The 129,703-nt window shown below is 40.7% G+C and overlaps 1 protein-coding gene across 4 annotated transcripts; it reads left to right on the forward strand.

The window, feature by feature from the left end:
• Positions 1-43,903: 43,903 nt before the first annotated feature.
• On the forward strand, positions 43,904-112,981 carry GPRIN3 (GPRIN family member 3). Of its 4 annotated transcripts, XM_034671507.1 has the most exons (4): positions 43,904-44,345; positions 53,409-53,551; positions 55,043-55,094; positions 101,797-112,981. In XM_034671507.1, exon 4 carries the CDS (start codon positions 101,911-101,913, stop codon positions 104,245-104,247), a length of 2,337 nt encoding a protein of 778 aa, XP_034527398.1. In that variant the 5' UTR covers positions 43,904-44,345; positions 53,409-53,551; positions 55,043-55,094; positions 101,797-101,910; the 3' UTR covers positions 104,248-112,981. The 4 variants fall into 4 exon arrangements, with proteins under 4 accessions (XP_034527398.1, XP_034527399.1, XP_034527397.1 ...); XM_034671508.1 differs by lacking the exon at positions 55,043-55,094; XM_034671506.1 differs by lacking the exons at positions 53,409-53,551; positions 55,043-55,094.
• The last annotated feature ends 16,722 nt before the right edge of the window (positions 112,982-129,703 follow it).

Raw genomic sequence — 129,703 nt, forward strand, 5'->3', positions numbered from 1 at the left:
CATTTATTTTTTGTTTCTATGAGTTCGACTTCTTCAGAGATCTCACATGAATGGAATCATGCTGTATTTGTCTTTCCGTGACCGATTTCATTTAGCGTAATGTCCTCAAGATTCATCCACGTTGTCACATCTGACTGGATTTCCTTCTTTTTAAGAACAAGTAATATTCCCCTATGTGTATATACCGCATTTTCTTTATCCATTCATCTATTGATGGACTCTTCAGTTGCTTCCACTGATGGACTCTTGGGTTGCTTCCACATCTCAGCTACTTTGTATAGTGTGCGATAAACATGGCAGTGCAATAAGCATTGGATAAATACCCAGAAGTGGGATTTCTGGATCATATGGATGGCAGTTCGATTTCTTAATTTTTTGAGGAAACTTCCTACTGTTTCTCAGAGTGGCCATTTTCCATTCTCAACAGCAACACACAAGAGTTTTCATTTCTCTGCATCTTTGCCAACAGTAACCATTTTGTGTTCGTTTGTTTTTAATGATGGTCATCCTAACGAGCGTGAGGTGATAGCTCCTTGGGGTTCCGATTTGCGTTTCCTCATGATTAGTGATACTGAGCACTTTTTCATATACCCGCTATCCATTTGTAAATCTCTATGGAAAAACGTCTATGTGGGTCCTTTGTTCACTTTTTAATTGGGTTATTTGTGTTTTGTTATTAAATTGCAGAATTTCCTTGTATATTGTGGGTATTAACCCCTTATCATCAGATAGGTAGCAGGCAACTATTTTCTCTCATTCTGTATGTCACCTTTTCATTTCATTGATTGTTTCTTTTGCTGTGCAGAAGTTTTTAGTTCATTTTATTTTGTTGCTTGTGCTTTTGGACTCATATCCAGGAAATCATTGCCAACACCAATTTCATGAAACTTTTCACCTATGTTTTCTTCTGGTAAGTTCACAATTTCTTACATTTATAGTTCTTAATTTAAGTCTTTAATTCATTTTGAGTTGATTTTTTTTAAAGATTTTATTTAGTTATTCGACAGAGATAGAGACAGCCAGCGAGAGAGGGAGCACAAGCAGGGGGAGAGGGAGAGGAAGAAGCAGGCTCATAGCAGAGGAGCCTGACATGGGGCTCGATTCCACAACACCGGGATCATGCCCTGAGCCGAAGGCAGACGCTTAACCATTGTGCCACCCAGGCGCCTCCATTTTGAGTTGATTTTTGTCCGTGGTATAAGGGAGGTCCAACCTCATTCTTTTCCATGTGGACATCCAGTTTTCCAAGCACCATTTGTTGGGAGACTGTCCTTTACCCCGCTGTATTCTTCATTCTACTATTGATGGACATTTGGCTCATTTCTAGTTGTTGTTTCTGTTTTTATTTTGTTGTTACTGGTGGTGGTGGTGGTGGTTATAAAGAGTATTAATATTAACATTCTTGTACAAGTCTTTTGGTAAACTTCTATCAATTTCTCTTGTCTAGAAGTAGAATTCCAGGGTCTTTGGGCATTGTATGACCAACTTTAGTAACTGAGAGTTTTCTGAACCATATCTTCACTGACACTTGGTATTTTCAGGTTTTTATTTCAGTTTTCTTGTATAGGTGGTATCTCACTGTTATTTTAATTTGCATTTCCAAGGTGACTAATAATGCTGATTACCTTTGCAAATGTGTATGGGTCATTTGGATATCTTTTTTTGTGAAGGGCCTATTCAATCAAGCATTTTGCCCATTTATAAATATGTTTTCTGGAGTATTTTTCTTATTGATGTATAAGTCCTCTGAATATAATTCTTTGCCAGATATAAGTGTTACAAATATTTTCTCCTACTCTGTGGCTTGCCCCCTTACTGGTATCTTTTAGTGAACAAAAGTTCTTAATTTTACTGAAGTCCAATTTATCAATCTTCTCCTTTTTGGCTAATGCTTTTGATGTCTGGTTTATAAAATCTTTTTCTATCCAAATGTAATGAAGATTTTTTCCTATGTTATTTTCTAGAAGTTATTGCTTTAATTTTCACATTCAAATCTACCATCCACCTGGAATTGATTTTTTTAATATGTTGTGAGATGGTCAATTAGATAGCCACTAACCCAGCACCACTTTTTAAAAAAATCCTTCTCCCCATTATGCTTCTATCACTCTCATATCATAGTCACTATCATTAGCATTATCTCATCATTACCATTTGTTTATAAACCTGTCCTCCTCACTAAACTCTGAGCGTCTTTGAACAGATTGGTTTTTTTCATCGTTTTTCCTCTATACCGAACACAGCTGCCAGTTAAGAGTTTATGTTCAATAAATGTTTATTTAATAATTATGTCATGCCAGTCTATAACGTGGGTAGAGATACCGTGAGAAAGCACATGATTATTTTCAGAGTTCAGGCATTCTGTCTTAGAATATTACATGGAAAGGTATTAACTGAATATGGAGGACAGTGAATCCGTATCGCAGATCTACAGAGACCTGCTGAAATACTGGCAGTAGGTGAATGTTCTTTTGATTTTTCTCTACATTCTGTTGAGTTCGACTGGATTCTCAGAAATATCAGCAAATGGATTTTAAGAACATTTTTTAAAAATAGGATAAAGAATGCTGAGAGCCAGGATCGGTTAATGGAGAACAAGTCATGACAGACTAAACTCACTTGTTTTTGTAGCATATTTAGCTTTAGCAGATTAGGAAAATGTAGTTTATATATTTTAGAAATGCACTTGGTAAGCCCTGTCCTGAGACCCCAGTGAGCAAGAGCTGTGGCTTCTAGACAATAAGTTTCTTCGTGTGATTTTTTGACTCTGTACTATGATGCTTGGCACCTGATACACCATAATAAATCACTGTTAATGAATGACTTATAATAGAGTTAGGAGGCTTCTTCTACAGTGGAGTGTCCCTGCTGAGCCTGAACTTGTGCTTAGACTCTGGCTGTTTGATGACCTGATAGTCTAGTCTATTCATACAATTCGATGATACATAGGACTCTTATTGGGGGCTGAACTAGAATAGAGAAGTTTGAAACCCTGAGAAGAAAGATCAGAACAGGGCTGGTTATGACAGACAATGGCTTAGATCTACCTCTTTTTGGATTGAGGTCAGGATTTGAGTCCCGATGATGGGAGGGATTGAGGACAGAAAGTTTAGAGATGTGTTTATAAAGGCCACTTGAAGTCATGGGCACAAACATTACTGCTCTCGGTCCAGGTGAACATTTCTCCCCAGCTTTGCATGGACCACTGAGGGGCAGGTAGCCCGTGGGCTCAGAGGAACAACTTGGGACATTCTCACAGAGAACACAGACAGCAGAGGTTGTTTTGATGTGACTCATGAAGAACATGAGCCACTTGGTCCTGGATACAAGTGACACACCCTGACAACCCAGAAATAAACACGGATGACTTTGACAGGGAACTGAAAAAGTCCTTCAGGATCAAAGATAGAGCCTGCGTCTGTGTAATTGGGAAGTTAAGACTTCATTTTAACACACTGGTGAGACCTGTGGGAATTCTAGAACACATAAGCATTCATGCCCATGTATAAAACTGCAATTCATTGAAATTCGAATCAATTCCAAACTCTTTGTATATAATATTTTATTTAAACTTTTTAATAACCCAATGAAGCTTCATTAGCAATAAATGTAGTTCTTTTTGTCTATTTTTCCAGAAAAACCTTGAAAATATATGTGTCAACTCCAATCAAAACAAAATAAAACAAAAACCTTGGAAACATTTGAAAAGTTGTTGATTTTTCAATCTCGTTTGAATTTTCATTAGGATTACTTTTGCAAATGTATTTGAAAGACAATATCATCATGATACTCAGTTCCCTCATAATTAGAGCAAGGAACGTGTCTCCAAATATTCCAAAGGCATATTGTCTATCTGTTTATTAAAAAAAAATAGTTTACTTCACATAATCCCTGCAGTTCTTGATAAAGTTGTTTCTAACTTATTTTGTGTATTTTGCTAATACCATAAGTGAGCTCTTCTTTCATTATATTTTCAAAATGAGAACTGCTGGAACAATGCACAGTTATTGTTAAATGTTTTTCATATATGCCATTTTACTGAACTTTTAAAACTTACGATGTTTTTTTTAGTTTAGTCACGTACATTTTCTAGGTATATCTTCACATATGCAGATAATAGTGTTGCCTGCACTTTTCCAAAATGTATGTCCAATTTATTTCTAGTTCAATCTTATTACATTAACCAGAACTTACAGAACATCGTTACATGATAATGTGATTGTGGGCAGAATTGTCTATTTTTAAACCCTTCCATGTGGCAAAATGGAAGTAATTTAAACAGTTCCTAACTCACTTATAAATTGAATTGAAAACCAGAAGAGAAATAACCCTAAGGGAAGAATGGAAGGTGGGAAGGAAACAAGCATATTCATGAATATACATATGGGAAACTGAGAAGGAAGGTACAGGGGAAAGACTGTGGTCTGGTAGTGTTCACATGAAATGAGTATACCAGACCCTTCCCTGAACTCAGATCTTGACAGAGGGAAGTAAAGAAGGAACGAAAACGTTAGATACAGTGTTGTAAATGGGATATGAAGGCAAGGCAGCAGGTGCCAAGAAAGGAGACAGTGGATTACATAAAACAAATTTTGTCTTCTTCATGATTTCACTTGGGATCAAGCTTGAAAACACATATGGCATATTGTATGGTGCTAATTTTAAATGTTATCCAGAGTAATAGATTCACATATTTGATCCCTCGATTCCTATTTTGAAGTAAGAGCAAAATTTTATTTTCACAATCTTAGACATGGTTCTGTATAATTCATTCTGGGAATGGGATGGACAGTTTTTCTGAGGAATCTGTCATAAGAATAAAGATGATGTTTAGAGTCAAAGTGACAAATAATTGAGAGAGATGGAATAAGGGTTTCCCACAAGGACAGCTTGAATTTTTTAAATAGAATCAATGTATTGGCAGAATTTACGGGAAGAAGCGAGTTAATTAGAATTGAGTGCGGGATCACACTAAGATATACTTTCATAATAGATGTCAAGCTTGCAGATAGAATCTGTACCCTAGGTTTCTCAAAGATGCTCCCCACAATTGACAAGCCTCTGACTGAGGATGGAAACCTCTTCTTTACATAAAGATGTTCTTTTCTAGTCAGATGTTTTCCTTTCAGAGAATTAAATTTTAGGAAACAGGGCATGGGGTGTCAAAAACAATGAGTGGAAGAGTATGTCTTTTGGAAGCAAAATGTCAGCTTGAATCATGGCCTACCCCTTATTGTACTTAAGAAGTCGGGCAAGTAACTTGAAATTCTGCAAACCTCAGAAATAAAACTTTCCATGTAATAGAACAGTGTAAAGATGAAGCAATATATATAAATTTCATGACCTGATACCTGGCACCCTTAAAGGAAATCAAAAGTGTTGGTTCTCTTTTATTGTTATTTATATAGCATTTTGAAATATGCTATTACTTTATTTTTTTTTAATAATTAATTTTATTTTATTATATTATGTTAATCACCATACAGTACATCCCCTGATTCTGATGGTAAAGTTTGATGCTTCATTAGTTGCGTATAACACCCAGTGCACCATGCAATACGTGCCCTCCTTACTACCCATCACCAGTCTATCCCATTCCCCCACCCCCTCCCCTCTGAAGTCTTCAGTTTGTTTCTCATAGTCCATAGTCTCTCATGTTTCATTCCCCCTTCTGATTACCCCCCTTTTCTTTATCCCTTTCTTCCCCTACCGATCATCCTAGTTCTTATGTTCCATAGATGAGAGAAATCATATGATAATTGTCTTTCTCTGCTTGACTTATTTCACTTAGCATTATCTCCTCCAGTGCCGTCCATGTTGCAGCAAATGTTGAGAATTCGTTCTTTCTGATAGCTGAGTAATATTCCATTGTATATATGGACCACAGCTTCTTAATCCAGTCATCTGTTGAAGGGCATCTCGGCTCCTTCCATGATTTGGCTATTGTGGACAATGCAGCTATGAACATTGGGGTGCATATGGCCCTTCTCTTTACTACGTCTGTATCTTTGGGGTAAACACCCAGTAGTGCAATGGCTGGGTCATAGGGTAGTTCAATTTTTAACTTTTTAAGGGACCTCCACACTGTTTTCCAGAGTGGCTGTACCAACTTGCATTCCCACCAACAATGTAGGAGGGATCCCCTTTCTCCACATCCTCTCCAACAATTGTTGTTTCTTGCCTTGTCTATCTTTGCCATTCTAACTGGCGTAAGGTGGTATCTCAGTGTGGTTTTGATTTGAATTTCCCTGATGGCTAATGATTTTGAACATTTTTTCATGTGTCTGTTAGCCATTTGTATGTCTTCATTGGAAAAGTGTCTGTTCATATCTTCTGCCCATTTTATGATTTGTTTATTTGTTTCTCGTGTATTGAGTTTGAGAAGTTCTTTGTAGATCTTGGATACCAGTCCTTTATCTGTGGTGTCCTTTGCAAATATATTCTCCCATTCCGTGGGCTGTCTCTTAGTTTTTTTGACTGTTTCCTTGGCTGTGCAGAAGCTCTTTATCCTGATAAAGTCCCATAAGTTCATTTTATCTTTTATTTCTCTTGCCTTTGGCGATGTGTCGTGAAAAAGGTTGCTCTGGCCGATGTCATAGAAGTTGTTGCCTATGTTCTCCTCTAGAATTTTGATGGATTCCTGTCTCACATTGAGGTCTTTCATCCATTTGGAGTTTATTTTTGTGTATGGTGTGAGAGAGTGGTCAAGTTTCATTCTTTTGCATGTAGCTGTCCAATTTTCCCAGCACCATTTATTGAAGAGACTGTCTTTTTTCCACCGGATGTTTTTTCCTGCTTTATCAAAGATTAGTTGCCCAAAGAGCCGAGGGTCCATTTCTGGGTTCTCTATTCTGTTCCATTGGTCGATGTGTCTGTTTTTGTGCCAGTACCATGCTGTCTTTGTGATCACAGCTTTGTAGTACAGCTCGAAATCCGGCATTGTGATGCCCCCAGCTTTGTTTTTCCTTTTCAACAGTTCCTTGGAGATTCGGGGCCTTTTCTGGTTCCATACAAATTTAAGGACTATTTGTTCCAGTTCTTTGAAAAATGTCCTCGGTATTTTGATCGGGATAGCATTGAAAGTGTAGATTGCTCTGGGTAGTATGGACATTTTAACTATGTTAATTCTTCCAATCCATGAGCATGGAATATTTTTCCATCTTTTTATGTCTTCCTCAATATCTTTCAAAAGTGATCTATAGTTTCTAGGATATAGGTCCTTTACGTCTCTGGTTAAGTTAATTCCAAGGTAACGTATGGTTTTTGGTGTTATTGTAAATGGGATGGATTCCCTAATTTCTCTTTCTTCAGTCTCGTTATTCGTGTATAGAAATGCAACTGATTTCTGGGCATTGATTTTGTATCCTGCCACCTTACTGAATTGTTCTATAACTTCTAATAGTTTGGGAGTGGATTCCTTTGGGTTTTCCATATAGAGTATCATGTCATCTGCAAAGAGAGACAGTTTGACTTCTTCTTTGCCGATTTGGATACCTTTGATCCCTTTTTGTCTTCTGATTGCTGTTGCAAGGACTTCTAGTACTATGTTGAATAATAGTGGCGAGAGTGGGCATCCTTGTCGTGTTCCTGATCTTAAGGGAAAGGCTTCCAGCTTTTCCCCATTGAGAATAATGCTTGCAGTAGGCTTTTCATAGATGGCTTTTATGAGATTGAGAAATGTACCCTCTATTCCTACACTCTGAAGGGTTTTAATCAGGAAAGGATGCTGTATTTTGTCAAATGCTTTTTCTGCATCAATTGAGAGGATCATATGGTTCTTGAGTCTTTTCTTGTTGATATGATGTATCACATTGATTGATTTGCGAGTGTTGAACCATGCTTGCATCCCAGGTATGAATCCCACTTGGTCATGATGGATAATCCTTTTAATGTACTGTTGGATTCTATTAGCAAGGATCTTGTTGAGGATTTTGGCATCCATATTCATTAGAGAAATCGGTCTGTAATTCTCCTTTTTGAGGGGGTCTTTGCCTGGTTTGGGGATCAAGGTAATATTAGCCTCATAGAATGAGTTTGGTAGCTTTCCTTCTGTTTCTATTTTTTGAAATAGCTTTAGGAGAATAGGTATTATTTCTTCTTTGAATGTTTGGTAGAATTCCCCAGGAAAACCGTCTGGGCCTGGAGTTTTATTATTTGGAAGGTTGTTTATCACTGACTCAATTTCTTCATAGTTAATTGGCCTATTTAAGAAATCTATTTCTTCCTGTTTCAGTCTTGGTAGTTTATAGGTTTCCAGGAAGGCCTCCATCTCTTCCAGATTGTTTAGTTTTTTGGCATATAGCTGTTGATAAAAGTTTCTAATAATCCTTGCAATTTCAATGGTGCTGGTCGTGACCTCTCCCTTTTCAGTCATAATTTTAATAATCTCAGTCCTTTCTCTTTGTTTTTGGACAAGTTTTGCCAGTGGTCTGTCAATTTTATGGATTCTCTCAAAGAACCAGCTTCTAGTCCTGTTGATCTGCTGTACTGTGCTCCTGGTTTCTAATTCATTGATTTCTGCTCTAATCTTGGTCAACTCCTTCCTTGTCAGTGGGTTAGGCCTGTCCCTCTGTTGCTGTTCCAGTTTCTTGAGGTGAGAATATAGAAACTGCATTTTAGATTTTTCTATTCTTTTGAGTGAGGCTTGGATGGCTATGTATTTCCCCCTTAGGACTGCCTTTGCAGTATCCCATAGGTTTTGGACCGTTGTGTATTCATTCTCGTTGGTCTCCATAAATTGTTTAATTTGTTTTTTGATTTCCTGGTTTATCGAGTCATTCTTGAGCAGGATGGTTCTTAGCCTCCAAGTGTTTGAGTTTCTTCCAGGTTTTTCCTTGTGGTTGAGTTCCAATTTCAGAGCGTTGTGGTCTGAGAATATGCAGGGGATAATTTCAATCTTTTGGTATTGGCTGAGACCTGTTTTGTGTCCCAGAGCATGATCTATTCTTGAGAATGTTCCATGGGCATTTGAATAGAATGAGTATTCTTTGGTTCTGGGGTGTAGTGTTCTATATATATCTATGAGGTCCAACTCGTCGAGTATGGCATTCAAAGCCTTTGATTCTTTGCTTAGTTTTTGCCAGGGTGTTCTGTCTATTTCTGATAGTGGGGTGTTGAGGTCCCCTACTATTACTGTGTTCTTATCTATATGTCTCTTTATTTTGGTTAAGAGTTGGCTTGTGTATCTTGCTGCTCCCCTGTTGGGGGCATATATATTAATAATTGTCATATCCACTTGTTGAATACTTCCTTTAAGAATAATATAGTGCCCTTCTGTATCTCTCTCTATGGCCTCTAGTTTAAAATCCAGTCTATCTGATATGAGAATTGCTACTCCAGCTTTCTTTTGAGGTCCATTTGCGTGGAAGATGGTACTCCATCCCCTTACTCTAAGTCTGAATGCATCTTTGGGTTCAAAATGAGTCTCTTGTAGACAGCAAATGGATGGGTCATGTCTTTTTATCCAATCTGCAACCCTGTGGCGTTTTATGGGAGAGTTTAAGCCATTTAGATTGATAGAGATTATTGACAGATATGATTTTAATGATGCCATTTCTCTTTAAAGTCTTTGTATCGGTTGTGACTTGCTGCTCTGTATCACTCTTGGGGCCTTTTTACCTTTATAGAGCCCCCCTTAATATCTCCTGTAGGGCTGGTTTCGTGGTTACGAAATTGGTTAATGATTGGCGATTTTGGAACGTCTTTATTTCTCCATCAATTCTGAATGACAGCTTTGCTGGATAAAGGATCCTTGGCTGCATGTTTTTCTCTGAAAGAGCTTTAAAAATGCCCCCCCAAGCCTTTCTCTCATTCCAGGTCTCTGTAGACAGGTCTGACGTAATCCTGATACCTTTGCCTTGGTACGTGAGAAATTTCTTTGCCCTGGCCGCTTTCAATACTGTATCCTTGGATCTAATATTTGCGAATTGCACTATGACATGCCGTGGCGTAGGTTTGTCCTGGTTGAGCTTGGATGGGGTCCTCTCTGCCTCTTGGACACGAATGCTTGTTTCCCTTGCTAGATTAGGGAAGTTTTCAGCTACAATTTGTTCAAATATCTCTTCTAGACCTCTGTTTTTCTCCACCCCTTCAGGGATGCCGATGATTCTGACATTGGATCGTTTCATAGAGTCAGTAATCTCCCGTAATCTACATTCGTGGGCGTGGATTTTTTTAAGACCAGCTTCTATTTTCGTTTTTTCTTCTACTAACCCATCCTCCAATTCGCTAACGCGTTCCTCTGCCTCGGTGACCCTGGCCGTCAGAGCCTCTAGTTTTGACTGCATTTGGCTCATAGAATTTTTAATTTCTGTCAGATTCGCTCTCATTTCTGCCCTTAGGGATTCTATATTCTCAGCAACGCTTTCTCTGATGCTTTTTTCAAGTTTACTCATCATCTTGACCATTGTTGCTCTGAATTCCATTTCTGATAATTGGGATACATCCATATGTATTAATTCTGTGGCCGAGGCCAATTCTGTGGCAGAGGCCACAGACTCATTATCTTTTCTTTGCTGGGGGGGACTTCTCCTTCTCGTCATTCTGATGAAGAGAGATTGCAGGGTTGTCCAGAGCCCAAGTGTTGACTGGGACCCAGGCCGTGCGCCCTTGTTTTATAGAGATCTTAGGGATGTGGGCTTCTTCCTTAAAGAGTTTATTTATTTATTTGAGAGAGAGAGAGACAGTCAGCAAGAAAGGGAACCCAAGCAGAGGAGTGGGAGAGGAAGAAGCAGGTTCCCGGTGGAGAAGCCCGATGAAGGACTCCTTACGGAGCGTTGTGATCACACCCTAATCCGAAGACAGGTGCTTGGTGACTGCGCCACTCAGGCGCTCCGGGTTGTGGGCTTCTTGATTTTTCAGCCTGCCTTCTGGGGGAGGGGCCTGCCTGCAGGTACTCAGAAAACCCTGTTTGGGTAGAGTCTCTGTGTCCCTTGCGAGGGGGGATGGGGATGGGCACCCTGTGAGCCGGTATTTCCGGGCTTTTGTTCTCTGGCGGCTTTCCCTGGCGGTTTGCTATGCCTCTTCTGAGAGAGCAGCAGCGGCTGAAATTCAGCCTCTGTCTCAGAACAGAGGGATCGCGGATCGTTCTCCACTGATGTTCTGGCCACTTTAACTCTGTTTCTGTTGGTGCTGCTCAACCCTGCAGCATCCCGGGCTGTGCGCCCCACACCCGGCGTCCCAGCCCTCACTTCCAGGGCCGGCACGTCTCTGTCCTTTGTGTTTCCAACCCCGCCCGCCGCCAGCCGCCCCGCGCGGGCTCCCGGAGCTCCCCGTCTCAGTCTGGTGTCTCACGGGTGCTGACCGCGAGTCCGCCTGCTCCCCCGTGCAGGTGGCCCTCCAGCCGCCAGCCGCCCCGCGGACGCTCCCGGAGCTCCCGGTCTCAGCCTCGATCCAGTGAGCACACCGGAGCTCCGGAGCTCCGTGAGATGCTTGGTGGTGCACGCTCCCGGCTCACGGACTCAGTCTGCCGTTTCCAGAGTGCGGGTCCGCGGTCCGCCCGCTCCCCGGTGCAGGTGGCCCGCCAGCCGCCCTGCGCGCGCGCTCCTGGAGCTCGCGTTCTAAGTCTGTTGTCTCGCGGGTGCCGTCCGCGAGTCCGCCTGCTCCCCCGTGCAGGTGGCCCGCCAACCGCCAGCCGTCCCGCGTGCGCTCCCGGAGCTCCCTTCTCAGCCTGCTGTCTCAAGTGTGCGGGTCCGCGGTCTGTCCGCTCCCCCTTGTAGGTGGCTACCGCTTCCCGGCGCCCTGACACGGCGGCTCCCTCCCCCTTCTGTTTAGCTTCCGATATCTGTGCGCGGTTTCACGGCTCCCCGCTTCGTACCTCGATACTCAGCGCTGGAGATGTTCATTTGTAGAGATCCAGATGTATCTTCCTGCGTCTCAGGCTGATTCCGTGGATATTCCTGCTGGTCTGGTACCTATCCAGCTCAACTCAGGGGACCGGCTGAAAAAGGGGTCCCCTACTCCTCCGCCATCTTAACCTCCATTCCTACTTTATTTTTTTTAAGATTTTATTTATTTATTTGACAGAGATAGAGACAGCCAGCGAGAGGGGGAACACAAGCAGGGGGAGTGGGAGAGAAAGAAGCAGGCTCATAGCAGAGGAGCCTGATGTGGGGCTCGATCCCACAACGCCAGGATCACGCCCTGAGCCGAAGGCAGACGCTTAACCGCTGTGCCACCCAGGCGCCCCAAAATATGCTATTACTTTAAAATTTGTACTTTTTAAAAAATCTTTGTTCGTTATCTTCTCCTTATTAGCCAGAAATGTCCATTGCCTCAGAGAAGTTAAATGTCTTTATAGCTGGGATACAAGCATAAACAAAAAGTTTATATCCATTTCTGGACTTGCAAATAGTCGCTGAAGTCGATCTCTGGACTTTTCATGGTAACATCTGAGCCTTTTTTTTTTTTTTTAGTGTAGGCTCCATGCCTAATGCTTGAATTCATGACCCTGAGATTAAGAGTCACATGCTCTACCCGCTGAGCCAGCCAAGCACCTCTGGGCCTTTTTTTTTGGGGGGGGGGGATGTTATAAATCCCAAAACATCTCTTTAAATACCAAGGAACAAAAGCTTGGAGACTAGAGCATAGTGTTTTTAATTTAAACCCCAGACCAGAAAAGATGCAGGATGCAGCACAAGTGTATACACTACAGTGAGGAGATTATAATAGCAGAGAAAGACAATTATCATATGATTTCACTCATTTATGGAACATAAGAAATAGGAAGATCAGTAGGAGAAGAAAGGGAAGAAGAAAGGAGGGGGTAAACAGAGGGGGAATGAACCATGAGAGACTATGGACTCTGGGAAAGGAACTGAGGGCTTCAGAGGGGAGGGGGTGGGGGAATGGGATAGGCTGGTGATGGGTAGTAAGGAGGGCACGTATTGCATGGTGCACTGGGTGTTATATGCAACTAATGAATCATGGAACATTGCATCAAAAACTAGGGATGTACTGTATGGTGACTAACATAATATAATAAAAAATATTATAAAAAAAGAAATGAAAAAAAGATTATAATAGCTGAAACATATGCATTTTGTTTTCCAAGTACTTTAGATATGTTAAGTCCCCTCACCCTCATAAAAATCTTTTGTCAGGATAATGAAACTGATGCTCAGAGAAGTTAAATAACTTATCCAAGTTTACAGAGCCTGTAACTGATGGCTCTGGTATTCGAGCCTACTTGGCTCCATCTTGTGTGCTCTTATCTATTGCCCGTGGTGCTATGCAAACTGATGCAGAAAACCACCACGTGATGTCCCCTGGAAGGGGGGGGGCGCTGTGGCTGGATCCCCTCTGCCTACACGCCCTTCCTGGGACCCCAGTCCTCACTGGCAGGGCTCAGTCCATGGCTGCCCTCCAAAAGCAGTGGCTTTCCGAAAGAAAAAGAAAAAGAAAGAAAGAAAGAAAGAAAGAAAGAAAGAAAGAAAGAAAGAAAGAAAGAAAGAAAGAAAGAAAGAAAGAAAGAAAAGAAAGAAAAGAAAGAAAAGAAAGAGGGAAAGGAGGTGGGAAGGGAAGAAAGAAAGAAAGAAAGAAAGAAAGAAAGAAAGAAAGAAAGAAAGAAAGAAAGAAAGAAAAAAGAGGGAGAGAGGGAGGGAAGGAAGGAAGGAAGGAAGGAAGGAAGGAAGGAAGGAAGGAAGGAAGGAAGGAAGGAAAGATTGCAGTAGCATACGGGGCACCTCTGCTTCTCACTCCTAAATACCCCTGCATGTCAGTGGGGCATCAGGTGCTCCTGGAATTCAGAAACAGAGGAGGTAAGCTGAAATGCACATGTTCAGGGAACACTGGTCTGGAGAGAGCTGGGGTCTGGGCAAGGAGAATGTGGAGTTGCTGTCCTGGGTCCCTATCAGGTTGGCATACTGCATACAGTGTTCACCACACAAGGGGCATAAGGACAGCCAGATAAGGTTTACAGGGAACCCTGAAGCTTGTAGAATTGGGGGGGGCCCTTGAGAGAAAACAATACGAGATGATAAATATAATTTTAAGAATGAAATTGAATATTTTTTAAAAATATTTGGGAAAAGAGAACAAGTGTATGAAAGCTAACAAATATGAGTACCATAAAATCTAGATAATAACAACATTATTTGTTAAAATAATGTTTTAAAATTATTTGTTAATATCTCAGTAAGACATTCCACATAAATTAGGTGGTACACATTCGTTGGTCACTTCTTTATATGATAATTGTTTTACAATATTTTTTATAGAGGGAATGAAAAGGTAGATAATTCAGGCTCTCATCAAGGATACTTGATTGACTTTTTAAAATTTTATTTGACAGAGAGAGAGCACAAGTAGGGGGAGCAGCAGGCAGAGGGAGAGGGAGAAGTAAGGCTCCCCACTGGGCAGGGAACCCAACTTGGAGTTCAATCCCAAGACCCCATGATCATGATCTGAGCCAAAGGCAGACACCCAACCAACTGAGCCACCCAGGTGCCCTGATTGACTTTTTTTTATAACTGATAGTTGGAAAGCATGAATCATGTGTCCACACACACAGTTGTACCTCCTTTTTGTGGCTGTACCTTACAAAAACAGGAATTCTGAGTTTTATTTTGCATGATTTCCATCATAAAACAATATTTATATGTTATAATTATCACTGTATATGCTGCGTTACTGAGTGTATTTCTGCCCTGGAAAATTTCTATGTTGCGTTGTCAATGAGAATTAAATCCTCTGCTTACAATTTTACCCCTCCGGTAACTGGAAGAATCTTCCATAGGCTTTTTCCCAAGTCTTTTTCTCCTCCACTCCCCATACACTTCTAGTGCCAGGCATTTGCAGGCACTGTCTCCTGATACCAGCCCAGCCCTGAGCGATTTTGACTTGGTGCAGCAGATGATAGGGATATTTCTAGAGGCCATTTCTACACAAGGTTGACCAGGATACAATTGAACTATTGTATATCACACTAAATACAAACCGAATGTATCCTTATCTCGATTTTCCCTTAGTCAGATCCACAAAATTCCTACAACCACCCCAAAGCCACTTATACGAGGGAAAGTTTGGTGGAGTGGAAATCAAGTGGCAAGCAACAGTGGTCTTACTTGCTATTAAAATATTTTACTTCTGCAAATGTTATGAAATCAGTGAGCATGGGAACCCCTCACTGTATCCCCCTCCAAGGGCTCAGAAGAAGCTGAATGAGAAGCCCCGAAGTTTAAGCTTCATGATCTGTATTGTAAGTTCAACACGTCAGGCGACACCAAGGGAGACAGGATGTCACAGCAGGAACCAGTGGCCTTCCCTGGAGTTCTACATCCCATCCTGTGGGCAGGGAAGGGAGCAGTAACACTGACTTACAGTGGAAAAGAGGAAAATTTGAACTGAGAGTGGCTAAGAAAACAAGAAAGGGCAACTTAAAGTCTGCCCAGTTCCCGACAAGATTGGGGAGCTCATGGGCAAGTTGAGTTCAGCCACAGAAAATAAAATTACATTTCTGTATTTCTAAGCGGTGACTTTAAATATAAACCCCAGGACATATGAGAAGAAAATGACTGAAACAGAGAAAAGCCAAAGAATTTACCCCTTTGTCCCAAAAGGATTGTGAATTAATATGAAATGCTAAAATAAGGAACAGATAACAGCTTGGATGGCTTTAAATAACCTTCTGTGGTAACCTCTAAATCCCCAAGGTTTTGAATGATTTTGACAAAGACATGGACCCAGAATGGGTTTATCTGGTCTTGCTTTGAATGTGACGTAACTGGTGACTGCTCCCGGTTGAGAACACCACCTGGTGACTGGCAAGGACCCTTACTTCTAAGTTTACCCTTCTCTCACCAGGAAGAGTGACAGACACAGCTGGAACAAATTACCCCACCAAAAAAATAATATAAAAGAATAAATTCAATCAGTCCCTGTTACGGGCTGTCTTGTGTTGCTCCAAAATTCATATGTTGAAGTCCTAACCACCGGTACCTCAGAAGGTCACTGTAGTTGGAGATCGGGCTTTTAAAGAGGTAATTAAGTTAAAATGAGGACGTAAGAGAGGGCCCTAATCCAATATGGCTGGTGTTCTTATAAAAAGAAGAGATTGATGAGAAAACATAGACAGAGGGAAGACCATGTGAGGACACAGTGAGAAGTCAGCTGTCTGTGAGCCAAGGAGCGAGGCCTCAGAAAAAAAACTAACCCTACCTACACCTTAATCTTAGACTTCTAGCCTCCAAAACTGTGAGAAAATAGATTTTTGTTGCTTAAGCCATCCCATCTGTAATCCTCTGTTATGGCAGTACCAGCAAATTTATACACTCCCCAACTGGAGTCTGGGTGGAATAGAAGGTGCCCTTTATGCTTATAGACGACCTTGATATGCAAGAGAGTTTTTATAATTTCACACCTATATCTACCCTCTCTGCCAAATTTTTCTCCCACATCTACCAATCCCTTCAGGGCACCGATAGGTCATTTTAAGGGGAAAAATGCCCTAAAAACTGCCATTACAATAGGACCTATCCCCCCACACCGTGGATCCCAGGGACTAAATTTCTACGTAGGAATTATCCTTTTTCTGTGATTTCTCTTGCATTCTCTGGCAATTTAATTTTTCTCTAAGAATTTAATATTTTTATCTTTGAAGTAAATTTCTGAGTCTATATTTGGGATGGGTTTTCTTCTGTTTGTTAAAAAAAAATGTGTGTTGTGTGTGAGTATATTTTATATAAAATATCAACACTTCGTTTTATAGCCAGAAAGAGCTGCTGGCATTTGAAGATGGGCACATATTTTAAATATCCTAAATCCTATATTTTGCAAGCTTTGGCATAACGTGAAGTCTCCTTATCTAGTAGTAGGGTTATAATTTAAGCACAGCTAGTAGGACCATGGTGCTACACGTGCCACGGCAACAATGAAGATTCTCACTGGAAGAAACCTACGAGGCCAGGCTGTCAGAGCCTGCTGTGTTTCCGCTGCATGAGCTTGCCCTGCTCCACAAAGCAGGGAAGAATGCCCTCCCAAAGGAGCCCACCCCCGGACCTGCTACTTAACATGGTAAAAGGGACTTTGCAGAGGTGATTAAGAATCTTGAGATGGGGAAATTACCCTGGATTATCAAGTGGTAGGATGCGATCACAAGTGAAAGAGGGAGGCAGGAGACTCAGAGATGTGACCAAGGAAACAGGTCAGAGAGAGAGAGGCAGAGAGACAGAGATTTGAAAATTTGTTAACTTTGAAGATGGAGGAAGGAGCCACAAGCCAAAGAACACAACTGGAAAGGGCAAAGAGGTGGATTTTCGTGAGGACCCTCCCAAAGGAACGCAGCCTTGCAGACTTATTTTAGACTTCTGACCTCCTGAACTGTAAAATAATAAATGTGTGCTGTTTTCAGCCATAAATTTGTGGCAATTTGTCACAGTAGTAATAGAAAACTAATATTCATGTACTACAAGACCCCCCTGCGAGCCCAACCCCTTACCTGGTCCTGAAAATGACATGGAAAGGCCAGGAAATGTGTGAAGACCCTCAGTTCCACTCTCTACTAGAACCTGAATTAAATTGTGCCCTCAGCGTGACTCATTAAAGGCTCACTGGAGAGAAACCCTATGATTTTATAGCCTTTGAATCCATAGCACTTCCTACCCACTCCTTCTTCCTCCCCCAATCCATGTGGACCTCCTGTAAACCCTGAGCTATCTTGACCCCCATTGGTCCAATCTTGCCCAGCCCCCAGCTTTCACAGCCATGACTGCCGTCAGTTGTGTAAATCCAGCCACAAAACACACTGAAAAAGAGGGCCCGGTACTGACAGAGAGCAGGGTCTGAACAAAGATGAACAGAGAAGCCAAACCATTTTAGGGAAGAATCAACATCACAGGCCACAAAGCTGAACTTCTTATGGTCTGGTCTAGTGGAAGGACAGAAATAATAGCTAACATTTCTTTGAGTGCTCAATTTATGCCAGGAATTTACCTGCATCATCTTATTTGATCTTCGTGGCAATGTCGATGAGGGGGTATTTTACTAGCCTCATTTTACCAATGAGGAAACGGAGGATTCAGGAACGTAATTACTTGGCCTAATGTTACACAGCTGGGACTTGAGCCCAGGCAATCTAACCCCGAACCTTTGCAAAGACTTCTGTCCAGCAGTGCAGTGAGGTCTTGGGTGGGTTTGTTTCAAGGCTACACAAGTGCTATTGTCAGCAGTTATCACTTCCTAGGGGAAGGAAGCTTTAAAAAGCTAAGTGAAGAGAAGGTGAGAGTGTTAGGGCCTCAGCTAATGGGGACGGAGTCCAGGACAGGGCTCCTGTCCAAGAGAAGCAAAGAACAAAGGTAGAAGAGGAAGCAGCAGAGACGCCATCTACAATAGGACCTGGAACAGAGCGAGGCTGCAGCCGCGTGCTCACCGGAGAACCCAGGTACACTAAGCTCTTCCAGCGGACCAAGGGGGAGGGGGAGCAGCAAACTTTTTAAGATTTCAAGTACAAGAGAGAAAGAAGTTCCTCTATATTTTCAGTGCTGTTTTCATTGACATGGGGCTCAAGAGGGGCTGAAGCTTTTGGTGTTTGCCCAGTTTTTGCTGTCCACAGGAAAGAGCTAGAATAGGACAAGGTGAATAAGAAGGTATATTGTGTAGTGATGATGAGGGTGGGCAATGGAGCCCGTCTGCCTGAGTTCAAACTCTGCACTAGTGCTTACTAGCTGTGAGACCTTGAGCAAGTCACTTAATCTCTCTGGCCTGTTTCCTGACTGCAAAATATAGGGGTATTACAGAACCTACCTGACAAAGCTTTGGAAGGATTACATGAGAAAATACATATAAAATGTTTACAACTGTGGACAACACATAATAAGCTTGCACTAAACGTTAACTGTTACTATTACCTGTCCCTTGGAATGTTTCTTCTTACCTACTCCACCCCTCCTTATTTACATGTGGAATATCCCGCACCAGCGAACTCCTCCTCCCAGGTGCAGCAGGTACGATCAGGTTAATTCTCTCATTCTCTACTCCCGTTGGGTTCTGGCTCAGCGAGCCTGGGCCGTTTCCATCTTTTCAACACCTGTGTTCACCAGTCGCCCACACATCAGTTTATTTAGGTAGCATGCTTCTCTGGGCTCCTCATTAACAAGGCTAGTCCCAGACAACAGAAGCAACATGAACTCTCAGATTTAGAATCTTGAGCTAAGTATTTGATAGGCAAAGTGCAAACTCTTGAGCACATTACACTTTTTGATTATATCATGGGCGAGGACATTCCAACAAGCCTTAGGGAACATCGGATTTATCTATCACTTTAGGAATCCTTTGGGGGGAGGAGGGTTGTTGATGTGCAGGAGAATTTCCTCTGTCCTTCAGCCTCTAAAGAAAATCTGAATAACAATATAAATCATCTGAAGGGCACTTGCCAAGATGATTTCATGACATAAGATCCTTGTACCCTGCCGTGTAACACCAGATTTAAAAACACCCCTCCTGGATAGCTTATATGTTTATGAAAATCCTCTGCCAGAAAACATACACAAACATATGCTTGAAATTTTGCAGAGAATGTCAGAAGGTTCATGACACCCCCTGAAACTGGCCATGGACCCCAAGTTGATTTCTAATTGTTTAAAATCATTTTCCTTTTTATTATCATTCTCTAATATTTCCTTCATTTTTCTCCCACCCCAGTTCACTTATACTTACCCCAACTTTGTAATCAAACCGCATACAAACACATACATGTATATTGCGCATTCTTACTTCTAAACAAGTATCCTAGAAATTCTTAGCAGCTAATTGTACGCTCAGCACAGGGCCCCTGGACAGATAAAACAGTGAATAAGAAACACTCCATGCCATTAAAAAACTTACCGACAATCCTATATATCAGTAGGAGATGTCCCTCTGTAAGGAAGAGGGATTGAGAAGGGAGTCATACAGGGTCAGGATCCTATCCATCCTGGCTAAGAAAATGATACTTGATTTAATGGAGAGCAGCAGTGAAAGAAATCTTAGAAGGGTGCAAATTTCATTTTGGCAACATCGCTAGTCTGACCTCACTTTGCCTTTGGTTTATGTTAAATTAAAATTAACTTCAGCCAGCATCCATACATTTAAAACTATTGGGGTTTTCCTCAGAGCTGAATCAATAAGAAGGTCTAATGGTTTCAGAACAAATTGATCAAAATTTCATTTAAAGTCTGACATTTAAAGTGGAGCATTACAAGTAACTTACTTGCCCTCAAGGAAGACTTAAATGTAGAAGGGCTGTAGCTTAAACTGTCCTTCTGACAGTGAGAAAGGATGAGATTTATGAAAATGATGGTGATGATACTGATATTTGCCATTCATTGACCATCAACGAGACGTCAGACACTGTGGTAGATTCTTCACGTGCCTTCTCTCTAGTCCTTGCAACAACTGTGAAAGGGAGGGGCTATTATTTTATTTTACCTATGAGAAAGGAGATGAAGTAATTTGCATAAAATCATACAGATAATATATGGAAGGGTACCCATAAATGTGCAATATTTACCTGAAAGTTAAGTCACTTTGATTTATTCACATGAATATTTTATAATGTGCATTGTATAAAGATCACCTACTTCTGTTTTTTCTTTCTCCTGCAACTTCTATTTTAATCTTTAGATTTTAAATCTTTATGTAGTAATTCCCCAACATTCTGAGAAAAAATGGTAGACATCTGTTGTTTTTCCTGCCCAGTATTCACACCCCCCTTTGAGCATTAGCACCTCCTTCCACTCTCTGTCCATGTGATTAAGGTGGGCCTGACTCCATGCTTAGCCAATCAAAGCACTGCATTATCCTGACTACAGCGTAACTGGTTCCAATCTTGGCTTGGTCATATGACCAAACAGAGTGAATGAAGATTATCCTCCCAACTTTTGTTGGAACCCTGAGGAAGAGAACTTTCCTTTCCACTATGGTGCTAGAATGACAGGACAAAAGCTTAGAGACAAAGAAACAACCTGCTTGAATTTGTAACTAGCAGAGGAATGGCATATCACGTGATAAAGAAAGACCAATTCCTGGATCCATCTGTATCTGAAGCCATTTGGATTTTTCCTTTTAATAACTTAACGAATATCCTTTTCCCCGTTATCGCTATCTCTTAATTCAATCAAAAGACTTCTAATGCAGAGTATAATCTGAGTCTATAACTTTCTATTAGATGCTAGTCAAGATTTTGGAAACACCAAGACAACAAGAATCACTGAGCAGGTCCTGTGGTAGGCAGAAAGATAAGCTCCCCCCAAAGAGGTGCACATTCTAATCCCTACAACATGAGAATATGTTATTTTACATGAAAGAAAGACCTTTGCAGATGTGCTTAAGGATAAAGACCTTTGGATTAGATGGCCCAATCTAATCACATAATCCCTTAAAAGCAGAAGAGGGAGGCAAAGAGGTCAAGAAATGGAATGGAAGAAAAATTGAGGAAAGATTCTAAGCATGAGAAGTCACCTCTGTTGTTAGCTTGGAAGATGGAGGAGAGAGGCTATGAGCCAAGGAATGTGGTGTCCTCTAGAAGCTAGAAATGATCCCCAGGAGACAGCAAGAAAAGGAGAAACTCAGTCCTATGACTACAAGGAACTGTGTTCTGCCAACAGTCTGAATAGCAAAGGTGTTCTCCCCTAGAGCCTCCAAAAAGAAACATAGCCTGCTGTCACCTTGATTCTTGTCTGGTAAGATCCATGCCAGACTCCTGACCTATGAGCTATGAGGTAATGAATTTGTGTTGTCTTTGTTACAGCAGCAATAGAAAACTAATACAGATTCTGATCACTCTATTTGCCTTGCAGAGTCTGGGGAATCAGACCGTACCACCGAAAACTCTATTAGCAGGATCTCCTGGGCCTTAGGGGAGGAAACTGTGGGCCTAATCTTCAGGCTAATTGCATTAGCACACCCACACAAAGAGGGAGGATGGGAGGAGAGAAATACAGCATAAGAGAAGGCAGAGATACTGGGCTGACAAAATATGTGCCTCATTTTGTGTCACTGAGGAATCACCGGCAAGGAGTACACCAGTTGTGCTACCATTGGGCTCTGGCAATCGTGTTCAAAATTCCTAATTTAGCATTAGTAAGGTTGAGCCTTGGAGACCTAGAAAGCACTCATCCATGATGGAGAAACCTCTCTCCATCATTGTTAGTACCAATGGCAGAGGTTCCGATGGCAAGGGAAAGTAGTGACCAGAAAGGAAAGCAATGAGAATGTTGAATGAGAACAACAGGAGGAGTAACACTGAGGGGCCTAGAATGATCCGGGCTTCTGTAGCAGCAAAGTTACAGCAGTCACTGGGGAAGAACATGAAGTCCCCAGAACACTTAAGTGAGGGTGGAAAGAAAGGAGAGAGTCGGTGTCCCACTGAGAATTCTGCAGAGGGGCAGAGAAATCAAGGAATAATAATTGGAATTAGTATACAGGTCCTCAGTGCCCTCCGTGACCCCAAGCCCAGCTGCATATGGGTTTTCACGCACACTAGTTCATATTTATGGAAACTCCTCAGAATATGCTAAATGAGCTCATGCATTTTTTTTTTCAATGATACCCTTGCCTTCGGGATGTTTTGGAGGCCCTCTCAAGGTCCACCACTCAAGGCTCTGTTAATAATGGTTTTATGCTGCAAGGGCGAGACAGGCATGTTTCTAGCTCACGACCCATTTGTGCTGATCTGACACAGTGAGAAGAAGGCCTCGCTTCTTTCTGGCAGGATGTTGGTCCACTCTCAGTTTACCTGGCGTCAGATGTCTTCTGAAGAGAATTCATCAGGGAGTGATTTAGTCATAAATCTCTGAAGAAAGTACTAGAGAAAAAGACACCAAGTTTATGAAGTGGAAATCTTCAGCAATATTTTGTTCATTCAAGGAAAATAGCTTTTGTCGCTAAAGCATCCAAGCCAGCTTTCTGTCTTAGGTAAATCATGATTTTATTTTCTCTCTTCTTTGTAGTGTGCTATGAGTATACTGTTAAAATGAAAGGTTATGTTACATGAAAATGTTATGTTAGATTTGAAAAATCCTAAGAATTTTGAATTATTCATTTAACTTTTAAAAAATATCGAGACCTTACTTAAAGACACTTCTAGCTATTTGGACTTTGATGTTAATGGGCCAAGAACAAAACAACAGAGAAATTAACAATAGTAATAGCAACAAGAATTCATTAGGCTAGTGCTTGCTATATGCTGCGGAATCATAGGAATTCATAATGAATAAATGCCATATTTTAAAAAGTCATAGCCTAGAGATTGTATCCATGTATTCTTTCGTTTATTTACTCACATACAGATACAATGTCTTTACCCACTAATGACTCAATTGAGCTGATCCCAGATAATCTACAAAATTGGAGCTAGTGACTTCTTGACACACAATTTGGAAGAAAGCATTTGAGTTTGTATTTCTTACAGTAGTCTGAGCTTGGGAAATTTTAAAGAAGATGACTGGAAAGTGTTTTTTTTTTTTCTATAAAGCTATATTTAGTTTTATTTGTTTATCTTCCTTGATGCTTAATTGAAATGTGAACATAAAATAATCTGATTTCTGGTTTACCAATCTCCAGCTACTAAACAGAAAACAATGGCATGTCCTTTCTAACCTGCAGGATTTTCTGAGTTGGGAAGGGCAGTTAATTGCATTCATACAAATTACCCCATGGTAAAGAGCAATGCACTGCATTTCTTTAATCATTAAGATGAATTTTCCCCTGTAATTCTCAGAAATAGCAATCTGTAAGGTTAATAATATACAGTACCACAATGTGGGTTTCTCTGCCCTTTGTTGTTCTTAACAAATAAGGGCAAGAATTTGGAGTAATGTTAAGTGTTGCTCAGTACACTCATGCACTCAATATAGTTGAGAAAGAAAATAATTTTGTGGCTAAATCCTGTTTTTCTATAAATCACTTTGATTCCTCGGCTTATAAGAAATCTATATTATCAGGACACTGGATTTTTAAAATACTTTTAGGAATTGTGTTCTTCTTACTAGTCAGTCTTTAAAAAAAACAAAAACCTAACAGAACAAAAAACAGGAATTTAGATTCCATAAAATCCTCTCACTTTAGCTTTGCTCGAGTAATGGTAGACAAAAATGTCTAAGATAACTCAGAGAATTTAAGAGGTGGAAAGAATCTTGACATCATCTGCTCTATGCTCTCTTCCTCATGCCCTTCAGCCCTGTTCTGTGGGCAAGAAAGATGACTGCTTTGCTTTCCACTGAACCCCATTTCAGAAAAGAAGGTTGAGGCCCAGAGAGTGGTGACCATTATCACCCCACTAGCCAGTAAGAGAGCAGGACTCCTAACTTCCTGTCCAGTTTTCATTTCCTGCACCCGGAGTCCCTGGAGGATGTGAAGGGTCAGAACAATAATTCAAATAACGATGTTGATATAACGGTAGGACTAGAAGGAATGCAGTCATCTAGTCCAACTCCCATATTTTCTAGATGAAAATTGTGAGACCCAGATAGACCTTGAGTTGTCTGAAGTCGTATGCGTTGTCAGAGAGAAAACAGAATCCAGTGGTGTTTCTCCCTCACCCCCACTGTCATCAGAAGTCAACAAGCTCTCTGTAGTAGGAGCTGGGAAAGTAAGGCCAACTACTGGGGACTCCATGGCTCTTTCACCTCCTTGTCTCTCAGACAAAGTCCTGTGTAAGTAACTTTCCCCACATGAAGGGAGTAAAACTATTTCAAAATGAAGATCCTCAAGACATTCCTAAATTCCTTGAGTAAATGATGGCCGTCTAATCAATTGGCCTTTCAAAGAAAACACACTAACCTCTTCTCACGTCTCCCTTCCTGTTGTACATGAAGGAAAAGAGCCATATTCTGCCTTTGGGGCAGATGTCATAAGTACACCCTAGTACTCCAACTGAAAAATAGAGGTTATCAGGTGCCTTTGGCGTAGCTCTACCATGTCACTCTTTAGCTAAAAAGGAAAACATGTCCTAGGGAAGGAGCAAGTAGTACTTAATGGACCAAGAGAAAGACACCGTTGCTTTTAGCTGTGCTTTTTACTTAACCTATCTGCAATGGACTGAATGTTTTTTTCCGCTAAAATTTGTACGCTGAAATCTTAATCCCCAATGTAATGGTATTAAGAGATGGTGACTTTGGAAGGCAACTGGGTCATAAAGGCACCTCACAAATGGGATTAATGCCCTTATACGAAGGACCCCACAGAGCCTTCTTGCGTTCTCCACCGTGGAAGGATACAGCAGGAAGATAGCTGTCTGGGAACCAGGAAACAGGCCCTCACCAGACGTTGAATCTGCCGGCACCTTGATCTTGGATTTCCCAGCCTTCAGAACTGTGAGAAACAAATGTTTATTGTTTAAATTATCTCATCTCTGCTATTTATTGTAGCAGCCCAAACTAAGACCCATGAGCCCTATGCTTTCAATAGAAAAAACCATGCGACCCATATTAGTAGATTCTCAGACGTGGCAGGGCATTTGGAGAGTCAGTGAGAAAAGCATCGAGTGGGTGTGATGCTGATGGCTTTCCAACTGTGTGCTGGAAAACACATCTTGTCACAGCCAAGCCCTTGAAAGTACTCTCACATTCACTTGCTACTCCAGGATAAGGATGTGTTTGCCAGTGTCTCTGAAAAGCTTAACTCTTTCTCAATTCATTGATAAGCAGGAATCTCTCCAAAGTAAAAACTAACAACACAAACTGACATTACGTGAGTTCCACTTACGTGTTAGGTACTGTGCCTTGTGCTTTAAATACATGACGCCCAGTCTCATGACAAACATACCAGATGGATCTCATGATGTTCCCTTTACAGATGGTGAATCTGAGAAGCCCAGAATTTGCCTAACAGGCCAGTGAACAGTTAAGTCAACAAAATGTGACTTAACAGGTAAGTTAAGGACCGAGATTGCTTTCACTCGCCTCTCCACAGAGCCAGGTGTTCTTTACACATTCCTCTCCTCAGATCCTACTCCACTTTACAGTCCCCATGCTCTCACTGTATGACATCTAAACTGGAGGTGTGGAAGTGGTGCCCAACCTCGGAGAGATGGCCCCTGCTCTGGCAGTTGGAGATCCTTTGCTCACCTCCTATTGTTAGGGCCCCCATAACAAAGAAGAATTGGAGAAGGCCAGAAGGAGACTTGTGTTGAGTCGTGCTTTTTACCTAACCCGTTGTCAACATTTTCAATAAGAAAAATATTGGAATCCACATTACTCGACTCTCAAACTCAGCAGGGCATTTGGGGACCCTGGTGAGATAAGCATTTGAGTGGGCTTAAGGAGATGTTTGAGCAAAGGAAAATTTGGAGATTGAATCTTGACACTTCTTAATCAGAATAATATTCAAATCCAAAAAGTGGAGCAAAAATAAGTACTAACTATGGGATAGAGTGGGAGAAGGAAACAATAAGATTAAAAAGGTTTTAGAAATACTAAGTAAGATAGAAGGAATGTAGGAGGTGATGAGGGTGATAGTGTGGTTGGCGGGGTGGAGTTTTGGCATAATTTTAAGTGTATACCTAATAAGATTTAAACATGAGCTGTCAGCGGAATAGTTTCTAGGTTAGAGCAAGGTATAGACAGAGACTCAAAAGATCACAGATTTGTTACGGTTTCTTAACTTTGTAAAATATTACGTAACTATGTTGACTCTTCCAGCAATAAAAACTGACCCTCTTCATATTAACATGGACTCTTAAATCTTGTCCAGGGTTGTTCAACAATCTTGTGACACTGAGATATTACCCAAAAGGAATTAGGCTTTATGTTTTGGGTGAGACTATTGATTGAGTTGGTGTATATATAAAATTTGTGTAAAAATAGTATTCTGAATCCAGTATCTTTTTCCTATGGTAGTGACGAATTAAACTCTCATCTTTACCCTAGTAGGAGTGGCACATATATTCTCAAAGACTATAATGGGCCATCATGGACAAAAAGGTGACGAGTATATATACATTGTAATCTGTAAGTAAAAAATGTATTGTTTTGACTTTCCAGGACTCAGTTATGAAGCAACATATAAAAGGAAATATTGTTACTATTCACCCTGTCCTTTACAGATGTCGTCACTATTGTAATTATATTTTTAAAACTATACATTTTTGGCAATAACTGTTCTGGCCATTTGCTATAGAGCAGTAACACAGGTAGACGATCAGTAGAGAGAGAGAGGTGGGGGCAAACATATGCACACGTCTGTAAGTATCTCTGTGTGATGCATGGGCACTCCATTTTTTCATCAAATTTTGGTTAACTGAAATATTTCTAGACTTCAGAATTTTTAAATACCCATTACCAGGTTCATCTACGACAATTTGTAATCTTGGGGAGGAGTGGTATTAAAATGTCTTATAAGTTACAAAATTAATCTGTGTTGCTACAAACAGAGAAGAAAATACCAAAAAAACCCCCCACAGAAACGATTACCTCTGCCCTGTGTCACCCCGACAGACCATTCTCACCCTGGGGTAACTTTTGTTGTCTTCTCACCTCTTTGTGTGGTGGTCAGCTCAGGTTTGGGGGGAGCTCATTTTTCTTGATGCCCTTGATAGTTGTTAATGTGATTTTGTAGCCACTGGCTACAATGTGTCCCACATGTCCCAAGGCTTGCAGGCGTGCATAAAGTTCTAAAGTTAAACATCAGAGAGGTGTCTTTCCACTTCAGGAAGCCCTGTGAAAGCTTAGATTTCTCTGTCATCAGGTCAGTAGAATATTAGGAAATATCCGAGTAGAATAGCATCGGTTTTATGTCTTCATCCAGAGACTGCATAGAGGATGAGGAGACCAACTCTTCTGGCCAGAATCTGGGGAGGCTTCAGAAAGAGAAACATTTTAAACCCTTTGATCTTGGGGCGCCTGGGTGGTTCAGTTGGTTAAGTGATTGCCTTCAGCTCAGGTCATGAACTCAGAGTCCTGAATCAAGCCCTGCATTGGACTCCTCTGTTCAGCCAGGAGCCTGCTTTACCCTCTCCATCTGCCCCTCCCCCTGCTCGTGCTCTCTCATGCTCACTGTCTGAAACAAATAAATAAAAGCTTCCAAAAAACAAAAACAAAAAACCTTTGATCTCATCCATCTTAACCTGTGTGGTCAGAAATGACCACAGTGAGTCCAGAATAAGAGAGGTCTTTCTTACCAAGCAAGGTTTTGCTGTACTCATTTTTATATTAGCTATATATTATTTTAGGTAAAAGATGAAACACAAGATACAACTCCATGCTCCATAGATTTTTCTTCTCTTATTATTGATTATTTTGTTGCTAGGCAATGCACTTTAAAATCACTAAAAGGACAATAGAAAATCAGTAAGTACTTTATTCTTACCCCTTTGCATAATTTTCTCTGTTTTCCACAATGCCATTTTTGGGGCTTTTTGCCCATTGGGCAGCCTCTCCTTTAATGAGCACGGAAAAGCTGCAGGAACCTGCAGGTAGGATCTGCTGAAGTTCTTGTCTCTACACGGAAAATCCACGTGAAAGCCTAGAGAAGATCACAAACAACAAGGTATTTGGTCAGATACTTGAAGAACACACATCACACAAGCAGCAGTTACTGAGTACTTCTGAGGAAGCAGGATAACTACGATTCCTGCCCTCCAGAGGTCATATCCATTGCTCTTGACTCAAGAAGGGTTCAACAACAGGTGGGGGTTGGTCTAAGTGGGGATTGAGGAGGAGATGGGGAAGAATCTGTGTGACAAGGCCATATTTAAGAAAGTAGTGTGGATAGACATCTTTCCCACCCCAGGAGATGACTTGTTGGGCATTATCAAGTAAGTCAACAGCTAGCAACCATGTTTTGTAAAGGGCAAACGAGTAAATACTTTAGGCTTTGTAGTCCATATAGTCTCTGTCACAATGTCACAACTACTCCATTCTTCAATGTTCCAATTACACCAGAAACAGGTGGCAGCTGGATTTGGCCCATGGGCCATAGTTTGTTGACCCCTGATATAAATAATCACAGTTTCAAACCTGGATGTGGTTTAGAGACTGATATAACTAATAGAGAAAGAAATAGAAAGAAATGTGGGTTTCATGAAAATAAAATGAGTTTGGCATCAATAAACATTTGATATAAAATGACAAATATTTCCTGAACACTTACTGTGTGATATTAGGCATAAGGGATGAGGAAATGGATAAAATATGAGCTCTGCTCTCAAGGAACTCGTGGTCTGTCATACAACGGATAAGATCATGACATGGAGTCATGGCTTTAGGGAAGTACTGTGTCCTGAAACAAGCAAGCCATGTGTGTGGGCTCAGTGACGTGCCTCATTCAAATCACATTAGTTCACAAAACACACTCATGGTTCAGTGAGCTGGGCTGAGAAGGATAAACTGAAAAAGTCGCAAGTGCACGTTGACAAAGGAAGTAAGTTCTTTGGTTTCAAATACTGGAAAAGTGTGGCAGGCTGACAAGTGTGCCCCCTCCCGAAGATGTCCACATCTTAATCCCTAGAATCTGTGAATATGTTACCTTGTGTGGCACAGGGACTTTCTGATGTGATTAAATTAATAAACTTGGGATGGCGAGATTATCCTGGGAGGCCCAATAAAATCACAAGGGTCCTTCTAAGAAGGATGTGGAGAAGCCATACAGAGGAGAGAGTACTGTGGTGATAGAAACAGAGTTTGGAGTGATTTGGCTGCCAGGAGAGGAATGCCAGGAACCTCCAGAAGCTGGAAGAGACAAGGACAAGATCTCCCCGAGGGACCCCAGAAGGAGCTGACCCTGCCAATACCTTGATTTTAGTCCCCTAAGTCTCATTTTAGACTTCTAATCCCCAGAACTGTAAGATTAAATTTGTGTGGTTTTAAGCTAAATTTGTGGTAATTTCTTAACATAGCGACTGTAGAAACTAATATAAGTAACACCAAGCTAAGTTATACTGTAATCAAATTTCATTCCTTCCCCAAGCTCCGTGAGAGCAGAACTTTTACTTTTTTTCAAGATTTTACTTATTTATTTGAGAGAGAGTGAGAGCATGAGCACAAGCAGAGTGGAGGGGCAGAGGGAGAAGAAGGAGAGAGAGAAGCAGACTCCCACTGAGCCAGGAGCCTGATGCAGGGCTCAATCCCAGGACCCTGAGATCGAGACCTGAGCCAAAGGCAGATGCTTCACTGACTGAGACACCCAGGCATCCCCAAGAGCAGGAGTTTTATATTGCTAGCACCTAGAATAGTGCCAGAAGCAGAGAACATGCTTAATTAAAAAGCAGTGAAATAATGTCTTAGAAGTACCGTGATATTTCAGAAGGATAGGAGAGTTAAAAAACTACAGGAATGTTCCTACAGGGAGAAAAAAAAGATATTTAAAATGCTGTTGGGAACTCTAAAAATAACTATGTCTTAGCCACATGTTTACATCTGAAAGATTCAGAAGAATTGTTATATAAATTTTAAGGTAAATTAATTATTGAGCCAATTCTCCAATACACAGTCCTTTTCTCATATACACTTTTGTTATTTATAAATGAGGTGGTCTAAACTTCAGTTCTGTTTAATAAATAACTAGGTTTTTCTTTTTCTACACTTCTGATCTCTCCTGCTATGCCTCTTGAAACTGGACAGGGAAAGAATTAGGGGATCATTTAGGGTTTGTTGTGGGAAGAAGGCTGAACCTGATGATTCCTACAAGCCTTGAAGTTCATGGCCACATCCCTCAACAGCGCTACGCAAAGAAGGGTAACTATCTCCCCTCTCTTAAAAACAAAAGCCTTTAGGGGCGCCTGGGTGGCTCAATCGGTTAAGGGTCTGCCTTCGGCTCAGGGAATGATCTCAGGGTCCTGGGATCGAGTCCAGCGTTGAGGGTCCCTGCTCAGCAGAGAGCCTGCTTCTCCTTCTCCCTCTGCCCCTCCCCCTGCTTGTGTGCTCTCTCTCTCTCTCATAAAGAGAAGAAATCTTAAAAAAACAAACAACAACGACAAAAGAACCATCAGACTGATCTTCTATGGCCACTTCGCTTCTTTAAAGTTTTCCTAATTTGAGGGGTGATGGATATAAGATAAAGAATGAAGAAAAGAAAATGGACTCAAATATCAAACTCAATAGATGCCTTTTTCTCAAATGCCACCAGCCAGCAAAGCTGTATTAGTGAGAGTCAATGACTGCTGTAACAAACTCCTAAATCTTGGTGGCTTAGCAGAGTTAACTGAAGTTTGTGCTTACAGAAAAAAAAAAAAAAAAATTCCAAAGTAAATGTTCCTAATCAGTGGTCAGTCTTCTGTGTGGTTAGTCAGAGGCCCAGGACTTCCCAGGGCCTTGTAGTCCCCCATGAGATCAATAGAAGAGAGAGAAGCGTGCAGAGCGTTTATGTGAGTAAGTCTGGAAGTGGTAGATAGCACTTCCACCATTCGCTGGGAGTCAGAACTCTTTCTTATGGCTGCATGCCTCTAACTGCAAGGAGTCCTGGGGACTACGGTAGAGCTACGGAACTGGGAGGTAGGAAAAACAGATTTGGTAAAGATAAAGGCTCTATGGAAGCGAGCCTCTGGCCACCCCCACCAACTTATTTCCTGTTGTTCTTTCCCTCATCTGGTGTATTCCAGCCGTTTTGGCCTTCTTGCCTATGTTTATACCCAGCCAAGGTCCTGCCTCAGAGCCCTTCTATCTGAAACGCTATCTAGCTATTCACTACATACGCACACAGCTTGCCCCCTAACTTCACTCTGCTCCAAACCACCTCGAGAGGATTTCCCTGACCACCTCCCCCCCTCTAAAATAGCACCCTGTCACTCAGTCTCTTACTCTGTTTCCCCCCTTATGACATTCATCACTATCTGCCATTATAATGGGTATTTGTTTATTCAATTTTTATCTGTTTCCCTACTAGAGTGTAAGCTCGTAAAGTCAGAGATTTTGTCTGTTTTGTTCATTGCTGTATTTGGAGTATCTAGAACATTGCCCGATGCATAATAAAACACTGAGTACGCATTTTATTGAATGAACTATGTTTCTTAATAAGGACCTGAAATAGGTAAACAATGCAGTGGCTTTACCTTCTGAGCACAGGCTCTATCTTTGAGCACCGGCCAGGATACCCTGTCTTTGAATTATCTCTCCTACATTCCACTTCTTCATCCCACTACCTCCTCTCCATCTTGAATTTAAGACTCATTTCACGGATCTTCTCTTTTCTCAAAACGCCAGCTGCCCCGTGTTCCATAGTCCCTCCCGCGTAGCTCATGCCTGTGTGGAAATCAACTGCTTCTGCGTCTGTCTCCCCCGTGGAACCATGAATCCCTCCTGGGCAGGGTGTATTATTCAACTGTGTGTCCTCATTGCTCAGTATAGTGTCTGGCATATGGTAGAATCTTAACAAATATCTGCTTGTCAGGACTGTTCGATGGTTTTGAAGACTTCCTGCTTCAGAAAAACTTACCAGGAGAAAAAGAAATATCCGCTCAAACTTCCCTAAGCAGTTTTATTAAGAATTTGGCAAAACATTATTCCTCCCAACTCCTTCTGAATTGTAAGAATGCAAATAAAATTATTCCTTGAATCATGTATAATTAGTGCAATGGCTATTAGAGCTGGATTATTCGTTTTAAATAAGTCATTATGATACAGTAATATAATAGAGTTGTAATATGCTGCTATATATTGTACCTAGCTGTATTTTGAGACCCCTTGAATAATTGATGTACACATCCATAGTTTTGCTATTGTTGATAACACTGCTATAAACAACAGGGTGTATGTACCCCATGTCCTATTTATGTCATTTTATAGAATTTAGAACATAATCTTAAGTGATTGTAGAGATTTTAGTATTCATTAGTTTTTAATTCTGAATCATTTTGTTGTTAAATTCATGATCAGAGAAATTAGGTCTAATGGTAGTTTTATTGCTATGTGGAAAAAAGATCCATTTCATACTAATATGCTTTTTTTTTTTTTTAAGATTTTACTTATTTATTTGACAGAGGGAGTGAGCACAAGGAGGCAGAGCAGCAGGCAGAGGGAGAGGGAGAAGCAGACTTCCCACTGAGCAGAGAGCCTGATGCAGGGCTCGATCCCAAAACCCTGAGGTCCTGACTTGAGCTGAAGGCAGATGCTTAACCTGACTGAGACACCCAGGCACCCCTCATACTAATATGCTTTCTGATATAACTTTTAGAACTGTCTTATATAGAAAGAAATGGAGAGATTCCTTCTAGTAAATGAATCATTAGGGAGATAAGTCATCCTGGAAATTACAAATAGAAACAACGAACCATTTGGTGATTAGGAAAATCAAATATTTTTCTTAACTAGAAAGGTTTTGGTAATACTTAGAAGAATGTAATCTTATCAGTGATACTTTCAATCTATAAAAAATAAAACATATTATCTATATATCTAGGCTTTATGGATCCCCTGTGTATATGCATATATTTTCTGTGACACATACACAAATATATTCATACATATATACACACATACATTGTATGCATAAGAATATATATATGTAATATATATATCACTATATATAGAAAATAATTCTGTGTATGTGTGTGTGTGTGTGTGTATAAAATTTCTTCATGTTTACCATGGTCAATAACCATGTCTCCCAGGAAAGGGAATCATGACTTTTAGAAGTTCTGTTCTACCATGTTATTTGCTCTTTATGGGCTAATTAGGTGTTTGGTCCTATCTTCCTCCATGCCAAAGGAGTGGGTTTAAGACATGGCAACCAAACTGGATGTGAATCCAGAAAATGGATTCTATTTAGATCCTCACCTAAAAATCAGTAACATGTAAGCTATCACATTATGGTGAATACCAGCCATAGAAAATTAAGTTAACTGGCTATTACAATGTTAACATAGCTATCAATGAATATGATTCCGTAAGAGCCAAAGATAGCCTAAATTTCTCTGGCATCTTGAATAGGTATCAACACAATTGACTTGCCAATAATGAGTACTGTAGGGACTTCAGGTTTCAGGAAGTGAAGGAAGATACATGCTACAATCCTACTACCTTTAGGTGAAGTAAGAGGAAAGATAGGATATAAGGACCCTTTTTCCTTTGAGGTTCCAGGTTCCGCTACCATTCTAGAAGAGCTGTTGGATAAATCAGATTTTCCATTCTGCATAAATCCAGGTGTCATTTGAATAGAAGTTATATTCCTTGAGTTGTGCAATTTTATAACTAGATCAATTTAACCAGTCTGGAAAAACTGAATACATTCATCAATCCACAATGCCATTATAACGTGAGTTTATTCATTCATTAATTCAGTCCTTATTAATGACTGATGTAATGGTGATGCTAACTACCAAGTCACTGTTTATTCTTACAAGGGCTTCATATCCATTACAGAAAACAAAATCAGAAACTATATCTTATTTTTAATTTATTTCTGTTTTATTTTTCTTTTGTGACACAATACTGCACATTTCCAACAGGAATCTTTATAGTTCTGCATTGAAAAATAATATTCCATGCAATATATTGTAGGTTAGAGCTGTCCAAAAGAAAGAGCAAGAGGCCAGCTGGCTGACCGGTTGGCTATTTTAGGCAGGGTCTCTTGGGGCTATAGTACCCGTATGAGGCTAACCCAGGCCAGGTGTTCAGCTTTGCAGTTCGCTAAAATCAATTCTATCTGTTCACCCCAAGTGACTGACTTCTTTCACTTCGCATTTTGTCAGAGTTTATCCACGCTGTAACCTATATCAGTACTTTTAAATTCCAAATAAAATTCTATTTTATGGATATATACAGTGGATGGGTATTTGGGTTGTTTCTATTTTTTAGCTGTTACGAATAATGCTTTTATGAACATTTGTGCACAAGTCTTTGTATGAACATATGTTTTAATTTCTCTTGGGTATATACCTAGGGTGTAATTGCAGGGTCGTATGGTAACCCCATGTTTAACCTTTTGGGGACATGACAAACCGCTTTCCGAAGGAGCCACACCATCTTTATTTCCCTTTGGCAACTATAAACATTCCAGTCTCTCCACATGCTTGCCAGGATTTTCTGTTGTGTAACAGTAGACATCCTACTGGGTATGAGCTAGTATCTCACTGTGGTTTTGATTTGCATTTCCATTAATTGTGGCTAATGATATTGAACGTCTTTTCATGTATTTGTTGACCATTTGTATTTCTTTGGAAAAATGTCTATTCAGATCCTTTGCCTGTTTTTTTTAAGTTGGAACGCATGTAAGTTTTTTATCGACAAGTAATATTACATTGTATAGATATACAACATTATACGTATCCATTCATCAGGTGATGAGTATTATGAAATAATTTTTGTGTTTTTGTGGAGAATGTTGGTGATCTCAGTAGATGGGGAAGGGGAAAAATTTGGGCTAGGGAAACTAACTTGATTTATTGGTCTGACTCAGAAAAAAAGTAATGGTGTTTGAAAGAATGGGCAAATTTAATTTCATAGAGCTAACATCATTAAGGTGGGAGGAGGGGAGAGCAGACTTAGAAGTGAATAAGGCAGGGCAGTCAGTCTCTAGATAGTGGTTATATTTGAAACCACATGCTAGTTGCTTTCTCTTCCTAGGAGGTCCATCCAATTTAGAGCTGGACTCCACCCAATTACCAGAAAAAGTTGTACATAAAAAAAGTTGCCACCTAGAGGGGCAGCCCACTGCTACTGGAGAAAAAGGGCTGGCAGGAGCTAAGAAGGGTCAGGGTCTCAGACAAGCATATAGGAGTAGCAGCAAACGAAGCTTTAGTGAGAAAGCAGAAGTAGGACCATATGAACCAAAGAGAACGTAATGAAGAACAGGGAGGAAGATTGATCATCACTGCAGATATGGTGGTTTGTGACCCACCTCAGTCATTCCATGTCAGACGTGGAAATTCAGGGAGGTTATTTCCATATGCCGTCAGCTGCAGGATGTGAGTCTGGCTTGGGGACTGGAAATCTTGAGGATATATAGGGGAAAACCTGAGGTAACACGGAGCAAGAGAAAGGCAAGGACATCCAAACCTCTTCAGTCAAAAGATATATGCAACACTAGCTTGTCTATCTATCATCTGGGTTTTGTTTTTTCTTTTTTCTTTCTTTCTTTCTTTCTTTCTTTCTTTCTTTCTTTCTTTCTTTCTTTCTTTCTTTCTTTCTTTCTTTCTTTCATTAGTAGAAAGTACTAACTCCTGGGGCACCTGGGTGGCACAGTGGTTAAGTGTCTGCCTTCAGCTCAGGGCGTGATCCTGGCGTTCTGGGATCGAGCCCCACATCAGGCTCCTCCGCTATGAGCCTGCTTCTTCCTCTCCCACTCCCCCTGCTTGTGTTCCCTCTCTCGCTGGCTGTCTCTATCTCTGTCGAATAAATTAATAAAATCTTTAAAAAAAAAAAAAAAAAAAGGAAGTACTAGCTCCTCCTTTGGACCCTTCCAGCATTAGAACAGATTTGTGAGCCTTTGATTTAATACCAAATGAAATGGTTAATTTGTGTTTAGGGGTCATATTGTATGAAAAAAAAAGTACCTTTAAATACCAGAATCACCCCCAGCCTGCTAAGAAGACCCCATTATGAGAGCCAGTCCTGAGGGAACAGCAGGGATTTGGCTCCCAGGTCAAATGTAGAATGGTGGAATGTCATGCCAAATGCATACTATACGCATTGTTATTTCTGTATTTTTCTCACTACCTCTTTGCAATACTGTGCATTTATATCGACGTAAGTTAAATGTGTGTATAAACTTTTGGCACTCTACTGCTATCTTGGCATTAGTTATACTCTAATTCCTTTCCCCGATGTTACACCCTAGATAAATTGAGAGAACCGACTCTGGAGTCCCATTGCTATTTTGGTCAATGAAATTTTTAATAGAGACTTAGGATAGACCATAATCTCACGGGCAAATATTTTATTCAGAACTTAGCCAATATTGTTTTTTTGTATCTACTGTGTGCTAGGAACTGTGCCAGGTGCTAAACATAAACCAAGAAAAAAATTCCTAGCCACAAAGAAATTACAGTCTAAGAGTCTAGTAAAGAGGCAGACAAATAAGCAATGAAATTCCCAGCGATGAACAGGTAGGTGCTTTATGAACACAAAGTGGAAGTACTTAACTCAATCCCAGGGACTGGAATAGCCTTTCCAGAGGAAATGGCTTTACCTGAGACTTGAAAGTTAAATAGGTTTAAGCCAAGTGAAGGGATGAAGGGGGTAGATATGGAGTGGTAAATCATGCCAAAATGAACAACTTGCAAGAAAGCACTCGATATCTTTAAGCACTCGATACATTTAAAACACACTTAAGGAACTGCATGAAGCACTCGATAGAATGCATCAAGCAGTCAATCAGATTCTCTTTCCTGGTACGTTTGAATGCAATGTGTGCAGAGAAAAAAGAAGGGTTCAGGTAATAGTGATGAAAGCAGAGAGGCAAAAAAAAAAAAGTATTTCAAAGATTGTTCAGAGGCTTCAGAAAGAGAAGCACCAGCAGATGGCTGCTTCTAAAGGGATAGTGTGACCAAGTCACCAGAGAATTTCTCACTGGACCCTAAGCGTCACTGTCGATCATAGGTCTGCAGCTGTATCCTGAACAATATATAAAGTTTTTCCATGCAGCTATTATAAGAGCCTATAGGAACTCTTCAGTTGTGGGAGACAAACACAATTTGAAAATGATTAACCAACGTAAAAGTCAATGGCTGAACTTGAATTCGAGGATGACTTAATGTAATGGTTTAAATTATATCACCAGAAAAAGAAGTGCTTCACTTTCTCTCCATCTCCCAGCTCTGCTTTCCTTTCCTTCGTCTTCGTGTCTCCCTCATACAATCTGTCTGAAAATGGTCCCAATTAACACCTCCACTTTTACACTTTACTAGCCAGGGGACCCCATCTTTCCCAAGAGGTCCAGCATTAGTTTGGGTCTGGCATCCATCCATGAACCAAATTGCGGCCAGGGACACGTGGTTTTCCTATCGCTCCACCCTAAGTCACATTATTTACCCCCGGGGTCAAGGTCAGCTCCATCTAATAACATGGACTGAGGTATGCGGCTCTTCAATGTAAAGTTGATAAGCAGTCATCAGCAAGGGGTGAAAGGACGCCAAGAGGACAGAAACCACAGGTGTCTTCCCTAGACAGTTCCCTGTGCACCCTTATTTCCCTTTAAACAAGTTTTCAGCAGCGAAGGTGAACTGAGCATGATTTCTGTTGCTTGTAGCCTAAAAATACCTAGCAGAAATAATCATTTGAAAAATGGTCCTGTATGAAATAGACTTTCACATGTATGTCATGCAGTTTTTAAGTAGAAGGAGAGGGTTATCTGCAAGCGTATATAACTAAAATGGCCAAAGGTAAAAACCGAAATGCTTCCACATTGCGTACACATGACAACAGTGTAAACACAATCCCGGTTTCCAGAGCCTAAAGCCCTTTAGACTCCTCCTTTGTCTTAGAGTTAGCTAGAATCTTTTGTTATGAAATGATTACTCTGTCTTCTCTCCCTTTAATTAGAGTAATTGATTTTAAAATGCCTAGCACAACAGCTGGAGCAGAGTCAGTTCTTTAAAAAAGTGTTTGCCTTAAATTCCACAAATGTTAACAATCAACAGGCAATGTGCTAAGTTTGATAATAGAAAATAGTATAATACAGGGGCGCCTGGCTGGCCCAGTCAGAGGAATGTGCCGCTCCTGATCTTGCAGTCGTGAGATCGAGCCCCACGTTGAGGGTAGAGATTACTAAAAAAATTAAATTAAAAACTTAAAAAAAAAAAAAAGAAAATAGTATAGTACAAAGGCTTGGTCCTCACAGAACTCTGAGTTTATTAAGGAGACAGACGGACAAAAACACAAATTATAGTACAGTGTTCTATTAACTACAACAAAGATTGATACTTGATACAGGCATATCACAAAGGAGGAAATAATTAAGTATGAGAATGGGTGGTTTTGGCAAGTGTTCCTGTAGGAGGTGAAAGCGAAACCGAATTTTGACAGATGAATAGGAATTTGATAAGTGGCTATAAGGAAAGGACGTTTCAGGGGGAGGGTGGGAGTAGGGCACAAATAAAAGTAAAGTCCTTGTGTTGTAGAACAGTATACTAGTGTGTTCTAGAAACTATTACAGGAATAGAAAATATGAGTTTAGGGAGCAGCAAGAGATAATGCCAGTAGGACAAGCAGTCATTTTAGTTTCTCTTATCCAATCAATTGAACAAGACTAGTTTAAGAATATTCGAGATGAAGACAATCTAAACATTTGGCAAGAGGATATTGATTAAATATACAAAGGAACACGAAGTATGCAAAAAATAACGCTGCAGAAGGCTATTTAGTATCAGAAGAGCCCGAACAGGAAGAGGTGGTTGAAGACGGAGGGAGGGTGGAAAGAAGGGAGGAAGAGGGGAAAGAAGGACGGGAGGGAGGAAGATAAGTAGGAACCTGACTTATATGCATGCCTTGCTGTGATCATTCGGAAATCCAAATGCAGTCAGGTAACATCAAAATGGACCTGAATGTGAATCTTCAGGGTTTCTATACTGATTCTCTGTGAAAGACACTGCTAAGTGATGATCCCAGAGCCGACCTTCCTTCTCTCTTACTGACAGAACCTCAGTTTTGATTGGAGCACCAGAATGTCTAGCCTTAAAAAAAAAAAAAAAAAAAAAATCAAGGCAAGCCCATTCCTCCTTCCTAGGTGCTCATTTTTAGACCCCCTGGATTATTTTGTGACTGAATTCTGGTCAAATACTAGGACAGTGGGTTCTGGAAAATTATTTTTCTTGCATGAAAAAAGTAGACATTCCCTTTTCCATAGGAATTGTTTTCTTCCTGTTGTAGAGGAGGAAAAAAATCTCTTCCCTCTACCCTCCTAGCTTCTCCAGCGGAGGCCCTACAAATGAGACAGACAAAGACAAATTAACAAGGGAAAAGGAAGCAGAGCTTTTTGCTTGTGCACCGTGCATCGATGCAATAGAAACTCAATGGCGCATAACCCAAACCAGGGGGCTTATCGTAACACAGAAGGATGAGTTTACAGAGAAGTGACAAGACAAACGGAAAGGCAGGTATAGGATTTTAGGGACATCAAACTGTGGGAAGGTGAGTATATGAGGGGAACCTCATGAAAGACCAGGGTTACTTTAGTAAGATTTGTTTGCAGACCCATCTTGGGGTGGGTTCTCCATCTTCTCCATGGCCATAAAACTTCCCCAGGAAAGGGGGTTTATGGCATTCCTCATTTCTCAGAAGTTTGCTTTTTGTCAGATAAGGAAAGCTCCAAGAAGCCTTTTTTTCTGCATCTGTTGACTCCCATTGGCCTCGAGCTCAAAATAATCCTTATTGCCAAAGAGGCGTATTCTGCAGTGGCATATTCGGATCCCCTACAGCGTTCTGAATGTAGTTTGTAATGCTAGCATTTGCGTAGCTTTGGCAGCCTTCTTGGAGCCATGCAGCAGTAAGCCTAGTTAGAGCCCAGTACTGGGCCGAATGCAGGGATATAAAAGGAATTGAAGTTATGGTACCTGGGACCAAAAAGTCTATAATCCAGGGTGTCAGGACATGTACATGAATTAACAGAGAACAATTAGAAAACAACTTACAGTGTTACTCAGTGCCAACTAATGCAGCACTTACAGATGGCAGCCCTCCAGAATCTACTGTCGGTAACTCTGTCTTTCCAATGCTTCTTGCCAATCCAGCTAAACTGACGAAGTTTTTAGGAAAGATGTGACATTTAGAAAAGATTCGAGTCTCAAATTCTCATCTTTTAAAAATATATTGCTGTCCCTGGTTAAACACTACTAATAGCTTTCACTCAGAAAGGAAATCTACTATCAGGTAAGCATTGGGCTAGACGTTGGGCTTCAGTCTTTGGAAAGGCACTTACTTTTAGCTGTGGTACATCATGAAGGTTATTTAAACACCTGATTTGTAAATTGGAGATAATGATCTATCCAACAAATATTTCCTGAGCACTTAATAAGTGTTGGAAACTATTTTAGGTGATAAGGATATAGAAGTAAACTAGAGACAAAGTCCCTGCCCTCATAGATAATAGATATCAATAAACAAATATAGACTCCAACAAGATGCAGTAGTAAGCCCAGTGGAAAAACCTAAAGGGGGGGGGGGCGGGTAAGAAGGATTAAAGAGCGGTGGGTAAGTGGGGAGGGGAGCTGCAATTTTACATAGAATGGTCAAGAACATCTCTTTGATAAGAGGCTTACATTTCCTTCCCTGTGGGTGTTTGTGCACATGCGTGTGTGGGGGAAGTGCGCTTGCGTGCTCATGCGCATGCGCAGGCCTGCTTTTCTGGGTGCTTAGGGGAGGAAGTCAAATGACTGAAAATATGTAAAAAGTGCTTGGTAAATTACTGGGCACTATGTGAGCATAAAATGTTATTATCATTGTTATATTGCAGGGGAAGTTTAAACTCCTTAGTTTAGCATTTAAGATCCTGAGTGACACAACCTTCCAACCTACCTTTTAGTTTTATATCCACTCTCCTGTATAAACCTAACTTCCAAATTTACCTAATTCATTTGGTAATTAATTGTGTACCATCTCCTGTTGCTTCTCCTTTATTTCTTCTGTTGAAATCCTTTATTATTCCACTTTTCATAAATTCTGTGTCCCAACAAAATAATAAACATTTCTATATCAGAGTGTTTTTATAAATGCCTTGAGTATAAAAAGGTGTTCAATAATTTTTATTGATCTTGTTTGACATACTGGTTTAAAGTATCTCATCACTTTGAAATCTCATACTCAATTTTGCATCAGTTTTGACTTGCTTTATTTATCCTGGAATGGTGTATTCTTTGAGAAGCAGACTTTTGAAAAATTCTCTATTGCTAAAGAGGGCTTTTAATGGTGGTTAGGACGTCCCCTAGGGATTACCTCTTTCAGACCAATAAGCATGCCCTAATCCTATATGTCCTTTTCATGACCATATTCTTATGGATCTTCATGGCCTTTTCATGTTCTTGGGGTGTTTCTTGCAACTACACATTTGTTATGGTCCCTTGAAGACTTTCAAGTGAATTTTTCCATTGAAAGAACATTCCAGCAGCCCGAGAAATCAAGCAGAAGAGAGGGATGAGTAAGGCATAGTAGAAACTATAGGATAACTACTAAGTGAGATTTTGGTAGGCATAATAATGATCCTCCAAAAATATCTACATCCTAATCCCTGGGACCTATGAATATTTCACCATACATGACAAAAGGGCCTTTGCAGATGTGATTAAGTTAAGGATCTTGCGATGGAGAGATTATTCTGAATAATCTGGGTTGACCGAAAGTAATCACAGTGGTCTTTATTTAAGGGGTGCAGGAGGATCAGAATAAAAGGGGGTAAGAATAGAAATCAGGATCTGAGTGATGTGGTCACAAGCCAAGGAATTCAGGCTGCTTCTAGAAGCTGGAAACCATAAGGAAGGAAAAGATTATCCCCTCAGTGCCTCCAGAAGGAATGCAGAGCCCTGCTGATCCTTTGATTTTAGCCCTCTAAAGGCCTGTTTTTCAGGCTTTAGACCTCCAGAACTGTAAGATAATACATTTGTGCTGTATTAAGCCACTAAATTTGTAGTAATTTGTTACAGCTGCAGTAGGAACCAAGGCAGTGGTTTAGTAGAAACTACTCCTGGACTCGAAACCAGTCATGGTCTAGCCCCTACCGCCTGCATGTTAATTGTTAATCTCAGGAAAAATCACTCTACCTCAGTTTTCTCTTCTGTAACATGAAATTATTCCTGCCTTACAGTGTTGTTACGAAGACAGATAAAATCGTTTATGTGAGCACTTGTAAAGTGTTTTGTCCTGCACAAATGTTAGGAGTAAAACTTTGACGAAGCGTTTCTTAGTGCAGGTGAGAACTAGAAGAAAGACATCTGTCCTTGGTGCACCAATATCTTAAATGAGAAAACATAAACCATAACCACCATGAAAACATAACCGCCCTTGTTGTTTCGGAAGGGGCCTACTGCAGGGATGGCCACTCTGCTCACTTGTCACAACCCTCTCTCCATCAACCAAATTGAACATGATGAACTGATTACTGCATTGTTTGACCAAGAGCCAAGACACAGCCCTAGAGATCTTCTTAATTCACCTTAAGAAAGTTGCTCTCAGGCACGAAATAATTTATTTCAAAACACTGGCCTAGTATTTTAGAAAGTTTGGTCCTTGGGCCAGCAGCTTGGACATCACTGTGAGCCTCTTAGAAATGCAGATCCGCAAGCCCACACAAGACCTGCTGAATCAGAATCCACGTTTCAACAAAATCCTTGGGTGAGTCCTGGGCACTGTTGAGAGGATATATTCTGGAGTGGTTTGAATCTCAGCCTGGCAGGTTACTACGGTGTGACCTCAAGCAAAGTGTCTGAATCATGGAAGCCTGTTTTCTTGCAGTGGAGAATAATAATCCCCTCACTGAGTTGTTGTGGGAATTAGGGAAGGCACATATAAGGCATTTTGCATAGTGCCTGCCAACAATATTCAGTTAATAATAGTGCTTTTCATTGTATCATTTACACCATCTACAGCTGTTAACCATACTACACATCCATTTCGAATTACTGAAGCCACTCAGCAGGGACAATTTTCAAAGCCATCCACGCCCATGGTTGGGGGCGGGGGAGTGCGGAAGGACAAGAAAACTCTCCGCAATGCCATCTCCAAATACGCAGGACACTGTACATTTTGCAACACATACAAACGTCGGGGGGTTCCTTGCTTTCAGATCTGCACTGCACGTGGCTTTATTAGAAACCGTCTGCTAGAGTCCAGACACAGCCATGGAGTCTGGTGACCTGTGGGAAGGAGCAAGGGCCAGATTTCCCGCTGAGTCGCTCTCGGTCCCAGTCCTCTACCTTAATCTCTTTCTTAACTTCCATCTGCCTCTGGTCACCTTGCAGCAGAACCGTAACCCTTCAGCCTGTACCCAGCTACGCCCCTGGCGCGCAGCAAGTCGCCGCCGCAAACCCTTCCCGGGGGACCTGGAAGGCTGCTGGGGTGCGGCGGGGGCGGAGCTCCGCGTCCTGCCGCCGCCGCCGCCTGCGAAGCTGCAGCCCCTTCCTCCGAGGCTCTGGCCGGGCGGCGCTGCCCTGCGTGGACAGGTGGGCGCCTGCCGGGCCTGACGGAGGAGCAGTCGGGCACGTGAATGCCCACCTCCAATTTGGCTCCGTGCCCGGCAGCGGCGGCGGCGGCGGCTGCAGCCCCGCGGTGGAGGCGGCCCCCGCGGTCTCCGCCCGGCTCCTGCGTACCGCCTCTGCTCTTTGCATAGTAATTTCAGTTCCTGCAAGCACCCAGCTCGCTCCCGGAACGGGTCTGAAAAGGACCGCGGCTCCAGAGCCCGCCGGAGACATCCGTGTGGCGCCGAGAGCCGCCGCTTGGGATATGCGACGGGAATTCCAGCCCCGCCACAGCGCAGGCAGTGACCCCGCCGCGCCGGGGAGAACCGGGCGAGAACAGGTAGGCGACCGGCGGCCGCGGGAGGAGACGCCCCCCCGCGCCACCTCTGCCCGGCGTCCAACCCGTGGGACCGGCGCTTTGCGGTGTGCTCCGTACTGACGGGGGGGTGGGTTCGGTCCCACATTTTGCCCGGTGATCGTTTGCCTGTTGCTCTTGTCCCCATCCCATCCTGCGCTCCAGGAGCGGCCGTCTTTCTCGCAGGTGATGAATTTCTCTGCAAGGTCATTGCTCCCTTAGGCTCTGGCTTTGAAGGTAAATGGGAGCAGATGCCTGCTGTTCTCGTTCTTGGGCGGGGGGGTTTATAATCAATGGGGTCTGCACACTGAATATCCAAATAGATGTGTGTGTGCGTGTGCGTGTGTCTGTCTGTGTGTGTTTGGTAATACTATGCTTGCATTTTTCTCATTTTCTCATGTATATTCTCTTTAGGGTCAAAACACTATAGTTGTGTGTGTGTGTGTGTGTGTGTGTGTGTGTGTGTGTGTTAATACACGCACACATTTACATATATAGTTTTTCTTGAAATAAGTGGTGAGAGAAGGAGGGCAGGCAGAGGTTGATAAAGGGAAATCATTGTAGGGACCTGTTCAGTATCTAGAGGTGAACTTTGGAACCACATTAAATCAGGGTAGAGACTAGAGGCTATAAATGGTTCTTTGGAGATGGATTTTAGAAAAGATCTGAACAGTGCCAGCCAATACACACAACAGATTTTCATCCTATCCAGGCAGATCTAAAAGATATACGCAAAATTTCAGACGCAACAATGGACAATGAAAGGGGGGGTGCAGGGGAAGAGGGGGTGCTTGGGCACTGGGAAGTGAATTTTGGGTGGTGGGAAGGCAGCAAATCACTGTTGCATTCTAAAGGGCCTCCTAAAGAAGCATTGGGAGAAATCGTGGCTTGAAGTGTAGACAGTTCAAGGTTAAGATGCGAATGTCCAGAAAGCAGCAGAGGCAGTGGGGAAGAGGCAAGCAAGGGTTTAGAGGAGGAGGAGAGAAAGAAGCTCAGAGTCACCAAGAAGCAGCTCCCCTTGGTTAAGGTATCTTCTTCCAGTTAAAGCAATACCTGGTTATGGCCCATCTGAATATTTTTCACAACCCATTTGTTAAAGAACCATTGGTCCATATTTTCATTTTATTTTTGCGAGGAATCTGGGTCATGATGGGACTGAAAGAAACTGAAGTGTTTACAACACCAGCAAGATTTGGAGAGAGAGTTGATTAAGGCTTAGCTTCATGAAATATTTACACATCTCTTGCGTGGGCTTTTGTTTGCTCTTGTTGGTGCCGCTGTATATTTTACTTTGATAATGCTTTGAGTGTACTTCTCTCGAATGTGCTTATTTTCCAGTTATAAACTATTCTTTCTTTTCCATTGTGTTCACCATTGGCCTGCCCTGAGTCTGGGAATAAAGACACATGAGTCACAGCATAGAGAAGAAAATCTGCTCTGTAGCTATCTGCGAATGACAGGAGTTTGTATTAGAGAATGTTCTTTAAATAGAATCACAAAGAGCACTTTTCAAGTTTGTATGTGTTGGCGGGGGAGGAAATGGGTTGTTGATTCATAAACAGAAAAAAAAAATAGTAATTGCCATTGCAAGTCTAGATGTTATATCCCTGGGATTTATTTTGGAAACAGAGCAGAGGAACTCATGGTGATCTGTGCAAAGTGTGTTGTGTTGTGGCGAGACTTCACCTGATCACTAACTAGACTTGGATGAGATGATGAGGAGAAAATCAAAAGTGCAGAGCTTCACATGGGAAGTGGAGGCCTGAAGCCTGGCTGGACTCCTATCTGTCTCAATGGGAGGTCGATTTGGAGTCCAACAAGCTGTTTTGAAATTTGGGTGTTTTTTCGTTGCCTCAATACACTTGCCTAAATTATTTGATCCTGCGACATTTTCTTGGTTGTGCCTCAAATATACTTGAAAGAATATATTAGACACAACTCTCCTTCACTGTATGAATTTCCAGTCAGAAAATCTACAACTGGGGGCACCTGGGTGGCATAGTGGTTAAGCGTCTGCCTTCGGCTCAGGGCGTGATCCTGGCGTTCTGGGATCGAGCCCCACATCAGGCTCCTCCGCTATGAGCCTGCTTCTTCCTCTCCCACTCCCCCTGCTTGTGTTCCCTCTCTCGCTGGCTGTCTCTATCAGTCGAATAAATAAATAAAATCTTTAAAAAAACAAAACAAAACAAAAGAAAATCTACAGCTGTTGGGGAAAGCTTAAAATATCAGTCATGGAATCTCACATCCTAAAAGATTGGCCTCCGAGATTCAGGACACAGCATTCCAGCCCCAGCTCACACTTGAGTTCCTTCAGTGGTAACGGTTTCTGCCCTCTGCGCACTCACTCACTCATTCATTGATTCATTCATGCATCCAACATTTGTTTATCCAGAACTCATCGTGGTCCTAGACTGTGGAATAGAAGAGTGCGCGAGACACAGCCTCTGCTGGTAAAACTTGGGAGACCGGGAGTACCAGCTAGTTACGTGCTCTGACAGGGCCTGCACAGGGTGCTGTGGAAGCCAGGTTGCAGAAGTAGAGAGGACAAGGACAGCGCCCAGAAACCTGAAGGACCAGAGGAACTAGTCTGGTGAAGAGGAAAGAGGAGAAGTCCTGGTACAGGGACCAACGGGTGAATAGGCCCAGGAAGAGCAAGTAGCTCTAGGTGGGTGAAAGACTGCGAGTAGACAAAGATGGAAGATGGGGCTGAAAGGAAGCTGTGCGACCCCCAGACTGAAGTCCAGCAGAGCCGCTGACTCGTCTGCCCAGTCAACCGTTTGGCCTGGCCAAGTTAGGTAGGCGCATTTATATGGAGGTGCTCCGTTGTTCACGTCACCCAACTTTATACCCTTCAAATATCTAGAAACCTCATTTATTAATTTGTAATAACCTGACTGAAAGAGAGACGTGCCCTTGAGAGAGTCGTAATTCTCTGAGCCTCCATTTCTTCATCCACGAAATGTCTACTACCTACTTTGTGTATTGTGAGAATAAAAGGGAATAAGAGACTGGAGATGGGAGTTTTATGGAAATGCAGAGAATCTTATTTTTATGATAACAGTGCTCAGGGGAAAAAGGTGGAAAATACGGTATATGCCAAGGATTTAATTGTCCCAGATGACTCCAAAAGGCACAAGCATGATGGTCTGAAAAACTGAATGGAAAAAAAAAAAAAAAGTAACTCAGAAACACGTGCTAAAGAGAGCCAAAAGGTCTCCTACAAGTTTCAAATTATATTTTAAGTGAGGGAAATATATACAGTGGTCCCATAGTAATCAGTAAGCGCCCTTCTAGAACTGGTCACAACCCATTGTGAAGTCAGTTTACTGGGTCTGTTGGCATTTTCATTTTCAAAAACATAAAATAGAGTAAAGCAGAATGGAAGGGTAAGTAAGTATAGTTCACGGAACTTTTTAATTAAATATATATTTATTTATAGGTGTATATACACATTGGACTATGATGTAGAATGTATATCTGATTACGCATCATGTTCCAAAAAGTCCAAAAGCTACTGCTTTAAGTGACAAGAGATGCTTCCAGTTTGTAAGACCCCAGGAGGCAACTGGGAGATCTGATACACAACAAGCATTTACACAATATTCTGAAGAGCCAAACTGCCTTGAGAAAGGCAAGACATGACGACGTACCAGTAATTCATGGCAGTAAAGTCAGGTGAGAAGGAGACCTTTCAGACTGCATGAATCTAGAAAGCCTTCAAGGAGGAGGTGGAATAGAGCTACTTTATGAAAAATGAATGGATCTGGGTGGGCCGTGAGGAAGGGGTGCTGTTCTAGAAGGAGGAGGTAAAAAATGAGGTGGGGTAATGTGAGCTTTATTTAAGAATCATTTAGAAAAGAAAAAAATACTATCGAGTTGGGGAGAGAATTGCAGCAGAATTTCTGTTTAGACTAAAATCTGACTCAAGAGTTGCTATTTATTTTATATCTAAGATTTCTTTTCCTAATACTACTGCTTTAAGAAAATCTAGACAGGGGGCGCCTGGGTGGCTCAGTCCTTAAGTGTGTGCCTTCAGCTCAGGTCATGATCCCAGCATTCTGGGATCGAGCCCCGCATTGGGCTCCCTGCTCAGCGAGAAGCCTGCTTCTCCCTCTCCCACTCCCCCTGCTTGTGTTCCCTCTCTCGCTGCCTCTCTCTCTGTCAAATAAATAAATAAAATCTTAAAAGAAAAAAAAAGAAAATCTAGACAGAATGGCCATCACGTCATACATCTGTCATTTCCTGCCTTTAAAAAAATCTCTTTTGCAATAATTTACTGGCTAGACCTTGTTTCAATTGAATTTAATAAACAATTGAAATCACGTGATACACCACATGGTAGCATGAGCATTTCATTTCTCAGAACACAAGTACCATCACTGGCACAGAGGGTCAAGGGTGATCAAGTGACTGTCACAAATCGGGCAAACCTTTCTATTGTGTTCTTTCTCTAAGTCTCCTTTCCCACGTTCCTCGTGGGTATAAAGCCCTGTGCTAGAAACCCACAGCTTCATGAAGATGAAACAGGCTGCTTGGTACTCACAACCCCAAAAGGAAGGGCAGAACCTGGCAGATTTTATTTTTCAGTTGCTCTATGACTGCTTCATCATTTTAGTTAAATATTTAAATATGATCGTATGCATTTTCAGAAGTTAACATAGTGTGTTTTGCTGCAACCTGATAGCTATTTCAAGGAGATAAAATCTGATGCGGAAGTGTTTTTTAAGATGTTTGGTGGGCTCCTTTCAGCTCGTGCTGTCTTTCCTGTGGACTCAAACAATGTTATGATATTGATACCCTTTTGAATAAGAGCTTTAACCAGAAGAAGAGCACCAGTTAAAATAGAGACTCAGGTGCCTAAATTAGTTGATTTGGAGTTGAGTCAAATGTGGAGATTCACTTTTTTATAAAGATGTCCTGGACTCATCTTCCTTCTCCACATCAGAATGTTTAGATCAGTGAAAATCTAAGTTTTTTGCATAAGAGTCAAGTCCAGAATAATAAAAACGTTTAGAGGCTTCATTTGAATTGAAAAGACATTTATTGAATTTCATGGGGGAAAATGTAAATGCGCGTACCATTTAGATTACTTACTGTCTTGAATGCCAGTGAGGAAAATTTTCACAGCTTTTTATCTGGGCTTATTGGAGTTGGCAACACAATAACAGCTTTCTAATTTTTCATGTCTGTAATTAGATTGTCGGCTTTATTTTAAAGCTAGCAGCGTAATTGGGGGGCTGAATTATTATTTCCAGGCAATGATAACTGACCCTTAGCTGGAAAGTTAAATGCTATGACCCATTGACTCTGAATCCAAATCTGGAGGTAGGGCTTAGAAATCTATATTTTATGCTGGTCCTAAAGTGATTCCAATACCCAGGCTTGAACACCCCTGTTTAGTCCTGCCTTTGCTTACAGGGAAATAAAAAGATAACCGGTGAGACCCAGATGAGGAAATAACTTGTCTTAATCATTGTTAGAGCTGGGGCTAAAATCTAGACCTCTTCTTTCTAATTCTCTACTGCTTTTCTGCTAAGGGCAGAAGGAACAGTGTCTGAGGGGAGGATTTGAATGGTTTCAGAGTGGTAGGGGGAAGAGAATCTTAATTATTCCTGCAGCCCTTCCTCCCAAATTGAGAGTCAATGCAATGAGCCTTTCTAAGTGACAGTGCAGTGATCTCTGTCCCAGGGGTCTGATGTGGCAGGAAAATTGTGGGCATCAGCTGTGTGATATGAGGCAAGGTGCTTTCTTGGCCTTACACACCAAATTCAATTTAAAAATGTTAATTCTTCGGCCTTAAACCCAGTGGATACTCAAGCCAGCCCTGGAAAGATTGCTTTAGTCAGTAGTCACAGCTGGTGACACTTGCAGACCCAAGCAAACCCTGAAAAAACTCAAGGCTAGAGAATGAAAATTCCCGAAGTCACAGGCACCTCCAGGGACCTCGGCGCTCTTGCTAATTCAGTAACAGCTGGACAAAGAGCTCCAGAGCTCCTTAAAAAATCACATTTGCATCTACTAATTTTCTGGGGAAAAGGAGTTGCAGAGGATCCTTTTTTAAGCCTGAATTGCAAATGGTCCAGCAAAGTGGGAGATCTGGTTTAGGGGGAATAATCAAGATGTTTTATGGGGATAGACTCTTGATTGTTTTTTCAGGATCTTGATTTCTAAATAACCTAAAATTAAAACAATCATATTAGGTCTATGGGAGACTCTCCTCTTTCTTTATAATGTACAAATTTGGGTAAATTAAATGCTTGAGGGAGTTAAGCATTTGTGTTCCCTGTATTTTCTCAGTAATCAGAGCATCTTTTTTGTTTCAATTCTGTTGACAGTTTGTCTAAAATGTAATAGTCTGTGACTATGCGTCTGCCTTAATAAGTACAATATGGCAGATATCATCAGGATTCAGAATTTTGCATCAGTTCCAGATTTTTATTCTGAATTATGACCATGTAGGACAGGGCTGCTGAATATAATACAGAATTATTTCATTGTTTCCCTTCTTTTTTCCTCTGATGTGAATTTCCTTTCTCCTGATACACTTTTTTAAAACTGCTGCTGTTCAAAAATGCAAGAGATACTTGACTCGTTGTGGATTCCACTTTGTTGGATTTTGGTCATTGCCTTTGCCATTACATCATTTTGGAATGCTCAGTCCTTCAACCTAAACCAGCTTCTCAAGCCCCTCAAAACATGGTTTAAAGATCAATTATTTCAGCAAACCCTCCGTGATTCTTATGCCCTGTCTCTAACGATTTTCTTATACATAGCATGAATTTTTAATTTATAGTTATATTGTTTCCTAAGCATGCCTTTCTTTGAATCCTTAAATTATTTCTCCTTGAAAAATGCAGATAAAAATGAAGTGACTAGAATTTTAAGGCTAATGAGAATTTTAATCAGCACTAAGGTTAATAAATGGGTGTACGTTTTCCCTTGCATCCTTGAATGAGTCAAAATTGCTTATGACAAATGGGTGTGGAGGTTTGGTCTTGTTTCCATGTTGAACATGTTCTGAAAGCAGTCAGAGAACAGAAATCTGTCAATGTCAGGGTCAGGGGCTGAGCTCTCATTAAGTGAGCGAAATTGCCTATGCAGTCTCCTTTCACATGGGGATGATTTCATGTCTATACATACAGACTCTCAGAGCAGAAGAATCCCTGGCTGCGAGCATCTGAGAGGCCTGATGCACTTCACTTAACCTGTCCAGTCCTCGGGTTTGAAGATGTATGTACCAGATCAGAAATTAAAAGCTAGCAGTTTGTGGGCCCAGCAGGAAGATCATGTTTTATTTGGCTTGCAGGTATTTCTTTTTAATTCAGCCAGTATTTAAAAATCAAGAGATAGGGGCGCCTGGGTGGCACAGCGGTTAAGCATCTGCCTTCGGCTCAGGGCGTGATCCCGGCGTTCTGGGATAGAGCCCCACGTCAGGCTCCTCCACTATGAGCCTGCTTCTTCCTCTCCCACTCCCCCTGCTTGTGTTCCCTCTCTCACTGACTGTCTCTATCTCTGTCAAATAAATAATAAAAAATAAAATCTTTAAAAAAAAATTCAAGAGATATATTGTACAAAATGAAACACTGATGCTTATTCTCTGGGTAGGAGCTAAATAAGTCTGTGCTATCTCTTTATTTCACATTAGTCCCCACCACTTCCTACTGTCTCTCTGACACTGAGGCTTCATATAAGTCACTTGTATTCAACAACTTCATTTAATAGGAATTGAGTTTGTGACGTCTGGACTAGATGTTTCCTAAGTATCATCGAGCCCTCCAGTGCCGCGACTGCACTCAGGAAACCGATGGGCCTCTACCAAGTAGAGAGATCCTTGCATGAATGTGGTTAACTCCATAAACTATAATGAGAGTCTAAAAAGTTTCCATCATCAAAATATGTAGATTCTGTGAAAGGTTAAGAGATACAAACTGAGTTGACCCCGTCTGTTAGTAAGAGAATAGGGAATTTTGTTTGTTTGCTTGTTTGTTTACCATCCCACATTTGGCAACAAGCAAACAAAAAGAACTGTCTAAACCACAATTTATTTATTCTTTAACTTAACCTTTAATTTAACCAACAACTACAGTTGTGCATCAGATTGCTTTATGTATTTTTGTTATTATTTTTTAAGATTTTTAAACAGATTTTATTTATTTATTTGACAGAGCATGCCAAGCACAGGCAGGGGGAGTGGCAGGCTCCCCGCTGAGCAGGGAGCCCAATGGGGCTTGATCCCAGGACCCTGGGATCATAATCTGAGCTGAAGGCAGACGCTTGACCTACTGAGCCACCCAGGTGCCCCTAAAGATTTTATTTAATTATTTGTCAGAGAGAGACAGGAGTGTGCACGACGAGAGCACAAGCAGGGCGAGCGGCGGCAGAGGGAGAAGCAGGCTCCATCCCAGGACCCTGGGATCATGACTTGAGCCCTTGAGCCAAAGGCAGAGGCTTAACCACTGAACCACCCGGGTGTCCCAGTGTATTTTGAAATGCACCATATCTTTATGTTATATACACCTCTTCCGGTGTATACCAAACTTGCATAGCCTCCTGGAAGGCCAAAGCATATCGCAATCTTTCAAGTACTGGTGCGTTCCATTCAGTCGGCTTGGCGGTTGAGAACAAACTGTGAGAAGTAGTACCAGCTCCTATCCCCACTTGTGGCGCCGTCTGTGCGGCTGAGCAATGCTCATCCAACGATGACAGTTGGCTGGGCTCTCAAGCCATCGCCCAGATCGCCGCACAGTCTGGCCCCAGGCTCGCGTGGAACTGCGCTGCCGACATGGCCCACCGCGAGCTGACTGTGGCGGAGTTGATCCATTCGTGTTGTAAATAAAGACAGATGCCCTTTTGAGACAACAAGATGAAAAACTCAGTCAGAGCTCTACCGTAGAGAAAGCTCCTAATTAATAGCTCTCTGCAATCTCAGTCTTTCTCAACCAGTGCTGCCACTTTCCCTCCTCGTGCACACTTCACTGCGTGCCACCCCCACATCGTGCCTCCCACCTCGCTTCTAAAAACGTCCTCACATCGAATTATTAATCCCAGAGTGCCGCCGCCTTGGCAGCTTCACTCCAAGAAGACGGTGCTGAGAATAGTAGCCGTGGAAGCCAACAGAGGACACAGCGCCACCTCGACCCCATGCTTGCTTTGGACAGGGTGCATTTCCCTGTAGGATGATGTCCATGTCTGTAAGTATTAGGCCTCCTATCACCTAAAATGTATTGGTAATATATAAAAGACCACGGGTGTTAAAATTCTTTAGGGGTAAAGTTCATTTTTCCTCAGTGATTTTAAATAACATAGATTTAGTGACACTGAAACTTTCATGCTTGTAGAAAGAACTCTTCTCCTATTCCCCTGGCGGTTATTTGGATGTTTAAAATTGTAATGATGAGTTTTTAAAGATCATCCCTCTGGGGTTTGTGGCTTTTGAGTAGTGAGTCTAACTCTCAGGGAAGGATGATAAAAGTTGATAATGTGAGCTTGATGGATTGGGGATGTATCAGTTACTTCTGCTTTGCAAATGAAATAAAAGCAGTCCTCAAACTGGAAATAGGAATTTACTTAAGAGATGAAGTATAGAATGTGAAAGGGGGCTGGCTGAAGCTCTGATTTAAGGAAGACAGATGCTTGGATCACTTAATAGATTTGTATTGAGTACTTGATATATATGTTGGGCCCTACGCTATGTGCTAGGGATTCAAAAATGAATAAAACATAGCCTGAACTCTGAAATGTCTCCCGGACTCCTGGCCTGCATACACATGTTAATAAATATGGCTCAGCAAAGTTGGAGTGGGCTCTCTTCCTGGGAATTCCCAATTCCCAAGGATTTGGGAATTCCCCCAGCAGCCTCACAAGCAGGCTTCTTTCTCTGTCCCAAACAGACACCTCTGAACCTCTCTCTTCCTTCCTCGAGGCCCTAGCAATTCACTTACTTTCCGTTCCTCTTCGCAGCTTCACCACCTGCTCATCACACCTGGTTCCCTCCTTCCCAGCCAGGCCAACTTGAAAACGAGAGGAAGCCTTTCCCACACTATACTTCCTTAATGTCAAAAATAAAAATGTAGACATATGTACTTTCAACTTCATTCTGCTAAAAACAACTAAGACACAGAGGGTCACAAATGGGACCAAGATGGGGCAGGTGTAAGATTAAGAAAACTTGTAAGTTTCTGCTGGCAGCTGGTTTATATGCTATAGGAAATTTCCTGCCCGTGAGTATACCAGAACCTCAATATAACTTCATTCCCTCCCTTTTTCTTCTATTCGAGAAAACATCTACAAATGCAAGTGAGATAAATGAGAGTAACATTTTTATAGAAATTACTTTATCATTGAGATTAGCGTAGCTGACATTAGAGAAAACTGCTCTAAATTATTCTTTAATAAATCACTTGCTGTCAGTGGTACTTTACTATTGCTCATAAATGGTTTGTGATAGGCTAGTGTATTTTAAGACAAAGGCCACTGTTTTGGGTTATTGCTGAGACCTTCGAGGATCACCTCCACCCTTGGAAAATGATCTTGAATCAGATCATTATTGGATAACGTGCCCATTTCAGGGTACTGAAAACACTTGGGTGTTTTCATAATTGCTCCATGAAATACCCCATGTCCTCATTCTATCCTTTTTTTCTAAAGTGGTACTTACCCTCTTCCCTGGTCTTTCTCTTCAGCGCATTAAGACCCTGGAAGTTCAAGCGGTAATTCATGTCTCTAGAATGCTTGGTGAGTGATTCCACCTTTGTGTATTCACCCCCCACTCTGAAGGGACCTTTCTTGAGGCAGAGGGGAAATAAGAGAAGAGGGTGGCACCTAGATTTTCGAACTAATGATGATAAGTGTAAAAGAACAAATAAACCAGCCAAACACATGGGGATAAGGAAGTAAAGTGGGGTAAAGGGGAGAGAAGGAGCCTAAGGGAACCACTCAGGGAACTTTTGCCATCTTGGTTCTAGGACATAAGAGAACCCTAGTACATTTCTCTTCATCCATCTACTTTCCACTGTAAGGACACAGGAGATGGAGAGACTACAGATCTGTATAGTTAATGAATTCCAACTCTTTCAAAACTGGATTCTTTAGGCTTTTCTGTTAGTGATATCCTGCTAAACCCATTTCTCATCGAGACCAATCTATAAGGTTTGTACTATTACTTCCCGCATTTTAGAGGTGAGGAAACAGATTAAAAACCTGCCCAAGGTCCCTCAGATAGTAACCAGCCGAGCTGTGTGAACATTCAGTTGTCCAACTTCAACGGTCACAAGCTTCACTACTAGGCCACACTGCAATGCATTAACATTATTAATTATTATCACCACTGGGTCAAAAGAAGCAGAAAAGGTTGGATTTTATAGACAGATTTCTTTTATCTCGGATTGCAAGTGCTGAAAAACCAAATTGAAAGCTTCTAAATCAGAGATAAGTCATTCTTTAAGTAAACAGAGTGAATTCAAGGACAAACATTTTAGGTTAAAACTTTACAAATCATTGTATAGGCAGTTAAGATGAAAAACAAAAATTTTTATCAAAATATCCAGGTGACACATATGTTCAGCAAACAACGTTTCTTTGTTTCTCGAGAGAAGAACCAGATACATATCAGATAGTCACGTGCACACACGTTCGCAGACACACAGAGAACAAGAACAACGAAGCATGTGCCTGTGTTTAGCCCTACCTATGGACTTTGGACTCAGACACTATTTATAGAACTAGTGTTTCCGTGATTGATGTTTTAATCATAGATACTCATTTACTTATGAAAGTTGAGCAATTCCTCATTATAGCTTACAGCTAAGTGTTCTACTTGCAAATTAAAGGCTGAAAAAAAGGCAGTCTATGTACGGAAGGCTCATTTGAGACAAGTTCCTTCTTAAAACTATATTTCTAATAATTAATGATATTTGACAGGAGGATGAATAGATCATCTCTGTCCATTTTGAAGATGAAAATCCACTAATTGTTTTTAAAGCCATGACTTCTGATTTAATTTATTTTTAGCTCCTTAATAAGCAATTGATTTTTTTTCTAGTTAAAAAAAATAGGCCAAAGTCACCTACGAGCATTGGTCTTATTACTGGACTCTTGTCATCAATCTGGAATGTCTTTACCACTTTGTGTGGTTGCAAAATCCGAATGCTTTGTTCTGGGAGATGGCATGGTAAAATGCACCAGTTTTCAAAATGTGGGAGTTTTTGATCAGTGCCCTGCAAGATGATCTTAGATAGTATATAGATTTACTTTTTATTTTGATAGTTATGAAATTGTTTTAATATAAATATATTAAGAATACATTTAAAAGTATATTTTTAAAATATGCTGTATTTTGAAAATATGCCATATACTAAGTATACTATATGCTTTATGAAAAATACATTACTAGCACATCAAACATGTGGTTTTACCATTTCTTAAGACCAGGCTAATATTTTCAACTAGTGCACCAGTTAAAGTCAATTGAATAAAGAAGGTTAGGTAAAAAATAGTGTCTGTAAATAAGAAGCACCATAAGGCAAAAATCATGAAAGTGGCACACAAATGTCGCAGTCTGGGAAAGAGGTACTTGAAGTCATGTCATTGCCCAAGGCACCTCTGGTTTTCTCTAGAAATGAATAGTGTGGTCCAAAAATTCCTAAGAACAATTCTAGTTTTAATGTCTGGGTTTTTAGGAACGGTCTTTCATTTTTTTTCTTCTATCTTGGGCCTGTTTTCAGCATTTGGGGCCTCTTCAGCCTTTTCTGATACTTGGAGATGCTTCTCTTATCCCCCTTCTCCATCACCACCGAGAATTTACGCATTCATTTCTTTACACATGTATTCATGGAACAAACAGCCTGTGGGGACTTTCTGTAGGAGGTGTTGTAGACGTGCAAGGAAGCTGACTTCTGTGTTTAATGGGTCTGGATGTCTGGGATTCCCATTGAAGTTAAAGTCGTTGGAGCCCTGAACTTCTGCCATAATCTTTTCTTTGTGCTTCCTAAACAACTAAGAGATCTTCATTGGAAAGTCCCTTCATTGATGAAACACATTGTCAAGGCTCATATTACAAATTTAAAACATGTGCGGTGCAGCTCCTGAATGGAATTATACGTGAGAATGGACAAAAGGGGTTCGTACGTTTCATTGATAGAGAGGTCTAATTCTTGGGCTCTTTTGAATACAAAGGGAAAAATTAGTACTGTCATGATTTTTGAGTACAGAATAATGCATCTTTGGCTAATTAGAAATTGTTACAAGTTTGAGTGAAATGAAAAAATTTTAGCATTTATCAGTTTTTTTAAAAAAATCAGTAACATTGAGGGAGGAAGGAGTTCCGTTTCAATGACGTTTGTTGTTTTTCTATATAATTTACCCCTAAACAAGTGGCTATGGTATAAGGATTGTTATGACTCCTTTTTCCTGGGAATTTGTCCTTGAGAAATGTTGTGGAAATGTTGTAAAGCACCTGGATGTGGTGAGTATAAATTGTCTCCACTATCTGTGTAAGTCAATAGAGGTGTTTTATGCTTGCCAGCAATTCATAAGATTTTTCTATACTGGTGAAAAGGATATAGCTGTGGTTTCCTGCCAAAGTTTCTATATAATAGTGAGAAAAGCATCAGAGGGTGCAGTCGGTTGTGGTTGTTTGCTCATGCACGGCTGCTCTTTTCTTTTTTGTAAAAAACAGGAAGCTGAATTTGCCCTTTACTTAGATCCCTCGATGTTTAATAAGGTCTTATCTATGTGATAATACGTAAGGATGTAAAGATGAGAAGATGCTTCTCTGCCTTTAAAGACCATAAAATCTTCCTATTAAGAAATATTAAAGTAAAAAAGTTGAAGCTCTCATGACCGTATTTATCTACTCTCAATGCACGTACATTGTGATGAAAATTGATTACTTGGAATTGTTTTTCAAATTTTTAATGTTCATGTTTTTTCGTGAGCAGGTATAACTTTCCAAATGTCACATTAAAATGTATTTTGAAGAAACAGCTCGTTAGCCAGGTGGCTTTTTAACTCTAGTAACTGCAACAAAGTTCAAATCAGTTTGTTAGTTTTTCTCTGTTCTCTGCTCATGGACCAGACTCCCAATTCCCCAGCTCCAGTAGTTTTGAGAGGAATTGAGCAGAGAGCATATTCCAAGTCTCTTTCTCAAAAACAAGGTAAGATCAAATGACATGCTTAGGCTGAATAAATCAGTACTATTTGCTTTTGATACTATTGTAATTTTTCTTAAAAAGAAAGCCATGCACAAAAAGAATATTTGTAACCAAGTACCTATTCTAAATAGGAACAATTTAATGGAAGCCATATCAGTTAGGAAAGCAGAACCACTACGGTGGATATGGAATAATGAATTTATTATAAGTTTTAGACCTTACACAATCCTGGGAACTTATAAAAAAGTCTGTGGGAAGCACCTGGTATTAGGCCTGAAGTCATCGTACGTTTGCGGAGCTGGCAGTGGTAAAGAAAAGCTGGATAGGAAGTGGAGCCCAGCAAGGACAAATTGGAACCTGCAAAACAAACTGGAACATGTAATACAAAACGGAATCCATGTTGGACTCCTCTATCTCCTCCAAACTCAGTGACCTGGGAGCACTGTAGAAGGAGCTGGCCCGCTTCGCTGCGGAGCTGTTTGGGGACCCCGGGGGCAGAGGCTGAGGGAGAGGACGTGGTGGGAGGGTAGGACCGGCGGCCTGGCTACTGCGTGCCAGCACCACGGCGAGCGGGCAGCACCACGGCGAGTGGGCAGATCCACGCGCAGCCGCTGTGGCACCACCCCGCCCTTCCAAGCCCGGTAACGCTGCTGCCCTGCTTCTGCCCCCAGGTCTCACGCCGTTTGCCCTTGTAGCCAACTAGATGGAAGGATTATTTAGGGAAGGGAATTCTGGGAATGGATTCCCATCTGAGCTAAGTGGACACTTAGTACAAAACCACTAGAAACTAGATAATAGAGAAATATTATCTAGAAACTAGATAATAGAGAAAAGTCTAATGTTAGAAAGTCCCTTGTTTTGGAGTTCTGCAAGAGTCTTTTCCGCTAAAGGATTCAGAGTCCGGTCTGCTTGTTGATGATATTTAAGACATTTTCTTCTGTAGACTTATATTAATTTTCTTCTACGTACAACTGTAAGTTGTTGGTTTACTTCCATTCAAAAACTAAAGTTTCAGAAAGAGTTATTTATTAAAAAAAAAAAGTTTCCAAGATTCATGTCATTTAAGCCACTGAGCTCATCTCCTCAAACTATATCTCATCTTGCAATGTAAAAGTTAGTGAAATTAACCCTGCTCATAGCTGGATGATGCAAGGACAAACATCTTTTCGGCCACAGTGGATTCCAAACTCCATTTTTAGATTTCCATAGGTGCTGCAGAAGGTTAATGTAATATAATGTCACAGAAAAACAGAAACTGCCTTCCCCGTGTTTCTTATTTAGTCATTCTGTTCTGGAACTCTTGGGTGTAAGGGTGTGTGCAGTGGTGCCATATGAAGTGGTGAGCTTCCCAGTGGTGGAGCTGTTCAACCAGATGCCATGGTCAGGATTCCCATAACGACTGAGAGGTTGGACTATGGCACTTACAAGACACATCCATTTTTGAGATTCTTTGAGTCTTTATCAGTGACTCTCAACCTCTTTTTTTTGCCACAACTCACTAGATAAATGTTTACAGACAGTTTCCCCCCTGTAATTCCAACTTTTTCTCTCTCATGTAAAAAGTACATTGAAGTGCAAGTAAGTGGGAAAAAACAAAGACAAAAAAAACAGTCAACCCAATTTTTTTAAAAATGGGCAGAGGATCTGAATAGACGTTTTTCCAAAGAAGACATACAGATGACCAACAGGTGCTCAGCATCACTAATCATCAGGGAAATACAAATTCAAAACCACAATGAGATCACCTCACACCTGTTAGAATGGCTATTATCACAAAGGAGAAGAAATAACAAACATTGGAGAGGATATAGAGAAAAGGACACCTTTGTGTGGAGTTGGTGGGACTGTAAATTGGTGCAGGCACTGTGGGAAACAGTATGGAGGTTCCTCAAAAAACTAAACTAAAAATAGAAGTACCATATGATCCAGCAGTTCTACTTCTGGGCATTTATCTGGAGGATATGAAAGCACTAACTTGAAAAGATATCTGCACTGCCGTGTTCACTATAGCATTATCTGCAGTAGTCAAGGTAAGCAACTTAAGTGTCATTGATGGATGAATGGATAAAGAAAATGTGATTAAACACACACACACACACACACACACACACACAGAGGAATATTATTCAGCCATTAAAAAGAAATCTTGTCATTTGCAAAAACATGGATGGACCTCGAGGGCATTATGTTAAGTGAAATAAGTCTGACAAAGACAAATATCATATGATCTCACTTATAAGTGGACTCTAATAAAATGAAAGAACAAAAACAACAAAAATGAGCTCAGAGATACAGAGAACAGACTGTGGTTGCCAGAGGTGGGGGTGGGAGTGAAATGGGTAAAGTGGGTCAAAAGGCACAAACTTCCAATTATGAATAAATTGGTCCTAGGGATATACTGTATAGCATGGTGACTAGAGTGAATAATACTGTGTTGCATGTTTGGAAGTTGCTAAGAGAGTAGACCTTAAAAGTTCTTATCACAAGAAAAAACATTATAGCAGTAGGGTGATGCATGTTACCTAGACACTGTTGTGATCATTCCACAACATATACAAATATCAAATCGTTATGTTGTATGCCTGAAACAACTGTAATGATAATATGTCAGTTATAGCTCATTTTTAAGAAAATGCAGGTAAGTGATCTGATTTGTAAAATAAATAGATTGTAATCTCTTACTTAAGAACTAGTAAGAAAAATCTTGTTTTTCATGTTGGCACAAATCTGTTACTCAAATATTTCACCGTCCTAACCATATTTTCTAATTTGCCCCTTGATAAAGCAAGAAAACAGACATCTGTAATTTAGACAAGTATCCACAAAAACAATTGAAAATGGAAATAGCCAATATCGGTGAAAAGGGAGGAAAGTGCATGGTTTTGTTAAAATTTCTGTGTCATCAGACAAGTAATAAACTCGGGCAAACGAGATTAGGTTTGGATACATGAGTCATGTCAGTATGTGTTGATCTAATCTGATCACATTGGAGCATTTATTTCAGTAGCACGTGTTATTTGCAAGTCCCTGTATTGTTGCAAGTCCCTGCACTTGGGGTGACAGGGCAGCACATCCTACATACAAAGACGGCAAAGACTTGTTCTTTACCCACAGAGAAATCCGTCATCTCGTGGGAAGGATAACACAAAGTCCAAGTGAAGAGGGAGGAGGAAGTATTGAGTGTGGCCTGAGGTGGAAGCAGAAATATTATGTTTCTAAAAAGATGAAGTCTTAAAATTCTATCTCACTATAGAATTAGAATGACAAAAACAAAAGACCAAAACAGCGAAAACAACAACAACAAAAGCCATGAGAATACCAAGCATTGGCAAGGATGTGAAGCAACTAGAACTCTCACTCATACGATGGAAAGTATTTTGGCAGTTGATTGTAAAATTAAACATTCACTTCCCATGTGACCTGGCAGCTTCACTCTTGTTTACCTAAGTGATGTGAAAACCGATGGTAACTCAAAAATCTGTCTGTAGTGGCTTTATTCATAGTCACCAAAAGCAGAAAATAACCCACATGTCCCTCAGTTAGGGAATGAATAAGCAAACAGTGGCAGATTCGTGGGATGGAATTCTACTAGGCAATAAAAAGGAACAAACTATGGATACACAGAACAACACGGATGAATTGCAAATATTATGCTAATGAAAGGAGCTAGACTGAAACAATGATGTACTTTATATTTACATGACGTTCTGGAAATGAGTGGAGGACACATGAGTGGTGAAGAGTGGAGGAGGAGGAATAGTCAAGGGGCGTTTCTCTAGCAGGAGATGGGACTGTTCTTATCTTGATCGTGGTGGTGGTCATACAACCATGCATTTGTAAAATTCCTAGAACTGTACACCAAAAGGAGTAAATATAGCTGTATGTGATTATTTTTAATTCTTACAAAACAAATTCGGCCTAGAATCGTGGTCCAGAGTTTAGCATCCTCCTGGTTCTGGAGTCGGAAAAACAGACCATATGGGGAAGATGCTAATCCTATTTCCTGCTTATTGACACAGAAAAATGTGCAGACTGAACAGATCTGTGCCCTGATGTCCAGAAATCTTGGGTTAGTTTTGGTCTCAAAACTCTCTTTAAATGAAGGAAGGCAAGTATCATGGGACCCTGGATATGGGCTGATGGATTCTGTTGCCTAAAATCATGTTATGTTAACCATCTGGTGGGGGTGTGCGAGAGGAGTGTGAGCTTGCTGTGTCCTCTGTTGACTGTGTGTGAACGCAGTGTGCTGCTCTCTCTCCACAATCTCGTATTCACAGACTCTGAGAGAAATTGTTAATTCCAGTATCATTTATTGAGGTCTTATTACATGCGGAGTCCTGTGCTACGTGCTACAAAGGCTAAATAACGAGCTACTTAGAGTCTCCATCAGAAATGGAGCTTACAACCTAGGGTGAGAGATAAGACTCAATAACTTCATTCAGTCAGATTATGATAAATCCTGCAATAGGTTTTCTCACTGTACTGTGGATGTTGGGAGGAGAAGCCATCACTTCCTGCTACAGGTATCAGGAAGGACTTTTTTTGCCAAGAGTGTGGACTTTGTCCTGAATTTTAAGAACCCGGTAGATTCGAAGGTCCCTGAGAAATGGATCCTTTCTGTCTTATTCACACAATCCCTGATACACTGTTCATACATCAATGTTTTGGAACTAATTAATGAAAGAAAGAAAAGACAGCATTTTCAAAGGCAGATAATCCATTCTAAGAGGCCATCGCCCAAGCAGAAGCATGCAGGCAAATGCTTCAAGCATGCTTGAGCCCCTGAGTATTTAGCTAGAGTATGGGGGGGGGGGGTTGGGGGAAGCAGGGTTCCAAAATTGTGTTGAAATCAGACTGGAGGGCGTCTACAGTGCCAGGTTAAGTAATTGGAACATTTTTCCGTAGAGGAAGGCACTGAAGGATTTTGAGCTGAGCATGAGGTGATCAGATCCGTGTTTTTCAGTGAGGTCGTTTGTCATTGATATGAGACAGTGATGGTTAGTGGTTGTATAAGCTGTGTTGGAGCCAAGGAGAGAGACCGTGCCTGAGGCAGCTGTACCAGCTCGAGCAGGACTTGGAGAGGCAGTCGTTGCAATATTCCACCTGGAACACAGGATTCAGAAGCCCTGGGATCAAGTCCCAACTCCGCTTCGAAGCTGTGGGACAAATCACACAAGTTTCTGCATATTTTTAAAAGCTATAAAATGTGAGAGGTGTGTTCCTTGAGTCCCTGTTATTGGAAAGAAAGTTGCAGATATTTCTAGCAGAGATGAGACAGGAATCGGAACTACATAAACATCAGGGTCCAGGCAGTCGGAGTTGTCAACACGGTTCCAGGATTCTAAGCCAGATCTGACTGGGCGAACATTGGTGCCATTAGCAGAAATAGAGATGTCAGGAGGAAAAGTTCGTTTTGGCGGAATGATTTCAAATCCTGGGTGGGACGCGGTTTAGGGTACTGGCATGACATGCATGTCAGATATTTGGCCTGCTGGTATTAAAATGGAGGAGAATGGGGTGGGGGGATGCCTGGGTGGCTCAGTCGGTTAGGCATCTGCCTTCAGCTCAGGTCACGATCCCAGGGTCCTGGGTTGGAGCCCCATGTTGGGCTCCCTGCTCAGCGGGGAGTTTGCTTCTCCCTCTCCCTCTGCCATTCCCCCTGCTTGTGCTCTCCCTCTCTCACTCTGTCAAATAAATAAATAAAATGGAGGAGGATGGGAACATGGGGGAGAGGGCGATGCCAGGAATTACAGCTATTAGATCAGCACCATTAGATAGCCCAAGTGTGAAAGAGATTTCCAAGGACAGGAAAGAGGAGGACAGAAGAGGAAAATTCCTAGTAACACCCAGATTTAGGGGTCAGAAAAGGAATAAGTTTGGTCTAAGGCTACAAAAGGACTGTCCAAAAGTGGGAAAGAAAGTCTCAAAGGACAGTTTCAGGGAGAGGGGATCAGTGGTGAAAACAGAGCCGGAATTCAAGGGGGATAAGGAAGAAAATTGAGTTTCCTTATTTTAAAATTAAGAAAATAATACTTTCCTTGCTAGTGTGTTGTGGAGAGTAAACAAGATATAGTACTTAGTCTAATATCTTATCAAGAGTAGGCTTAAAAATTGGAGCTATTATTTGTACTGTTATTGGAAATTAATTCTCATTTTCTGTATCCTTTAGGGATTCTTAAAAATGTAACCCAAACCTTGTGGGTTTTGTATGTGTGGGATGTTGCCTTCCTAAAAGATAAATCATAGGCTAAATTTGCTGCATAATAACGTCTCCTGGCCTTTAAAGGGTAAAATGTAGCTCATCCCAGTTTTAGAAGAGCTCCATACCGTTCTTACAAGAGCATATTGTTTCTCAGTAACTCTCATTAGGGTGCCCTGCATGGAAAAACAAAGTTCGCCTATCCAGGCCAATGTTGAAGGAGCGCAAGTTACACAGGGTAAGAAGAATTTGCTCATCCTTCTGTCCTAATGAAGAATGCATCATTTATATGGAATTTTTTTCAAAGATTTTATTTATTTATTTGACAGAGATAGAAATAGCCAGTGAGAGAGGGAATACAAGTAGGGGGAGTGGGAGAGGAAGAAGCAGGCTCCCAGCAGAGGAGCCTGATGTGGGGCTCGATCACAGAACGTTGGGATCACGCCCTGAGCCAAAGGCAGATGCTTAACGACTACGCCACCCAGGCACCCCCATTTGTATGGAATTAATGCTAAATTTAAAGTCCTGAAGGTGGCACTGAAAACCTAGCTGACCCAGAAAATCTTTAAGGAATGGGAAAAAGAGAATTGGTTTGATATACACACTTACACGTTACCTTACGAATAAGTGACCAAGACAGCCAAGAACCGTTATCAAATCTATTTGTGTTGTGTCGATTCTTTTTAAAATTTTTATCTAAGAGGCTGAGCATCTATGCTTTGATTCATATAAGAACCAGTTTGCTTTTTAAAGAGAAAAAAGAAACAACACAAAAAACCCTCCCTTCCAGAATCACACCTTGTGTCTCACCTCAAATCAGCAACCTTGAAAATGTATGTAGTTAGGGGCACACAGTGAGAAAGGAGAAAAGGCTCAGGGACCGCGGCAGTTATCCTGTGGAGACCTATCCAAGGCAAGAGGCAGGATTCTGTGACCTTTAAGGACCTTTATGGCTCTGAAATTCGATGGCACATCATTCCACGTGTTCAAATTATTAATCAAAATTGTGTGAACTCCCAAGGAAATTGATAAAACTCCCCCCTCATCAGTTCACATGTTTGCTTGTCCAACACTGAGACCAGAGCAAACTTTCTTCTATATTTGCAATAATTACTAAAAATCAAAGTTATCAGGAATTAGCCTATCAAATCTTTCTTAACTTCAGGTTTTATTATGATTTTCTTAATATTCAAAAACTCTTCTAAACACACACATTTATTTTTCCTCTTTCATTCCACATTCCACTTAATGGAATCATTCATTTTCCACGTATTTCAAGGTATAGAACTTTGAAATAATTCCTGAAATAAAATTCAATTCCTTAACCTGGCATTGAAGTCTATTCATCAAGGACTTGGGCCTAGAGCTATGTTTCCCAACGAGTATCTCAACCAGGACCCCATTTACCAGCTCTTCTCCTTCATATGCTCTTAAGCTCCAGGCACGATGGTCCATGATGGACCACAGTAAGTCTCTGAACCTTTTGCTTGGGCTCTCCCCCTCTGCCCCAAATGCTCAGTTTTTAAAACCTACCTCAAATCTTTACCCTGGGCTAGGAAACAGAGCACAGTCCAGATTGATCAGTTTCGATGTAGTAGCCACAGTAATGTAACTTCAAATGACATATAAACCCCAAATTTCAATGGCTTAGGGAAATAGAAGTATTATGTATTTCTCTTAAAGTCTTTGCTGACACCTCCAAAAATCCTTTTAAGTTCACCCTAGTGTTAATTGGACATTTGCTCTTCTGCATTCCCAAAGCCCTTTCCTCTCCATGTCTAGTACAAGTCATTTTTAGGGGGATATCGTCCCTGAAATGTTCAACTTTGAAGCACATCAGCCAGCTTTTATATATTTTTTTATATATTTGCGTAGTCCCCACAAAGCTTAGAGCAATGCCCAGTACATGGGAATCCTCCATAAATTTTATTGAATTCAGTTCAATTTTCCATTGGGTTCAGTATTGAATTCTTTAAGAATTTGAGGCTGGAGTAGGCAATTTAAAAAATAACTTGCTTTGTTAAGTATTTGTATGGTACCACCTTGCAAATCCTTGTAAAGTTAACTGTTGGATTTTTTTAAGTGTCTTTATTGCATCTGAGGTATTTATGATATGTAGTATTGTGAGAGAAAGCACATAGTTTTCCTGTCGGTACCTGCTGTGACTTTTCTTCTTTGAGATTTTTATTTTCAAATCATCCTGAAAGTTAAGAAGCTTCTGGAACCAATGACCAAAACTACAAGAAAGACAGGAAATTAATGTATAAGAAGAGATGTACATAGGAGATGGAAACAAATTGAAATTGGAGTCACATTCTAAAAACAAAAGACCTGTAGTATTTCTAAACTAAGCTTCTGAATATGAAGTGGATTTTCAGACGAAAACAAAGTATATCTGATGTGATAAAAACAGAATATAGGAAAACATCACTGAAAGGTAAATTTGGCTGAAACGGAAATATCAAAGCTGTTTTGAAGAAGCCCCAGACAGAGAATAAGAAATCAGAAAGTGGAGTGTATGGTTTGGTGGATGATTATTATATGGTGGCTATAACGAGCATCACCTGGGACACCAGGGCGGGTCAGTCAGTTGAGCGTTTGACTCTTGATTTCGGCTCAGGTACTGATCTCAGGGTCATGGGATTGATCCCCAGGTTGGGCTCCAGGCTCAGCAGGGGGTCTGCGTCAGAATTCTCTCCCTCCCTCTGCCCTTCCCTCCACTCGCGCTTGCTCTCACTCTTTCTCTCTCTAAAATAAATAAATAAATCTTTAAATAGTAATAATAATGAGCATCACCCACCTGGCACTATCATCTGTACAACTTTAACAGAAGATTAGCAAACACCATAGTTTCGTTGAAGGAATTTGGGCTTCTGAAGTGAGCATTTTTATGTTTTGCCAATTAGCGTTCCGCCTTTCTACTTCCTTCCACCGCTCTTGTTAACATATTCAGAGAATACGACAACTCCTCAAACATCGTGTTCTCTTGATTTTTATGTCTGTATGCATAAGGTAAACATATTCCTTCTATCTGAGAAAAAAATGAGTGTGGTTGAGCCACCTGTAGAAAATGGAAAATGTCTAAAAGTTAAGGAAAAAAAATAGGTTCTGCGAAAGTAAAAGGGAGCAAGGGAGACTATGAGCAACTGGTGAAGTCAACCTAGAAAATGATTAACTTAAGTGAAAAACTAGTGTCTTACTTCTTTTTCCAGTGAAGGGAAGTTAAGCAGCTGGGACAGCCGAGGTGAAGATGTAGGCGGGGTGGACCTTCTAGCAGGCGGCTTGTCTGTAGTGAGTCCCGCCCGGGCGCCCCGTCCTCCGTGGTTCTTCTTGGCTACATCGATGTGCTTCATCTGCGTCTTCCCATCAGTGTCAGTGTCACTCTGCGCACGGGAGAATCTTGAGTAGTTTGTTTTAGGAATATCTATGGAGAAAGGAGTTAGTGAGATCTGAGAAAAATAAAAAGAAGTGAATTGTATCAGAGAATTGAGAGTTTTGCAAATGTAGCCTGAGGTTTCCAACACATTTTTTTTCAAAATTAAAATTTCGAGTTACGGACCATGATCCTTGGGTTATGCCATTGCTATGGAGTGGGGAGGGTGGGGGGGGAATCAGTGGGTAGGTACAGTGGGGACAGGTGACGTGCAAGGTCGACCTGGTCGTAAGTTTGTATGAGTGAGAAAGCGCAAGTACTTCTCCTGCCCCTCTCAGCGGTACTGCTGTTGCCTGCTCGCTAACACTGAGCGCCAAGCTTTCTTGGGAGAGCTTACAGCAACCCTATGAAGTAGATGCTATTTTCGTCTCTGCGTTGCAGGTGCTACAAGCCTTAGGCACTGAGGAGTTAAGGCATTTCCCCAGGGCCACACAGCTGGTAAGTGGCAAGCTAGGTGTGAATCCAAGCCATCTGATCCTAGAGGCACACTCTTAACCACCATGTCAGTATAGCCTCTCACGCAGAGAAATGTTTCCAGAAGGTGAGGGACATAGGCATTCTGAACTGCCGATCATTCTCTAATGTGTTGTTTTCAGTCTCCTCCCTCTGCTCATGCTGCTTCCTTTGCCTTGGGCGGCCTCCTTTCATCAGCCCTCCCTTTTGCTTGGATTACTCTACATCCCTCCGATCTCAGCTCAGGGATCACTTTGCTCAGCAAAGCTTTCCATAACTCTCCTCAAGGTAGGCTGGGTCCCTTCCCTCGCAGACTTAGTGGGGTACTTTGTGAATACATCTATCGCAGCACTGACCATGGCATCCTGTTACCGTCCTGCCTCATCTTGAAGCCGTGGATGTTCCCTCTGTCTCCTCCTTCACATTCAATCAGAGTGCACAGGTGACTTGACCTCTTTGACATTTCTAGATCCGTCGCTTCCTCTCTATTCCTGAGATCACTGCCCTAGTTCTCACAGTTCCTCCTGCAGTAGCTTTCCCACAGGTCCCCCTTCTTCCGGTCCTTGCACACCTGCCCCATCAAGCCCTCAGTGACAGCCCGTGACCTGGGGTGAAGACATCCCCGCCCAGCGCAGTCTCCCTTGCCTGCTGCCCTTCACCCCATCTCTTGACAGATGGCTGCTTTAAACCACCAGCATTGCATTTGAAGCTCTAGCAATGCTCGCTTACTTATGGTTCCAACCCCAGCCCACCCACAGCCACTCCTCCAGCAGGCACTCTCTCACTTCTGCACACCTGCTTGCACGCTGTCGTTCATGTGCACCTGAAATGTCCAGTCCTTGCCACGGCGAACTCCTGCTGGACTCGCAAGGTGGCTTTGCTGTCGTTTACACTCCAGGGCCCTGGGTGGCTCCGTCAGAGGCACTAACAGTGTGATCTCAGAACACCCTGTATCTCCCTCTTTTAAGGGGCTCACTAGCTTGTTTCCGACCAATCCTTTCCGTGTCTGCCTCCCCCACTAGAGAGCTTCCTGAAGGGGAAGACTGGTATATTCACCATCATATCCTCAGTGCCTGGGACACAGCAACTACTCAATAAATGTTTGACGAGTGAGTTAATGAGTCAGTATACATGTTTAAGTGTCACATATATAAAATATACCTAAATAACCTTATTTCCACCTATCAGGCCTGATGTCTTACTATTTCTCCTTCCTCCTCACTCTTCAGTAAACTTGCAGCTGTTCCCAAAGCCTGTCTTTTGTGTCCCATGATCTGTGGGATTGTTTACACTGTTTCGGAAGCTTTTTCCTTCTCAGCATGGTAGCAGATCTCCCCAGGGTCCCCAGGAAGCCCTCCCTGACTGCACAAGATGGACGGAGTCATTCTCCTCCTCTGTTACTGTTGAAATCTCTGCCTCTGTCCCCAGCAGATGACAGCCCCTGAAGGGAGGGATTGAGTCTTGCTCATCTTTGTGGCTCTCTAGGACCTCCAGCACTTGTCTGTGTTCAACAAGTTGACAGAACCAGAATATGTAACCTATTTCATGGTCCTTCGGGCCTTTTGTTTACCTGCACAACAGTTGAGTGAATAAGGAAAAAGTAATTATTGTGAAGGCCCTGCTTTAATCTTATCTCATAGCCTTCAATTAAGCAAGATCTTCTACAATCAAATACTAAAGCCCTTGGCAACCTTTGTGCATTTTATCACAGGTGGTCTTCTGAGGCCAGTGATGTTCTCAGCACTTTTAGAAAAAGTTGTCCTGCCTTACTGTCTGAGGGAAATATAACTGTATGGATGGCAAATAAGTAGATTAATGAACTCTTAAAAGTAAATGAGTCCAGCTTTTCATATCTTTATTAGGCAAATTTCCACATATTTGTGAGGTCTTTCACATAAATGCTGAGACTGACTGATTTATAATTCCTGTAATTACAAAGTGGCAAGAGCCCACAAAGCCACTTCAGGCCAGGAAGAGGTCATTTTTAGTGAATAAAGTGCCGACACTTCTGACAAGTGAGTCTCAGGCTGACATCCTACACACTTTGGATGGATCCTTCCCTAACGAGCTCCTGTAAATCTGTGGGTTTACCCAATAAAGAATGCACACCCCTGAAGCAGATGAGATCAAAGCTGGCCAATGGTCAGGCATAATGTCAAGTTTCCTGACTTCCATTTATTTTATTGTTCATGAAAGGTAGTTCTGTTACTTAGATGTTCATGTGGTATTTATTCTTATTATAAACTGCCAGTCTAAACTTCTAGTAAAAAAATGCAAAGCAAATAATTCATAATTTGAGATAGCAAGAACACAATTCTCATTGGTACTAGTGAATAAAATTAACTTCAGTAATACAAACAGCTCTTCTTTCATGTTAAAGTAATTTCATTACCAGTGCATTGCACCTTGTTGACCTAATGTGAGATCTTATTTTTCCCATTTACTTATATTCTCTCTACTTGATGATTTGTAATATTCCATTTGAAGGAAATAAAATCACACTTCTTTTGAGGCATGTTCACATTCACTAAATGTTAACTGCACACCTTTTTTTCTTGGGGGTACCATGCAGGATCCTGGGGTTGCCAGGTAGTCAGCCTCTCAACTCTCTTGGAGCTTATCACCTAACAAAGAAAGCACAAAGAACAAATACCTAACAATGACAGCATAGCGATGGATTATAACAGAGATACACACAGATGCAATGGGAAAACAGAAGAAAGGCATCCAAGGCTTGAGTGTGAGAAGGCACAAGGAAGGCTTGCCAGAGAGATGCTAAGCCGAACAGAGGTTAGCAAAGGACAAAGAGTAGGGAGGGTGCATTAGTCTCCTAGAGCTGCCATAATCAAATACCACAAACTGTGTGGCTTCAAACAATAGGAATTGATTCTCTCCCTGGTCTGTAAGCTAGAAGTCTGAGATCAAGATGTCAGCAGGTTGGCTTTCTCCCGTGACTCTGAGGGAGAAACTCTTCCACGTCCCTCTCCTTGCTTCTGATGCTTTTCAGTGATCCTCAGTGTTCCTTGGTCTGTAGATGCACCTCTCCAGCCTCTGCTTGTGTCTTCATGGGACCTCCTCCCCGGCGTGTCTGTGTCTGTGTCCAAATTTCCTTCTTCTTAGGACACCAGTCACCCACCCTAACCCAGAATGACCTCCTCTTCACTAGCTTATATCTACAAAGACCCTGTTTATAGGTCAGGTCACATTCACAGGTTCCAGGTGGACCTAAATTTTAGGAGACAGTGTTCAACCCAGTATACAGGACATTCAAGAAACAGGAAGCAGTATGGATGAAGATGGAGAGACTTCGACATGTTTGGGCAACCATAGATCCTTCTTAATGGTTGGATTGAAACCCTCAGGATCCTACCAAGTTATGAATCCTCAGAGGTAACTGGAGTCTCATCACAAAGAACCTGTGTGCTAAGTGCAGGAATGTGAACTTCCTTGTGGAATGTGTGGGTGTCAGTGAAGGATTTTAATTCTGGAAGCTATATAATCATATTTGCATTTTAGAAAAATCTCTCTGGCAGCAGTATGGAAAACTGAAGGAGGTACAGATTGGAGGCAGAGATATTATATAGGAAGTCCTTAAAACAATTCTGGCAAGAAATGATAAGTGCCTGCATTATGCCAGCAGTAGGGAGACTAGAGAAGAGGTGGTAGATAGAGGAGATATTAAAAAAGAAGGATCTATAAGACTGGATGGTTAGTGAGATGTGAGACAGGAAGAGAGAGGCAATAATGGTCTTGAAGTTTCTGGCTCAAGTGAGAAGATGGAGGTAACATTGGCAGAGATAATTAAGAAGAAGGAATATGCTCAGGGGCGCCTGGGTGGCACAGCGGTTAAGCGTCTGCCTTAGGCTCAGGGTGTGATTCCAGCGTTACGGGATGGAGCCCCACATCAGGCTCTTCTGCTATGAGCCTGCTTCTTCCTCTCCCACTCCCCCTGCTTGTGTTCCCTCTCTCGCTGGCTGTCTCTATCTCTGTTGAATAAATAAATAAAATCTTTAAAAAAAAAAAGGAAGAAGAAGAAGAAGGAATATGCTTAGAGATAAGAGTGGATGAGTTTTGGGACATACCTAATTTGAGGTGTCAGTAACACTTCTAAGTGGAGAGCTGCTCTTTTGGAAATTTTGTGAGGTCTCCCGTTCTGGCTGGAGATGAATTTGAGATTGATGAATACATGAGTAATTGTGTCCTCCAGGTTGAATGTATGAAGTGAGAAGAGCAGAAGTTCTAGGAAATGCCAACATTTCGGAAATGAACTGAGGGAAAAAGAACCAAAGAATGACATTAAGAAGGACTTCTTAGAGAAAAGAGGAAAACCAAGTGAGCATATCACAGATAAGAGAGCTTCCGGAAGGACAGAGTTCTCAGAATGTCAAATGCTGTGTGCAGAGAAGTCAAGATAAGGAGAGAAGGTGTTTATTTGTTTTGGCAAAATCCAGTCTTTGGTGACTTTAGCAAGGGCTGTGTTGACAGAATGCAGGAATGACAAAGGAAGACTCAAGACGATAGTAGATTGGGGAGTAACTGTGCAGAAAAGGGGATAGAGGACTGTAGCCTATCTTTTCAAGAAGTTGGACTGTGAAGGAAGCAGAGCTATGTAAGAATTATATAGGAATCAGTAGCTGCATGGGGTTAGGGAAGAGTGTTTCATTCAGTGATGAAAGATATTCGACCATTCTGTGATCCAGCTCAAGGGGGAAAACTTGGGCTCTATAGAGTGGGCTTGGAGCAGGGGTAGTAGCAGGAAAGGAGTACAGATATCTCTTCCAAACAAGGTTGTCTACTGAGGACGTGTTCTTAGAGGAATTGAGGGATCTCTCACATAAATGCCACCATGAACTTTTTGTTAATATGAATAAAAATCTTCTTTCCTTCAAGATCCAAGTAACGGACATTTTTACTGCCTGCTTCTCCCAAATCCCCATGCTTTTATAACAACACTCCCATTTCCTCTTGGGGAATTGGTTTTTCCCCTTTTCATGCAGCCTTAGGAGAACTATCAGTTAAGGTGCCCTGCCCTGTCCTATTTAAGAAGTAATTGGGTCTCTCTCCCAGGACTGTGAGTCTGGAGCCTTTAACTGGTACAGATGTTTGGAGCGTAATTAGAGTTCATTTATCCCTGTTCAGGGGTAGTCCCTTGCTTCTACCATCTTCTGAATCTATCTTTGTAGCCTTCCCTTTAATTCTGTGACTTCTCCATAATCTTGGATAGGCCACACAGCTTGGATTTGGGTTTTCTAGGAATTAATGAGCCCAATGCTTAAAACAGTGGCTAATCAGAGTAAATGTGATAGGTGTGTGTTACTATTATTCCAACAAAGTTCTCTTCTCTGTAAGTTAGCCAGGATCATTTACTGCTATGTGCTACCAAGGAATCCTAATGGATACCTCCTTTATTCCAAATGAGTCACATTTTATTATACCAAACTTGAAAATGTAGATATAATGAATAATTCCATAGGGACTGGCCATTTACAGTGGTTTGAAGAAAGAAGGAAAACTGAATATATTATAGTTGTGGCAAATGGATGAAAGTTCTCATTTAAGAATTAAATAAAAAAGATTAACAAGAGACATTAAAGGCACTTGTGATTGCTTGAAAATGGCTGTTGATAGAAGTAAGGTGGCTATGATGGTTTCTTTCTTTCTAAGCTCTCTTAAGACAGTGGAAAATCAGTAATCAGGTTTAGAGGCTCATGTCACTTATGTCTCCTAGAATTTTTCTCATAGAGCCTCAGTTTTCTCACTCTGAAAATACTCACTGGTGTCTGACACTGCGTTTCAGGGTAGTTTGTTACATAGCAATATTGCAGCAATAGGTAACTGATAAGGTGGGTGATAAAGCTGTGGGATGACCTCATGCAAGGAGGGAAGAGGGTGGTGGAAAAGGCCAAGGAATAAATCTGCTGAACTCTGGCATTCAGAGTTGAGGACAAAAAGCTACCCAAGAAGAACAAGACAGAGAGAATAAAACCCAGTAGACTGCAGGTCATGGAGGCCATGAAAAGCAAGCATTTCAAAAAGAAAGAGGCATGTGTTGAATATGGCTAAGAAGCCAACTAAGATAAAAGCAGAGTCTTTTGGATCCATCCACCTCAAGGTTACCAGGGATCACAGTATGACACTGGGTGGAATCCAGTGGTGAAGGCTGGGTTTTATGAGTCAAACAATGGGCAACTGGTGACAAGGCAATACATCCTGGGGCCTCAGACACCCAAGGGCAGACAATGGAAAAAAGGCATTTGGAATGACTAAGATGTCCAAATCAGGTTGCCTGGGAGACGGTGGACAGGGCAGACATGACAATCTCCTGGAGATAAGTAATCTGAAAGTCAGTATTGTTGACTGACTCTACAAGGTTTCATGATAAAGGGGGCAAAGCTAAGCTGTAGATCTGATTAGGGGAGTGATGATAAGTAGGCAGCCACATGGAGTGACTTCTGGGTCAGCACAAGCAAAGCACAAGTGGTTCTGAAGCAGGAAAGAATTCAGGGGCACCTGGGTGGCACAGCGGTTAAGCGTCTGCCTTTGGCTCAGGGCGTGATCCCGGCGTTATGGGATCGAGCCCCACATCAGGCTCTTCCGCTATGAGCCTGCTTCTTCCTCTCCCACTCCCCCTGCTTGTGTTCTCTCTCTCTCTCACTGGCTGTCTCTATCTCTGTCGAATGAATAAATAAAAATAAAAAAAAAAAAAAAGAATTCAGTACTGCTTTCTCTGGGGGTCCTGGCCCCTCCCCTGGCCTATCCAGTTTGTAGACTGAAGACTGAACTGTGGTGATGGGTGTTCTGCTCTTGCAGGTCTCACCTGCCTTCCCCTAGGATCATCTTGCCCCTCACCCAGATACAGGGCCCACAAGGGAAGAAATCTGCCACTTCTCTCAGGGGTTTAGCTCACAAAGAAAGGGAACACTGGCCAAATGGTCACCATTTGGGCTGGGATCTAAAATTCCTTAACCATTCTGAGAACCCAGCTTTGGCCTCAAAAGCCACTGCGATGGAGAAGGAACTCTTGGGAGGCTACAATGCCTTCACTAAGTTTAATGGTTCTAGGAGAAGGGCGCCTGGGTGGCTTAGTCGGTTAAGCGGTTAAGCATCTGCACTCGGCTCAGGTCATGAACCCAGGGTCCTGAGATCAAGCCCCACATTGGGCTCCCTGCTCAGCAGGGAGCCTGCTTCTCCCTCTCCCTCTGCCCCTCCACCTGCTTGTGCTCTCTCTCTCTCTCAAGTAAATAAAATTTAAAAAAAAATGGTTCTAGGAGAAAAAAATTTCTTTGAGCTGAAGGCTCTTCCCAAGATACGTGAGAAGCTTATATATCAGAATGAATTGTTGGACAGAAAAAAAAAGGACATTAAAAATTGTTACAATGGAAAATTTTTATACTTAGGTCCATCTAAACAAGCATATTTGACACATATCCTTAAGAGCTATCATTTCATAAACATATTCTCCTTACCGCCCACCATGGGAATTTTTTATTTATTTATATCTTTTTTTGAGAGAGAGAGAGAAAGAGTGTGTGCATGTAGTCCGGGGGGGCTGGTGGTGGGCAGAGAGAGAGAGAGAGAATCTTCACCATGCTGAGTGTGGAGCCCAACAGGAGAGCTCAATCCATGACCCAGAGACCATGAACTGAGCCAAAGTCAAGAGTTGGACGCTTAACCAACTGAGTGATCCAGGTACCCCCACCAAGAGAATATTAATTATGGGTTCCATCTAGAGCTGCAGATGCCCATCTTCTGCTGGATTTTCAGCAGGCAGAGCTCTACCCAGCCAACATGCCCACTCCACAAATGAGAGTAAGAGAAATGAGACCGTCACCCTTGAACTCCCATCTTGGGAGTAATAGGGAAGAGGCTGGAAAACACTGCACTATGTCAATATGCCTGACAGTAATAATCTGTAACTTTTTTCCTCATTTCTTTACACTTTGCAGTGCACACACATTTTTTTTAATGCATTTATGTTTTTTTGCTTTAAAGGCTTTAGGGTGGGTGAAGGAAGGATATATTTCTCATGTGTAACAGATTACTGTGATTTCTGTAGAGGAAATAAGAGAGATGTCTAACTTTTTAAAAGAAATTAACTGCTTTTTACATTAGCACCCCAAATAAGTAAAATACTTAGGTATAAATCTAACAAAGTATGTTCGAGATCTATATATGGAAAACTAACAACTTGGTGAACAAAATCAAAGAACTAAATGAATGGAGAGATATTCCTATTCATGGATAGGAAGACTCAACATTGTCAAGATGTCATTTCTCAATTTGATCTATAGATTCAATGCAATCCCAATCAAAATTCCAGTAAGTTATTTTGTGTATATCGACAAACTGATTCTAAAGTTTATATGGGGGGCGCCTGGGTGGCACAGCAGTTAAGCGTCTGCCTTCGGCTCAGGGCGTGATCCCGGCGTTATGGGATCGAGCCCCACATCAGGCTCCTCCACTATGAGCCTGCTTCTTCCTCTCCCACTCCCCCTGCTTGTGTTCCCTCTCTCGCTGGCTGTCTCTATCTCTGTCAAATAAATACATAAAATTTTTTAAAAATAAAAATAAAAAAATAAATAAAGTTTATATGGAGAGGCAAAAGACCTAGAATCACCAATACAGTATTGAGGGACAACAAGTTGGAGGACTAACTCTACCCAAATTCAAGACTTACTATAAAGCTACAGTAATCTAGACAGTCTGATATTGGTGAAAGAATAGACAAATAGATCAATGAAAAATTGTTTTGTTGTCAGAAACTAGCAATAGGCCCACATAAATATAGTCAGCTGATCTTTGACGAAAGAACAAAGGCAATACAAAGGAGCAAAGACAGTCTTTTCAACAAATGGTGCTGGAACAACTGGACGTCCACATGCAAAAAAAAAAAAGTAGTAAAGAAAGGAAAATGAATGTATACACAGACCTTAGATCCTTCACAAAAATTAACTCAAAATAGGTCATAGACCTAAATGTTAAATGCAAAATTACAAAATCCCTAGAAGAAAACCTAGATGACCTTGGGTAAAACAATGACATCTTAGATACAACACAAAAGGCATCATCCATAAAAGAATTGATAAGCTGAACCTCATTAAAATTAAAAACTTCTGCTATCCAAAAGATAATGTCAAAGGAATTAGAAGACAAGACGCAGACTGATATTTGATTTAATAAGAGACATTATTGCAAATATTTGCAAAGACACATCTGATAAAATACTGTTATTCAAATTAGGCAAAGAACTCTTAAAATTCAACGATGAGAAAACAAACAATCAGAAAAATGGGTCAGAGGGCTTAACAGACACTTCATCAAAGAAGACATACGGACAGCAAACCAGCTTACAAGAAGACGCTTCTTCACATTATATGTCATCAAGAAAATGCAAATTTAAACAAAAATGAGATACCATCGTACACTAATTAGAATGGCTGAAATCCAAAATAATGGCAATACTAAATGCTGACAAGAATATGGAGCAATGGGAACTTATTCATTGCCGCTGGGAAGGCAAAATGGTACAGCTGCTTTGAAAGACAATTTGGCAGATCTTTACCATACAATCCAGCAGTTGCACTGTTTGGTATTTACCCAAAGGAGCTGAAAATTTATATGCCCACAAAAACCTCCACATGGATGTTTATAGAAGTTTTATTCATAATTACCAAAACTTGGAAGAAGTCAAGATGTCTTTCAGTAGATAAACAGATAAACTATGGTGCATCCAGACAATAGAGTATATTATTCGGCACTAAGAAGAAATTAAATCCCATGAAAAGTCAGAGGAATTTTAAATCCATATTACTAAGTGAAAGAAGCCAATTTGAAAAGGCTACATACTGTAGGATTCTGACTATCTGACATTTTGCAAAAAACAGAATAATGGAAGGCAGTAAAAAGATCAGTTGTTTTGCAAGAGTTGGTGGGGCAGGGGAGAGGTAAAGAAAGGGATGAACAGGTGCAGCACAGAAGGTTTCGAGGGCAGTGAAAGTACCCTGTATGATACCATGATGATGGATATATGTCATGAGACATTTGACCAAACCCATAGAATGTACAACATCAAGAATGAACCCTAATGTAAACTGTTGTCATTGGGTAATTATCATGTGTCAGTTTAGGTTCATCAGTTGTAACAAATGTACCAGCCTGGTGGGGAATGTTGATAGTGGAGGAGGCTGTGCGTGTGTGGGGCAGGGGTACATGGGAAATCTCTGTACCTTCTCCTCATATTGCTGATGGTTGAATTAATCATATTTCTCAATTCAGTTTATGAGCACTGTCCTATAAAGGACCCTCTTTGTTTAGTTAATAAATAATGATTAATTTATCCTTATCCTTCTACCTCACTTCTATCCCTCTGCTCATGGGCCCATCCTTCCGTTTTATAAATTCCTATAAAAAGGGTATCATATCAAATATATCGGTATCTATTTCTGTTGTAAAAATTTTTTTAAAAGAAACTAACTGCTGATGGCATCTTTTCATCTAGTCTCTTTGCATATATGAATAATAAGGGAAAGGAAAATTCAAATTCTAGATAATAATAGAAGTGGCTAGTGCAATGGTAATTAACGAAGGGGATCTATAATTAAGAAAGATTGCATTAAAATATGCATTAGGGTACTATTAGCAAAAGCTACGATAATTGAATTTAAATAAATATTCCAAAAGGGACCTAAAGGTCACGGTATAGACAATTCGCAGAATAAATAAGAGTAAAAGTTGTATAAAATGTAATTATACACGATCATACCTGGTGCATAATAGGTGACCAGTAAATATTTGTGAAAGAATGATTGGTGTGTTCAAAATTCATTATTTAGTATCAAAAAATACTCTATGTTATTTTCTAAGTGACCCGGGGACAAGATAGTTCTAGGCAGCAAGACAGGTCACACTGTTTACCCCTGTTGTACTAATTTAAGCAAGAATTTCCCGGAATTCAATTCTCCTGAGTCAGGTAAGGCTCACAGAACTTTCCCTTGAAATTGTCCGCCTGGCCTAGGTTAATTGTAGACATTATTCATTATGGAACTGAGAGCTCTACATAAAACTGGTCCACTGCTAAGATCAGTTAGACAGATTGGGGTTTTGTTTTTCCTGTTTCTTTGTGAAATGTATCTGCAAATATTAACCAGTCTGCTTAAGGTCCCAGATTGCATTACAGTGACGGTGTTACAGTTCGTCATTACTGGTGACGTGGACAAGGAGGCAAACAAAGGTCTATTTCATTAAGGAAGGTATAAATAACAACCAAGGAAGGGGTTGCACAATCATTTTTTCTGCAGTTCCTTGAGGAGCTGGTAGGAAGGGAGTAAGGAGGAAGGAGGGCTGCATTCCCCTCCTCCAAAAGTGGATGCAATTATTATCAGGTTGGCCGGGGCAGAAAACTGCCAGAGCAAATCTTATCCAACTGTCAAGGAATCTGTTCTGAGGAGGGAAGAGGAAAGTTATCCTTTAGCCTTTTATCTCTGTTTTGACTCCTTTTTTCTACTGATTCCAAGATACTCAAATACAACCAAAGGTCAAAGAATGTGCTAATTCCTTCTATCATTAAGTGGCTGCTGGCTCTAGGCAGGATGTTATTGTTTTGTTATTGATTATAATATCTTGAATAGTAAAATGTAGACATCATTGGTAAAAATTTAAAATTAGATATACAGCTTCTGTTCTATTACTCAAATCAGAGGGCCAACCCGATCTTGCATTCAAGCTCTCTTCTTAGACAAAGCACAGTTTTACTCTTAGATTAGTTGCCTTCCACTCCCACCCCTATAGCCCCATGTGTGGGTGCACACACCACACACGCACACATGCACACGCATGCACACAGTTTACCCAGTCTCTTACTGGGAAATGTAGAAGTCACCAGGACATGGTACTTGCCAAAGAGGCTACAGCTCCTATGGCCACAACTATAGCTCCCATCCAAGGTCCATGACCTTCTGGAGATGTAAATCCAATTTGTAGTGACTGTTGGACTAATGCTATAATTGGGATTATCCATTAACTTGAGTTTAAGACTTGGGAGCAAATTTACTAAATTTGCAGATGAAATAAACTGAGTAAAATTGCCATGTAATGGATTTACCAGATCTTTTTTAAATTAAGAAAAATAGGGGCACCTGGGTGGCTCATTCGGTTAAGCATCTGCCTTCGGCTCAGGTCATGATCCCAGGGTCCTGGAATTGAGCCCCACATCAGGCTCCCGGCTCAGTGGGGAGACTTCTTCTCTCTTTCCCTCTGCTGCCCCCACCTCCCCAGCTTGTGCTCTCTCTGTCTCTCAAATAAATAAATAAAATCTTTTTTAAAAAATTAAGAAAAATAAATGACCTACCAAAAAAATGTGATTCCCTCCCTCTTCCTTGTTTTCATCATTTCTAAAGGTCTATGTGTTAGATTCTGTGCTATGCCCCAGAGGCTCAAGCTAAACACATGGTTCCCTCTTATATGGAGCTCTGAGCTAATCTCCCTGTTTTTCTATCTGTGGTTCACTATGGATATCACTTTGGTACGTTTTAGTCAGCATTTTTAAATGGAATGGAATTAAATAGAAAATATCAGAAGATAAGTATGTTTTTAGTAACATTTTGTTTTAGTAGACTAAGCATTTGGATATGAATGCGTGTACTGGGTTGGGATATAATTTTTAATATATTTTATATAATTTTATATATTTATGTATTAATATATGTCTTATGTATTAATATATAACTGATATATTTACAGAAAAAATTGTGATATCCTAAATATTCCAATGAAGCAGAATTCCCATTAACCACAATTATTTTAAAATAATTAGAAACACTTCCTGAAGTCTTCTATTAGAAACAATTTTTACAGCCTTCCCACCAACATTCAGGCCCAGGCTCCAGGTCCTTGTTTTCTCCATCCTCCTCCCCAACCAGTAAGAGTCCAAGTCCTGGTAATTCTTTCTTCAGAAGATGTGCTGCAGCCATGTTTTTCTCTTTCCACTTCTGTTTTCACTGCTTGTCCAGACTATTATTTTAACCACTTGTCCATCGTTTTTACTCCTCTCCCCCTAATATATCCCATATTTCCCATGTACTGCCAACTGGTCTTTGTGCTGCCATTCCCATCGTATGAACTTCAATCCTGGTCCTAGCATTTCCATGAGCTGACAGAATTTGAACCCTGAAGTCAGTGATACCGTATAGTAGCTATTGACTTTGGGTAAGTTAATTGAATTTCCTGAGCTTCATCAACTACAAAATGTGAGTTAAATGAGTGCTACCTCATAAGATTATTGTGGGTTTTAAATGAAAGAATGCTCATGAAGCCTTTAGGACATAAGAAAACCTGGAGCACAGTTAAGTGCTTAATAAAATATGTTTCCACATCGATAACACATCGCTAACCTATACGATGGAGCATACACTCTTCAAGACAATATTTCAACATTCCTTAGGCTGACATATTGTATTCACAATATCAGTCAAATCCTCTTGATTCACAGCCTGACCAGTGTACCTATCCCGGAGCATTGCAGCCTCTGTCATTTTGCCTTCTCCCTCAGTTGCCACTTCTGCAATGCACACATCTTTCTTAGCTGCACCTAGTTCCATCTTCTGCACTGTACTTCATGTTTTGTTTCATTCACTTGGCCCTTAGCAATCTATGTGATTAGTTATTCTTTCTCCTGTGTGTATGATTACACATGAGATTTGTAGGATGGGTGCCATGGTAAGCAAACATCTAAAAATGCCAAATATGGTGAAATACATACAGGAAAAACAAAGTGTTTGCAAGAATAAGAATAGATAAACCATTTGTAGTCCTAAAGTCAGCGAGATACTACATTTGTCTGGCAATTTTGGTAAGTTACTTGGTTCTAGTTAACTGACCTTTGTTTCCTTAGTATAAAAGCAAATTACAGGGAGATTTATCTAGTCACCAGATTTTATATAAATCTCGGAAGTCATCAGTGTTAATCCACCTTCTTCATCCCCGGAATGCAAGCTGTACTATCACTGCCAGAGAAGGAGAAGCCCTTTTCTCCGTATTTCTCCCACTTCTGTGTCCTTTTTATGGTGAATAAATTTACCACCTCCCCTTCTTCACTTCCTTTAACTTTTTACTGTCGCTATCTGTTCTATTTTGGTAATTTTAAAATGACAATTAATCAACAAATCTTGTGAAATACTTGAAATAAAGATACTCAAGATGACTGATAGAATGAACAAATGCTCAAGATTTCCATGCTGTTGATTAAATTTATCTGACAGTTCTAAAACAATATTTTAAACAAAAGGGACATTTATTCCCATAGTTCCTCAAATATTTGTTTAAAGCTTCGTGCCGCGGAGCCCTACTGCTACAGAAAAATATTCCTTTCTTTCCAGAAACATTTTTGAGCACAATTATGTATCAAACCACATAGCAAGAGACTGGATTCTTTTGTAGCACCTAATAATTTCCTTGAGAATAAATGGGAATCCCTATTGCACAGTCTGTTGTTTTTTCCAATACTTGAGTAGGCTTGAAGAGCTGCATTTTGCCCTGGGTAGGAGAATATGGTTCTAAATAATGGGTATCTTACCTTAATCCAACCAAAATGTCATTCAGGCATAATCACCTTTTATATCCTTCCTGCTCTAATTAACAATTTCTGTAATAAATTTCACAGCTGAGGAATTAAGCATTAGAAATCATTCATTAAGGGGCACCTGGGTGGCGCAGCGGTTAAGCGTCTGCCTTAAGCTCAGGGCGTGATCCCGGCGTTGTGGGATCGAGCCCCACATCAGGCTCCTCCACTGGGAGCCTGCTTCTTCCTCTCCCACTCCCCCTGCTTGTGTTCACTCTCTCGCTGGCTGTCTCTACCTCTGCCGAATAAATAAATAAAATCTTTAAAAAAAAAAAATCATTCATTATAAGGAGTGCATACAAACTACAGTAGCCTTTTGGAGGAGGGAGAAGACCAAGAAGATGAGGTTGTATTGGGGTACGGTAGACATTTTAACACACACCTAGTTCCAAAAAGGCGCCCTGAAAAAGTTGAGTGGTGTACAGTGTTGAGGTGATTTGCTCTTTAATAACTGCTTCACACACTCAGCATGCTAGCCCACTGAAAAAAATTCATTATTACTCCGTTGAATTGTTAACCAGATTTGTAGAGGAAACCCAGTAGGACCTTTGCAACAGGGAACGTGAAAGCAGGAACCACCCACGGTGGTCATCTTTGAAAAACATAATTTGTGCCAGAGTATTAAATACTGTTTGAAAAATCAGGAGATTTTCCCTCTGGGAACCAGTGACTAACTTAGAAATGTTCAGAGATCCCTCTGGTGGGAGTAAATGCCTTGATAGCCATGTATAGCAAGCATACCTCAGATCATATGTGCTGCTCCTTCTTCTTCCAACTGATATTTTTTAATGTTGCCTTATAATCATTCAAGAGCTTTTATAAAATTTCACTTTTTAAAAAAATTTCATAGCTGATTACTCAAGAGAGGCATAAATATTCAACAACAGGCTCACTGGGAGAAAAACATCCAGATTTGCAGTTTGCCAATTTCTTTGGTGTAAATATTCCGTCCATGGTCCATTTCAGGCTGCCTATATGGTGCTCATGATCAGTAGGGAAGGGATGGGCACAACCAGTTGTGTGCGCAGCTCCAGGACACTGTGGCTGTAAGCCTACAACTTCCATCGTTCACTGCTCATGCACCCTTGTCATGGCTCCAGAATTTTTTTTTTAAGGTTTTGAGAAAGTCATTACTTTTTTCTTTTTTTAAGATTTTATTTATTTGAGAGAGAGAGAGCAGGAGCAGGGGTGGGGGTGGAGCATCAGGGAGAGGGAGAAGCAGACTCCCCACTGAACAGGGAGCCCCATGCGGGACTCTGTCCCAGGACCTTGAGGTCATGACCTGAGCCAAAGGCAGATGCCTAACCGTTGGAACCACTAGGCGCCCTGCAGAATTTTTATATGAAAGGGAATTGCAGGACCAATGAAGTTGGAAATGGAAGCTGCATATTAAGTGCACTCTTTTTATTGGATTATATGTGTATTGGGAGTGAGTTGGAGACAGAGAGAAAAACGGCAGGGTAAGAGTGGCTAACACGCCCCTTGCATGCCATTCACTGACCCTCCCCACAGCCATCTGTTAGGAATCTAGTCCAGCTTTGCTTCCTGTTTTGAGTCGTCTTGGTGGCCTCCCTGAACATTCTCCTAATCACTGATTTGAAATCTTGGAAACATCCTCTTCTTTTTTTCTCCTAGCCTGGCTTCCTGCATGCCACTCATCATTAGACATTCCAGCGCCACCTCAGCCATAGTTTTCCTACTCCTTTTTCTTTATATTTACGTGAACAACATCAATGGATTCCTCCTTTCCTCTTATGTAGCAATAGCTTCATAATTGATCTCCCTACCTGCGGACTCTTCCCTGCTGGTGGGTACAAATTAAAATCTGCTTCCGTTAGAAACTTCCTAATTGCTTCACTGGCCTGTTGGAAATCATGTAGTAACTTCCTACTGCCTACCCAAAAGCCCAAATCTGTTAACAATGCCATTAAGACTTTCCGGTCTCTGCCAATCTAACATCTCAGCTTTTAGTTCCCAGTAGCCGCTTTTATGTAACTACATTCCTGTATCAGGTGTTTCAGGAAGAGCAGCCAAGCTGGTAAGCCAGGCACATCCAGGTGTGTACTAGCTCATACATATTTTCAGGATACCCCTGCTGATGAGTATACACTGTGCCTGAACTTCCAGGGCAACCCCCGCCCTCCCTAAATGAATGGTATAGTCTCCCCATATCTGCACCTTTCTCTTTGTGAGTTTCTCTGCATTCCTTCCCCCACACAGCTCAAAGATTCCCAGTCGTTCAAGGTCAAGGCATGGAGCACTTACAGACATTAAAAAACAGAGAAGATAGTACTTCTTAAAGCCAGAAGTAGAAAATAAGCAACTGTGGCATCTAAATGGCTTAAACCAGATGCCAGAGACTGACTGGGGCCCAGATAGGAAAGAATGTCAAGGACCAAGGAGAAGCAGTGATAAGCAACTCCCAGGAAAGGCATGTTAATGTTCTTGAATCAGAGCCCTCACGTGCCTCTAGGTCAGGGTGATTGTTGACCTTCTGAAGCTGGTCAAATTCTCTAAAGCAGCACCGCGTAGGACTATCTCAGCAGAGGAGGCTTAACCCCAGATGTCTTCCCACACACCTAGTGGAGTCTAATTATATACTTGGGACTCAGGCAGAACTGGGTTAGGCAGGGAGCAGGTGTAGTATCTGAAAGCGGGGAGAGAACATTGAGATAAAACAGGATGTAGAAGTGCAGCTTCACGAAGGAGCAACCTTCCCACTGTTTGCACAGTGAATATTCTTAGCAGGGCAAACTCAGAGGGGAAACCTGAAACCTTGGGGCTTTGGGGTCCAACGTGGTAGGGATCTTGTTTCTCCGTTCTTACTTTTCTTTATATTTTCTGCTACATTTCACACCGTTGAAATAAGACTACATTTACAAGGTTTTAAAACTATAAAAGAATAAAGTTTTAAAAATCACCCATAATCTCACCGTGAATCAGCTCCATATATTTTAGTATATTCTAATATTTTTCTTCATATATATTTTCTGCATATTATATTAGATGTATATTTCTTGCTGCCGGTAGCATCATAATTTGTTGATACCATGATCAACAATTAGAGAAAAATGAGGAATTACAAAAACAATTCATGTATTCTCAAGATTTTTCTTCCAACTTAAAACATTTGAATTTGCATCATTCACTAACTTTTGCACACAGGGCAGATATTTTCTTTGAGAATGGAACCACTGGTTGGAGTTTTGGATACTCTTTCTTACATAGATTTAGAATGGACCCTCAATATTTTTCTACTTCAGTTTTTACAGTGAAGCAAAGTATCCCTAATTAAGAATAAGATTGTTAAATATTTATAATTACTTTCCTCTTTTGCAGCTGTCTCACTTACTCCTAATTCAATAGCTACATTTTTTCAGGGACCCACCTTTGTCAGATTTTTATCAAAGCATTCAGCTTAGTTTCTTTTTTTTTTTTTAAAGATTTTATTTATTTATTCGACAGAGATAGAGACAGACAGCTAGAGAGGGAACACAAGCAGGGGGAGTGGGAGAGGAAGAAGCAGGCTCATAGCAGAAGAGCCTGATGTGGGGCTCGATCCCATAACGCCGGGATCACGCCCTGAGCCTGAAGGCAGACGCTTAACCGCTGTGCCACCCAGGCGCCCCTCAGCTTAGTTTCAAAGAAACAAAAACACTTCTGCACTCTAGTTTCACCTTTTTAAATGTAATCTAGTCAAATTACGTGGTGACAAGAACAAAGACAACTGGTATGAATTCAAGAAGAGCCACTGACTCAGTTTTCTTATAGCATGAGTAACAGGAGCAGAACCAGGCAGGCTCACCAGCTGCCAAGGTTCCATGAGTCATGAGCTCCATCAGTAAACCTTACACTGGGAGTAGAAAGCTCATCAACTAGGTGGAGGTTATTTAGAGAGCTTCTACTTACAACCCTACTGAAACCCACTGGTCATAAACCCTTTACAGTTATTTTGTTTGCTTTCTTAGGCTCAATTCCTGGTAGAATTATTGGTTCAAAGAGTATAGATATTTGCAGCGTTCTTCATCAATTTGTGCACCTATAACATGACTGAGAATGGCATTTTCACCCCACCCTTGCAAACATTGAACATTATTTTTAATCTTTCCCAATTAAATAAGCAAATATGGTGTTTGTGTTAATTTACGTGAAGATATTATGATATAATAACAGTGGTTCTTAACTCTGTAGACTTGTCAGCTTCACCTAGGAAGCTTCTTAAAATTTTTCATGTCTTATAATTTTGGCTACAAAGTATATAAGATGGTTATAATGTAAGTAATGAAAAGCAGCATATTAATTTATTTTCTTGCTTTATGATTTATTATAAAATATAGGCAAATAAATTATATTAGATTTATACCAACTAAAAAAAGAAGTGGGAAGGGGAGAAGAGGAGGGAAAAAGGGAAGGAAGGAAGGTTGGTCCAACGATAGTATAGTAAATAAGCATCAGCTGAAATGTTATTAGAAACATTTCAGCATTTAAATTTGTACCAAATCATAGTAATCTGGGATTTTAGTGTTAGCATATGTTCCAAACCACTATTACCTTAGTGAATTTATCACAAAGTTTTAAGATGTTTTAAATGTTCCAAAAAAGATCCGAAGAGCAAATAGAAGTATTCTCTAGGTTGGAAAGACATATCTGAAACAATTGTGTTTAATGCTTGGTATTTTTCTGTTAATTTATTTGTATATTACATGTTTTCCTCCTTATTTTAGGCAAAAAGAGACATTGTAATCAGTTACTTACAAGCCCCCAAATAAGAGGTACCCCATCTAGGGTTGGAATTAGGAGATGCCCATCTCTGTACACAGTAGATGTCTTTAGAGGAATAGAATTTGTTGTCTAAATTAGCCAACAGGAAAAAAGAACAAAAGATATATACGTATCATGTTTTTCCCTTTTTGTTAAGACCACATCTTCTTAAATGAAAGTTGAGGCATGTACAAGATTATTTATGGTAGCACTATATCTCAGTATTTTTAACTACACTCCTCCCCCCAAATGTCCAGAATATATGGTTACCTTGGCTGTATATGTAGGTCCTCAAGGAAAAATCTGTCTTCAAATGTTAGTAGAAACTAAATGAAAATCATAGAAACTATGGCATACGATGAAGGTAGGCTAAAATGTAAAAGGCAACATTCATTCATTCAACGTGTTTGTGAGAGCTTATTATAGGCCGTTCATTTCACTAGGCACTTGGGGTATGTAAATGAGCAAAAGTAGATAAAAGTGGTGCCCTCTTAGAGCCTGCATTCCTGCAGGGGAAGACAGTCAACACGTGATACTCACAATAAGTGGGTAAATGTTTCAGTATTTTAAAAAGTGGTTAGTGCTGGGTCGCCTGGGTGGCGCAGTCATTAAGCATCTGCTTTCAGCTCAGGGTGTGATCCTGGTTATCTGGGATCGAGCCCCACATCAGGCTTCTCTGCTAGGAGCCTGCCTCTTCCTCTCCCACTTCCCCTGCTTGTGTTCCCTCTCTCGCTGGCTGTCTCTCTCTGTCAAAATAAATAAGATCTTTAAAAAAAAAAGTGATTAGTGTTATGGGGGAAAAAAAAGAAAACTAGTATGCATAGAACTTTCAAAGTGACAGAGTGGGATGTCTGAAGCCTTGCAACTTAACAGTAGCCTAGTCTAGAAGGACCTCCCTTAGAGGGTGACAGACACATGCACAAAGACCTGAAGAAGCCCTGTGTGATTCCTCCATGTTCCTTCTCTAACTTCCCCTCCTACACAGTTCCAGCTGTCAGGCTGAACTCTTCACTCTTCCCCACAAGCTCCTGCCTTGGGACGGGCTGTGCCTCCTTCCTAGAGAACCAAGAATGAGGCAAAATGTCCTCAGTGCTCTGAGGGCACTAAAACAACAAGCTGCTACAGGAGATGAGATACCAGATAGATGCTTTTGGGTGATGTTATCAGAGAAGGTCTTAGGGAGGAACTATCTTTCAAAAGTGCTTTTCAAGTTTACTCACTTGCTATCTTCTCTTTTATCCGCATATATAATGAGCTCATGTTTAGTTCCCATTCCCATGCTCTTGGAGGCAAAAGAGTTTGGAATCCGGACTTGGTTTTGAATTCCAACTCTTCCACTTATTAAACAAGCAACTTGGGTGAGCTGGATTTTTCAGAGCCTCAGTTTTCTCCTCTGTAAAAATTAAGATCAACCTTCTTTGAAAGTTGTCAGAAGAAAAGTAACATAGGAGGATTGGCAAGTGATAATGAGAGATGACACCAGTCATGAAAGGGAAATGAATCAGAGAATGAGGGACAGTTTTTTAAACTGGGCTAAGGAGAGTGTATCTTATTTTATAGGTAATGGAGAACCATTAAATTGTTTTGCACCGAGAAGGGTCATATCTGTATGTTTGTTTTAGAAAGATAACATTAGCAGCAAGTGGAGGGCAAGTTTTTGGAATTGATGAATCAAGAGCAGGTAAGGTGGCCTAATATTGCCCTGCTGTGAGATACGATCCATTCAGGGAAGCCTCGTGGCGTTTGAAGAGGTGGACTTGACAACTGGCAATTAAAATATGTATTCTAAACTTTATAGCCTTACATTTAATTGATTCTCATCATACAGACAAAATAAATAATCATTTTCATCGATGTTTTGACCTAATTTCATAGAATTTGGCTTTAGGCCATTCTTGGATTTATTGCTTGAGGGATGTATATAATTGGAGAACCAGCCACCAGAGCTACCAGCAATAGGAAAGAGGCTGAAAAAGAAATCAACTGATAAACAGGAGTCAGAGAGTCTGGGAAAAGAAACTTCAGTAAACTTTTTTTTTTTTGATGGCCCAACAGGCATCACTTTAAAAAGCATTTTTCAGCTGTTGACTTTGAAAAATAATTACATTGCTCAGCTTGGAGTTTATAGATAGCCAGGATAGATAAGGAAATTCTGGTTTCCTTTAACTAGTTTCAGGGCCAGGCTAATCCGCTTGCATAACAAAGAGCAGATAGAATGAGTGTGCGAGGAGAGACAAGCACAAGTCCATCATCACTGATAGAAAAGCTTCAGTGCACGTCAATGTTCAGTTTTGCCTGGTTGAGAAGCACCAGCTTTTAATTTTTTTATTATATTTGAATAGGCAATACATTGATATAGTTTAAAATTCAAAAAGTACAAAAGGCTATAGAGTGAAAAGTCTTCCCACACATCCTGTCCCCCAGGGACCCAGTTCCCCTCCTCTGATAGCAATTTCTTACCCTTGCGGAGATATTTGATGTATACACAAGCAAAAGATATTCTTTGTCCCCTTTTAATACAAATGCATATTAAACATACTGCTTTGTATCTTAAGATTTTTAAAAATTATCCCTGGGTGTTTATTGTTTAACTTAATATATTTTGAAGATTATTCTATATCAATACAAAGAGTTTTCCCTTCTTAAATATGGGTGCTTAGAGTACCATTATATGAAAGTACCATGATTTTTATAAGTGACCCTCTCCCTATTAGTGGACTTTTAGATTGCTTCTAATCTTTTATTTCATGCAATGAATAACCTTGTACATACTTCAATAAGTACGTTTATTTACTCTTAAGGTTAGCACCTAATGTGGAATTGCTGAGTCAATGTGTATGTATGTGACCTTGTATTTTTTGACAAGTATTAGCATATTGTTCTCTATAGAAGCTGTACTAATTTGCATTCTCACGGGTAGAATACGAAGAACACTGTCTCTGACAGGAGAGCAGAAAACTACATCATTAATTCCTACCTAGCTGGAGTAAGTCCGAAGTCTGTCACACCAACTCACAGGTCTTCGTTCTAGGGATGTTCCTTATTATCAATAATGAGTAAGCTCACATGCTCAGGCCGTGGTTGACAGGTTTGCCTCCCAGGAGCCCTTTGGCAATGTCCAGAGACATGTTCGATTGCCACAAATGGGCGGTGGTGGTGCTGCTGACATCTTGTGGGTAGAGGCCAGAGACGCGGTGAAACTCTTAGAGTGCACGGGGCAGTCCACCCACCTTGCCCTCCCCACGGAGTTATCTGGTCCAAAATGTCAGTGGTGCAGGCGGGAGCAACTCTGACCCAGATACACCGCGACTTCCTCTCCATCACATTAAATACGTCTTTTCAACCTTAGGAATTCTTCATTCTCTCTAACCTAAGGTCTCTGCCAAATAAAATGATGTCCTTCCATAGTACATTTTTTTAATATTTTTTGTTTGTTACAACGTTTATATTGTATTGAAATTAATGATTTGCAGGAATTTTGGGCTCCTCAAAAATGTGACTATGTCTTATTTATATTTGATCCTGAATAGCACAAAGAAGGCACTCGGCTTATATTAACAGAATGACAGGATTTAGCAGTACTTCCTAATTGTCTCAATGTGACTTAAGGGATTATAGTCTTTTTAATCAAAGACCATTCTTTTTTTACTATTACTTGCTTCACCTTTCTCTTACTTTCAAATGTCCATTTTTCGTTAGACTACACAGGCAACTTTTTCTAGCCTACAAAAACATCGTACCAGGAAATGTCAATTAAATAAAAAGTATTGGCCTTTCCCCTGATTTGAACTACTGTAGAGTTTATTACCTACCACAGTATTAGTCACTTAATTATATACTATCTTGCTCATTTATAACTTCTGACTACATTTGTCTTGTCTCGTCAAATGGATTGAAATCTTCTTAAGGGCAAAAATCAAAACTTGTAAGTAGCTCGTGAAGCCTAACGCAGTGTTTTACAGACTGTAAAGCAGGAGAGTGACAGGCTGTTTGATTCTTTTTTTTTTTTAATCACAACTCACAGACCAAACCCAAAGAAGATTCTGACCTCAGCAAAGAAACTGTACATTCTCAAAGAGCAGTGAGGTTCTCCTTACAAACACCAGAAAGGCAGCTCTGCAGAAGGTCCAGACGTGAGGCTCCGAGGAATCCGTCTACTTCAGAGTTTGCCTTCTCCCTGGTTTCCCTGTTCTCTCGAGAAGCCCAAGAGCCCCAGCTGACCAGCTCCGTGCACAGCTTTTTTTCCATTTCTATTTCCTTCACCACAAGTCCTGCCACCAGGCACGTTCCCATCGTTCGACATGATTAAAGACCCAAGTGTGGGAGGAGAGACTCCTGGCTCGTGTCTGACGTGAGCTAAAAGCAGAAATCACTAATAAGCTTTCAGCCTGCAGCTGGGTAACGAGGGTCTCCGCTTAGGTTCCCACTCCGCACACACCGGAGCTGCCTTTGCCAGAGGGAAAGCAGGTGGAGTGGAGGCCTGGTTTTAATGAGATCACCATGGTGTGTGAGGGGGGGGAAGTGCAGCAGCCAAGGAAAAAGGCAAGGTCAGGGAAGAACGAAGCAAGGACAAGAATACTTGTTTGTAAGGCTGAGTGATGCTAAATTTATCCTGAGAATATTGGGATGCAGGGCAGCTTTGATCATATCTCACACAGGATTTTAAAATGCAAATGCAGAGCTGCTTAGTTTATTGCTAATAGCGTGTTGTTTAACCATCAGTTAGCCTCCAGATCCTGTTGCATTCTCTTTGCAATTAAAATAAGCTGCAATCTAAGTCCCTCAAAGCTGAGTTGCAAAAGAAGAGGAAAACATTCAGATTTGAATATCTATCAGGCAGACCAAGGAAATGAGAAGAGCCAGCTTGATTACAGAAGGGAGACAATAACAACACAAATATTTTAATCGTTTTTCCCCAGAAGAGTTCAATTAAAAAAAAAAAAAACTTACTTTAGGCATTTTTTTAAACAGCAAATTTGATATTTAGCTATGAGTTATCTCCACAGGTAGGAAAATGGAGCTATTCATGGGTTAATTTTTCAGGTCATTAAAACCTGAGTCTTGATTTTGCTAAGAAACCAAAAGTTCATGTCTCACACACCTGCTTTAAAAAGAAAAACCTCATTATTGTGTTAATTTTTGAATTAGCTAAAAGTTTCTTCTTCAAATGATACTCTTTAGACAGGGGTTTAGAATATAAAAAGTAAACAATATCGCTGAACCATTTAAAACAGACTCCTTATAAAATATATTGCACAGTTCCTGCCTTCTTAGGTAAATGATGCCAAAATAATAATTTTTAAAATAATAATTATTCATAATTATCTGTTATCTTCCCAAAACTATGCTCTGTGTTTAACTTATCTCCTTTAAATGCTATAACAGTAAAGCAAGGCAGGTAAATTGAGTTTTGTGAAATTTTTCCTCAGATAAAAGGATGTTAACAGATGGTCTGGGGACGATTTCCAGGCATGAACCCCCTAAAATTATCTGCAGACGTGTGTGTGTGTGTGAACATCTGTGCTTCTAGAGAAGGGGTCCTTATTTTTCATCAGCTTCTCAGAAAAGTCTGTGGCCCTTAAAATGTCCAAATTACTTCTATTCATTTGAATTAGTAATAGGATTTTGGAGCGGGAGAGCAAGGTTCTGGTCTCATGCAGTCGAAGAAAGAATCTCGTGGACAAAGGAGAGTGAGTAAAGCGATAGCGATACTGTTTTATTAAGCAAGGATACAGGAAAGCTCTCAGGAGTGGGAGTGGTGTCGTTTTGAATGTAGGTGAAGTTTGATGGGGTTAGGTCCGGAACCGACAGCCAAAAAAGAATTCCTGAGATGTCATTGGTGCAAAAGGTGGTTTTATGAAAGCACAGGGACAGGACCCATGGGTGGAAAGAGCTGCTGCACCAAGGTCAGGAGGGGTGGCTGATTATATACTTGGGAGTTGGGGGTAAGGAAAAGAGACGTTTTCAAAAGAACTTTCATATGCTAAACAGGACCTACAAGATCCTGGAGGCCTTGCTGTAGACCTTAAGGTTGTTTTTCCCTCTAGCAAGGCATATTAACCTTAAGACCATTGGGAGCTTCCTGCCTCAAGTATTTGTCAGTGGGCTGCCGGTTATAAGGACATTTAATTTTATCTACATTTCCTTCTGGAAGTTAGGCCATTGATAAGAATGCTAAGACATGGGGCGCCTGGGTGGCACAGCGGTTAAGCGTCTGCCTTCAGCTCAGGGCGTGATCCCCGAGTTCTGGGATCGAGCCCCACATCAGGCTCCTCTGCGATGAGCCTGCTTCTTCCTCTCCCACTCCCCCTGCTTGTGTTCCCTTTCTCGCTGGCTGTCTCTATCTCTGTCGAATAAATAAATAAAATCTTTAAAAAAAAAAAGAATGCTAAGACATTTGTAAACTGAGGGAGACTCATGTCCTGCAGGATTGTAATCTCTGGAAGTTAACTGTTTGTCCTTTCCTTAGCTTTAGGGCAGTGCCTGAGGAATGCCACACAGGTCCCACCTGGGAGGGGGGAGGTGCTGAAGTGTCAGCATGTGCTTTGCCCTCAGCTTGCCTTCTGCTCCCTCATCAGTCTCAAGGCTCTGTTTCCTGAGTTTTGTGTTGTTTCCCTTGTCTGATGATGCTTCCTCCCCGGTTCACGGCACTTGCCTCCATGAAAAGTGCCCTGTTTGCCCCCTTCTGTGGACTCTGGAGTCGGAGGGTCGCGTGTGTGGTCTTGCCTCAGTCTCCAGACCTGCAAAGTGGGACTCCTAGTAGGTCCAGCCTCAGAGAGCTATTCTGAGGATCAAACACGTTCACCTACAGAACAGTGTCTGGAAGACAGAAAGCAAATCAGTAGGCACCTGCTGATACCTGTGATTCTGTCCCTTGTGAATTTAGAAGCCGCCTGTTCCGGTTTTGTGTTTGACAAAAGAGGGGGGATAGACTTGGGGTCTTCATGCTTCTTAGAGCCCTCTTTTCCTTCTAGGTTTTCATCCGGCCCTGCTTACAGTGGGATTCAATGAGGTAATAATAAGCTGTGCGTTTGTTTTTCTAGAACAGCATTGAACAAAAGAACTGAGTAGGCAGAGGGATGGAGCTTGTTTTCCTGCGCCTTTATTACAGGAACTCTTAGGGTTGAAAGTCTACCTGGCGCGGTGAGTGGCACTAGCCGAGCCGCCTTCTTGTCTCTCCAGCCATTCTGACTTGCTTTAGATGCAGTTCGAAGGGAAGAACCAGTGTTTCAGCTAGTATCTTTGAAGTGCATTTGAGGCAGCTGTTAGTGTGAAGGTATGAATTTTTAAAGAAAGAATGAGTTGCTTTTCCTAGCTTGTGGGTGTTTCTTGGGATTGAATCACCTCTCCTTAAAACTGTGCACTGGCAGGATCTGCTGGGCTCAGAATGCAAATATCTAGGCGAAGTTTCTCGATAAAAGGGAGAAGAAAAAAATCAGGTTGAATAGGATGCCAGATGACATTTTTCTCTTTATCCTTTTCTTCAGGATTAATAGTCTCTTACCTCTTGCCTCCCTGTTCTTCAAGGGTCTTTGCATACCCACCTGAAGGCTAAAAGCTGCTGTCGGATGTCTGGAGACAGAGGTATCACCAAGGTCCCTGTAACACTTGCTTAAAATGTCACTAAAGAGATGCAATGACATCCTGAAGTCCTTGTTCTAGCAGTGCGGTAGTTCTGAAGGAGGCAAGGCTAATTGCTGCCCATGGGATTGCCCCTGCGACCCGCAGCCTGTTGGCATCCTGCTGGTCCAAGCCAGCCGAGCCTCTCTCCATTCTTTCTGTCTAATGCTCTTTCCACCAGAGCAGTTTTGGAGCAAATCACAAAGGGCTGAGATTCCCTGCTGCTTGTCTTATTAAGCGTGGGTGTCTGTTATGAAAATAGGCAGCGTGGCATAGTAGCGGAACCCACTATTTTCAGGATGAATGGTGGCTGTGGCAGCCTTCAACAAGGCAGGGTGTTCATAAGTGACCAGTTAGGAATGTCATTGTTTTCTGTGTCAGTGCCATCCAGGCTGCCCCTGAGTTGTAACCACTTGCAAAAAAGAAGGCTCTTTGTCCTCTAGAAATTATATATATATTTTTTTTTTCCCTTTCTTTCCATTTTCTTTCCACAGTTACAGATAATAAGGAAGCAGCACAGAAGGAGCCCAGGCATTTGCATCCATTAAAATTCAGTTCAATAGAAATTATACCTGTAGGAGTGCCTGGGTGGCTCAGTTGTTAAGCATCTGCCTTCGGCTCAGGTCATGATCCCAGGATCCTAGGATCGAGCCCCACACTGGGCTCCCCGCTTCTCCCTCTCCCTCTGTCTGCTGCTCCCCCTACTTGTGCTCATTCTTTGTCAAATGAATAAATAAAATCTTTAAAAAAGAAAGAAAGAAATTATAGGTCTTCAGGCTTGAGTAGGTTATTTAACCCCTGGGCCTCAGTTTCCTCCTTGTAAAAGGTGGATAACGGGTACCTTGCAGGCTTGCTGCCTTGTTGCAACAAGGCCTTAAATCCTTGCTCATGATTTTAAGGGCAGAAGGAGCAAAGGGACACGCCCTTAAGAGTCGAGTACCCATCAAACTTAAAGACAAATTCAGAGGTGCCATTAGCTCCTATGCGATTCGTGGCCAATTCAGAAAGAATTCATTTTGCTACAGAGAGTCTCTTAAGAACATTCATATTCACCAGTGCAAATGACAAAGACAAAAAGCACTTCCTCTTGGACTGACTTTAGTCAGTCTCCTCTGAGCCTTTTTTTTTTTTTAAAGATTTTATTTATTTGAGAGAGAGAGAGCGCACTAGAGAGAGAGCGCAAACACGAGTGGGGGGCAGAGGGAGAAGGAGAACCTGAGCAGGGAGCCCAACGATGTGGTGCTGGATCCCAGGACCCTGGGATCATGACCAGAGCCAAAGGTAGACACTTAACTGACTAAGCCACCCAGGCACCCCCTCTGAGCCTTTTTTTTTTTTTTTTTAAGATTTTATTTATTTGACAGAGAGAGAGAGAGACAGCCAGCGAGAGAGGAACACAAGCAGGGGGAGTGGGAGAGGAAGAAGCAGGCCCCCAGCAGAAGAGCCTGACATGGGGCTCGATCCCAGAACTCCGGGATCACGCCCTGAGCCGAAGGCAGACGCTTAACGACTGAGCCACCCAGGTGCCCCCGTCTGAGCCTTTTTGACTTGGCCTAGGTCTTGGGCTTCCGTGCCTGTCCTTGCAAAGTCCAGTTTTGGCAAGAATCATGCTAAGCCAGTTTAGAGAGAATCCTCCTACCCTTATCTCACCCTCCTACTATCCCCTAGTTGATAGCTGATCATCTGGCCTGCATTCAGCAAGAATCCCCCTACCTTTGATGTCTCCTCTCAGTAATTTTGCATCCACTGACACCCCCCCATCTGCTCCTTAGTTATAAATTCCCACTAACTCTTGCAATTGTATTTGGAGTTGACCTTGATCTTTCTCTTCTTATGCAATAGTCTTGACACCTATCCCAATAGTCCTGAATAAAATCTTCCTTACCATTTTCACAAATGTCAGAATAATTTTTTCTTTACCACAGATCAAAGCCTAAATACCAAGGTTTTCAAAAGAAACAATGCTCATGGGGTGTTTAATATGTGCCAAGATGCTGTTTGTTCTAAATGCTAAATCTATTCTGTGCAGCGCCTGCGTGGCCCAGTCTGTGAAGCGTCTGCCTTCTGCTCAGGTCATGATCCCAGGGTCCTGGGATCAAGTCCTGCATCAGGCTCCTTGCTCAGTGGGGAGTCTGCTTCTGCCTCTGCCCCTCCCCCCAGCTTATGCTCTCTCTCTCTCTTTCTCAAATAAAGAAATAAAATCTTTTAAAAATAAAGAAATAAATCTGTTCCTCACAACATCCCAGTGAGGCAGTGCTATTATTATTACCCTCAATTTACAGATGAAAGGGCTTCCCTGAGAGGTTAATTTCTTGCCCAAACACACAGAGCTGGAGCTAGCTGGTGGAACTGATACTCTAATCCAGGAATTCTGGCCCCATGGTCCATGTTCTTAAACATAATGCCAACCTGCCCTCAGAGGACTAAAAATTAGGTTGGGAGGTCTATTCTGTCAGTGTTCTTAGAGCAAAGTTCTCAAATGTAGCTGCCCTCACAAGCCTAGGTAAGTAATATTAACTAGGAAAGCAAGGTAGGTGGGGAATCCATCACCCCGGAAGTTCAGCTCATCAGGGTGGCCAGCCCTCATCATCACCACCTAGTGGTTGCTGTCTGGTAATGTATGCCTTCTGAGTTTTTAAAGATTAACAAAAAGAGAGAAATCTATGTTTTTATGAAAGAGCGCTTCAATTTGAAACAAAAAAAAGAAAGAAAGGGGAGAGGGAGGGGGGAAGAGACAGGGCGGGGGTGGGGAGAAAGGGAGAGAAGGGGAAACTATGCAGTGCACACACCCGGCCTCCTGCCCTCACGCATGGGTGCATTTGCTTGCTTGCTATCCTTCTCTCTCTCTCTCACACACACACACGCACACGCACACACACACATACCTGCAGCAGGGATTTATTCCACCTGTGGACTACCTGTATGTAATTTCATTTTTAGAGGTTATTAAACCCTACCTTAATGGACTCATCTTGATTTTAAAAGATAAATACTCCTTACTCTAAACCACCAAGTAATTACACTTTTAAATGTCCTATTTGTCTAACCTATTGGAGACTATAGATTTCTGCTTTTGGTTGCAGAGAGGAGGGGAAAAGAGGGGAAGTGGGATTTTTTCTGGGTATGTGAAGATGCTGTGACAATTACTTTAGCAGATTTGTTCGAGAGAAGTGTTGATTTCTTATCTACCCATGAATCAAGAGATTTCGAATTACAGGTATTAGCCAAGCAATCGGTTTTTCTTTTTGATTCTTGAGCTGTTGGATAATTTTACTTCTATTAACAAATAAACAAAAGAAAACACCCTTTCAAAGTTAAAGTAGTATAAGCAGCTAGCTCTCTGTGGAAAATGGAAGTCAGTGCAGTGAATTCTGAGAGTTTTCTGAAATCCATCATCTTTTTCTAAGTCTGCCAACTTCTGTTGCTGACCTTTGAGCTGTTTCTCTTTCACAGTCATCTTTGGCAAACCAGGTCTCTTGGCCCCCACTATAGAACACAGGAGATGTTCTGTACTCCTGGCTTCATGAAACCTTTCAGCTTTTGTAGCAGGTGTCCACTGTCCTTGCTTTTAATCGTCTAACCCTGAATTGCAGATAAAGTTTCATAAATAAGATATAACCATTTTCTTTCGAAAGTAGCACTCTTTTGTGTTTTCGTTAATATTCCATGTCATGGGTTAAAATTTAAAATCCTATTATTTGGACGTTTGGCAGGGCTTTAATAATGGCCATTTTGGAGGGAAATGGGATTAATTAACACCTTTTTATGCACAAGACTTTGCACTGTGTCCTGTGGAGTGAACAGAAAAGAATCAATAAGCCTGTACCCTTCCCTCCTGGAACTTGAAGTCCTTTTGGAGAAATACAACATTTATAACCAGGGACAAAGGTACAAAACAGTGCCTAAGGAGGATGCAGATAACCACAGCTGTATGATTTTAAAAAGAGAAACTTTATGACTTGAAAGCTTTAGAGGCCTTCAGAAAGAAAATGAGATTTGAATGGAGTCTTGAAGAAGGGATAGGCTTTTTGAGCATGAGGAGAACAGAGAGAGTGGGAGGAAAGGCATACTAAAGGCAGGTGAGAAAGGAGAGGAGAAGATGGGTTTGGGGCCCAGCAAGTGATTGCAACAGAAAATTCCAGTAAGGAAGAAATGGAATATAAACCTGAGGCAAGGGTTCGAGTGAGCAGAAAGTCAAGATCGAGGATGGGAAGATATTCAACTGGTTCATATGCATAATGAAGTTACAAGGAAGAGCTTGTTTGGAGGAGAAAATAAGCTGGATACACATTTTAAAATTCAGATACACTTTTAAAAATTTAGTCTTTTCCCACCTTCAGTACCTCCATCTCTCTTCTTCTGTCTTCAACTCATCACACGCCTTCCATTAAGACCTAATATGTCTCATTCTAAATATTTTTAGAATTTATATACTCAAACACAAATATGTCTGCCCACACACAGTGTGTATTTTAGGTCATTGTGCGTTTAGGTTAGTGTAGTATTTTAGGTCATTATTTTACAAAAATGAAAACCTATATATTCTTTTCCTTACCTTGCCCTGCTTGCTCAGCCATACCTGGCGGAAATCCCTCCCAAGGAAAACTTACAGCCTAATTAGCTATTTCTTTTAATGGTCGCATAACACTCTATAGTAGAGATATGTCATGATCTGTTCCAGTATTCCCTCTATTCGTGGAGATCAGTTTGTTTCCAGTTTTTTGCTCCTACAAATAGTACTTCAATAAGCATATTGGATCTCTATCTAGACATGCTAGTATTTTATTTCTGTGGATAGAGTTGGGATCACTGAGGACATGTGTATTTTTCATTTTAAATACTAAACTCCTTCCCTAAGAAAGCTGTAACAGGACACAGTTTGCACCTACAATTAATAAAAATACTGCCTTTCATAGGTCTCCCCAGGCCATAATGTTATAGCTCTTTTTTTTTTAAGTTTTTGCAAGTGCTATTGATATAAAAATAAAATTTCATTGTTACTTTTTTGCATTCCTTTGACTACAAATGAATTTGATCATCTTTCCATGAGCTTGCTGAGTGGCTTTTCTATCTTGCAAGCTGCATTTTTGTATTCTGTGTCTATTTTTCCAACGAACTATTTTGTCTCCCTATAAATTTTCTTAAGAGAAAGAGAACACACATGCAAGCCAGTGTGCGAGTGGGGGAGAGGGGTTGGGAAGGGAGGGGCAGAGGGAAAGAGAGAGAGAGAGAGAGAATTTTAAGCAGACTACATACCCAGTGTGGATCTCCACACGGAACTCAATCTCATGACCAGATCATGACCTGAGCCGAAATCAAGAGTTAGATGCTTAACCAACTGAGCCCCAGGCACCCCATCTCCTGTAAATTTTTAAGAGCTTCTGCTATATTATACATATTTTGTCATCTAGGGTATTAAACATTTGTTTTCCAAATCTATCGTATTTGTTTATGGTATCTTTTGCCATACCGAACTCTTGGGTTTTATGCAGTCACTTATGTTTTTGGTTTTTCTTATAATTTCTGTATTTTCTCCCTTGCCAAAAGAAACCTACTCTCTCTGCCCCTAGATTATATTTACGTTTCTTAGATTTTCTTACAGGATTTTTGTTTATTGTTTATTTTACATTTTAACCTTTAATCAATCTAAATCCATCTAGGATTTGTTTTGGGAGATGGTGTAAGATAAAGATCTCGTTTTCTTTTCTTCCAGGTGTGTTAACAGTTTGCCATCTCCTTATATTAGATAATCCATCATTTTACCACTAAATTGAAATGCCTCTTGTCATATATTAAATCTTCATTTATATGTGGATCTATTTCTAGATATTCTATTTCGTGTATCTGTTTAGGCCTATTTCAATACTGACTGATTTGATTACAGTAGCTTTATAGGATTTTCTGATAGCAGGTAAATCAGACTACACAAATGACTTTTGGGTAGTTACCATATGCTTAAGTAAATACATTAAAAACCTATTTCCTAGACAGCAATGGGATGCAAGCAGATACTAATGTACCAAAATAAGACTTGTATAATTAATACTTTTTTCAAAATCTTTCTTCCCAAGATCTATTTTTATATCAACAGATATAGGAGAAAAAGTTTTAATGTGCTTACAAGATCTCGTACAAATGACCAGTTGGTGTATTTTCAGTCCTTAACTGCTGTACCATATTAATGATACTGTTTCTCCCATTTGCAGATCGATCCCTCAGATGAATCATACCTGACTGAGTCTTCGCTCTGAGCTAATACTGCTTCCCAGAGAGAGCACTGCTCTGGGGAGAGCTCTGAGGTTTTCCTGAAGAAAAATTCCATGGGGACTGTACCTGACCCTTTGAGATCGGCTAAAACTTCCTTGATCACAGCTTCTGGAAAAGAAGAGGATCTAGGAGAAGTGCAGCCTGCCTCACCTCGGCCTCAACCAGCCCTCCTCTGTAAGAGCACCAATGGCCTTTCTGGCCCTCCTGAAGAGCCAGTCCTCAGCTCCAGGGCAGCTGCTGAGGCCCTGATGCAGGCTTTCGAGCATGAGACCACCCAGCCAGACATGTCTTCTCCTGGTATCTTCAATGAGGTGGAAAAGGCGTCTCCTCCATGCAACTCTCCTGGCAATACCCAGCTGCCAGGAAGCAGCGAGCCCACAGCACCAGCTCCGTGTTCTGCAGCAGGAAAGGATGTTCTAGACGAAGCATTTACAATGCCAGCCAATCAGCACACCCAGCAGGGCATCCCAGGTGACCAGCTCCATGCCAGCCCCTCGGCAGGACCTGAGGATACGCTGCTGAAAACACAGAGACCCTCAGATGGGGAGCATCCTGAAAAGTCAAGTTGTCCTGTGGGCAGCAGCCGGGGCAACAGCAAAGTTCAAGTGCCCTGTGATTTCCCTTCTCGAGAAACAGTCCAGGGACTGATGCAAACTGCAAATACAGTGGCCAGGGAGTTGAGCCACACCTCCTCTCCTGTTGGCAGACCTGAAGGGGAAAGGCCGGGAGCCATTCACGACTCCCAGACAAGGTCCTGTGAATCTCCAGCAAGAGAAGACGCATGTTCTGGGCACAAACAGCCCTTGGCCACCCCCTCGGACAGCCAGGCTGTGACTTCTCTACCACCCCACCTCACTAGCCAAGGGTCCACATTTCCTCCAGATCTGGGAAAGGGGCCGCTGCCCTCACAGCACCAGGTGTCAAGGTTCAAAGAAGCAAGTACAATGACCAGCCACGCTGCAGGTGAGGTCGGGGAAGTTCCCAGCAGGGCTCGGCAAGATGCCGAGGTGCAGGCGGTGGCGAGTGTCGAGAGTAGGTCGGTCTCCACCAGCCCCAGCATCCTCACTGCGTTCTTAAAGGAGATCCCCGTTCCTGAGCGTGTAGAGCCACAGGAGCGGCTGCGTGTCGTTTGCCGCGGCGGCGGCCATGGGAGCCACACACTGGAGCTGTCTGACGACATCCTAGCCCCCCCGGAGTCGAGCCAGTCCCCTGGCATCATGCCAGAGGTGCACATCCAGGCAGCGGTTTCCACCGCTTGCCACGGGGAATGTAAACAGGTGAGCCTACCAGGTGAGCGCCTGCAAATCTCCTCGATCACTGTGGCACCCGGGAATGCTCTGGTTATGTGTGAGGAAGACGGGAGGTCCGCAGGAATGACGCCGATGAGGGAGGAGCCCACCTCCAAACAGCTTCCAGGTGGGAATTCTGGCGCCCGGAAGGCTAGCCCCACCGACCAGATTTCCATCCGCGCGGGAAGTCAAACTGAAACAGATCGTGATTTGGGGAAATTTGAAACCAGGCCATCTGAGTTTGCAGTGAAAACCACAGATGGTCCCCAAACAAACCCAGATTGCAAACTCTCTGACTCTTGCGGCCCTGCCAGCAAAGCCAACCAGCCCGGGAGCTGGGCTCCCGCGGACAAAGAAGATGCAAAAGAGCAGCAGGCAGCATCTCCGCACGCAGACAAACAACAGGAGTGTCGGGGCCCCGCTAGCCTCGATGCCAGGGCCGGCGCAGAGGCCAAAACCCTGCTGCTCAATCCTGCATCTCAAGACAGTGGCGGCGCGTGGTCAGCTGCCAGTCCGACGCCGTCCCCGGTCAGGAAGAACCAGGAGGGTACCTTGGAAGAAAACCGGCAGACCAAGCCGGCCACCAGCCTGAGCCTGCCGTCTGATTCCCTGGGTGACTCCAGTCCAGGTTCCGGCAAGCGGACCCCTTCTCGCCTGGTCAAAGCCAGCCCGCGCCGCGCCAGCCGCGTCAGTGAGTTCCTCAAGGAGCAGAAGTTAAATGTGACGGCGGCGGCCGCGCAGGTGGGATTCACCCCCGGAGACAAGAAAAAGCCGCTGGGCGCCGACTCCAAGCTCAAACAGTCCAAGCGCGTCAGGGACGTCGTGTGGGACGAGCAGGGCATGACCTGGGAAGTGTATGGCGCCTCCCTGGACCCGGAGTCCCTGGGTATCGCAATCCAGAACCATCTACAAAGACAGATCAGGGAACACGAGAAATTAATCAAAGCTCAAAGCGGCCAGACCCGGAGATCCATTTCCTCAGATACTTCTTCCAATAAAAAGCTCAAAGGAAGGCAGCACAGCGTCTTGCAGTCCATGCTGCAGAACTTTCGACGCCCCAACTGCTGTGTCCGTCCTGCCCCTTCTTCTGTATTAGATTGAAAGGGAACGTGTGTATGGGAGCCTTTGTGCACAGTTACGGCATTCCCAAGTGTCTGTGTATGCCAGAGCTCACTTAGTTATTTTCCGGGAGACCAGGAGGAGAAAGCAAGTATTAACTATAGAAGTTGCTATGAAGCATTGTTGGGTCCTTTGGTTGGGGCTCAATAAATATAAATATTTCAATTTGAAAGAAAGAACAAGAGAAACTAAGAAAGCTTCACTGAAGTTTAATGACCTTAACTAAGAGGAGATAATATTCACTGGGTTTTTTTATTCTGATGTTGCTTCTGGAACTAGCATTGTCATTAAACATGTGTCATTTTGTATTACTGCCTCAGTTTATCACACTGTGGTGTTTCCATTGAAATCCCTGCTTAATATTAAAAATAGCAAAAACACTACTAGCAAAAACACTGTTAGACTTTCTAGTCGTATTGCAATAAGAATGCCATGACCACAGAAAATTTAAACAGATGATAAGAACTAAAATGTAAAAAATGTGAAACAAATTTTGACTCACTCTTAGGCCAGATGACGTTAAGTGAAAGTATTTAAATGCATAAAATACAAAACATGAATTAATATTTGTAAACATCTGCAGATAACTGTTTTGTAAATCTTGTTATACCGTTAATAAATGTAAGAAAGGTATGTTAGGAAAATTAGCTAAGCTTTTGAATATGAATACTGCCCACATAAAACATGAATTTATATATACAGATATCCCCTGCACTGAAGGCAAGGGGCATCTCTATGATTCTGACTAGATTAAATTCATATTTCTTTAGAGGAAGTACATCGACCGAAACCGAGTTCTTAGGAGTCATAGAATTATTAATAATACTAAAGTTTGTGTTGTACAGGTGTTCTCCAAAAACATTCTACTGAAAGTGTTAAGGTTTCAGTAAGGAATTATAAATAGCCAGTTTACCACTCTCTTTTCTGTGTTGAAAAAAAGAACTAACAAAAGCAATATATTTAATTTCGACTCCTGTAAACAGGATGCAGTCTCTATTTTTCTTTTGACTTGCTTGGTCAATAGCTACTTGTTCAGTAGCTTCTAATAGAAATGTAGTCAACACCAAATGGAACAGAAGCTTCCTCACAGTTTTTGTTATGCAGACGAATATTATCTAATTGCTAAGTTTCTAATCTGTAGTAAAAGGTAACCCGTGCGAACTTAACTGATTTTAAGAGAAATACCATCATATTCCATCCTTCAAATCCAATAACAGAGGCCTTTACTAAAACGTTGTTTGAGCTTCGGGCGGGCTATAGTTTTTGAGAACGTTAAGTGTCTGTTTGAGCTCAGCCTGCACCTGTCCTCAGGAGCATGTCCTTCATACCAGTGAGTGTCTTGCAGGGCACTGGGCTGGGATGACCGGCAGTGGCTTGAGAGCTGGGGGAGTGTGGAAGAGGGAAATGAGATAGGGTCCTGGAAAAGTTTCCCCTCCTAGATTTATTGTAGAGATATCGCTGGTCTCCACCTTGCATTTAGAAAATCAGATTGTTCAATGTGGGAGGGGTGTCGCTGGTTGCCTTGTCTGAACTCGTTCCCCTTGACGAGCCAGAAAAGAGTGTCTGGCCATGGTATTCTTTCTGGAGACTCACAAATGCCATTGGTGCAGGAAGCTCACACTCTCTGTTTTGGCCTTTTTTTTTTTTTAATTCTCTTTTGCAGATTCTGCATATCTAGGGAAGAATCGTACCTGAACTTTAACACCACATGCTAAACTGGGCACAACCCAAATTAGTATATAGCCATTGGTTTCTTTCAAAGCAATTGGAGTGTGTATGAAGACTGCCTAAATAGACTCCAGTCACAGCGCTCCCAGAGCCTAAGAATGGTAAAATTACAGTTGTTATTCTTGGAACTTAACAATGAGTTTTTTAATGAGGTGCATTTTTCTGTTTCTTACCAATTGGCCTCTTTTAAGAACACTCCCTGAGGTAGAATTTGCCGTCAAATTATTATTAATGGTTAGAGATTTAGTCTAAAACTCTCTCTCTTGGTCCTGAGTACCCATTCGTAGTAGTGTTCGTGTGGCTTTCGTTGGAGCTGCCTCGGCCAGGGTGTAATCTCACTCCCCCCACCCCTTCCTCCCTGCCTGTCTCCCTCCCACGTTGGCATACGTGCTGTGTATCCGCAGAGAACACCCTGTGTACACAGCAGCAGCTGTCGGCAGTACCCGCTCCAGATGGGTGGGCCCCAGGTAATCCTCTGCAGGGAAGTGGCTAGAACAGGCTGTTCCCACATTAAAATCGGAGAAAAAGAAGAATTTAGCATCTGGTAATAATATGTATTTTCGTGAGTTTGGAGTAAGCACGTGAATTATAAATAGCTAAAGTTAAATTATAAATTTGTAATTCTAAATTTATAAATTATAAAATTTATGAATTATAAATAGTACAAGTTAAAAATGAAGCAGAGACCTGAAAGAGTTGTCGGCATGTGTCGCACATGAAACAAACCAATTAAGAAAATTACATTGAATTACTTAAAACTAAATTTAGCGTTGCGGTTGTGCCTCTCAAAGTTAAGTCCTCATGTTTGATGGAGTACCTTTAACTAGTTGTCTTTGGTGCTGGAACTAGGCTTTCCTCCTTAACAATTGTTTAACTCTTCATGCTTACTTCTCCCACACTCCAGAGATTGTCACAAAACAGTACAAAACCTTTCTTGTTTGGTTGTTTATTGACTCTTAAGGAAGGAAGAGCTTTTCAAAACAGTAATGAAATAGACCATCCAGTGGCGAAATAAGGAACCTATTGAAGCCAGCCATGCTTTTGCTGTATGGATACCCTAGGTACTTACCGCATAAAACCTTGACTTGAAGATTTTCCTTCCCTTCGGTCTGTGACACAGCACTGACGTTCAGTACGTCGGTCGTGACTCCCTAGGTTCCTTCAACAAATGAAAGTGCCAAACAGTTTCGTGGCAGATTCCTGGAGCTTGCTTGGCTCTATCTTAGCTTACCCGTATGACACAGAGCAGGTTGAAGGTTGGTTTTGTCCTTAATTTCTTTTAAATGTTTTGCTCCTCCTAAATGCTTTTTAGTCATTGCAATATATGGAGGAGGTATCTTATTGGGTAAATAAATATAAAATATTTCTTAAGCCAGTAGTAAAAGAGAGATGAATTAGAACACAATGTTTGCAAGATGAGACATTTAAAATGTTAAGACATTATACGTCATACCTAGTGAATACTAGAATTTAAATATTGATTTTTTTTTTCTTTTTTAATGACCACAAGGAAAATGTCATTGCTTCAGCTGTCATATGTTTATCTTCAGTGCTTTCCTAATTATCTCTTTCTGGATTATTGGCTTTGATGCCACAGACCAACTCTTTTACATACAGTAAAATCCTCATTTATGTTTGTGTTTTGGACCACTGGCATAAGTTGAATATTTTGTTAGGTCAAAGAAACTTTTTGTTTGCATCCAAAATGAAGTATTTATAAAATATATTAGTATGTTTTCCTACCTTGACAAGTTCAGCTATATTGAATATAATTTGATTTTTGATGATTTTTTAATCTTTAGACTAATCTGATAATTGTTATTTTGGATACCAGTATTCTTCATCTTATTGCTTACATATCAAAAGTTAAATAAACTGTAGTGAATATGCATGTGTAACATATACGCTAGAGACTGAATTTTGGAACCAGATGCTTGGTAGGAGCTTGCCATTTTAAAGTAGAAAACAGAAGAAGAAGATGACTTTGGGTTGCATCCGAGAGTATTGAGGTTTTATTGTTCCTAGCTTATTCCAATGTTTTCCCTCTCATTTCTAGGAGTTCCCATCATTCTGGGAGTACCTGTATATACCACATGAAGAATATAATATGTGACTTTAAAATTTGTTTACAGAGGATATATATGAGTATGCTGTTAATGTAAATTGTTTGGCCTTTGCTGTATTCACTGTTACTGTTTTGCTGCCAAAATGTGAAAAATTATCTTCTATTCCTCCTACATATTGTGCAGGTGTTAAAAAATTTGTCCATTTCTAGTACGATATAATTCATCACATCCCTTGTCTACTTTTTAAGAATCAGTATAAAGAAAAACAATACCTTAGGATAAAGTTTGCATATATGTATATGTGTTTTTACTGAAAATTGGGCCCCTGCAGCCTTGTGTAGGCCTCTACCTGTCTGATTGACTCCTCATCTACAATGCTGCCATGGAGATGATGCTGTTTACTCTCTCCTGCTTTGTCCTAAGTGGTATTTGAGAAATGAGGCCTGTGAATTTCCCTCTGTGATAATAACACAGTGAACTCAGCAGTATCTTGGATAAATGAGCTAACCATCTTGTCCCCACCCCTGTTTTGTCTACACAGTGAATCAGAAGTCTTGTCCATGTCTGCTTCAGTGTTTGCTATTTTATATTGATATCTGAGCATTTTGTTTTCTGTTAGCAACGTTCTTTGATGCCATGTGTAGCCCTTTTGGTTGAATCTCTCCAAATGTGGGTCAGCTGCTGCCACCTGGCACGTAACAGGTGATATGCTGAATCTCATGTCCATTCTTGTAACTATATCCTTCATGAAATTTTGCAACTGGCTGAGTAATTATAAACATCATTCGTGCAGACACATGGGCTTAAGGATGTCTACAAAATTTTAGACATTTTTGCAAAAGGGGAAAAATTAGTCTTGTAAATACTGAGACATTTCCATGAACTTTATCCTACTCTTGGAGAAAAAAAAAATTCTCCTTGGCTACAGAAATCAGATAAACTTGATTTGTGATGACCAAGGACATAAATGAAGACGGATTGAGGTGGAGAAATTCTGTCTCACAAGTAATTAGTGACATCTGCCAGAGGTCATTACAGCTACTTTTAACTGTGAACACTCACCAGCTAACCTACTCACTTGCCACAACCAAATAACCTCTCTCAAAGTAAATCCAATACATCTGTATATACGTGTAGATAGAAAAAACAAAAAATCCTGAAAAATTACTGTCGACTATCAGTTAAATCAAGGTGATGATAATTCTAAAGAACATTTAAATCACCACGGGCCTTGGTGAAATGACCTTGGAGTCCAGAATGGTGCAACAAGATGTTATTCACAAGTTTGGTATTTTTTTTAAAGACCCAGATATCTCAGATACTCATCATGAGAATAAAGACTGTTGAAAATGAAATTAAAGCCAAGCAATAATGTGCCAAAAAGAGGCAGTTATACCAGCAAGTGCGTCTATGTGGGCACACCGTTCTATAATATGGTTTGCTCCATGAGGACTGACTGTAACCCACAGGATAAACTAAGCAAAGGCATAGTTTCTGCTTTCTTGCTAGAAAAAACTTGTTTAGGAGCTCCATAAACAGGTGCGGCACTGGTGAGCATTAGCAGGGATATGGTTGACATCTCTGTCTTAATTCTAGCCAAGACAGAAAAGGAGTCAGAAGTCTTGCTAGCTTAGAATTCAAGACAGCTCCAACCTGAAACTTTGTTGAAACGGAGGGGTTAGACATAGAGTAATTACTCTTCCTGGACACTTGGTGTAGAAAAGCAATTCAGTTAACTCTGCCCAGAGGATTACCAGCCTTAGCTATGGAAAAATGGGTTCCAAATGTAAAGTAACTAAAACATGGGTACTCGTTTCAAAAGGGGCCTCAAATAATGCCTTACAGAAAATGATATTCCAGATGGGCGTTTCTAAGTACTATTCTACATTGAGTCTTTTTTCAGTTCGAGCTCAGAATCGATTGGCTGCAAAACAGTAGGAATAAGTCACATATTTTACACTTCAGAAAAAGATTCTGATGACCAACCAGCATGATAATAATTACGATGAGAAATACCCTACTGATTTAAGTGTGTTAAGGAGAAACGAATGGGAGAGAAATGCTAACTTCCTTGCTCTCTTATGATATAGGTATGTCATCCATATATTTGCAGGGTGAAAATTATAGCTTGCTTTTTGACATTGTGGCTAGCATTACTCTTTGTTACTTTAAAAAATTAAATTGTCTATTCTTTAACAAAACTTTTAAGCAGATAAACAATTTTTTTCTCATTCATATCATTGCTTTAATATCATGTAAAGACTATGTATAGAGCAAACTATGTTGAATGGGTAGAAGGGGCATACCTAGGTTTATGGGGATCTCTTAATGATTTTAGTTGAGATTCCTTAGCATTTATTTTAGGCCACATCTTTGAGTAAATTATTTTTCATAATGTTTTTCCATCACATCTTAAAATGATGTTGGTAAATCAGACGATTACAGTATTATGGTCACGCTCCTCCATCCCTAGAGGAGAGGAGAGACTAATTTTTGTTTTAACGACATCTAGAGATAGCTTTTCCTGGAGCTGAGAAAGGTCAACAGGGCCTGAAAACTCAAGAAAGAAATATACTAATAATTACTAAATTTCTAAATGTATTTATCTCTGCTGTATTAACGTGTGAACAATATGTCGTGCATAATACTGTAGCTGGTCGTGGTATGTCAATACATTTTGTAAGTGTGTACAGTCTGTGAGTGGTTGGTTCTCTCTTTATGTGTAGAAAAAAAAATCACATGCTGTGTCCCATTTCAAAACCCAGTTCTGCCATCAAGTAGGCACACGTACAAAAATGAATAAAGCCAACGGAAGTGTGCATATGTATTCAGTAACAGAATCTGTCCTTTCATTTTTGAAGGTCAGAAAGGGCTGTTTTGGGTTTTTTTTTAATCATCTCTGAGAGTCGATAGCGTAATTATCTCAAAGGCTGAATACGTTGGCAGTACATTGGCATGTTGCTAAATATGCCAGGTTAATGAACCATGCCATTCGTCACAGGTAAGGTCAGTTCTTTGACCACCAGGATGATTTACATTCCGCACACATCCTCTCCGTGTTAAGTGTGTGACTAGGATGTACATACTATGGGTGTGATTGTGTACATACCTTGTATGAATTATCTAAATCCTCAGAGTCATAAGAAAGAAGGAAAAAGAAAAAGTTGTTCAAAAGCCTCAAAAGGGCTAATCAATGAGTATTTTCATTTTCTACACATAAAAATGTATACATGGCATAACTGTAAATAGCTTACTCATATATATATATATACATGCACACACAAATGCATTTTATTCATACTGTTAATATTTAAATAAATCACAAATTAAAACAACTAATTGAAAACTGCATCTTTCCATGACTGTTCTGTTTTACATACATTAATATTGAATCAAATACCCCCCATTAAATGGTGTTATACTCCCCGGTAGCAGATTTGGTGCTTAGGAAAGCCCAGCCTCATTATGAAAATCTAGTTAGTGTCTTACTCAGGCATAGACCGGCACCTGAGCAGCTGCAAAGGTTTAATGCTATTGTTTAAGCACCTAATTTTATATCTGGTAATAACCAACACTGGGGAAAATCAATTATGTTTCGTAGGCTCCATTTATACATTGATTAGTGTATTTATTTGCACAAGCTGGTAAAAGCCCTACTTTTTTTTAGAAAACTATCCCTAGATTTCAGAACAGTGTATAATCACTTGAAGTGGAAAATGACAGTAGTCATTCTCTTGAGATCGGCAAAATAATGTTTAGCAACACCAAAGAGAAGTCAGAGTAAAATTTTTTCAAAAAACTACAGATGATGTTGGTAGGATAATAGAATATGAATATTCGGGAGTTCCTTAAATGGACCCAAATAAATTACTATTATGGATAACAGGTAATACTGTGTGGACTAGATAAGATGAGAGACATTAGCCAGCAAACGTCAACACTGGAAAACATTTGTCAATTTATCACAATTCCAATTGGCGAACTGATGTTGTTTGAGTTTCTCTCACTTGTTCTAAAAAGAAATACTCTATTAGAGATCAAAAAGTCTGATCTGGCTCCTAAAATCTAATAAAATTTGATCCTGATTCCCTGACACTAAAAATTATGTTGGCTGGGTATTAGGTTGAAGATATAAATGGAAATATGAGAGTTGCCATTAATAGAGAATTCTGTGTGGCAAAGTGCAAATATAACCACTTCTCAGTAGAAAATTAATGATATGTAATACAAACTTACATTTTAGAGAATGAATGTGCCATCTTTATATCTTAGATAAAAATAAAAGGTTAACCAATAATAGCACTACAATTGTAACTATAGCTGGCTATGTTTTTTAACTGCTAAAAACATACTGGTTTATAAGAGCAGGCTACCTGAAATCTTGATGTTTGTCAATATTTACTATTGCTTAAAAGATAAATTCACGTAGTTATTTTGGAAGATGTGTATTAATTTAAATGCCACCCAGAAAAACTATAGCTGTCAATGTGAAAATCATTTATGTGTGTAAATGCTTAGCTGAGAAAGACCAAAAGTATAGTGTAATGTTAAGTCTCTGAAGAAACAGTAATATTCAAAATGTATTCCATTTATGAATGTATCAATATTAGAATCTAAATGTATGTCTTTTCATGAAGTCTATATATGAAAGTCATAAAATGGTTTATTCAAGAAAGCCCCCATCCTCCAGAAATTGACCTACAAATAAAATTTCATTTCTGAAAAAAAGATGGAATGTTAAGATTTATATAAGGATAGATCAAGATTTTGGAATTATATACACTTCTGCTCTTACTTGGATTTGATTTTTGAATAAATGAAGGGAGGAAATTCAATGGATGACTTAGTTTTACCCTCAAAAAATTTTAAGTATGATTTTTTTTGCATTTCATTTTCCATAATAAACATACTATAGATTAAATTTTACTGACTTTGTTTTTTGTTATCGCTTCTGCCACTGCTGTCAAAAATGTTCTTTTAACTCCAGATGTTTAGAATCAATTGATTTTCAACGTGACACACGTCTGCTAGAAATCTGCAGTGGAATCGAAAATATTTACAATGAAAGCCCCCCCTTTAATTAAAATAGAATCCGCGTAGAATCAACACCACTTGCAGGTCATCAGAAGCAGCGCTTTTTCCTGGGCTTGGCTTATCGCACGTGCGTGCGTGCGCGCATGCGTGCTTACGCGCGTAGGTACTTTTGCTTGGTGAAAGTGATGAGAGCTCGACATTCATGGAAATACAAGAGGGGTTGGGGTGCAGGGCGCATCTGTTCTTGTGGCAGCAGGAGCACCTATATCAAAGCTGGTATCATCTCACATCTAGGCTTAGCTGCCTCTTGCCCAGAGCCACCCAGGTAAGTGCTGTGTAGTTCCGGCCTTTCTGCCTACACCTGGGTAAATAAGTTGGGTTCCTGCAGTCTAAGTTCCTAGAAGAAGATAGAAAGCCCAGCCATGTCCTCCAATCTAGCTTAACCATTATAAAACTAACACTATACTTAGATCCCTTTGTGCCTCCTCGAATCTGTCTTCATCGAGGAACTGTAGAGTGGGAGAGGACTAAGATTTATGAACTCCAACTCTCAAAAAATGATTTAGGAAATTTTCTATGAACTTTAAACAATGACTGTTTCAAAACTTCTAACTGCTCTGTGGGTATAAATACACACTATTTTGGCCTAAGATAGGGCTGCCATGCTCTAACTCTGGTATACGTAGACGTTCATTCTTGGCAAAATTAAAACTCATGAATTTCCAAAACTATAAATACTACTCGTGGAAAAGTTAGAGCCCACAAAGGTCCTCAGGGGGCCGTGAGAGTTTGTCTTCTGCCTGTAGCTGTTTCTGTCCCACTGACCGGGTGTTCATCTCATTAGGTGCCATTTCCAGCTACTGTTCTCACCCATCCACATCTTTAATGCTGAGTAGTGAACACAAGAGCAGCCTTCTTCACATGATCTGACTTCGCTGCACTGATTGTGAATTCAAGATACCTCTTGTTTCCTGTAAAGAATCTGCCTTTGTAAACCACATAGGATCACATTCTGTCTACCACATTCTTTATGAACTCATGAATACCAACATTGTTTAATTTTCCTCAACGCCATCCTAGACTATCAGTCAGCTGATGTACAGAGTTCTAAAATCTTTAGACCCTTAGAACTATCTTAATGTTCCGCAGCCAGTTTTTCTAAATATACCATAGAGCATAGTTGAAATTCAAATTGTCAGTATGGAAGCTGAAAGTGCTCGAAAGATTTCTGGTGGGAGTATTGGCATCTCAGGGATGATTATTTCCCTACATCTTTTTGTAGTCCCACTTGACACCTCTCAATCAAACCGCACAGGAACCTTGGCCTGCCATTTAAAAAAAAAGAAAAGAAAAACTAAGCAGAATGTCATTGTCAAAGATATTACTGGTAGTTAGAAGCAAGATAAGATTTCTTAAAGGGCTGTAAAGTATTTGCCTGTTTTCTATGTTCTTTTTGCCTGAAGTCAATACAAAGAATAATAAATATGTGCCAAATATTCTGCTGGGCACTTTCACATATGTCTTCACTCTTGGGAGGCATTGTATATAAACGCACACTGTTTTCCAGTCAAATTTTTTTTTTCAGATTAGATACCTGAGACATATAAATCAGATGATCAAAGGGATATAGTGGTAAATACCCAGGCTTAGAACCAGGGAGAACTGGTTTCAAATTTCAGCTTTAAAGCTAAATTCCTTGGCCGAGTCATTTAGTCTTTTTGAGGCTCAGCGCATTCATCTGTAAATTGAGGATAGCAGTATATACTTTGCAAAATTGCATGGTGGATCGAATAACATAGGCAAAACAAATGTGAGTTCCTTCCCCTACTCCTCCCAGTCTTGCTTTCTTCTTTGCTTGAACTTTATCGCTCAATTGTAAAAAGGCTGGCATTTTGCCATTTTCTTCTATTTAGTAAATTTTCTTCTATTTAGTAAATCTAGATAAATAGTAAGAATGCTTTTAATGTTACTATGAAATACCTACATTGCGACTTCAAACGCATTTCTCTTTTTGTTTAAAGCACGAGGATAATACGTTCAAGCATTTAGAGTTGTCAGATCTCTAAGAATTAGGAAAAGATTTCTGATTCAGTTTAACTTGGTCATATCAGATATGATTTTTAAAATAAAAAGTTAAATGCTAATAAAAAATATTACCAATTCAAAAAAGGAGGGAAAAGGGAAACAACTGGTAAATTTACACTAGAGCACTTAGATAACTAGGATTCGTATGTAAATTAAAAGAGAAGTCATGTACATAACAAAATAGTAGAATCTAGAAAAATAGGAAGAACATCTCCAAATTAGTTACAAAAAGATGAACAATACACCAGAGAGATTTGTCAAACCCTATTAGCAAGCATCATAAATGTATGAAAATATGCTCACCTGCACTAACAAATCGCTATCCCCCACAGCTGAATGCTGTTGGAGGAAACCTTCCAAATGCCTGGGGGCTGAGTTAGGAGCTTTATGTCCAAGAGCTGGAAGTTAGTACTTCACCTGCACTAAGAGATCTGCCAGTCGGAGCTCCCCGCTGATGTGTGTAGGTGAGTGAGGAGGGGAGGGGGGAGTGTGTGGGCACGTGAACCTGCACACAAACCTGTAAGCAGCACCCATGCACACTTCAAGGCAGAGGAGAGACTGGAGGGGGAGCGTTCTCTCAAGAATCTTCAGACAGCTTATGAGAGCAGGTTAGATGTAAACACCTGCCAGGGTGTGCAACACTAAGGAAATTATGACCTTTCCAGATCCACTGTTTCTCTCTCTCTCCCTGGTCTTCAACCAGAGTATTTGGCAGAATCAGAATCTCAAAGGGGTGGAAAGAAACAAGAATCCCAGTTGCAACCCCCTTCTTCATGCGGATCTGTGGGGCTGATAAAAAGAGAACTTTATAAACAAAATAAGGGTGATTACACAACACTGGGCATTTTAAATTTCCGTTGAGACTGCATTTACAATTTTGAGCGACCTGTATCTGCTGAATCTGGGGGGCGGGGCAAGACTGAAATAAAAGATGTCACTAATCATGACCTTGCCACCTGACATGAAGCTTCGTGTGAACAGAAAATACTGGAAATTGATGTGACTGAGCCTTGCTACCTTCCTGGCCCCTGAAAGCATCTGCGTTTGCAGCTCTTGCTAGTTTGGAGACCCTAAAATCCCATACATATTAGACCCTGCAGAGCTTGTGGCAGGAAAGTCCCAGGTGATTCCACTTTGATGTATTGAGGCCCACAGTGGTAGGCAACATTCTAGGATGGTCCCAAAATTCTTGGCCCCTAATATACACACACCTTCCTCCAGTGATTCACTCAATCACTGCCGTGAAGTGATTTTATAAATGTAGTTCAGGTCCCAAATCAGTTGACCCTAAAATAGAGGATGTGCATGTAACAGACAGAACCACGTGAGCCCTTTAAAAGGAGAGTTTTCCCCAGCTGGTCCCGGAAGTCAGAGAGACACTCCAGCAGGCCTGTAAGAAAACAAGCATTCTGTGCGCAAACCGCAAATGGAGGCACGTGGCAAGGAACCTCGGACACCTTCGAGGAGATGAGAGAAGTCTCCAGCTGGTAGCCAGAAGAGAAACAGCTACTTGGCTCTACAGCGACAAGGAAATAAGTCCTGCGAACGACCAGTGAGCATGGATAGAGAAACCCCACACTCAGGTGAAAACCGCAGCCCTTACCCGACACCCCGATTCCTGTCAAGCAAGCCCACGTCTGGATCTGGGAGAACCCGTACGCCCGAGCACAGAATTGTGAGGTAACAAATACGTATTGCTTAAATTTGCTGACTTTCTGGTGATTTGTTCCACAGCAAGAGAAAACTAATACAGCACTTAGTGAGGGATTCAAAATTGCGAAGATCAACTTCACAGTGAAGAATTTGTTTCTTTCTATGCTCCCTGAACCAGGACACACGAACCCTTTCGTCCTGAAGAATCAGTTTTCCTGGAACGCCAGATGGTAGTTTTAATGGGTAAGTACTTAAGTCACTTTAATGTTGAAGCAAACATCAATGTACGTAGATGTGCTGGAGATCTTCGGTTCACTGTTGTCCACCCGCGTTCAGCCTTACCCACCTCGCTGTGCGCACTTACAGGCCGCCGTGTAGAGACAGCCCCACAGGCCCCCTTGCCAAGCTGCTATACCCATTGCTTTTGGCCTATCAGAGGTGCAGGCTGGAGATGGGTGGCAGGGAGGAGTAAGGAAGGTTGGGACATTTATATCCCAGATACCCCCCTTCGGGTGCTTTGTGTTGTCTGTGTCATGTTCAACAAAGCCAGAACCCCTACCAGGCAGACCTTTCCACTAGGCTGGGTTCTGGTTGTTCTTCCTTTCCTGGACTTCTCAGGCCTGAGAGTGATATGCGTGAGGTCACTAGACCCATGGTACTACTTTGTGATTGCCCTAAAGCCTACCTACCCTTTATACATAAGCTCTTTGTAAAATTCTTCTCAATTACCCAGTTTGAAAATGCCAAATGTTTCCTACCAGAATCCGATTGATAGAGGAGTCAAAGGACACATTCACCATTTTTAAATGATAAAACGAGATTTCGGATAAATTCCTCTCATTGGGCTGGCTTCTTCTAGCTATGCCCCTTCGGCTTCTAGTATTATTAATTATTCTCACCTATGTTTAGGGATAGTACTCTATTTTGAAAAACATTTCTTGATGTAAATAATGTAGATCATATGCATATAAGATTTTCTTTACTTTGTGATACAATGTCATTTTCAGTAAAAGAGAAGCCTTCTGGTATGAAATAGGCTGTAATAGGTTGTTACAAGATGTCTCCAGGGCCTAGTGCTTATCTCAAGGCTTTTAGGATAAACATATAAAGACATTATATAATTCAATTTCCCCATTCACAAAATGGGATAGTTGGAATTATTTTCCCGTTAGAATTAAATTTGTATATAAATGATTATAACTTCGTATTCTGGACTGTTACTATTAATAATAATAGCTAAGGTATATTGAGTGTTTCCTATCTACTAGTCATCATTCTAAGTTACTTATATACATTATCTATTGCTCTTTACAATTACCCTATGATGTCAGCATGATTATTATTTACCTTTCCATTTTACAAATGAAAGCTGAAATGCAGAGAGGTTAATTACATATACCAAGTCAGTGGTGGCGGCATGACCAAAAGCCACTCAAGCCTGGTGTCAGCATCTGTTTACCTAACTAGTTCACTATGGCTGCTTTACTGTACATGACATGCTCATGACAGGATATCAAATTCTACTTCAATGAAACGTAATGGTTTTCTCATTATGACCTAACTCATTCTTCCTTTAGCCCTTAGGAAGTTTTATTAACTCTGCTGCTAGAGTATTTCTTGCTGCATCACTAATAAAGTAACAAATCTTCCCAAGTCAAGGGTGAAGTATAAAAACAAAAGGAAACAGTTACTTCTAGAAGAAAATGATTTACTCAAATATATTTCCTCTAAATAGTGTAGTGGGGAGAAGGAAGGAAAAAAACAAGTTATGGTATCAAAATATCCATTTTCTTTTTCTTTTTTTAAAAGATTTTATTTGAGAGAGAGCAAGAGAGAGAGAATGAGCAAGGTGGGGGCAGAGGGAGAAGCAGACTCCACTGAGCAGGGAGCCCAACTTGGGGCTCTATCCCAGGACTCGATCCCCAGAGTCCAGAATCATGAGCTGAGCCAAAGGCAGACGCTTAACTGACTGAGCCACTCAGGTGCCCTAAAATATCCAATTTCTATTCAAATCTCATATTCACAATAACAACAATTAGTTGTATGCCAAGGCGGCAAAAATAAAATAAAATAAAATAAAGAATACCTACTGAAACTGGGGCGCCTGGGTGGCGCAGTCATTAGGTGTCTGCCTTCAGCTCAGGGCGTGATCCTGGCGTTATGGGATTGAGCCCCACATCAGGCTCCTCCACTATGAGCCTGCCTCTTCCTCTCCCACTCCCCCTGCTTGTGTTCCCTCCCTTGCTGGCTGTCTCTATCTTTGTCAAATAAATAAATAAAATCTTAAAAAAAAAAAAAGAATACCTACTGAAATTATAAAATTACTTATCCTTTTCAAGGGACAAGAAAAAAGATCTCAATGTATTAAGGCATTATTTTTTTTTTTTGTCACCTGAAGTACTTGCACAAATTGACTAACAGCTATTTCTTGTTAGGGGGGAGTTGTTTGTTTTTGTTGCTTGTTTGTTTTACTGGCCAGTATTCTTTATTGTTGAGTTCTGCAGAATGCGCAGCAATGCTTCATCATTTTCCACTATTTTAATAATAATATACTTATTAATATTGTGTTTATTGTTTGCTATAAAGGTGGTACTGTGCAAATTAGCTCATTAGATCGTCAACATCTACAACAGGTTATTAAACCATGTCACAGAAGAAAAATGTAAGGTTCATAGAGAGGAATTGTTTACCCATAAACAGAATTACATGTCACAGACAATGAATATTGCTTGCTTTGTTATGAGCCTGTGATTTACTTGAAATTGATATTCTCAAGTTCAAAACTTATAGTAATATACTATATTATATACACCAATCTGGAAGTGAGAATTATCACTTTATTATGGAGTCCTATATTTCCTTATTGATCTTTGCTCTAGCTTTTCTCTTCATTATTGAAAGTAGGATATTAAAGTTTCTAAATATTATTATGCAACTATGGTTTCTAAATATTATGCAACTATAATTTTATTTTTCTTCATATATTTTGGACTGCTTTACTACATAAACATTTATAATTGTTATATCTTGATGAATTTTTCAATTTCTCAATAAATGAGGTCCCTATTTATCACTTTAATTTTTTTTTTGAAGTATAGTTGACATACAATTAGTTTCAGGTGTACAACACAGTAATTCTACAAGTTTATATGTTATGCTATGTTCACAAGTGTAGCCACCATCTGTCACCAGACAACACTGTTACAGTACCAGTGACTATATTCCCAATGCTGTACCTTTCGTCCCCATGACTTACACTTTCCATAACAGGAGGCCTGTACCTCCCACTACCCATTACCCATACTGCCCATCCCACCCTCTACCGTCTGGCAACCACTTGGCTGTTCTCTGTGTTTATGGGTCAGCTTCTACTTCTTTTGTTTGGCGTGTTTTGTCTTTTACATTCCACACATATGTGAAATCATAGAGGATTTCCCTTTCTGTGTCTGACTTATTTCACTTAGCATAATACTGTGTAGGTCCATTCATGTTGTCACAAGTGACAAGATTTCACTTTTTTTGTGGCTGAGTAATATTCTATTGTATTTATACACCACATCATTTTATCCTTTTATCTCGACGGACGCTTAGGTTGCTTCCACATGTTGACTATTGTAAATAATGCTGCAATGGACGCAAAGGAGCGAATATCTCTTTGAACTAGTGTTTTCATTTTCCTCAGATAAATACCCAGAAGTGGAATTGCTGGATCATATGGTATTTCTAATTTTAATTTCGGGGGGAACCTCCATACTGGCGGCACCGATCGACATTCCCGGCAACGGTGTACAGTGGTTCCCTTGACATTCTAGCCAACACCTGTTAGTTTTTGTCTTTTTGATAAAAGTCAGTCTGATCAATGTGAGGTGATATCTCATTTGTGGATTTGATTTGTATTCCAAGACAATTAGTGAAACTGAGCATCTTTTCATGTGCCTAGGCCATCTGTGTGTGTTCTTTGGGGAAATGTCTATTCAAACCCTTGTTTTTATTGTTTTGGTTTTGGGGGGGGTTGGGTTTTTAAATTTTTTTTTCAATTTTTTATGGGATTTGGATTTTTTTGTTTTAAATTGTGTAAGTTTCTTTATATATTTCGGATATTAACCCCTTATTGGATATATGATTTGCAAATATCTTCTCCTGTTCAATAGATTGTCTTTTCATTTTGTTGATGGTTGCTATTATTGCCCAAAAGCTTTTTACTTTGTAAACCCCGTATAATCCCATTTGTTTATTTTAGCTTTTGCTGCCCTTGCCTGAGGAGATTGAGCCAAAAATATATTGTTAAAGCTATATTGTCAGAGTTTACTGACTATTTTCTTCTAGAAGTTTTATGGTCTCAGCTCTTACATTCAAGTCCTTATCCATTTTGAATTTATTTTTGTGTATGGTATAAGATAGTGATCCAGTTTTATTCTTTCTTTTTTAAAGATTTTATGTATTTATTTGAGAGGGAGAGAGAGCACGAGTGAAGGGAGAGGCAGAGGGAGAGGGGAGAAACAGATTCTCCACTGAGCAGGGAACACAGGGCTCGATCCTAGGACCCGGAGATCATGACTTGAGCTGAAGGCAGACGCTTAATCAACTGAGCCTCCCAGGCAACCCTTCCGGTTTTATTCTTTTGCATGTAACCGTACAATTTCCCCACCACAATTTATTGAACAACTGTCTTTTCCTCCATTGTATAGTCTAGCCCACTTTGTCACAGATTAATTGACCATTTACACATGGGTTTATTTCTGGGCTCTCTATTCTATTCCATTCTTTCAAGCGTTTGCTTTCCTACAAGTACCATACTGGTTTGATTACTATAGCTTTGTAGTATAGTCTGAACTCAGGGAGATTGATACCTCCAGCTTTGTTCTTTCTTGAAATTGCTTTGGCTATTCAGGGACTTTTGTAGTTCGATAGAAATTTTAGGATTCTTTTTTCTAGTTCTGTGAAAAATATCATTGGTATTTTGATGGGGATGGCATTGAACATTTAGGATGCTTCGGGTAGTATGGACATGTTAACAATATTAATTCTTCCAATCTATGAGCATGGTATATCTTTCCATTTATTTGTGTCATTTCAATTTCTTTCATTAACGTCTTAGAGTTTTCAGAGTACAAGTCTTTCACCTCCTTGGTTAAATTTATTCCTAGGTATTTTATTCTTTTTGATGCAGTTGTAAATGGGATTTTTTTTTTCTTTATTTCTCTTCTGATAGCTAATTATTAGTGTATAGAAATGCAATGAATTTCTGTTTATTAGTTTTGCATCCTATAACTTTACTAAATTCATTTATTAGATTTAACACTTTTTTGGTGGAGTCTTTAGGGTTTTCTAAATATAGTATCAGGTCATCTGCAAATAGCAACAGTTTTACTTCTTTTCAATTTTGATGCATTTTATTTATTTTTCTTGCCTAATTTTTGTGACTAGGACTTTCTAATTCTATGTTGAATAAAAGTGGCAAGAGTGGGATCCTTGTCTTTATCCTTTGTTTGGCTAATGTGATGTATCACACTGATTGATATGCAGATGTTGAAATATCCTTGCACCCCTGGAATAATTCCTACTTGATCATGGTGAATGATCCTTTTAATCTATTTTTGAATAGAGTGCACTAATATTTGTTGAGGATTTCTGTTACTATGTTCTTCAGGGATATTGGCCTGTAATATTCTTTTTTTCTGGTACCATCATCTGGTTTTGGTATCATCTTGTTTGTGACTCTCTGTGCTTCCTGGACCTGGATGTCTGTTTTCTTCTCCAGATTAGGGAAGTTTTCAGTCTATTATTTGTTTAAATAAGTTTTCTGCTTCTTTCTCTCTCTCTTCTCCTTCTGGAACCTCTATAATGAGAATGTTAGTACACTTAATGTTCTAGAGGTCCCTTAAACTACGCTCACTTTCTTGTTTTTCTCATTGCTGTTCTAATTGGGTGATTTGTAGTATTCTGTCTTCCAGATGATGGATTTATTCCTTTGTTCATCTAATCTGCTACTGATTCCTTCTAGTGTATTTTTCATTTATTTATTGTATTCTTTAGCTCTGACTGGTTCTTTTTAATATTTTCTATCTCTTTGTTGACGTTCTCACTGTGTTCCTCCATTCTTCTCCCAAGTCCAGTGAGCATCTTTATGACTATTAACTTTGAACTACCTGATCAAGTAAATTACTTCTCTCCATTTCATTATGGCCTTTTTCTGGGGTTTTATCTTGTTCTTTTGCTTGGAACATATTCCTTTGTCTCCTCATTGTGTTTGACATTCTGCATTTGTTTCTTCAAAGTAGACAGAACAGCCCCCTCTCCCAGTCTTGAAGGAGTGGAATTCTATAGGCTCATTCCCCGTGTAGACTGCATGTGCCTGGCAGCTTTGGCAAGGCAAGTGGAACTGGAGTGCACACAAGTCAGGGGGTCCCCAGGCATGCTGTACTGGGGCTACCCTGGCAGGGTGGCTGGAGCCAAAACAGTTGTGGTCGGAGGGGTCCTAGAACTCACTAGAACCCACTGCCACTGCCTTGGTGGGACAACTGGGTCCAGAGCAGGTATAGCCTGGAAGTGTCCCAAGGTGCTACTCCAGTGGTGCCTTGATGGGAGGGCTGGAGCTGGAGTGGGCTTGGGCAGGGTGGACTAGAGCACCTGTGCTGTCAAGGTGAAGGGGGAATGTAAAAATGGTGCTCACCAGCACCTCCAAACCCAGAGAGAAATCCAGCAGTTCTTCATCCATTTGGCAGACACTCAAAGGTTAATAAATGCATTTCCTTCACTTATAATCTAGCTGTCCTTTAGACCACTGTTTTTTCAGTGTGCCTTAGGGCAGTCAAGTCTGTGTGTAGGCCCCTCAGTGATATGCATCTCTACTGCATGTTGTAGCATTAGGGTTGGGGTTCCAACTATTACTGTGTCTCCATCTCTCTTCCTTTTCATGTGGGCCCTCTGTTGTTTGTTGTGTGGAAGCCGTTGGTTCTTTCTTCGGAGGAATTACTCCATACGGAGGTCTAGATTCAGTCTGTCTGTGGGAAGAGGTGAGTGCTGGGTCTTCCTACACCACCATCTTGGATCTACTCTCCTGAAAGTTATTTCTTATTTCTTGTAGAAATGAGATTGCTTTCTACCCTCAAAAGTATTTTAATAATTAATTATTAAATTTTTATGAACTTTATAACACATATGAACAAGCCTTGAGCATATTTTAAGAGAATTAATAAAATTATTGGAAGGTATAAATTTTTAATTATAGCTTCCTTTATGAAAGAACCTAAGCTTGGTGTAACTTTCTCCCCCTTTAAGGTGAAATGCTCATCTAAAGATACTAATCCTCATAACATTGGCCAGACGTATGGACTGAGATATTTAAAGTCATTATGAATTTATATGTGATGTAATCATTTAATTTTGAGAAGGTTTTAGTTTATCTTTCAATCAGTCATATGTAATAAAACAGGAACCATCAATAAGTTTGTGGATAAAGAAGGAAAGGAAGCACAGACACAATATATTTATACTTCCTCTCAGAAAAATAAATAGAAATTCTAGAAAAAATAAGCACAGACACAGATGACTTGGCAGATAAATTCTCAATTTTGTAAAAGCAGAAACAGATTATATCTACTTCTGAGAACTTTGAAGGGCATACCAACTCTGCCTCTAATTGGGAGAATTTTTCTATACTAAGTTAAATGTCGAACAGAATCTTTTTTTTTTTTTTTTTTAAAGATTTTATTTATTTATTCGACAGAGATAGAGACAGCCAGCGAGAGAGGGAACACAAGCAGGGGGAGTGGGAGAGGAAGAAGCAGGCTCATAGCAGAGGAGCCTGATGTGGGGCTCGATCCCATAACGCCGGGATCACGCCCTGAGCCGAAGGCAGACGCTTAACTGCTGTGCCACCCAGGCGCCCCCGAACAGAATCTTAATCCTAGAATCCAAAATAGATTTAAACAAAATGACATCAAAAGAACCATGCTGCCATTCAGTAGACATAAATTAAGCACCTGTACCAAGCACATATGTGATGTGCAGGTATTAGAAACATGAATGATACACAGATCTTACCTTTCAGAGGTTCCCAGATATGTAAACCATAAGCCACCACAGTATCAAAAACAAAAGCAAAAAAAAAAAAAAAAAAAAAAAAAAAAAAAAAAAAAAAANAGCAAACAAAAACCCCCAGCAACAACAAAAAACCAACACACACAAAAAAGCAATTTTCAGTTACTATAGGAGCTCAGAAGATGAACTGCTAACCCCTGCTTATAGAGTTCAGTCAAGAAGATAAAAATAGAAATAGGAAAAGACAGTGCATAGAATATTTTATTTGCACTACTGTGTATTTAGAGTATCATGTACTGTAATGTCACAAATTATTTCCCACTAGATATATAATAATGCCATATTGGTAAATTTTAATGTATTTTTTTAGTCACACATTAATTGGTGAGATGTAATAGTTTTAAGTGACAGTACCCCAAGAAATCATTGTGTGAACACTGAAAAGAATAGAATTATATATATTGTATAAAATATGTGTAGATATAAAATATGAGGAGACAATGTAGGATGAGATATGATATGAAGAGATAGATGAAACTTCATTATGCAAAGCTCCTAGGTCGTGTTTGGAACCAGTAGTTGAGAAAGACACATCTGGCCAAAAATAATATCTAAGAGTATCCTTTTGTTTTTTTTGGTTTTTGTTTTTTTGTCTATAAAACATGTGGGGCCTATTGTTTTCTTTCACTTTTACCTATTGTGTTTGAGATCTCTGGAACATAAGCATAACAAAGAATGCCAGATGTCAGTGCAGGAATACAAAAGTGACCTACCAGTGCTCGATGCTTATTAATACAAAAACAGGTAATCACATGATGTTCTTGAGTGAAGAAGCTATGTGGATCAACACAAAAATGGTGTGAAACAGGAATGTTTACTTCCCATTGTGCTCAGCTTTAAGGTTCTCTAGTACAATATACCCCAAGATGCTCAGTATGCCCCCTAGGAATTACGGGACCTCCTCAGTATGCCTCCTGTCCACACACAGCCATCAAGAATTTGGTACATGGGGGCGCCTGGGTGGCACAGCGGTTAAGCGTCTGCCTTCGGCTCAGGGCGTGATCCTGGCGTTATGGGATCGAGCCCCACATCAGGCTCCTCCTCTATGAGCCTGCATCTTCCTCTCCCACTCCCCCTGCTTGTGTTCCCTCTCTTGCTGGCTGTCTCTATCTCTGTCAAATAAATAAATAAAATCTTAAAAAAAAAAAAAGAATTTGGTACGTGAAGATTTAAGGCAGGAGTAATTTAATGACTGTGCTCATGTAGTAAAAGATACCAGTGAAGGTTAGCAGCCCATTCAGATGACAGGGCTCCTCACTGTCTGTGCCTTGCCTGTTGACCCTCAAAATGAGTTTCCAAGAAGCAGCAGGAATAAATCAAAAATTATGCCATTAATTGAAAACTCTCTAACATGTCCTTTCAAGTTCTTCAGAGACATCACAGTTGTTTTCTGACCTTGAGCTAAATGGTCAGTGGTTGCACAGTTCTATCTCATGATGCTTATCTCATGTGTACCACGTTTTAGTCACTGAGAAAGACAAGGTTACTGTGGCCTGGTTTTCTTTCTCAGTCTTTACTTCCACTCTTGGGATACTGGAGAGTCTTCAAAATGAAAACTGTCTCAGTTTAATTTAAAAGGACCAGGGAGGAGCAAGCTTCCTCTTTTCACTATTTGACTAATCTATAGATTTCAGAGAGTTTTTGCCCTCATAACATGAATAGGATTAATGCCAAAGTCCTTTGAGCTTCTATGCTACCTACAGTATAAATTGGCTCCTCAAAAATATTGAAGTTTTGGCTATCAATGCCACTCCTCTCTCAATACGCCCTACACCTGGGAACACAACTCCTATATTCCTCCAGGAGAGAGAGAGGAATAAACTGTTTCCTTTTTATGATTTAGGGTTAGAAGTCAATAGAATCCCTTCTGAGATATTTCATTAGTTGAGGCAGTCGTAAGCCCTGCCCAAATTCAAGGAGGGAAGGAAGCATAAACCTCATTGAGAGGAGTGTCAATCACTTTGTAAGAAAAGCATATGAGATTGAATATAATCTATAATCTGTCACACCCTTCCTCCAAGGCACGGAGGGCTCAGTCCGGAGAAATATAATGGCCTTTCTCTCCTACTCAAGGGTAGGAAAAATAATCATATTCATCTTCTTACAAGAATAGACAAAACATTTCCTCTAAAAAAATTTAAAATTGTATATTTATATCCAGCTGGAGGTATATAAACCTGTTTCTGCCAAATCCATCAATGGGACTCTTTAAACCAAGGTTAAGGTTAGGAGTTGTCAGAGTTAGGATATAGATTGTGGACTCAAGTTTCTAATTGGATTATTGTGGTATTGTGATTTATAATAAGAAATACATACAGTTCACCCTTGGACAACATGGGTTTGAATTGCTTGGATCCACTTACCCATGCATTTTTTTCAATAAATACAGTACAATACTATAAACGTATTTTCTCTTATGAATTTTTAAATAGCATTTTTTTCTCTTGCCTATTTCTCTATTTCATATAACATGCAAAATATGGCTAATTGTTTATCTTATCAGTAAACCTGGTCAATAGTATGCTATTGGTAGTTGATTTTCTAGGGAGTCAAATGTTATATGCAGATTTTTGATTGCTGGGGTTGGGCACCCTTAACCCCCAGTATTATACAACAGTCAACTGTATTTGGTTTTCATCCCATTACTGAGACACAGCTCCTAAAACCCTCAAAATTTCCCAAGTGATGAGAAATATAAGTGTTTCTTTTGTTATGTTAATGAGGACTTTTGGACCCAACTTGTAAGGGCAGGAGCTGGTTACAAGGGGATCCAACCATGTGATTAGAGGGTTGAAAATTTCAGCCCCACCCCCTGACCTCTGGAGAGGGAAGAGGGTCTGGCATTTGGGTCAGTCATCAGTGGCCAATGACGTAATCAATCATGCTTAAGTAATGAGGCCTTCATGAAAACCCAAAAGGACAGTTGAGAGCTCAAGCTTTCAGGCTGGTGCACAGGAATTTCCAAGGAGAGTCAAACACTTGAAAAGGAATGAAATCTCCCCACCCTTTCCCCGTACTTTCCTCTATATATCTCTAACATCTGGTTGTTCCTGAATTATATCTTTTTATAAAAAACTGGTGAGGTAGTAAGTAAAATGTTTCTCTGAGTTCTGTGAGTCACTCCAGCAAATTAATCAAACCCAAGGAAAGAGTATTTGGAACCTCTTATCTATAGCCAGTTGGTCAGAAGCACCGGTGAAAACTTGGCCTTGAAATTCATACCTGAAAGGGGAGGGGAAGGGGGCAATCTTGTAGACTCAGCCCTTTACCTGTGGGATATGATGCTATCTGCAGATAGTGTCAGAATTGAGTTGAATTACAGAACACTCGGCTGGAATCCAACTTGCTTGGTGCTGTAGGGAACAGCCCCCCTCCCCACAGGAATTGGGTGTAGAACCCTTGCGATATATTACAATTTGGAACCAAAGAGTTACTTTACTGTGTTTTAACATCAGTAACTAGTAACTTTATATCCATCCTGAAAGTACGGCAAGAAATGAATAACATTTAAATGTACCCAATTAAGAATGCAATAATTAAGACTTTATGATAAACTGCTTGGCAATTTATTGGGAGGTGAGTCTCTTGAATTAATTCCCTTCAGAATCAGAAAAAAAGAGTGAATAATTTGGCTAAAATACACACTGAAACCTAAATTCAAATAAGAGAAAGAAACAGCAATTGATTGAAATATTTTATGCAACATAATGATCTAAAACCTAGTTGCTGGTAAGAATGGCATAGCATTCCATTTTCTTATTTTTAAATACAAAATTAATTTACAGAGTTGTAGACTGTGGACTTAAGTAAGTTATTATAGGGAAGGAAAAGTAATATTCCCTTTACTTTTCTGAGTCCTTAGCTGAGACCCCTTTAGTAATAGATCGACAAGGAAAAAACATTATTAACACGTATACCTCATACCTATGTGGGAGAAACCTAGGGAAAAATGAGTAACTCTCCAAGGTGACTTAAAATTCAGGCTTAAATATCATCTTAATAAGAAAAGAAAAGGGGGATAGTAGACTTTTTAGGAGAGAGCATAAATGATATACAGGAAATATGAATGGTCCCTTAGAAGAATAGATGAGAAATCTGATAGTTTGTGAGAAAGCTGGTTTGGGAATGATACGGACTTCTACTCTTCTCTCACATGGCAAGACTCCTGGAAAGAGATAATTGAGTTCCTTTTGGAAGATCTGTCTTTAGGCAAACAAAGAGCATCCAGAGAAAGCCCTTCCCTGAGTATGCTGTTTTTCAAGTGCCTACAGCTGGAAATAATCAATATACTAAAAGTGACATATTTTTAAATAGCATATTCTGCTACCCTTCATTATCAAGAATGACAACCAAATACTTATTTAAACAAGTGCCTCCCGGGTGTCTGAAGTCTTCAACAGGTAGGGTTTTGGGTTTTTTTTTTTTTTCATACATTTTAAAAAATCTGTTAAAATATTTAAAAATGTCCACCTTCAAGCATCTTTATATTTTTCTCCCTTGCAAGACACTTTTAATTAAGCAACCATATCTTCAGTCAGGCCTTTGTCTAAAACATTGAAGGCTGAATGGACATATTCCAAATAGCTGATCAAACTTGAAGCAGGGAAGCAAAAGGAAAATCTGTATGGATGGACTCTCAGTTCCATGCCCTGCACAAGACAATGGAGCCAGATTTCCACCAAGATCCTCTTTGGAATTTGAGACCCCAATAAAAATCTCTTTCCCCCTCTACAGATTGGGGAAGACCCCACCCCCACCCCCACCCCCAC

Source organism: Ailuropoda melanoleuca, chromosome 11, assembly GCF_002007445.2.
Source record: "Ailuropoda melanoleuca isolate Jingjing chromosome 11, ASM200744v2, whole genome shotgun sequence".
NCBI lineage: Eukaryota > Metazoa > Chordata > Mammalia > Carnivora > Ursidae > Ailuropoda > Ailuropoda melanoleuca.

What these genes read in the sequence shown, in the direction of transcription:
- GPRIN3 (XM_034671507.1), top strand. Translation starts at nt 101,911, where the DNA reads ATGGGGACTGTACCTGACCCTTTGAGATCGGCTAAAACTTCCTTGATC.